This window comes from Strigops habroptila, chromosome 6 (assembly GCF_004027225.2).
Source record: "Strigops habroptila isolate Jane chromosome 6, bStrHab1.2.pri, whole genome shotgun sequence".
Classification (NCBI taxonomy): Eukaryota; Metazoa; Chordata; class Aves; order Psittaciformes; family Psittacidae; genus Strigops; species Strigops habroptila.
In genome coordinates, this window is record NC_044282.2 from 54,263,308 (window position 1) to 54,407,486 (window position 144,179).

Sequence of the window (144,179 nt, forward strand, 5' to 3'; positions counted from 1 at the left end):
GAGTGGTGTCCCTCAGGGATCGGTGTTGGGACCGATCCTGTTCAACATCTTTGTCGGCGACATGGACAGTGGGATTGAGTGCGCCCTCAGCAAGTTTGCCGACAACACCAAGCTGGGTGGTTCGGTTGATACGCTGGAGGGAAGGGATGCCATCCAGAGGGACCTGGACATGCTTGTGAGGTGGGCTGATGCCAACCTTATGAAGTTTAACCAAGTCAAGTGTAAGGTCCTACACCTGGGTCGGGGCAATCCCAGGCACTGGTACAGGCTGGGCAGAGAAGAGATTCAGAGCAGCCCTGCAGAGAAGGACTTGGGGGTGTTGGTTGACGAGAAGCTTAACATGAGCTGGCAGTGTGCGCTTGCAGCCCAGAAAGCCAACCGTATCCTGGGCTGCATCAAAAGAAGTGTGACCAGCAGGTCGAAGGAGGTGATCCTGCCCCTCTACTCCGCTCTTGTGAGACCTCACTTGGAGTACTGCGTACAGTTCTGGTGTCCTCAACATAAAAAGGACATGGAGCTGTTGGAGCGAGTCCAGAGGAGGGCCACGAGGATGACAAGAGGGCGGGAGCACCTCCCATATGAAGACAGGCTGAGAGAGTTGGGGCTGTTCAGCCTAGAGAAGAGAAGAGAAGGCTGCGTGGTGACCTCATAGCAGCCTTCCAGTATCTGAAGGGGGTCTACAAGGGTGCAGGGGAGGGACTCTTCATTAGGGACTGTAGTGGTAGGACAAGGGGCAATGAGTTCAAACTTAAACAGGGGAAGTTTAGATTAGATATAAGGAAGAAGTTCTTTACAGTGAGGGTGGTGAAGCACTGGAATGGGTTGCCCAGGGAGGTTGTGGATGCTCCATCCCTGGCGGTGTTCAAGGCCAGGTTGGACAGAGCCTTGAGCCACGTGGTTTAGGGCAAGGTGTCCCTGCCCATGGCAGGGGGGTTGGAACTAGATGATCTTAAGGTCCTTTCCAACCCTTACGATTCTATGATTCTATGATTCTATGATTCTAAGTGAGGAGTCATTTCTCTCAAGGTTGACATCTATGAGTCAAGCACATATATATGATCTAGTCATCTGAGGTATAGGCACCACCAGGGTGTAATGCACAAGACAGTTTTCTAGGGCAGGGTAGGTGAATCATTAGTATAATGAGTTTCTAGATAATAAGAAAGCCCAGATGTAGATGTCAATGCTTACAATATCCTACATTTAGATAGGCTTAATCTCACCAGGTTTTTCCCCAGCAAATGGTTTTCCCCAGGAATATCCAGGATTTCCCCTGGCAAATTTCTCAAATACTCATTTCACTGTTAAAATATGCGTATGAGTTTCTGACAGAAAGTTTTTGTAATTTTGGGGTTAAAAACAAACAAACAAACAAACAAAATCTTTAGGAAGAGGCAATAATTCCTGCAGGAAGCATTTCCACTTTTTTCTGTATTTGTTAATAGATGTCCTTCCATGGCTGTTGCTTCCTGTTACGACTTTGTTCACTTTATCACTATGTGGTTATTATGGATTGTGATTATGTCAGCTAGTAACCTTTTCTGGGATACATCGCTGATGGAGCCTTTTAAGCTTTTCATGAACAGAAATTTTTCAGACCATACGTTATTCCTGCAGTTTTCTTCTGAACCTCCAAAAATTTCCAGTATAGTTAGTGAAATATGAACACTGGAAAATAAACACTATTTTTCCCACTAGTGCTATAACCAAAATTAAATACTATTTCTCTCCACAGAATTTTACTTTCAACTATAGTGTTTTGTCTAGTGTTTAAATTCATTATGGTTTTGAATGTGAGGCAGTCTCTGTTGTTTTCAAAACTTTTGCTTTCTGGAACATGTTATGGTCTAAAGTCTTTGTTTCCCAGGTATATTGGGATGCTTGAGCTATCCTCAGCTGAATGCCATTTTTTGCTTAATGATATTTCTGGGTTACTAGCAAGTTCTTATCTAATGCATTGTGTGCAAATTTGATGTACACATCAAGACAACAAGAATAAAAGGTGTCTTGGCAATTTGGGTCAGGTCAAATAAATTAAGTTTCTTTTCTAATAACTAGATTGTTATTATGTAGTTATGAGGAATGAACAATTACAAGAAGCAGTCAGGTGGAAAGATCTCTATTCCCCTTATCTTCTCAAAGATTTGAAGGAACAAAATGGAAGTGAACTTTATCTGTCAAGGATGCATGTTAAACCAGCACTAAAGCACTGAGAAAAAGTGAGAAAAACAAAACTGAACTGAAGATAAAGGAAGTACAATCAACATAAGCACAGCAGGAGAGGTTTTGAGTGCTTTGGATAAGAAAAAGGGTGCTCTTATTCCAAGCTTGTAGAACAGCAGTTCTACTCTGTGCTTGATTTATATTGTGCCCTTCTATGGAATCAATTGCTTGAATGCTGGCAAGATCTCCACTGTGCTACAGGGGGCATGGACAGGAACAGACAATGAGGCCTGAAAATTAATTGCAGACATGTTTTTAAAAACTATAAAGTCACATCTTAACAAAAAGCCCAATTAGTGCCCAAATATCTTCTCTATTTTCTCTAGCTGTGGCATTACCATTGTTAAAATAGCTTAAAACTAATGTATAATTCCCAGGGTGTAAAATGATATTACAAAATAAATATTCTAAATGAACTGTTCTTTATCTCGTATTTGCAACCCAAGATGTGGAAATACAGTATTGTATGGATTACAAATGAAGATCAACTTGAATTTGTGAAATTATTTTTATATATATACTGAGAATGAATGTTGAAATGACATTTTTCCACTCACATGCATACGATCTATTTCTGATAAGTTGAAATTAGTCTCTTCAATTATCCTTTTTATTTTTTCCCCTAACAGATTATACTTGGTATTTGGATGCATTTAACTAAAATCATTAATGTATCCTTTTTATACCATAGGAAACAAAAAAGGGGCTATGCTTTGTTATACATTTTGCTCCTTGAAAGAAGATTTCTAAGTAAGTATTAGTGTCTGGGATCCACCAAAACATGATTTTACAGGTATTTAAGAGAACACATGAAAAGCATGATGTCATTACACTACTACAAAACTATAGTTCCAGACTTTGATATTTTCATCTTATTTTTTATTTTTTGATTCCTTTGAATTTTATTTTTGTAAACTTTGCATTTAATGGTTTTGATGTGTGTATTTTTTTTTTTTTTTTGTTCAGCAAGAGGGATCTCATTTTGTAGGCAGCAGGAATGAATACAGATTTAGAAAGACTCACAATACAAAACAAATGTTTACAAGGAGAAGGGCTATTTGCACAGTTCTCTTCAGAGTCTGAACATACGAACAGCATGATTTCACATTCTGTGTTGGGCTATCTGGAGAGTGATACTAGTTCTTCTAGTCCGGTCACTGTTGCCCCATGTTATACTATTTTAAAAGGATGCCAGGAAGCAGCAAGTAGAGTGCCTGCATACTTGTCATGTCTAATCTGGAGCTCTTTGAATCTGATGATTGATTCTCCTGTGAGAAGTGCAAAATTGTTTTTTCATTTGTTTTCTATAAAACTAAACGAAATTAGTGAAGTTGCAAAGCTGAGAGTAAGACTGGACAGGCTCAGTGAGGAAGCAATGGAGAGGTAAAAATGGCTTCACATTCTTTGGTCCAGAGTCATCTTGTGCAGATCTGAGTTTCCAAATTCCAAAACAATCTTCTGGCTTTTTTTCCCAGTAAAATTTAACAGTGGAAATTCAAGACCTTGTAGATGGTTTTCCTCTGAGTCCTTTAATGAAACAGTGCATACAGACCCCCTCAGACCTCTGCATTTGGTGGGTGCCTCCACTGACACACTTGCAATTCTCAAGCATCATGAAGGAATAGTGCTTGAATGCTATTAGTAATGCCAAAAACTGCTGTAAATACTTCTTACGTGACTTCATGGTGGAAAGAACAACAACAACAAAAAAACCCCAACTTTTTAAACAAGAAATATTTACATTAGACAGCAGAAAAAAAAGAATTATTTTAATGGAACAGATTGTTTCAGGATTTTGTAAAGTTAGTTGAGGTCTTTAAGAAACAGCTGGGCAGCGAAAAGGCAGGAATGACATAGGTAAAGTTGATCCTGCCATGGGAAAACGAGATAGCTTAGGGTCTAGGATGTCTCCCATGGTTCTGAAGACATGAGAAGGACCCAAAGGTGTTTTAGATCATCCTACAGATTAATAGTAGTAGGCAATTACAGGCAGCTGGTAAAAATTCAGATGTTCACTTTCAAGACAGTTAATAAAGAATTTTAACATTCTGTTCCAGATGCTTTAGCTAAAATGCAACAGAAAGTGGGATGAGCAGAGATGTGAGTCACATCAGAGCTGGTCCCTCTACCTTGAGATTCTGCGTTGGAACACATTGATCATTTCCCCCACAGAGCCCATCTCACTGTTAATGAACATGTTTGCGCAAAAACAGGAATACATTATTTATGTTAAATAATTACCCTCTCATAAAAACCAGGCATTTCTTCAGAACAGCAGCACACTGCAGAAGGTATCACAGTGTACCTGTGAGGAATGACTTCTTTGTTAGTGACATTACCATAAAAAGCTTTCTTTATCAACAACAAGTAACATTATCTTTTCAGGTTGTTGCTGTTAGACATTACGAAGGATTTTCATGTCAGACCTTTTCCTTCCTCTTCCCCCCCTCCAAGTAGTTATTACAGTGTTTCACTGCAAAAATACTTAGATTTAATAGGAAAGCTTGAAAAGCTATGATGATATGCAGATACTACCACCTTTCTTTGCCCTGATGAGTTGATTTACTCCCTATAGTTATCATTACAAGGGACAGAATAAAAGCAGAATAAGGTGCCACTTGTGGTGTTAAACTTTGCCTTTCACACTGTTCTCCCTCCTGCTTATTTTAGTTTTTATAGTGCTAAAGAGAATTACTCTGCAACATTTAATTCAAAAGTTCAAAGCTGAAGCCGTTGCAGGATATTTTATTATATTTCTCATTTCATTAATCTTTCTCTATCATCAGTTTACTGGATATGAATTGTAAGAAGTACCGTGCCACATTTGCGTGCTTCAGAAAAACAGTTTGCATGCACAGGCAGCATATGGCAAATGTATAAATGGTTATGAATAAATCATGAATCATCACAATTATTAATAACTGATAAAGTCCCGAAAAAGCCTTTAGCTGAGCAATCTGAAGAAAGAAGAGAGTGCAAAATGCCTTGGAGAAATGCATCTTCACTTAAGACGTGAGCATTCCTACACTGGATTTAGTAGGAGACTATGTGGAGCCAGCTATCAAAATGGTTTTAGCAGCAATGACTTTAACAGAGAGTGTGTTCTCCTGGAATCTAATGATAGAGGAGGTGGTGAGAGGAAGACAGGGGCATAGGTTGCTCAGGGGATTTGTAATGGAAACATCAAGATAGCACTTGCCAATTTAATTGTGCTTTTCATCATATGATCTCAGAGCCCTTTTCTCATAGATTCATCGCTTTTATGGCCAGAAGGGACCATTAGATCATTCAACCTAATCTCCTGCTTAATACAAAATTTCATCCAGTTTATCCCTTCACAGAATCCAATGTCTTGAAGGCTTTAAAATGTCTATGATCTTAATTCTGTAACTCTTTTACACATTGAGAACTTGCTTAGGAGGGGAGTCCTAATTCAAATGGGACAAGTTTTGTGCAGAAGTATTGCAACCTGAAAAGAGCAACAGAACTAAATCCACAAAGATTTAGGATGCAAATTAATGTTCAGGACATAACCCTGGACAAAGGTGTTGCTGCTGAAGGGTCTGCTTGAATGCATCTTTTTTTTTTCTTCTGATAATTATCTTTTCACATAATTCTGATTTTTACACTAAGATTACATATATACTAAAACATTTCACGCCTTAAAGAAATCAAGGCCTGGTTGGGTGGGGCTTTGAGCAACCTGGTCTAGTGGAAAGTAGGGTTGGAACTAGATGATGTTTAAGGTTTCTTCCAACCCAAACCGGTCTATGATTCTATGAAATGGAGCCTCTCTTCTGCACTTGTTAGGGCAAATCACTCTACTTCTCCATTCTTTTTCTGCATTGTGAGATCCTGGAGAACCTACTCAGGAGAAAGATAACTGCTGAACTGACTTCTTAGAAAGAAAGAGGCTTAGTATGGGTCTGGTTCAAAGACACATGGTTTCCTCTCTCCTCCCTTCTTCCCCAGTTATGGTAAACCAGCTCCAGCCAATAAGCCATTTAGCCACATGACCATTACTGCCTAACCTACTACACTCTGCACCTCAGCTAATACATAATTTCTTCTGCTATTGCTTCACAGACATTACTGATTTGGACACAGAGCCAAACTAACACAGCTTTATGTATTTTGAGGGGGAACTACTTCCCAGCTAGCCCTCATGTTGAATGATCAGATCTGTCTGTATCTGCTCACAGAAATAGACATTTAGTTTCTTTCACCTCTACATTTCATGAGATGTAGTCAACTGGAACTAGAAAATACATCCATCTAATGAGATGAATTAGTCCAGATGTTGTATGACTGAGGCAAAAGCATTCATTTGATGCTGCTGGAACGCTAAAAGCAGATGGTAAAATTTGCCTTCTAGTGGCTCACATATCACAGGAAAAGAATATATACAAATTTCTTCCTTGTCTTTCACTCTGACTGGATATTTCAATCCATCACCAACAATCAATACCTACATTATTTGTTTTTCTTTCTGTATCACAACATCTCAGTCCACAGCAAATTTTCCAAGATGGTATCACAATTTTTTATTGATCCAGACAACTGTGCATTTTGAGGGCTATTCCAATCAAACTTTGAAAGGATCCCTGTAACAGCAGAAAGAGAGAGGAAAATAACCATAACCATGCTTCTAGCTGGCTTAATTTGGTAATTCTAGTTCATCTACTTTTAGATCATTAGAAAGTCTGTAACTGACATTGTAAATAGAAGATCACAGCCATGGCATGTTAAACTGGCAATAACCACAATTGGCTTATTTTTTTATTACATCATCATGAAAGTGATTAATATGACTCTTGCATTGGTACAAATGGAACAAATGGCAAAGGCTTAGGGACAATTCTGATATATTTTGTATTGATAATATGATAATGTCTATTTTCTAAAATGATAAATTCATCAAGTTTTTCTGGGAAAATGAGAATAGTGATTTTTTATGACATTTCATTGACTTTCTCTTCACATCAGCTCAGACATAATATTGAACACACAGGTTTTATGCAAAATTTGGGGAACTTGCTTGTCAAAATCTCAAGAGACACAAAGGCATAGTAATTGGACCAATTATCACAGAAAACTTTTCATTTGACCTATATTAGTTGTAAACGTCATGATTTTTACTTAAACTAGGTGTCTGTGGTTGCAGGAATAAGAAATAAAAAGCAAAAATAAATGTACTAAAGTAGTGATCAGCCGTTTGAATTCCAGCCAGCAGGTGGTTTTTAGCAGAACATGGCAATCAGAAACTCCTATACTTGGGAAGGAACAACCCCATGCACCAGTGCAGATGGGGGACTAGGAAGCAGCTCTGGAAAGGGAACTGGGGTTGGTCATGGTGGACAAGAAGTGAGCAGTATACCCCTATGTTTTTCCACCCCACACTAAACTGTATTAACCAGCAGATTGAGGAAGTTATTATTCTTTGGAATCTGGTACCTGTGAGTTTTCCTTGAAGACCACTATACCTCTTTTTGTCCTCCCCACCACAAGAAGGATGCTTTGAGACTGGGGACAATGCAGTGAAGGGTCACCAAATAGGTTCTGAGCATGGAAAATATGATGTATGAGGAGAAGATTGGGATTGGAACTAGGTGATCTTTAAGGTCCCTTCCAACACAAACCATTCTGTGATTCTTAGATAATACCAAGATGAGTGGGAAGGGCTGTCATCTAAAGGAAACTTGATAGGCTTGAGAAGTGGGCCTATGTGAACCTCTGGAAGTTCAACAAGGCCAGGTGCAATACCCTGCATATCTATCCATTCTCTGAGTCTACAATTCTACGAAGCTGAAAGAAATAGCTTTGTTTGGCATTAAGGAGAGAAGGCTAAGGGGAAGTATATTTTCACTTACCACTAACTAAAGACTTGTTTTACAGAAGATGGAGTGAAACTCTTCCCAAAGATACACAGGGGATAAGTAAGAGCGAACACAGTTTGCATTAAGAATAATTTTCATTAAATGTAAGGAATATTTTACTCACCTTGAAAGTGGCCAGACCCTGGCACTATTTTCCCAGAGAGGCTACTGGGTCTTCATTTTTGGAGATATCCAAAACTTGGATGGATAGAGCGCTGAGCAACCTAACTCTAAAGTTATCCCTATTTTAATCAGGAGGTTAGATAAGACAACTTCCCCAGTTCCTTTCCAACCTAAATTATTCTATGAATCTATAGTATTTCCTACAAGAAAAATTATGAAGAAAATGTATTAAACATTTTTAAAAGATAATACAGTGATGATCGCTGTATGACTACTTCAGATGGACATTCTAGAAGAGTTCTCAAATTGAAATCCAGCTGTATTTGGAATTACAAATAATATTTACAGCTATTGATGAATCTAATAAGAACAATAGTGATTTACTTTGTTCCTTAAAAAATGTTTTCTAGTTCATAATTTTCAGGGCTCCTTTGAAGAACAACACATTCACAGGTATAGCTTTCAATGCTTTTAACGTGAAGAAATTCTGATGCTGTTAAAAAATGAAAAAAAAATACTTTTGTGTGTTTACTGGTGTCATGAAACATCTGTATCTGATTTGTGGCATAGAATCTGTACATAGCCCATGAAGAGAACCTGTAATTTGTTAATGCACTTAATAGGACAAATAGCATGAAGATTACTATAGACCATAAAAATAAATCCATAGGTACTTCAACAGAGTGAAACTCATGTAATGTCTTATTTTATGAACAGATAAAGGGAGAGCTTGCTCTTGGATAATAAAATTATTCTTCCACCAAGTCAAGGCAGGAATCCAAGTGGTGTTTCAGGGTGTGTTCAGAAATCCAGCTCTGGAATGTCTCAGTTTTGTCACTGTTAGAGTGCAGGGGTAGAGAAATGTTTATTTCCAGATCCCAAAAGTAGAAATGGGAATAAAACGGCTTTTTGTTTATACTGAGGTTTTGATTTTTGTAAAGTCTTTAAGATTAGTTTTCCTTTTGTGAACAGCTGAAAGGTAGTTCTAATCCTCATCACATTTTCTATGAATGCTCATAAATATGTGGACTTATGCTCAAATGCAATTAAATTAGCAAGGACCATCAGATGGGTGTCAATACCTGACTACATCCCCACTCTTAAATCAATCCAGTGGTGAAATGAAACATACTGGGTTTTAATTTTGTACATTTAACTTTGCCCCTAAAGAGGTGGACTAAAAGTTTTCATGTTTTCAGCTACCACAGCCTCTGTTGACAGGCAGGAAGACATTATTTTGTAGTATCTCGAAATTTTACTGTCATAGCCCTATACCCTGACTACAAAATAAAAAACTGGTCTATATGTCCTCTTTTACTTGACACCTGTCCTGCCACATTTCAGGGCCAAAAGTCTACCTGAGAAGTCTAGTTTTAGGTATACGTCTTAAGTTAGAGAGAAAAGAAAAGATAGTATCTAAACATTCCAACTGTTTTGTCATTACCATAAATTGGCTATAACATGTTGTTCTCTTTTCTAATGGAATTACTCCGGTAATTCTATACAGGAAAACAAAAAATTAACAGGACAAAATGCAGTAAACTCTTTGTGCTATATTCAAGGTAAAGATGTTAAGCATTCAAATAAATTAGCCAAAGATCTGTAGCATAAAACTTCTCATATTTGATGAATCCAGAAGAATTGTCACCAGCATTTTAACCTTTAAACTGAACATATGCTTGGCAAGCCTCAAGGACACATCTCTTTTGAGTTACCTTATAGCAGGTATATTTTTCCTGCTGAAGGTTCTTTATATTCTTATGCAACTCCATACTCAAACATATGTTCTCATTATTCAGAAGTTTATTTCATTTCGTACATCATTTCCTTTCTTTAAGAGAGTAACACCTCTCCTACCTGAGTAGAGATTTTTCATTAAAATAGTGAACCATGTAACACCTTGAATGGTGCAATTAACTGAAGATCACAGAACACTTACTTTATAAATTAGAATTTCAACACCTTACAAGCAAGAGTTTTTAAATAGTATTATTGCCATTTTCCAGGAGGTTTGGATTGAAACTAACTGGAGTTCACTCAAGTTCCTACTTGAAAAAACTCTGCATAAGCAATTCCCTGATGAGGCCCTGGTAGTGGCTCACACTCTTCACTGACTGCACATAGTTCCTAGGTGTCTTAATCTAAAAAGAAGTTTTATCCACTGCCCAAGTAAAGTAACACCTATGCCAGGCACATGTAATGGGTAATCTGGATCTTTTACTGGTGTCCCTCCTTCAGCTGTTGGCCAGAGGCCACATGGTGGCACAGATGAGCAAGTATTAGGCCTGCAAGAGATGCAGTAGGTGACATCCACCTCTGTGACATCCCTATCTCCTCTTGAGGAAAGGGCTCCTTTTCTGGGGACCGTGCTGCAGACTCATGACTGAACCCATGAATTTTGTTTGACTATAGGTGGCAAGAGAATCCAGTGGAAAAAAAAATAAATCTTTTGTATCTCTTCATAGAGTACTTGACAGACTCATCTATCTCATACATATTTATAAATTTTAAGAGCTTTTTGGAAGTCAATTGACATTTCATTTAACATACTTGTATTATTAGCCTTGAATGTTTATTTGTAACATTAAAATTCACTTCTAATTGTTACAGGGCCATAATCAGGGTTATACCAAAGTCATTCCACATGTGAAGTCAGACTGTATGTGAATGTGAAGAATATGTTAATAGGTGTCTAAAAGTGTATATGCTTCTAAAGTATGTATGTATATATGTATAGTTTTATTATCTATATTGCAGTCTTGAGTTGTTCTATCTTACATCACATTGTGGAACTCTTCACCTTGTAAAAATAACCACATGAGTTTGCACGGTCATATATCAAGAGTCTTTGACTTAAGGAACAGGAGATACAGAATATCTGAATCCATCTGGGTTAGCCTGTTACACCCTCTTCATAATCAGTGAAGATAAACTGGCATTTTTAGGGGAAAAAAGATATCTTCTGCCTTTCGTGGTTGCATTCTTTAGATGAAACTTGCATTAAATCTGTCTGCTCCCTTGGACAAGCCTCTTTTTACTTTAAGAAAGTCACAATTAGTTGAGAAAAAAGATGTCTATTCTGTGAGCAAGAAAAGAAAGTTTTCTTCTGGACTTCAATATGCCTATTTTCCAGTCCTGATGGGAAATCTATAGAGATGAAGACGGCTATAGAGAGGAGAGAAGTGGTGTCCCCACTCACTAGTGGTGCCCCTCAAGGCTTGGTGATAGGGCAAGTGTTGTTTAATATCTTCATTGATGGTCTAGATGAGGGGATTGAGTGTACTCTCAGTAAATTGTACTCTCAGTAAATTTGCGGACACCAAGTTGACTAGGAGTGTTGATCTGCTGAAGGATAAGAAGGCTCTGCAGAGGGATCTAGACAGGCTGGATTGACCGGCTGTGGCCAGTGGTATGAGGTTCATCAAGGTAAAATTCCAGTTCCTGCACTTGGACCACAACAACCCCATGGAACTCTGCAGGCTTGGGGTAGAGTGGCTGGAAAGCTGCTTGGTGGAAAAGGAGCTGGGGGTGCTGATTGATGGAGCTGAACATGAGCCAGCTTGTGCCCAGGCAGCCAAGAAGGCCAACAGCATCCTGGCTGTATCAAAATTGTGTGGCCAGCAGGACCAGAGAAGTGATCATCCTCCTGTGCTCGGCACTGGTGAGGCTGCATCTTGAATCCTGTGTTCAGTTCTTGGCCCCTCACTACAAGAAAGACATTGAGGTGCTGGAGAGGGTCCAGAAGAGAGCAACAAAGCTGGGGAAGGGTCTGGAGAATAAGTCTTATGAGGAGTGGCTGAGGGACCTGGGATTGTTTAGTCTGGAGAAGAGAAGGCTCAGGGGGGACGTTATTGATCTCTACAGCTACTTGAAAGGAGGTTGTAGTGAGCTGGGGGTCAGTCTTTTCTCCCAAGTAACAAGTAATAGGACAAGAAGTAATGGCCTCAAACTGTGCCAGGGGAGGTTTAGACTGGATATTAGGAAAGATTTCTTCACCGAGAGCGTGATCAGGTGTTGGAACAGACTGTCCAGGGAAGAGGTGGAATCACTGTCCCTGGAAGAGTTCAAAAACCGTGTAGATGAGGCCCTCAGTGACATGGTTTATGGTGGTGGTCTTGGCAGTTTTGGCAGTCTTGGCAGTGGTTGGACTTGATCTTACAGGTCTTTTCCAACCTCGTTAACTCTATGATTCAGTATCAAAGCCACATTGACAATAGTGATGGACTTCAAAGTAGTTAGTAAAAAAATTGTTGGTATCATTCTTCTAGTAAAATAATTCTTCATATCAGAAACTTTTCAAATTAATGTGCCTATTTCTATGAAAAGTCTCTATGAAGGTTTCTAGTCAAAACAAGAGAAAGAGGAAGTGAGCAAAACAATTTACAAATTTGAGAAGGAGATTGGTAGAGAAATGAAAATAAAGATTGAAGTGAGTTAAAAAAAAAAAAAAGGCAAATACATAACGTCAGCATTCCCTAAAGGAGAATGTCTGCATTTGAGTTCTGAGAAAAACCCAAAGATTGTTGGGTTTTTTTGTGTCTTTATAATGTCATACTAAAGAACTGTAAAATGTCTGGGCCTCCTAAAGGTGACAGTGATAATAATAATCATTTTTTATTCAAATACAGGATGCTTTGCCTTAAATACTTTCTTGTATGTTAGACTAAGCTCTTTGAACATCTTTAAACAAAGCCCTTACTGTGGCTCCTCAAGTTTTAAAAAGAAAAACAAGTGAAATATAAGAAAATAGAATCATTCAACGTCATCTACAAATTATAAACTAAAAAACATGCACTTTTGCAAGGCCATCTTCTAACATACATTATTATCCACTCAGCTACTTTCAGTCTTATAAACAACAAAAAAGAACCAGTTACCAGTTTTGTATAAATGTCATCATCCTGTCTTTTTGCAGATAGTTAGTGCTATCCAAAATAGACGCATGTGCTTGAAAGATTAGTCCTGGTTTTATATGCATAATGTATCAATATCATTGCACAGCCCCAAGCGTGGTTAATTTTTATTTAAAATGAAGACCCGCAATGAAGACTGTGTGCTGGAAATGTCATAAGGAACTGCTTGTGTATGTTATCCACTTTCAATTTCTATGATTTATGTGATGGAAGTTGTATGCATGCTGTGAAAAGTGAAGCCCAATACTTGAAACATATGAAGCTGAATACTACAAAGGACTTTGGCATCTGAGTTAGTCTGAGAAATTATTTGATTTTACTGTTATGAAGGTGAAAACAAAATAGCTTTCCTTAATTTTATGCTTTGATATATTACAACATCCCTATTTAAATTTCCTTGTTCTGATGTCAAGGTTACAATGGTAACTTTAAGAGTAAACTTAACACAAAATTCTTGACCGGGAAATTCTTCTTTAAACGAATCTTGATTATGGAATGTATCCATAATTACAATACTCCTCCACAGATGATTAATCTCTAAAAAGCCACATACATAAAAGAATATGTAATTAAAACTAAGTATTATCCTTGGCCAATAGGAAATGCTTTTCTTATCAGAGCTGCAGAATGCTAGCTGAAGTATTACCTGCGTCTGCTGCGAGTATGGTTAATGTATTAACATCTCTGGTTAAGTCTATAGTAACCAGAGGTAAATGTTATATATCATTTTTTATTTGTACATTCCCAAGTGATGAAAGCTTTATAGTGCATCCAGCTGTGAACCAAAGCCCCTCAGCGCTGCAGTGCTAGTATTAGCTACACTCTGCAAAATGTCAGGATTGATTATGAAATGTGTTTTATAGTCTTTTTTGTCATGACAGTGGTTTAGCTATAAGTCAAGTATGATGTTTTGCAAATAAAGATAATAGAAACATAGAACGGATAGGTTTAGAAGGAAACCTTCAAAGATCATCTACTCCAACCCCAATGCCCTTTGGTAGAGACATCTTTCACTAGACCAAGTTGCTCAAAGCCCCATCCAACCTGGCCTTGAACACTTCCAAGGATGTGGCATCCACAGCTTCTCTGGGTAACCTGTGCCAGTGTCTCACCACAATTATGGTAAAAAAAAGTCTTCCTCATGTCCAAACTAAACTTACCCTCTTTCAGTTTAAAACTGTTGCCTTCCGTCCTGCCATTACAGGCCTTGGTAAAAAGCTTTTCCATCTTTCCTACAAGACACCTTTGTATAATGAAAGGCAACAATAAGCTCTCCTTGAGCCTTCTCTTCTGCAGGCTCAACAACCCCATCTCTCTTAGTCTTTCTTCATAGGAGAGGTGTTCTAACCCTCTGATAATTTTTGTGGCCCTCCTCTGGACCCACTTTAAGAGGTCCATGTCTTTCTTGTGCTTAGGGTCCCAGAGCTAGGGGCAGGTGGGGCCTTACAAGAGCAGAGTAGAGGAGGAGAATCACCTCATAAATCAACATACTTGAGTTATAGCTAAGATTCTTTTTATGGAGCCCAAGATACTGGCTTTCTGAGCTGTGAGTACACATTGCAAGCTCATATATAATTTTTCACCCACCAATATCCATAAGTCCTTCTCCTAAGGGCTGCTTTCAACCCATAAATCCCCCAGTCTGTATCGTTACTGGTGATTACCCTGACACAGGTGCAGGACATTGCACCTGGCCTTGTTGAACTTCTTGACGATGAACTTCATGATCAGGAGCTTCCACATCCCTATATGAAAAATCCAAGGAAAATAAAACACTGGAGCCAACATGTGTTCCCCAGCCTAATGGTGTGCATTTTGATGACATGTTTAACCCCCATGTCAGGCTTTCACCACCTGAGGAACAGGGAAACTATGTTCAAAAGGCGATCTTGTGCAATCTAAGTCATTGTTTTGGAGAAGGGACTACACGACAGAAACCTCTGTGGTCTGCTTTGGCAACTTGAGTTGGGACCCAGCTACATGCACAATGAAGGGACAAGATCCACAGTTTGCAAAATCACATCCCTTAAGAACATTTCTAGAGTCTTCTTCACTGCTTGGCAACCTGAGGTATAAGAAATGCGTTCATGGCAGTCTAGCATATAAAGATATAGTAAACACCTGGCTCTTAGGGTCAGGGAGACTGACCACCTCAAACTACATAATGATTTTCTTGCATCTGAACATTGGGGTGATTCTGCATACACTTACAACTAAAAGATTACTTGTTTATGGAGACTTTCTGGTGAAAACAGAGACACAGAAGGAGGAGTTAATCTTGGTGCTTACTTCCTTTTAATGAACCAAGGCTCAAGCTGGTGATGATGCCAATTTAAGACCATATAGAAATAATCTGCTTTATACTCTTCATAAAATAAATAGTAGACATGAAAAATAGAATATTAAAAAAAATAAAAAAAACAAACCATAGTGCGGGGCCACAGAAAATCAAACGAGGGAAAAAAACCCCACAAATATTTACAGGAGTAGGCCACACACCAGAAGACATGAACAAGGGGAAATTAATCCCCCAGTTTTTGAAGCCAGTCTTTTGCAGGATGACTTTGTAATGAGCAGGCTTTAGCAAGCACAAGGTTATAGATTCACCATGGGGGATACTGAATGAAAGTCCAAGGCTTGTATCAGACAGGAAATCAGATTAGCTGAACCTTTCTGAGATTAAAAATTTTGAAACCTCTTCAGTGAGGACCTGCTATCAGATGCTGAAATAGGCAGGCATCCCATAGAAGATCAATAACATTTAAGGTAACAGGAAGATGTATGGTAGTTGAGTTAAATTTGCTTAGGAAAACATGCATCAGACATTTCAGCATGCATTTCACCAAATGTAACAAGATTATTTCAATGTAAGGCTTTTTATTACTATTTAATATTAAAGGCAATATAATTTCAGTTGGTATAACACAGCACAGCCCCACTGAAATCAGCAGAGCTATATCGATTTATAGCAACTGAAGATCTCATCCTGTATATTTACATTAATAAGCTTAAAAAAGCTATTTCTTCACAAATAGGAAAACTAATTATCTGACATTTCAGCCTCACCCCTTTTTGTAGCTGTCTTGAGGATTTACAGGCAAGAGCTATGAGAAACAACCCGTCTTAGTACAGGGTTAGCTGAGGTTTAGTCTGCACCACTCGGGTTTCTCTGAGCACGACTAGTCTATCCAATGGGGCATGATGCCAGAGCAGCTGAAGTGCTTTAGTTACTAAAGTTGTTGTATTTCATACTACAGCCAAAAGACAGCTCCAGAGCGAACTTCAGGGTCCTGTGTGCAGGTGGTGCCTGGGAGTTCAGGAGGAACCATCCTGGGCTTTTCTTATCACACCATGGAAACTGTGATCTTTAGATGGGGTCATGCTCTTGTTTTTAAACACTTTCCACTTTGTGGGCTGGATTGAATGTGTTTCAAGCCACTATATTTTATTCCATTTATCAACCTCAGCTGGTGGGTTTGACCAACTTCTTCCCTAAAACCAAACAATTCTATTTAGCACTTGGTAACATACATTAGAAAACATATTTTAAAACAATGATGCTTACTTTTTATATTCTACCTGTCTATCTATCTTGCAGTTATTCGCAGGTAATCTTATGTTTCACTACAAGTCAAATGAGATACATTTTCCTCTTAAGTTACTGGAGCAGAACTAAATCAATCTTCATCCTTTTAGCCAGCCCAGATCCTGCTGTGCCTTTGGGTCTTTCAGTCTTTTTCCCCTTTTGTTCATGCTACCTTGAGTGCTCCCCATGAGAGTGGGCTGGAGCCATTAAGACTGTTATCTCTAGTATTTCGTCTTAATGACCCTTAAGGGTGAGCTGTTAGGCACCAATTAGAAAGGCCTCCTTCCTCTTTCTCTAAGTGGGTAGGATCTATTAACTTGACAAATCCTCAAGGTGAAATATCTATTGGGTACAGATTAAAGTTGTTTAGGAGTTTTTTCTTCCTGGAAGAAGCTGATTCAGCAAGCCGAAAATGCTTAAGAATATATTGCTTTTGAAAAACACCCAGTGAAAATCAGCCAGAGCTTAATGAAACTGCTTGCTTTTCTGCTGACGTACTCAATAGGGAAACCTGACTTCCTTCGCCATATGCAGGGATATGGGAATCACAACATGAGTACTGCCAGAAAATCTCAATGCTTTACTAACATGGAACTGAGAAATTGGAATTTTTTAGATTACTTTTTTCTGTCTAGTCTAGGAGTGCTGAAGTGTGTGTTGATAACTTCAGTGATTTCAGACTCTTCCACATACCCTATCTATATGTCCATCTCTCTGTTGCTCAGTTCCTCATTCCCCCTCTCTGATTCTCTCTCTTGTAAATCATATAGAAACTACAAAAATACCAGAACCCATAGATGACCTAAGGACCTGCGTTTTCAGGTTTAACACTATTTACTTTAAACAATTTCTTGCTTATTGTAAGTATTTTATCAAAACTGCATTGAAACAATGCTGTTTTTTCTTTCACAATGAAGTACTTCAGCCCCTCTCCAAATGTCAGAATTTTCTGTGGTCAGGAATTGTACCATTTTACTTAATTTCTAATATTAGAGTGCTGATAATAGGAGACTTGGAACCAGCCTCTCTAATTATCAAAAGACACTCCTACCTTTATTACACATCTCAGACAAGAGCTTATGAAAAATAATTCTGTAACACTGTTGTAGAATATTATCTGCTTTGTACCCATGGCACAGGGGTAGAGGAAATTTTTATACCCATAATGAAAGTTGCATCAGTTTGCATCAAATATGGATCTTTTTATGCAAATAGGATTCCCCACTGCTTCTATTACAACTTGCTGCTAGAAACCACTACCTGCAAATTCTCTTTCCTTCAATGTGTTGGGGATTTCATTTCTATTGATGACAAATGATATTACACAGTAATGGATTATAGGAATTGATTGGGACCAAAAATATGAGAAGGATTATATATGCAAACGGAGGAAGGAAGATCAAAAGAGTAGTTTAGAATGCAATAAATGATGGAATAAAAAGCAGAAATAAGAATGTACATACAAAAAATAGCATTTCTGATAGTGACAATTAGACTATATGACAGACATCACACAACAGTGCATAAACTCAGTGTTAGAACAGTCTTTGGCACAATTGCACAACTGGAATGTTTTTAAATATTAGCATGGGAATAATACTAGGGTTTTGACTGTGACTTGTATGTGATCTTCCAGGCCATATATTCTGCTAATATCTAGGTGCATAAATTTATTTCAGAGGAGCTTAGATTTATACTAGGATATAAGTTTTGCCCCTCCTTATTGAATGTCTCTGATTGTTCAGCTTCTCCATCACGATAAAGCTGGAGAAAATAACTGGGCTCTGTTATGCTATTTTACCCATGCATCTACTCATGCTTTCTTATAGCTGCAGGATGAGACCTCAGATGTCTAATTTTAATCAGTTTAGAGTTTTCTTTACCTTGATTTTAAGTGCATAGCTCCTGGAAATGAGTCAGCTTTAATGAGAAGATGTATGATTGTTCGTGTGTATCATTCTTATGGAACTACAAGAGCAGGACAGCCCATTAATTACCCAAGCATACAATTGGTTATCCAGAGAGATAGAGAATACATGCTTTCTTTCCTATGAAAGGCTTTTGCATAAGGGAATCTCATTGTAATATCTTTGCTTTCCATGTGGCTTTGAAGCAGAGCTGCAGGAATGATGAAGAAAGATTATGGAGGAATCTGTATCTGCTATGAACTGCATGAGTTTCCCAAGGCTGCTGCTTGAATCATATAAAGGACAGGGTTTTTTTGTTTATTAGATTGTCTCCCTCTCTACCCGTTTTTCAGCTTTAAATAAATAATTTTCCTTAAAACTATATATCTGAAAGGGAAGGGAAGGCAAGGCAAGGCAAGGCAAAGCAAGGCAAAGCAAGGAAAGGCAAGGCAAGACAAGGATTCAAGAACATACTTGGACAAAATATTCTTCCTACAGCTGAAATCATCAGGAAAGCACATACTACTATGTAGTTGGAAGCTAAGTTTGTAAATTTACCTTACAGACATGAGACGAGCCTTTTTTTCTTTTTCCTTATTTTGTCTTTTGTTCAGTGTTACTATAGAAAGAAAAATAAAAGGAGATGCCATATTTTTCATGCATATGGTGACACTTAGTCTTCCCATGTGCAACACTTCACATTGAAGCATATGGAAGTCACTGATTCAGTCTGAAAACACATAAAGACAATATAAAGGCTCTGGGGAAAAAAGAAAATTACCACACCAAACCCACTCCACTCAATCCAGAAAATAATGATAAGAGCTATAGCCACACTTTTCTTTTATTGTCTGTTTACAATCATTCAATTGGTTACAGAGCCACTCCTAACAGCATACTCCAAAACATACTGCAGTGGTTTCTCCATGAAACCACCTATGAGCAACTCTAAAGTGCCTGTACAGGCTTCTTATGCAGTAGGGCAAAATCCATGATGCAATTGGGAAAACAGAACTTCTGCATGCAGAGGAGATTCATCCTTCCTACTGGAATCTTTAAGAGGATATTTTAACATTCCATTTGTGGGTTTGCAATAAATGTGTACAGGTAATAAAGTATATGTCAGAGAAACATTTGCCTCATTTGGCTGGGCTAAAGCCAAAGCAGGAAGCAGAGAGTGCAGCTCAGTAGTGCTTATTCTTTGGGTATGCTTATAAAATCTTGCTTATAAAATTCAGTACTCTGAATGCAAGAAGACTAGTTCTGAGCTTTAATTAACAGGGAGATTTCCATGGATTGCTACTGGATGGCAGTCTCAGTTAAGACAACCAATCAGTGTTCAGAAAAAGAAAATCAAGTCTCGATTTTCTACACTTCATATGCACAATAAGTTACTGCAAATGTTATTATCTGTAGAGACTTTTGAAGTATTCAGTGATTATTAAAGAAGTTCCTGATCCTTTGAAATCTTACAAGATGCCGTATTGGTCGAGATGAGATCTCTTTTAAAAATTATATTGTACTTCTTTCCCCCCAAATCAGTAGCATTTTTTCCTCTGTGTATGAGTTTTTCTCTCTCTTCTACCTGCCTGTATTACATGTTCCATCAAAAACGAGAGAGGAGTTGTTCAGTTCCTCCAAGAAGAGTGGTCATGCATCTTCCTTATAGATGTACATGAGTAGGTAATAAAAAACAATTTGAATGTTTCCAAAGTAATCAAATGGCCATTGGTTGGATTTTCATCTGACAGCAGGGAAGTATAATGTATAGCAGAGTAGAACACAAAGTGCTGTGTTTTATAGTAGGAAGACATAGTTGTTTTTCGCTGAAACTAACTCCTTTCAGAGATAATTACCTTATTTATTTGCTAATGATCACTCCAGATACAAAGCTATGTCTGCTCAAAACATAGGATTTTCACAAGGAAAAAAGTGCTGTTAATTTCAGGAGGAAATTTTATATCTTTCTCTATATTTAGAAATCATTAAGAAAATGATTTGTCAAATTGCATGTAATAGATTTACTTTTATTGATGTTGATCTTTCACAATATTGGGAGAGAGAAGTAATAAAGATAAAATCAGTGAGAGATGCCAAATGGAGAACATTTATTTCTATTTTTCCTAATTAAACAAGATTTGTAAGCAAACAGTCCTAAACTTTATCATGACCTCTTCTTAGTCAAGATGAATACACTTATAAGAACTGCCATAATAATCTTATTTAATACTCTCTCTGGGCCTGTTACATAAAACTCTAATGAATAATTTGTCAACACTAGACATAAATCTCTCTGCTGATGCATATCCTAATCTTTTTCATAATTTGCAGGTCAAAGCTACTATGCTTAGTGCAAAAAAAAAAAAAAAATCTGAGCAATATTAAAGATACTATATTCAGACAGGTTTATTCCACAGATACATCCATTTACTCTTTATGTTTCTCCTTATTAGCAAAGATATATGTATTTGCAATAGTAGATTTCAAATTGTACCTTTTCTCTCATTACACAGCTGCATTATAAGATTTCCTGGTCTCCATTTAATTTATTGCAGCTTCTTGTTATGCAAAGAAAGCACCTCCTTAAAAAAAAAAAATCAAAAAATCTACATATTAGATTGTATAGAGACTTCACACTGGAAGAGAGATTATTAAAATGTGATTTATGTTTCTGAATCTGAAGTAAACCACCTGAGTGATTGTGAAATAGTTTCTAAAAGAAGCTAATTTCTCTTGCTTGTTTTTAGCATACTGTAGTTTCAATTAAAGGTAAGTTTCCCTGCATTTTGTGACTTCGCAGGACCATTTCACAAGTTTCCTTTTAATCTCAGTGTTGCTTTAATAATTTTGTTTATTTCTTGTTTAATGTTCCTATTTAATCTCTTTTTTTTTTTTTTTTGTCTTTCTTTTAAATAGACTGAAATTAACAGTGTTCCCTGCATTTTAGGTTATTTGACTGATGTTTTTACACCAATTAATTTTTCTCAGAAAAGTTTTCAATTAAACCCCTGGTGACAGGAGGTGGAATTTTCCAACAGTAATCTGGAAATTCCACCTCTCAATCACTGGGGGGTTAATTGAGGGCTTTTCTGTGGAAAAAATTGATTGGTGTATAACCAATCGGGAAAAATTATGAGACTATAAGGGATATTGTTAACCTTGGACTATCTAAAGAGAACAATACAGAGTTATATGAACAATGATTAAAAAAAAAAAATCACAAGAAACATATGAAATCAGTCAGCGTACTGAAGGAAGAATTCATTAGTGAGCTCCAAGACAAATTCTCATTGCCTTTTAACACAACACCTTCCTGAAATGGCTCTCTAATTTCAGCAAGTCACGGTGTGTCTTGGCTCTTGCAGGATAAGTTTTGTGAAGAGGACAGTGCTTTTGTGCAAGTCCTTACATAGTGTTAATTGGCAAATTGGCTTCTTTGCTTTTGATCTATAGATCTATGGCAGTTAAAAGCAGTGAAAGTTCTGTTCCTAAAACAACATTTTTCAAAGAATTAAAAAGTTCCTGCCAGTAACTGTATTTACTTCAAACTACAAGCAAAATGGACAATGTTGCAGCTCTGAAGAAGCTTTGATAGGTTTATTTGGTAGTATGCATGAGAAGATAAAATCACAAGATCTGTGAAAAAAATGCAGATTTTGTATCAAATGAGAAAGAATCCTTCAAAACCCAGGAGCTAGAGTCCAGCATTTTTGAAAAATATTCTATTAAATGTAAAATAACATTTTTTTCCCCAATGAATAGACTCCTCGTAAATCGTATCCTGGTGTGAATGAATTTCATAGATTACAGTGCAAACCCTTAATATGCATCTGTCATTCTTTGCAGACCTGCTGCTTTAGCTTAATGCATTGATAATCTAACAGAATATGGATTCAAAAGGAAGAAATAAGTACTGAATTATAGTCTTCCATTGATCTTCTTGTAGTTTGATAGCTAACCATAAGCAGATTTGTGTATTCTGATCCACTAGGCACAGTCTCTAACAAGTTTTTTATCTGTTTTTCATCCATTTCTGACAAAGCATTTGGCAGGAGTGAGGGAGGTGTCTTTTTTTTCAGGTTTCATGAGTGTTTTGCTGTTATTAAATGTATAAACAGCCTGGGACTCTTCACTTTGAGCTGAATGAATTAACAATAGATTGGAGATATACTTCTGGTTTGCTCTGTGACCTCATGATTTGCATTCCTGTCTGCATAGTGAGGCCAGTTAATGGGAGAAATGGAAATACATTCTCCTATAATACGCCACAGCCAGGTGGCTAATGTGTTTATTCATCATGTAGATTTAAAACTTTCCAGGATGGGAACCTGATCTAAACTTCTGTTCAAAAGCAAAAAGCCACTGCTACCACATCCTCCTTACAAGAAAGCTCTGATCTGCTATGCACATCACTTTCATTTTCCAGTTTTACAGGAGAACCCAAAGCTAAGAGACAAGGTTTCTGGTATCCTCTGATCCTTTCTCTGTTACATTGCATAACACCATGCATTTCCTACTGTTCAGAATGGTGGGTGTTGCTAATCTCCATAGAGACATCAAATCACCCCCTGTCTACGTACAGAGGAATGTGCATCAGCTTGATGAGTTCCTCTCCTGGAGCTGAGCATGTAAGGGTGGCAGCGCAGATTACCACTTTATCCAGCAATTTTCTAATGAGTTGAATGGGCAAAACCAATATTTTTCATATAGTATTCACGTTCGCTCATGTTGCCAAAATCTCTTTTGCTATGACGGATTACTCTATTACTAAATTGCTCCGAGAAACACCTCCACAGCCTTTATGCAATTCATGTTCTAAGAATAACCAGAATTGATGCGGAGAGCGGGAGATTTTGTAGAAGCCATGCAGCTGCCCAATGTGGAGTTCAAAAAAGATCCAGAAAGCTACCAATATACAATCACCTTTTTGTTGAAGTATGAAGACACTATCAAAGAGTTTTTCTGCCTTGACTCTGTAAACAGCTGGACACTATCAAAGAGTTTTTCTGCCTTGACTCTGTAAACAGCTGCATGTGTCTTTTAACCATTCACTCTTACTTAGAAAAATCCTGGGAGATGGCAACCTGATAATGTCAGAGCCATTCAATAAAACACTGGTATTCATATCTCCTCAGAAGTCTAAGGAAATAATCAATGATTCACCAAGTACATTTCAGTAACAGTATTTAGAATATTATTCTACAGAATATATGAGGAAACAATGATTTATTAGAATCCTAAAATCAACAGAAGTGATCATATTTCTTAAAATGCTTCAAAAGTTATCTAGTATATACAGTTCATCAAAAAAGCTTCTCAACACAGTCCCTGATATATATACATAATAATGTATATTCAATAAATATTTAGCCATCCATCTCCTATTACCATTCAATGAGAATAGGATGTCAAACTCTTTTTCCTTTCTAAGAAATCCCAGGGCTGATACTTCAAAGAAGGAAGGGAATTATTTAAAGACATTGTCAAAATGATCATTAGCTTGCATGATAAAAGAAATACACATTGTGTCTCTGAAGACATGCATCGTAACATCTGAAATGTTGAATAAAATACACTGGCATTTCAGATGCATGCAGGAGTGAACATAATAGATCTGATTCTTTAATTTACTTGGCTTCCTTTGTCCATTCATGTTAAATATATGATTCAAGCTAAAAACATCATAAATAAAGTTAGTTCTAATCAATCAAGTTCAGTCATGATTTTTTCCCTTTGATACCCAGATATTTTTGTGATGGATTTCATAAAGGTATCTGCAATCATTGTCTGTCTTCAGCCTTTGAAAGGGAGAAATACTCTTATCACTAAGCAGTGGATTTATTCAACTTATATTCACCATGAAAAAAATAATTCCAGATTTATTAGACAAATCTAAGGAGCATGATTCAAGTTTATAAAAAAAATTGCATATATATTTAATCTAAAATACATGACTAGCTACTCTTTGTTCATCCAATGTTGCCTGTCCCCAAACCCATTTTCCTGCGTACTCAGTATACATACTCACTACCCTGATAAATACACTTTGCAGCTGCCTACAGATCAACATTTCAGATGTTACGATGCATGTAACTTCATGGAAGTTGTTCTCTGAGAATTGTTTCAAATCTGGACCCATTTTTTACAGAGCTTAGTTATTTCTGTGGTCTAGAGAAGGAAAGATTTAGGGGTCATGGATTTTAGCACTGCAGAGAGAGAGAGGGGAGTTCTGGAGTAAATTTGTCCCTATCTTATTACCAAACATACCTGTCCCTATCTTATTGCCAAGCATACATGTTTTGCACTGCTAAACTTCAGGAATTTTCCCAGATAACTCCAAGTTGTACACTTTAAAACACAGTACTGCAATAAATCATGCATGAGTCTAAGACTGAACAGAACAGGGCCCCTTTTTACATGGTGTTAACTTAAACTGCACATTCTATACCACTTACTTTAACTCCAATTAGTATTGCATTCTCTTGCAACTTGTTTTTCTGAATTTCAGGCTATGTTTATTAGAAATCATAAAGCCAGAATAATTTAGATGGGAAGGGATGTCACGGATCATGTGATCAAACTTCCTGCTCAAAGCAGGACCAACTTCAAAGTTAGATCCAAATTCAAAGTTAAATCAGGTTCCATTGACCTTTGGTTGGCTATGGATGGATATTCCACAATTTTCCTGGGAAATCTTTTCTTTTTTTGACCCCCTTCCTTGTGGTAAAAAAAAAGCAACACAACACCAACACAACCAACCAAACAAACAAACAAACAAAAAAAAGAACAAAACAAAAAACAAACAAACAAACAAATAAACAAAAAAACCCACCCAAAAAAACTCAGAAAAAAAAAAATCTTCCTAATTCTAAGTTGAATTTTCCTTGCAGTCTGTTACTTCTCATCCTACCACAATGCACTTCTTAAAAAAGTCAGTCTGTCTTCTCTACAACTTCCCACCATGTATTTAAGACAAAAATGTGATCTTCTTTATATGGTAATGTCTATATTTTTCATTCTTCCTCCACCTCTTTTTCCAGCACTAAAATTTTATTTAATTGAGTGATTGTAAAAGAACCCTTTTTTATATGTTTTTGCAATAAAGCTTCCAAATGCATGAAACCATGATGTATTTTTTGAATTAAGTAGAATTTAAAAGTTAGTTATAATTGCTCGAATTCAAGTACCTAAAGGCTGTATGACCAAGCTGTTACTTCTGTGAACAATGAAAGGTATTTCTAAAATAAAGATACTGTTTTGTTTTGTTTTGCTTTGCTTTCTTTTTTGCTTTGCTTTCAAATACCTCTACTCCTTTATTCTTTCACATGCAAAAATGACATATGCTGAAATACGCCTGAATGTCAGCTGATTGTGATTTTAACTCCAATAAAAAATGTAATTTCCAAAAAGTAAACAGCAAGTGACTGTTAATGTGAGAGCAGTAAGTACAATTAGATATTCTCAAATGTAAATTTCTTATCAATATTTTAGATTAGTATCTCTGAGTATGTTTTTTAAAAAGGTTGTATTTGAAATTCAAATCAAAGATAAGTTAGCTGACTTCTCTGAAAATCTCTAATAAACAATAGCAGATTTATTTTGTTATTGTCAGACAGGGTTAAGCAGACACAGACAATACTGTTATTTTGCATTTTCAGAAGTAAATGCAAAGTAACATATAGTGATGGGTTTATTATTTTCTGGGAAATCAAAATTGTTCCTCTAAATAAAAACATCTTGATTTCACCTTATTTTTCAGGTTGTCTTTTTCCATTACTAATGTTGTAACAGAAATATAATCTAACACCATTGACTATTTTGCGGAAATCCTTTATTAAATGTTACCGCAAAATGATAGCTATTTTCTTTGACTGAAAATAGAAGAAATCACACTTAATCCAAGCAGTCTTTCAGCAAATCCATTTAAACAAAAATCTACCATCATCGAGCCACTGTTATTGAAGCTATCCATAGGAGCATGGGTTTTATTGGTTGGGAAAAAAAGCAAACCACCTTGTGAAACTTGCTGTTGTTAATAGTCATCAGCCATTTTAGCTCTCATTTTGAGAGACACAACTAAAACAGACAAAGCTGTGGTCACAGTTCTCACCTATCTTAACTATGCATTGTGATACCCATCATTAATTAAAAACAGCCAGTCAGACTTTAAGGTTCACTCATTGAAAGTCCTTGTAGACTTATAATAATCCTGGTTCCTTCTTGCTCAGTGACAGCAAAAGAAGTCAGAATAAATCTAAGCAAATGATATTACAATATATATTCTAATATGCCCTGGTTTCAGCTGGGATTGAACTAATTTTCTTCCTAGTAGCTGGTGCAGTGCTGTGTTTTGGCTTTAGTCTGAGAAAAATGCTGAGAACAACAATGTTTTAGTTATTGTTCATTAGTGCTTACCCTGATCAAGGACTTTTCAGTCTCTCATGCTCTGCCAGTGAGGAGAGGCACATGAAGCTGGGAGGAAGCAGAGACAAGACACCTGGCCCAAACTAGCCAAAGGGGTATTCCATACCACAGCACATCATGCCCAGTATATAAACTGGAGGGAGTTACCTGGAAGGCCCATATCACTGCTCGGGTTGGGCTGGGTGTCGTTCAGCGGGTGGTGAGCAATTGATTGTACATCACAAATTTTTTTTTAGGGGGTGGGGAGGCAAGGTTTATTTCTTCTCTCTCTCTCTATTATTAGTATTGTTGTTGTTGTTGTATTCTATTTTACTTTTATTTCAATTATTAAATCATTTTCATCTCAAACCTCAGGTTTTTACCCTTTTTCCAATTCTTCTCCCCATCCCATTGTGAGTGTGAGTGAACATCTGCTTGGTATTTTGTTGCTGGCTGGGCTTAAACCATGACGCTATACCTTTATATGTGAATTAAAACTATAGGACTTTGATCGTAAAACTAAACATGAATAAATAGCTAAAAGTTAAAAAGGTAAACTGAAAAGTTTATAACAATATCGGATCTGTCTATCTGTCTGTAACAAAGCTACTTCCTAATCCTTAGATAACTAAAAGCAACATAACAATAAGTTGTGTAAATTATTAACCTCAGCTACAGAATTTTGTCATGGGAAATGAAATAAAAAAGTTAATTATTTCACTATTGGAGAAAGTTAATTATTTCACTATTTTGATACTGGAACTAAATTATTTTTCTATTCTTTGAACTGCAGTGTAAGAAAAAAATAATTGGTTACAACATTTCCATCTTACATTTCAGTTCTGACAAAATGTACCACCAAAGCCATCTCTAGCCTGCCCTTCCAAGATCCCACAGGACAGATGTCAGCAGAGCAGCCTTGCGAATGGTAGGCTGACAGCTTCTGAGAGCAAGTCACAACTGGTGGCTTTAAGTTTCTTTGGAATTTAAGCATAGAGTCATGTTAACGTGTATGGCTCAAGTCCACAAAGGTATTTATTCATCTAATTCCCATTTGGATTTCTAATTTGCTGTTGAAATCCATGGGTAAAATGTGAGTCTCTACGGCTCCCCGGGAGCTCTCAGATGGAGAAGCTGAGTTGTTCTAGCAGTTCCCAGGACAAAAAGATTATGTCCCATCTCTTCATAGTTTCTAGCCACTGTCTGACTCCTTATTTAACAGAATTGGGTCATTAAACATGTAGAAAAAGATAGACATCTTTGTACCCTTTTTTTTTGTGTGTGTGTGTGTGTTTGTTTTTTGTTGTTGTTTTGGGCTTAGGTGTTTGTTGTTTTGTTGTTGAGGGTCTTTTTCCATTTCTTTTACCAAGTCACAACTCTTAATGAAGGACCTTACCTTCATTAAGGGGGTCTTTCTTTTACTGTTGTTCAAACTGGGAAAGATTGATTTCTGGCATCCTTTCCTTGTGAATTTGAAAGCTGCTCAAACACACAGATACGCATAAGGTTACACTTTCACACTCTCTAATTAAGGAATAAAAGTGGAGTATGTGTCTCAGATCCCCAAAAAAACCAAAAGACAAGACTGTAAAAGGGAAATGAGGCACTTGCAATGACAGGAAGTTCACAAATCTTTGGCTCTCAAAGTCTTCTTTTAAAAGAATTTCAAAGCCAGAGATGCTGCTGCACTGTTGCGCTCATTTCATTCTTTCCAGGTGAAGGAAGAACTGTCAGGAAGCTACAGATCAGTCTTCTACCATATTATTCTTCCAATGTGTTGCCTGTTGTTCCTAGGAGTAAGGGTGTCCTATCCTCAACCTTTACTTACCTGGTTTTCTGTCTTTTCTTTTTCTTCAGTTCCTCATACAAAGTGGGGATTAAATTTACAATGAGGGTATGCTCCTCTCACCAGAATTGAAGGCAGAGCATCTCTAAGACACCTTGACTCCAGGAACAGTCATGACTAGAGTGAGCAATTGAGGAAAATACCCACTTTACATTTATCATAAGGAATGCACACATGCATATGTAAAAAATATAAATTAAGAAATATAGAATAGGGAAGGCTGACATGATTGGACAAGTCAAAAACCTCTGTGATGACTTTCGTGAAGTTAGGTATCAATTTGTGTTATGCTCTGCATTTAGTCAGTGGAGACAGGTTCCTACAGAGCCAGACTTTATTAGGCAAAATGACTCTCTGGAAGTATCCAAGGCCCTGCACTGAAGTTTGAGAACTTAACCACTCATCAGAAGTATTAATTTGTCTAAAAATAGATGTTAGTATTATAAACCTCTACACCTGATAATAGAGGGAAAGTAGTACTTTCAAGGTGTGTTTCATCTCTTCTTACTATGGACGTCTACCATAGGTCAGATGTATTGTCACCCAAAGTATATTTTTCCCTACAAAGCAGAGTCTGAGATGATGAAATCAGATAATGACATTAGGAAGGATGAATCCTATCCTCTGTGGTAAACAGAACAATCTAGTATTTTGATATTTTGATATTGAATGATTTCACATAGCTCTGCTTAGAAACCAATGCCTATATGCAAAGCATATATTCCCATCTACACAATTTCCCATATTTCTATGTACTTCCCTGTAATTCTACTGTAGAATAAGGGACAATGATGGGGGTAGAGATTTTATTTCCATAATATTTGTTACCATGGGATACCACTGAGGCCAGGAACACAGCAGGATCAAAAGAAAAAAAAAAACAAAAACCAAACCCCCAAAAACCAGGATAAGCAGCTATATGGATAACAAGAACATTTGCAATTATATTAGATTAAACAAAAATTCATAAGGGATATAAACCTTCATGCTTCAGAGCATAAGGTAATCACTAACTGATGGGAATTAAGAAACTTCTGTTATGGAGAGGTTAATCCCTAATTGCTCACTACAGTATTTCTTGCAACATTGTCTGAAGCAAATAGCACCAGCACTGGGTACTAGATAAAACAGAAAATTAGTCTGATGTTATATTGTAATGTCTATCTTGCTGTCTTGTGACTGTAATGTACAAAAAGCAAGTTCATGTTTAGCCTGATTTCCTAAAGAAATGAAACTTGCACAACCACATTATCTGCTATACCTTTCTAAGAACTTGAATCCATTAGCTTGTTTCAACATTTGTCACAGGAGTTGAGCCCTGGAGGATAATAAAATTCTTATACATTCAGCAAAATCAGAAGCTTGGCCAAAGATAAAGGCCCAAATTAGTGTCCCACTGCCGGGAAAACTTCAGGAAGAGCTCAGTATCAACTTACTTGTTTTGCCTGCTGTTAGCTAACCATCCCACTAATCCTGGCTTGCTGGCTGGCCTGTACAACACTCAGAAGAAACTTGTGCATGCCACCTCCTTCACTGCCAGGAATTAGGGAAAACCAGAGCAATAGGACAGTGCAGATGGAAGTGGTGGAGGATGAAGATGCAAATGCTGGTGGAAGGAACATCTGAAAGGCTAATGGGTATCTAGGCAACTGAGGCGAATTAGTAAACCTCTGTGGCGAACAGATGAGTGGATCTGGGACAGCAATACATTGGAGACCTGAGTTAATTTTTTCTTTTTTTGTTCCTAGAACAACTCATTTGAATGTTCAAAAAAAAAAAAAAAAAGTCTGAATCATAAAGGTGACTATAGACTATTTTGAAAAAGTCTGTGCACCCTCAGCCCTCTCAGCATCTTCTCCCCTACCTTATTGCCTTCACTTCTGCATCAAAAAAGGGACATGTATAGTGATTCTTACACTTTTATGCATGAACAAATATTCTGTCCTGCCTGATTCCTCTTCTCAGGAAACCATGGCTCCACCTTCTATTTCTGCTCAGCAGGCCACAGACAAAAAGTTAATACACAAGAGTTGGCTTTGTTTTGCCTCATTCTCAAAAATTGTACAATTAAACATGGTCATATTCCTGTATTCAGAAAGGAAGATAGGAAAACCAATAGTAGTATGACCTCATTTAAAATAGCTTGAAGGCTCTTCTAACTTACCGCGTTTTTATGACAGTAGTGAAAGACTCTCTCTGCTCTGTTATTCATCCTGTGCGTGTCCACCCCACAGGGTTGACAAGGTATTTGTGGGAATTGGCTGTGCTGACTTTATGCAAGTAGAGAATTTCCCTCTGCTGGGAGCACTCTCCACTTGCAGATGAAATGCGTTCACTGTACTGCTGCGTGGTGCAAAACGATTAGAGCTGAACCAAAACCTTTACTGACACTCATTATTATGGTATGTCTACACTTTAAGATGCGTGATTGCAGCACACATCAGCATATTCACACTGCCTTTAATTTAGCCAGTGAAGATACCATGACATGGAGCTTGAGGATGAGTTTGACAAGTCAGTTAGTGACCATTCTTATACAGTTCTTATACTGTATGTGCATATGTGTACACATATGCATATATGCATGTGCATATATATATGTGAAGGTATATATTTGCAAGTATTTAAATAGAGTAGACCAATAGGAAATTAAAACAGGTGCAGGCATAGGCGATGCATTCAGCTGTCCATTCTAGTAAATTACTGGGAAAACTCCTGGTGCAGTTTTGTTCTGAGATCTAGCATAATTCCTCAGCAATGTACAGGAGTTCACGTGGCTCAAGAGCTGCAGCTAATCGGTAGTTTGCATGTATCTGTTCCCTCATATCCCTAGTTTTGGAGGCTAACAGGGTATGGACACAGATAGGATATGGGAACTGGCCTAAGAGCAACAGAACAAGCTCCAACACTGTTTTATTGGTATGGGCACAATCAATGACAAGTGGATGATCATGGTCCCCAAAATGGCTAAACAATAACTATCCCTGGTACACCTATAGACTCAATGATCACTGTGCTATTACTGATCAAGCGGATTCTTGGCTACATGAAGCACTGGTGAAAATTATATTGTTCTCTTGTTTTTATTCATGTGTATTCAAAGGATTGTCTTAATATCCCCTCTTTGCCTTAGATCCTGGCTGCCAGATCACCATTCTCTGATTCATCTCTGTGCAGAAAAATTCATGTAAGATGTTTAAATCGTACAAGAAACAACTCAAAATGTGGGCAGAGAAATTTAAGTGGATCATCATTAGATGCAGAAGTGAGTTTGCTGATAATTCTTCAGGGTTTTGTTTAGTGTTTGTCACTATAACCTGGCTTTTACAGGGGAAAGTGGTGGACAGAAAGGTTTTTCTAAACCGTATATGGATGTACAGTGAAAGGACAGCTTTCAAAGTAGATCCTATTCAATAAATGTCATTAATTGCCTGCTGCATAAAGACAATATGCCAGGAAGAAAGAAGGAAGGAATTTATTAATTTGGAAAAGAAAGAATATATTTCTATATATATATTAAGTACGTGATAAAGAGAATTCATCCTCATCCCTTCAAGAGCACTGAGAGAGGTCCTTATTTCTCCCTGAGTAGCTAGGTTATTACTTCAGACAGGAGAAACAACACGTTTGCCAACTGCCAGTAACAAATTTAAAAAATGACAAATTCAGCTTTAATAGAATCACTTGCACTGGGGAGAGCAAATAGCCAAGGAACATATATATAAATTTTAAAGCATATGGGCTTTTTGCACTCATAGTAGTTAATATAATACTATGAGTGCATTTATGTCCTCTCTTTTCTTTTTGTAAACTGTGTATATAGGAGGCTATTTGGGACATAATTAGCACTTGCTGCTTTTATAAATCATAAAGGACACTTGAAAGGCATGTATTGGTAGTTGAATACATTAAATACCAGAAAGATATAATACAGCAGTAGATCCTGAAAAACAAAAATATTATCAAAGAGTAGATAGTAGATCCTTCAAAGTGCAAACCACTCACAAAAATCTTTGAAGCAAGAAAACAGAAAATCAGAGATAACTTGACCCAAGCTTTCCCTTGCAAACTACACATTCCATTATTCTCTTCTAATGCTGTGCTTCGACTACTGAAAAATGACTACTATTTCTAGAGAATCCATGGACAATCTGTGCTGTGTAAATGTATCTTACCTACCTCATGCAAACATTTAACCTAAACTTAGCAGAAGTAAAAAAAGGGCCTTGATTCACCTATGTGTTAGATGACTCCATGATGTGAAAAAATTTCTGAGATGATTCTGAGGTGAGAATGATTAGATGAGATAGCAAGAAAATTCTATGTAGAGACTGAAGAAACTGTCAGTCTCTTAAGTTAAAAAATAGGTGAATTAATGATTAAGAAAATTTAAAGCTTTTAGTCTGAAAAATATTTTTCTAGAGGAGATTTATTTAAAAATCAACTTCAAATAGTACTTGCTTTAGGGTTTTTAACAGCTTGAAACATAGAACTTTTTAAGAAACAGATTTTTAGTTTCAATCAAACTTTTATCTATTTCCAGTAATTTTTAAATATTTGCATCATGAAATCTACTTGTCTGAAAATTTGGGGTTCATCCTCCTCTAGTTCCTACACTACCCCCACCCCTTCCAGTGCAAAATAATGAAGAGGGACTTGCACTTTCTACATAAAGTTTTCTTGTTTCGTTTTCTCTTCAATGCAATTTGCAAATCTTTCTTGAGACTAGTAAAAGTCTGGACTATCAGAAGGCAAAATTAGATTTTATAACTCTGACGTTTGGAACTATCACCTCTGACTATTAGAAGCATTTCAGAATATGAGACAACTACTAAATGAAAGAGTTCTGGAGTGACCAGGTTGTATCATATTTGTCCATATGAGAATTTCTCATTCTGTTTATCTGAAGTGTTTGATATTGGTTTTCTGTCAGAAACATAATATCAGACTACCTGGACAATATTTGCTGTAACCTAATAATTCCTATGGCTCTCCATCACCTTTCAAATTTTGCAGATTCCAGATACACATGCACTTTTTGTGAAGATACAGAAATAGACTTTAAAATGCCTAGCACAGTTTTTAATAGTAGACTTGAATGTTGCAACAAGAAGTGTTTCTGATCACTCTGTAGATTTTTGTGACTTTTTGGGTGGGAGAGCTGGCTGCACAGAGAGTTACCCAGGATGCTCACAGGGTTTTAACTGCCACAGCTCCTGGACCACACATCAAAAACACAAATTTAAATGTTATTTTGATGCGATACCATCCTTCTCTGTTGAAAAGTATTTCTTTTGTCAGAAACCATGGCATGTGATAGAGTTGTCCTGCTCTTGACAGCTGGAACAGAAAATGTTAGTCATGGTTAGGTGGGAGTATAAATGTCTTTTTTCCTTCTCTGAGAAAAAGGGTTTGGGTATGAAAAGTCTTGGGATTTCCAAATTAATGAGAAGAAAACCAAGCAACCTTGAAAATAGGAAATTCATGTTACTGGGAGAACTTAACTATCTCTTATGGAAAGAGGTGACAATTGGAACTAGTAACAATCTAATGAGATCCTTGAGTTGTTTCAGCATTTACAGTCTATTGGGGGGAAAATAGTTTTTACTGATAGGTGAAGAGTTAACAGACTAGTTGAACTACTTCTCAGAATACTAAGAAAATCTAGAAACTTTCTGTAATTTTGATAAATTAGCAATTTTACTAGAAATGTATTAAATCTAAAAAAAATTTCTTAACACTCTAAATACATGTTTTCTTCCTGAAGATCCATTTTGTGACTCCACTGTTGCTCTAGGGATGAACAATAAAGCATCTCTTCTTCCTTCAGCCTGCTACTCTTAGTGCTTTTGAATCTAGTCCATGCGGTGAAAATGTCCTTTTGCCTTCTCTAACTTTCTGCAGTTCATCAGCTGACAGTTGCAGCATAATAGATCCCCCTGCAAAGAAAGATACTGGAGAATTCGGGACTGTAAAGATGGAACCTCCAGAGAGTCATTCCAACAGGCTTGCTAAAGACCAAGTCTTTCATGTTACTATCGAATTACCTGGCATCCCAAGGGGCTCAATTTAACAGCAGTGATCATCAAGCCAGTTTATTGCTACCTTCTCTCTGGAAGTTGAAAAAGCTTATTCCTCTTCTGTGAAACTCTTTAGATTCAGAGTATCTAGTTTAACAAGCTCAGCTCAACATGGAATTAGCTATAGATATATTTCTTTATTCCTCTCCCCTCTGCCTTCACCCTGACCTTATTAAGGGGGTAAAAACTATCTGGGATTAACCACTTGCTCTCAACAAATAAAAACTGCAGGAGAAAATAACTTAATTATTTTTCAACTTGCCAGTTGTCTTATAAGTATTTGCTTATCTGCTCTTTTGTGCAGAATTATGCCTGTGTTTACACAAAAATCTTAGCATTATGACTCTCAAAGGTTGGACTTGGAAAAGCCAAACCAATTCTGCTATAAAGAAGAAATTGAAATAAAACTAAACTGGATCTCATTTTACTAAGGACACAGCAGGTGGCCAGAACACTAGCTGTTTCTATCATTTTCTTGAGAATATAATAAACCCTCTAATCTTTTAGACCTATGAGACTGTTCATGTCTATTCTAGTCAAAACAATTCCTCATCTAGTTGCTTTTAACATCACCAAAGTTTCCTAGATTTTCATTGTACTAAGTATCACCTTGTTGCATTGTCCTGATCCCCTTATGGTTTTTTTAAATCATGAGGAACCCTGGGGTATATGAAATTCAGCAGAGTAGCATGCATACAATATACACCTATGATTGGAGGCAGGAGCTGCCTTATTTTACTAGCAAAATCAACTCAGCAGCACAAAAGTAGCATACTCTCAGACTAAGGATAAGAGACCTTCCTCCAGGCTATGGATTGTAGCTCATGTATTTGGGTTACATTAGCATTTCACACTATGGGGCTTGATTCAGCAGTAAATTCCACCAGTGTAACAGAGGATGAAGGGTCTGAAGCTACAAAAATTTACCCAGCATGGCTTGCACTCCCTCCTGACCAGTCTGGCATGGAGGGATGTACTACAGCTGCAGAAGTACAAGTCACAGACCAAAGGAATACAGCCCACAGATGTATGGGCTTTACATAGATTTAAATTTATGCCTTCAGCATGGATCCTGCCTCTTTGCAAACATACGTATACTCAAAGATTATCAAACTCTTTACCTCAAAGCTAGGAAAAAATGTTATCTGTCTATATCACTTATTGCTGATACACAGTGTTTGCTCTTAAGTCATTGAAACAGGAGAAGCATATTCCTAAAGAAGGTATTTCTTTTCCTTTCTCCCTTTCATTTAGCAAACAGTGCATATTTCAACCTACCACGATATGATGTCATGGTTTTGTTTTCCTCACATATCTTTCCATTCCTTTTTCACAACTGAATCAGAGCTGTGAATTAGAAGGGGCAGTGCACATGGATAGTGAAGTTACACAGCAGTGACTGTGTACTTCACCCCACAGACTTGTGCTGCACTCAGCAAGGACTCATGGAGAAAATCAGATTACTGCTTCCCCTTTCTCCTCCCAACCTCCCACTTATAAAATCTGCACCTGGGCTTGTTTTGGATGTCTGACACCATTGTTGTATTCTATCCAGCAGGTACTGTGAGATGCTGATTATAACATTTGGGATTGCTTCTTTTCCTGTTCTTCCTGCAGGAGGGGGAAATGTTATTTGTAAATGAACACAAGTAGTAATTAACTGTTATATAAACCTAATTTCACCATTGGAAAACATAATAGTAATCTTTATATTCATTTCCCTGTTATCAAGACTTCAGACTGCTGAGATGCATTTGGAGGGTGAGTATGTACCAAGGGGTAGCACATTCAGTCTGCCCCAGGGCCAAGGATAATCGGAGCCAAGGCGGCTGTGACTCTGAAGAGTGCATGAATAGTGAGTCTGTGCTGGGGATGCTCAAAGTCATGATTCCTAGCCCTGGAGCAGACAATTTTGGCAAGTGTGCCCTGAAACCAAAGATCCTTAAAGCTGATTCTAGCAGTGAAGCTGACAAGTAACATCAGATTCAATGAACAACTGCACAGTTTCAGGAACTTTTGATTCATCGCAAACTTGAAAAAAACTTGGATTTACATACATATTAAAAAAAAAGTTAAATAGATTAAATGACTTTTTTTTGAGACTCAGAAACCCTTTTTATGCCTGTGTGAGCCTGTATATGTTTAATAGATTTGAATATAGCTTACATCTCCTAATTTTCTGTTTTCTGGACTAAACATGTTTTTCATCCTTTCCTGACAATTTACCTTTTTGTCACCTTTTATTATCTTTGTTGATCTCTTTTATAATCTACAGAGTTTTACCAGCCTCCGTGTTAATGAGTAGTACAAAATCTAAAAACTTGAACTGCATCAAAGACCTTGGTAGTTCAAGCAGAATTAAATAACTACCTTTTTAAGTCCTGCATGCAACACTGAAATTAATAATATTGTCTTCCTTATAACATCACCTATTTAATCCATATTCAGTTACACTTAACTGCAACTCCCATTTTCTATATTGCTTTTCTTTTGGTTTCCCTTTTTTTTAGTATCTTATTTTTCCTTCCTCAGTATAACTCTTTGTTGTTGCATTTCACAGATTTCTTCTTATTGATTTCAGACTATTTCTCTAATATACCGTAATCTCTTTGAGTTACTCTTCTGTCCTCTAAAGTGCTATAACCACTCCCAGTCTGAAGTCCTTTAACTTTTCGTTGGTATATTCGCTACTCTGCCATCCATGTCTTTAATGAAAGTACTAAATAATACATGTCCCAGATCTGCCATATGTCAGACCAATTTGAAAGAGCTTCCTAGTTGGGCAGAAACTAGTGATAACTCTGCTCTATTTTTTTTTTTTTCCCAACCTGTTCTGCATTAACTGCTTTTGATCAAGACTGTTATTTGTAAGAATGTCAGACTAACAAACATATCTTGTGATTCTCCCATATCCACCTGGCCAGTGAACATGTCAAGAAGGAAATCAAACTGGTTTGGCATGTTTTGTCAAATCCTGACAAATCCATATTGCCCTTTTCTTAGCACCTTATTGTCTACCTGCTACATATAAACAGATTAACAATTTTGTTTCAATATCTTTTGGGGTATCAAAGTGAGGTCAAATGATTTTTAAGTCCTTGGGATCTCCTTCCTTCTATTCTAAGTATCAGTATTTTGTTGTTTGCTTTTTCCCTGTTCTCTGAATCTCTTCGTCATAAGTTTGTGGAAATAATTTTTGGTGCTTTGGTTAATATTTTAAACTACTGGAAGATATCTTTCAGCTATAGAGTGCTAACTTATCCAGGTAACTCTGACCTCTTCTTTCCCTATTTTGGTCTATATTCCTGTTCTGTTGTTAACTTAATAATGATTTTATTTTTTTTAATAACAAACATACTTAAAATAAAGGTTTTTTTGAATATGCTCTTTTCAGTATCATGTACCAACTACTACTTTCTGCACATTTTAAAATAAAACTTTCTTCCTAATACAATCTAAAGATTTCAGAAAAATATAAATGTGCAGAGATAATAAGTCAATGAACTAGAGCTAGAACTAGCACCGAAATTCAGTTTTCTCTGCTGGTGAATTGTAATAGCCATGCTTTTGGCCAGACCCAACTAGCTAGATAATTTCTGGATCCAGTTCAGGCGTTAGTACAGGTCAGGGACCATTCCCAAATGACAGCACAGATTTGACCATGCTGTGTTGGAGGCTAAGAGAGTGTAATAGCATGGATGTGACTAGACTGTGCCAGTTGGCCTCAATGTCAGTGAATGATCCCTGGTACTGTTCAGTTTATTAGTACAGATCTAGCATGATATTTTTCTTATCCATCAGATGTTAAGTTAGTTCAAATTCCTCAGTCCCATTGGAGCTTACATTTAGCTGTCACTGTTATGTGGTTAATAATTCCCAATCAATACATTCTCTGGACTTGGTGCTCGATAGAAGTCATGCATGCCTTTTATCTTAACACATGGATATTTAACAATTCCATATTTCACTTTCTTCTGTGTTCACATTTGATGCATTTTTTTCTTTGATATATAAGGCAATATCTTCCTCATTCCTCTTTCCCTTAGTTCCAGGGGAAGAAGTTCTCTTCTTCATCTGTTTACTTTTCACTTAAAAACAGGTAATGAGAATTACAAGTCTTTCTTGGTGACTTGATGAGCTGGAGACACAAGCTTCAATGAAAGACCCTCTACTAATTTTGGGGTTTTTTTGAATAACAATAAAAATGGGTTTCTGAGAAAATTACATCTTCGATTTTATATTTAATCCATTTTTTTTCCTCCAAAATGGCAGAAATGAGAAATCGGCATTTTTACTAATTTGTTAATTATATATAACTGATTATTAGAATTTAGTACAATATTAGTTCTGCACCTTTTTCAGATATTTTATATTAGGCATTCCAGTGCTTTGCTGTCTTGGAGGTCCACCCAAATATCCATGGGGATATACACAGGTGCAAAAGCCCTTTCAAGCAGAACATATTGAAGGATAAAGACTTTGGAGGGGTAACCATTTCATTGTTTTAACAATAAGTGGTGTATTTAAACTGCATGTTCTGGAATCCCTAATTAGCAAAAGATCACAGCCTATTCAAAGTGGTATAGAGACAAAAAATGACATAAAAACTTACAAAAAGAACTCAAAAGTTTATTTTTTCCATATCCATACACACACTGGAATATATATGCTGTAAGGAGAGAAAAAAACCCAGGCCCTCAGTAACTGCTGAGCCATTGAAACAGTTTTCACAACATCATAGATAATTACAATTATCCTTCTCTTAGGGACATTGAAGCTGCCAATTTTCTGCAATTGAAAATAAATAAATAATTCAGAACAGATGTTGACTCTTCATCCCAGTTTAGTAGAAAGCTTTAGGCAGGCATGTCAGCACTAAACTTGAAAACAGTGATAGAACTTGAAAATATTCCTTCTCTTTCTTTCCTTCTTTTTTTTTATTTTCCTCTTCCTATTTTATCTTTTCATAGTTGGGCAGTGTCTCAAGCTTGTCATAGGCTGATTTAGTCCAGCGGAAGAAAAAAACCTGACTGCTTATCAGTTCCGTTTGGATTAGAAATGTAAAGAGGGAACCTGTTCAGTAACTAGGAGGAACATCAAGTACCTGTGGGTGGCACTGTAGGTATTTGGTCATTAATTATTAACAGAACCAAGCAGTGACTGTTCTCCTCACACATCTGTACAGTGGAGGTTCTTCAGCCTCTAATCAAAACTGTAGCACAACTGTGACACTTGCTGGAAATAAGATTCACATGACCAAAAGGATTTTCTTCAGGTTTTTTTGCTAACAAAGGTTATCAATGCATCTAATAGACTATTTCATGTGATATTATCAACTGCATCTTGCTTTTGTGGTGCTAGTTGTATTTTTTTAGGTCAGCATAAATATTCTTTGGTTGCTTCTAAGGTGTGCTGGCCTCCACGAGCCTTAGCATTGTGATAGCGTCATATGTCTGATGCTATAGCTTTATTCTTTTTTTTCTCCTTTTTTCTTTTGTCTTTTTTTTTTTTTTTTTTTCCTAGTGCTTGCTACATGTGGACACTTCCTCTTCCAAATATTCTGTTTCCAAGGTGTGGTGCCATCTTTCTGCTCAGTGTTGCAATAAATAAAGCCAAAAACCCCTGTTCAGACTTCTGCTTACAGCTTACAGCCAAACACTGATTTTGTTTAATTTTGGTGGTTGGATTTCCGGAGGAGGGAGAGGGTTAAGGAGAAATTTGAACAGGTATAATGAAAAGTTCTTTTTCTTTTAGCCAGACTTTAAATGTTTCAGTTCTAGTAGATGTTACAGTTAGTTAGGAACTTTGATATGTTATTACCCTTTTAGAAACTAAAGTAGGATCCTTTCAACTTCTGAAAAAGCCAGACTGCTGCCTACATATCAAGGAAACACAAGGCATTTGTCCTATGACCCTGTAGTTCCTACTGCTGAATGACAGGGAATGTGTTCTGGATACTACATATATCTCAGATCTTTCTGTTAGGATGCAGCAGGAAACTGTGATGGTTTGTTACATGCCCTTGTGGGTCTATACCATCAAACTAAATAGCAGCCAGTACATTACTGGGCTTTCCATTATGATCATATATATTATCTATACTTCAACAATTAAATTGATAGAACAGTGTTTGACTTGCTTTGGCTTTGTCCCAGTTAGCAGTTTCATAAACAGTCCTTGGGAACAGTAGATTTCTAGGCATCATTTCCAACAGACCACATGCAGCCACTGAGGTTTTGGAGAGTAAGAGAGATGCAGGCTCCTCCAAGCTTAGCTGGCCAGGCATATTCCCAAGAACATTTAATTTATTAGTGTAAAGGTAGCCATAGGCAATCCAACTTTAGAAATGTGTCTGAAATATTTCTTGAGGTGAGATAAAAAACAGTCCTCCCTCTTTCTGTTTTTATTTCCCCAACTCTAGTCCTTACAGTTCTTTCAGCTGATGTAGGAGATGTATACATAGCAGCATATATTTAAAGAATACTTTGTATATACTAAATAAGTACAAGTTTCACTAGCTGCTTATCTGTTTTTAGATTAAATTAAACATCATAGTGCTGTGGTATGGAATACCCCTTTGGCTAGTTTGGGTCAGGTGTCCTGTTTCTGCTCCCTCCCAACTTCTTGTGCCCCTCCTCACTGGCAGAGCATGAGAGAATGAAAAGTCCTTGATTAGGGTAAGTGCTACTTAGCAACAACTGAAAACATCGGTGTGTATCAACATTATTCTCAGACTAGAGACAAAACACAGCACTGTACCAGCTACTAGGAGGAAAATTAACTCTATCCCAGCTGAAACCGGGACAATACACTATTTTTTTTATGGGGACAAATTATTTGCAGACTTTTGGTAAAAAAAAGTCACCAACATGCAGAACGCAGTGATGGTGAAATGTGCCCTCTGGTGCTTGGAAGAACATCTTCCAGTGTGTTGACTTAAATTATTATGGATACACACTGGAATGATTGTACTGCTAATGCTGCAATCACGTTATTGTGCAGTGTTCCCAATGTCTTCACTGCTTGTGCAGCCTGTACTGTGACACGATACGGGCCTTTTCAAGCTTCACTGCAACTATCCTCAGAACACCTGGTGAGATGAGAAAGAGCTTTTATGCCGTTTCCACATATCAGGAGTAAAGATATAGGAAACTAGCTCAGACTGTTAATGGCAGATCTGCGGCAAGGTATGTTTTATATGTAAGGTGCTCTTTCTGCTGCACCCTACACTGCTATTTTCCTCTTACCTCCCTATCACTATACCATCCTGACACCAAGTGAGCTTGCACCAACTCTCCTAGCAGCTCTGGAGCAGTGGCCAGTAATATTAGGACATATTTTCCTCCATTCTCCTCCTAAATGACTCATAAAATGCTATTTATGCATGACTGCTCCATCGGTATAACTTCTGATCAGTGCATCTGGGTTTCCTTTTCACAAAAGCTTGAGTATTAGGGAGCAAGAGGAATAATTTACGCTCACATTTTGTCTGGACACACAGATGGGACACAGCCAAGGCATGCATTAAGACCTGGCAGATCGAAGACCCCTTGCATCATGTTGGTCCCCCAGTCATTCAAACATTATAATTAATGTAATCATATACAAAAGAACCTATGATTATTTGCTAATTTTATGAGGAAGCATAAAAAGTTTACTGGAGAATGAATTGCACTGAATCTCCAAAGGCTAGAACAAGCTGCTTAAATGCAACTGTGTACTATACTAAATATCCCTGGCAACTAAAATTCAAGTGATTTTTGCAGTAAGATAAAGTCTTGTACCTGAATCTAAACAAAAATTTAAATGGGAAAAATCAATAAAATTTCATGGTTTATCCTCTCCTTTCTGATATTGATAATAAACTATATGCAGTTATAATTATAAATGTTTAAATTTAGTCACTAAGATGTGATATCTTGGTCTAAAATTTCAGTATTATATTTGTTTACCTTAAAGGAAAGTAATAATGGTCAGCTTTCTTGTCTTCAGAATATGTGTTGGAATCATCAGTTCATCTTAAGGAGATACTGGAACAGTCTCCCCCGGGAAGTGCTCACAACACCAAGCCTGTAAGAGTTCAAGGATGATCTGGATGATGGTCTTAGTAATATGGTTTAATTTCAGGTAGTACTGCTAGAAGCAGCGAGTTGGAGTTGATGATCTTTATAGGTTACTTCCAACTTGGTATTCTATGATTTCTATTAGTCAGCAGATATCCAAGGAAACCACTAGTAAGGACTTTTATTAAATCTGTTATTCTGGAAACGTTCCAATATTTTTGAATAATTAATGATGTTGATAAATACTACTACTACTACTGCTGCTGCTGCTACTACTACTAGACTTAAAAATAGGAAAGAAAGAAATCTGGGCAGCTGTACACCCATTAATTTGACTGCCACATTATCCAGGAGTCAGAAGATATTTTAGGAAGACGAACAATTAAATTTATGGAAGTAAATGGGAAATAGAGTAAAATGTGACATGGATTCACTAAAGATAGATCACATTAGCCTCGGCACATATTTCTATTGGATGAGTTAATTGATTTTCTAGACAAAGGAAAGGCAATAGATTTAATCTAACTGGACTTCAGTAAATCATGTGACATGTTGCCGTACGGAAATTATTGTTTAAGCTGCAGAAGATGTAAATTTCTATAAAAATTACATGCAAACAAATGGAACAATGTAATGAAAAAGTATTACTGACTTCAACAAGTTAGGGATAACTAAAAAGTTGAGTCAAACATTATTCTTGTGTTTTTTCCAGAACTAATGCTTAAGAAACTGATCATATCTTCATAACTGATCTTGGCACAAGTCTGCTGCTAATGCAAAATGTTAGAAAACATTGTTGGTAAGAGGAGCTTGAAGACTGTACTAAGAGAAACGAGAAAAATTTATTGTACATTTCTACAAAATGTCAGATAATACACTTACAGTTTAAGAGAAAGAATTTCTTCCTTTAGGTGCATAACCATCAATTAGAGAACATGGAGGTAGTAAGATATCTTGGAGTTCATCTTGGACACCCAAGCTGAACAGGGTCTGGAGCACTTGCTGTAGTGATGAGGCTACGGGATATGAACTTGTTCAGCCTCATAAAGAGACGATTTCAAGGGGAGGTCAATGTTGGAACAGTATCCTGGGTTCAGCTGTAACAGTTATTTTTCTCCTTCTTAGTAGCTGTTGCAGTGCTGTGCTTCACTTTGGTCTGAGAACAATGTCGATAACACACTGATGTTTTAGTTGCTGCTAAGCAATGCTTATCCTGATCAAGGACTCTCATGCTCTGCCAGTGAAGAGGGGCACGGGAAGCCGGGAGGAGACAGAGACAGGACAGCTGACCCAAACTAGCCAAAGGGGTGTTCCATATCACAGCATGTCATGCCCAGTATAGAAGCTGGGGGGAGTTACCCAGAAGGCCCAGATTGCTGCTCGGGTCAGGCTGGGTATCAGTCAACGGGTGGTGAGCAATTGTATTGTGCATCACTTGTGTTTATTGTTGTTTTTTTCCCTTCTCTTTTTAGTTTTATATCGTCTCCCCTTGTTATTTCCCTTATCATTATTATTATCAGTGGTGGTAGTAGTAGTTTAGCATTATACTTTAATTGTTGGACTGTTCTTATCTCAACCCATGGGATTTACATTCCTTTGATTCTCCTCCTCATCCCACCAGGAGCAGTGGGGCAAATAGGGGAGAAGTGAGAGAGCGGCTGCGTGGTTCTGAGTTGCCAGCTGGACTTAAACCATGACAAACAGTCTGCTTAGGGAGGCTATGCAGTCTTTGTCCAGGATTTCAAGACCTGACTGGACAAAGCCCTGAGCAACATGCCTGGACACTACACCTGACCCTACTTTGAGCAAAAGGTTGGACTAGAGGCACACTGAAGTCCAACATGAATGATTCTGTGACCCTGTATAACTGAAAACCTAATCAATGAAATGTTTCATACATCCACACCAAGGTAGTTATATGAGAAAAAGAAACAAATATTGTTAGGAGTCAGACAAAAGATGATGGAGAATTACACTAAAGAAACAGCAAAGAAACTCCATGTTTGGACACTGATTTGTAGCAGTGCCAGTTCTAGGATTTCTGCCCTATGTTCCAACATGGTACAATTCATCAACTTGTGAAATAGAAGCTTTAACACACTGACTGGCTAACCATGAGTCAATAGGCCCAATTTCTTCTTGTCTTGCACGTTCAAAATTCAGATATGCAAACCTTATGTAAGACACTATTGATTCAAAACAAATGTTATGCATGGAGTCTGAATGGATGTAAATCACTTCCTAGCCTAGAAGCAAAAACTGAATTGGGACCAGGGAATCAGGTGCATGGCTTTGCTTCTAAATAACAATACCTTTTTAAAAATAGAAATACAATAAACAAACTTCAGGAACTACTTAATGGAGTAGTGGGTTTCCCCAAATACTTTTCTAACCAGTTTAATTTTGTTCCCTTTTTTTCATTAAAGAGGTTACTTCAGACTGTGAGCTGCTTTGCTAATTTCTAGCCTGCAGAGAATTTTAATGACTGAGTCATAAACCCCTCCAAAACCAGGATATGTAATGGAGATGATAAGGGATCCTTAACTATAGTAAGTGTGGTGTTATGCTGCAATAATAATAAATAATAACAGTAATATTAATAAAAATAACACAGTTTTGTGTGAACTCATAAAAGGCCATTTATATGATCACTGTACAAATACTTAAAATTCCAAAAGACTGCGTTTTTTACAATTACAGTGATTCTACAGACTTTACGGACTCTTCTAAAACCTTTGAATCTGAATGTGTTGCATGCTTTCAACTCAAGATAGGTTAAGGGTATGCATTGGCAGGTCTCTCATCCTGAGACTACTAATTAGTTAAAAGGACTGGGTTTTTAGTAATTTTTTTTTTTTTTAACATTTCCATTATATATATATTTTAACATATACCCATTACTGAGAAACTAAAAGGTTCAAAGTTTCAGGAAGTTCTGAAAAATCTCCAAGTACAAATCAATGGTAGAAAACTATTTAATAAATTATGAACCTAAAAAATAATCAGTTAATATTAATTATCAAAAAGGAAATTTCTTATAAAACAGTTTCTGCATGTCACCAGGCCATAAAACTTACTCCCTGGCTTCCCACTGTGTGGAAGTTTCAATTAGATTTTCATGTTGAAATGTACATTAACACCTCCTTTATACATATTTTGGTAATGTCTGTTTAACTCTGGCTGTAACATCTTGAAATGGATAGTTTTTCCTTTTCCAATAAAGCAATTGAAAAAAAGGGGGAAGACATTGAATAGTTCATAAATATATAATGTTTCTCGTTTATTATATTCTGCAATCAGAGGCAACAGTTTTAAACTTGCATATCAATGCATAATTTCACAAACTTAAAAAATTGATCTGCCAGTGTCTCCCCTCTAGCAATCTTTTAATTAAATGAACTTCACTCACCTTATTGCTAAACTCCTTAGATTGATTTTATACTGAGATTTGATGTATTTTTCAGTGGAGTTTTTGGTTGTTGTTTTTAAACTGTAAAGGTTGTTTAGTAAACAAGTGTTTAATAATGTATACAAGGTGACTAAACATAGATCAATGCCAATTATTTATTCACAATAAAAAACTTGGAACTAATAAGGTTGTTTTGTATTCTTGCCAGCCAAACTGAAGATGTAGGCCCAGTTTTCAGCCACAGTAAACAAAATAGTGCTCTTAATTTGTAGGAAACACTGCCGATTTACACCAGCTAAAAATCTGCTGTAAGAACACCTTTTTCCCCATACTCTTGTACAAGAATAGAAATTTTAGTGATGGCAATATTGTTTAACTACATCAGTAAGTTAGTAGATTTCTCAACAGAAAGTCATGATAACATCAGCAAGAACCTATTGTGGATTTCTTGCTATTAGTTTGAAAACCACATCTGGTCAAGTACACTTAAGAGCTCAGGTTACAAAAGTACAGGCTGAACTACAGCTAAAAGGAATGGCAAGTTTATAGCTCTATAGGCTATAGGGTCAGGATAGACCCTAATAATTGATAAATGTAGCAGTTGTACAACTTTGGACTTTTTAAATGCTGTAAGGGCAATAAATGCAGGAACATTGGGCAAGAATGGCACAGAGAATGTGTTGGACATGCATAATTGCACCACAGCCCCTGAGCTTTGGGAACCAATACATAGGGCTATGAAGAGTGAAAGATGAGATACACACTTGCTATGTGCACATGAAAGGCTCCATTCATTGCCTGCACCCAGGCAGCTCCCGATCCTGTCACTGCCAGGGTGCCTTTAGTAAACTCAAATCACTGGAGAACCTTCTGGCTTCACTGTCTTACTGGGTAGGGTAGGAAGTGTAAAAAAGCTAAGAGTACCTTAGATTTTCCCCATGTACACTACAATCTGCTGCCAAGAGAACAGGAATTCCAGCTGACTTTGTACCTCACCAGTTAAATATTGCCCTCATTTTTTTGATGTCTTCAAACTGGGCTGTACAAAGAACCTCAAGGGTAGAGGAAGACCATGATACTTTCCTTCGCCATTAAGGTTTTGAGACCTTGCATAAGAAAATTTTCCACTGTTAAAGCTGAAAGACAGCATTATCATAGCAATACAATAACTGTATTTCTCTCTCTGTTATATATTATAATGCTGTCTAAAGTCTCACCAGAATCCAAAGAATATTTATGTTTCTAGGCATTCCGCATGCTTGTAAATTGAAGCAGTAAAAGCTAAATGCACCTGCCAATGGTTTTCAATACCCATAGAAAATATTGCTCTATTTCCCCTTCCCCTCCACAAAAGCCATTGCTTCTAAACCATTTGCAATACTGCTAAGGAATTATTATGGCAGCACCAGACATTACATGACAGCTGTTTGAACAGAAATACTAATTGCTTTCATATTTAATTAGCTATTGTTTAAATTAAAAATACCAACAAAACAGTCACAGCAGGCTCATTTTAACAGGAGGTTTATTGGTCCAGGCACTAGCTCAAAGAGCAGCAGGCATTGGATTCATGCACTAGCTCTCTTCAGTCTGGAGAAACTGCCAGTGCATTCCTCACTCAACAGCTGCTGGTTCATCCCACTGGCCTGATGTTTTTCCTAATGGTCTTTTGCCTCCTGAAAAGGCAGAAACTGAGAGATATCATCCAAGGCAGGGTTTTTATCTCACCTATCCTTAGATATTAATAATGTAGATGCCTAGAATCCCTGTATTAAAAGTGTGGAGTAATAGCCCCATTTATGTTGCTAATGAGTGTTGTACTTTGTTGCCAAGGTGTATCACATCCACACTGCTCAGGGCTGCCCACTTTAAGCAGAAACAGTCTGATTCCATACATTAGAGCTCTTGGCCCTAGAACATTGTGATTTTTTTCCAATTCAAAGTGACTGAAATGACACAATGGCTCTGTCACAAGGAATGGTGTTTTAAAATTGGGAAGGTAACAGTACGTGTTCTGCACTTGGTAAGGTGATTTGGGGCTATGATACCTGTCCTATTAGATGTGGAAGCTGGGTCCACTGTAATCTCACATTACCTGTATGAAATTGTCTCTGGGGCTTACTATCCTCAGGTTGACCTTGGGCATCATCTTGGAAGAAAACAAGGTCAGGTGAAAGAATATTTAACTGGATTTCATGAAGAAGGGAACAGGTTATGGGAGTGAAGAGGCAAGCTGAGTTATTTGATCATGAGGATGTGCACTTGTAGTGTTATGACACTTACAAAACAAATTCGCTCCTTCCTAAGGTCCATTACAAGTTTGGGTACGAGACCCTGTTTTCTCTATTCACTTTAAAAAGGGTAGGCAAGGTTAGGTGCAAATACCTATGCCGCAGAAATCCAAAGTTTGGCAGTATGAGTATCAAGCATTGTGCCATATAATGACTGGTCTCAAAGACTGACATTCCCTGACATGTTTAGTTGTCTGCCCACTCTCTTTGACTCTTACGCAAACACTGCAAGCCTCACTCCAGGCAACAGGAGAGTTGCATAGCTGGTGCGAATGCAGTGCAGGACCCCAGTGTACTGTGTAGTACACAGTGTGGGTACCCCAGTGGGAGGTCAGTCTAAGAGGTCCAGAGTTGTTTCTCTGAATGTAGGAATTCTGGATTATTATGTGCTTGAGGTATCAGTACATGGCAACTGTGGCATTTTTCAACTGAATGTTGTGCTACACAATTTCTCTCATTCCCTTCTTCTTCCTAGTGACATCTACAGAAGTTATTACTAATATATTTCAAACAACTGCTTTGTCAGCTGCATGACCACTTCACTGATTCTCAAAGATGCTGGCAAGTATATTGCAGGTACAATTATTTACTTAAATAAATATTTGTGTGAATTTTCATGTGAGATTCCTTTTCTGCTGATATTCATGAAAAGAAAATTGTCTCACCCAAATATACATGAAAATCAAATATTTAACTGTTGCAAACACTGCCAAGGACAATTTTGTTTAAAATGTGTGCAAATATTCATGACAAATGTTTTGTGATATTCAGCTCTGAATAATTAACAATGCTTAAATTGCAACACATGTAACAAAACCTATTAGTTCTAATAAGTCTGCATAGTGGAATTAATCAGGTTTTCATTTAAACAAATGTATTACAAGCTAAATTGTTTCATAAGCTGTCGAATGCATAGAAGCACAAAAGTTTGCATTTGTTTTTACTACCAAGTACCAGGGTGGTGTGTGGTTTGGTTCAGGTTATGACTGGAAACCCATCTCACATGTGGGGACAGTGGTGATTGGAAAGGCACTTTGTGACAGGATCTCTCACTCCTAACCTCAGCTTTCTGAAAAATCAGGGTGGGGATGAGTTGTCTCAAGCTTCCTGTAAAATCAGTGGAGACTGCAGAAACACTTGCTCTGCACCAGGACAGGCGTCTATGACAGGCGGAATGAATTGCAGTCTGAAGGTTCCTGTCACTCTCCATTAACTATAAGAGGAGCCTTAGCAGCTCATCTAAGATCTAAGCTAGACACCTAGAAGACAGATAGAATTAGATGATATGAATCTCTTCCATTACAGATCCCAAACAGCAAACTTGTATTAGGTGAAATGAACTCACCTCTACTTGGCATTTCCAAGACACTATAAGGGAATTGCATGTCCTGCTGAAAAGAGTTTTCATTACAGCTCCCTGACTTGGTTATTACGTGCCATATTTCTATGCCTACAAAAACATGAAAACCCTCTTGCCATGATCATGATCTTAGTATGAAGGTCAAAATATATAGATATGTTTATTCAAATCTGACTTTGTGACTGAAATGTATACATAAATATTGGAAAGCTTTTCTGTTAAAAACCAAGATTGAAAATTTATCCCAAGTGTCTCTCAATATTCAAAGTATAAAAAAGACAAAAAAAAAAAAAGGAGACTTGAAAGGTATTATAATTTTTCCCATTCTCGTGATTTTTAAGATGCCCTCATGACTTTTGAGGACCCAACCTGTGATGTTTTAGTGCTTATGGTTAGAATTTTTAAAATAAAAATATACTTCCCTTCCTCATTGAGGTCTGTGAGGATGCATTTGTTTTCCTGAGGCAAAATACATGTGCATTATATTATTCATTTGAAAAGTATAATAGGCAGAATCAAAGAAACCGTCTGGCACTGATGCATAACTTCACTGTGAATGCGTACACTGTAAATCTTCACACAGGCCATGAACAGAGTACATAAAGGAAAGCAAATGTGAAACATTTTTTCTTATACTGCATTATCATGTGAATGTTTTATTTGGGTATGCAAGCATTAATACAAAGTGAGCTCTTCACTATTCAGCCCACAAACACCATGTTGGTTGAAATATACATTAGTTGGCAAGGGAACAAGTACTTGATGCTTGAGAAAACCAATGTGGAAACAAGCTCCTTGCTAGCTGCTGAGGAAAAGTTTTTCCCTCTGACTTATGCATTATAGTCAGCTAGACAGAGGATGATATGCTGATTTCCAGCTACTGTTTTGTGAAAGGCTCTGACAGAATCTAGTTAGATTTCAGTTCACAATGGAAAATCGTGTGCTATAGATGTGATACTGGCAATGCCAGCCCAATTGTGCCTGCCCTACTGAGGTATGCCACACATTGAGCATCTGGCATAATTAGCAGCCTCTTTCTTGGCATACTAGAAGCATATGCAGCCACATTGTGCTTGTCTCTTCAGTAGACAAAGGGCAGATGAAGCACAGGCTATAGTTTTGTGACTCCCAAAGAGCCATAGTAATATCTAACGCAACTGTGGATAGATATGAATTTCAATATGACTAATTCACTAAGTAAGTTCTTAGTTTTAAACAGAAAGGTTTCTGATTTTTAAAATACCATGTCAGAAATGTTCAGATGCTATAGTAATGAAGGTCATCTGCATGCCTAGGAAGGTAAGTTGGAGATCCTTATTTTTACAAATTTTCTGCATAATTTTGGTGTCATGCTAAACTCCAAAATATCTTTTGAATTTGTTTTTTTCAAATTAATTTAAAAATTTGCCATCAGCAAGATTTCAGCTCAGTGCAGTGTTAACTAATTTGTTTTCTATCAAGTTCTTATTAACAAAGAAATCCCTCGATTATCACACTTCTCTGACTTTTTGGTAATCTCCCTTGCAACCAGTCACATAATGCCCGAATACTTTTCACTGAAATATTATTGAGCCAAAAGAACTGATGGAGCCTGTAATTAACTTCCAAATAATACCGAAGTAATAGGATGTTGTGAATACTAGGACTCAGAAATGGATTTGTGCCCTGTTCAAGAGACCTGTGTCACTGAGAACAGCCTTAGAGCTGAGGCTCACCTGCCTTTCCTTTCTGTTCTTCATTCTTACTAACAGCTGCTACATTTTCAGTGCAATGCAATTTACATTTTACAGTGCTTTTCCTGACTGCACTCTGGGATACTTAACACATTCAAATGACCGCAAGCTATTCAGTCCTGATGGGCAAGATGAAGCACAGTGATGCCTCCTCAAAACTTACTTCCTTTCCAATTACAAAAATAAATTAGCTGAACCTAACAGCACAAACCTGAGAAATGGATATTGCAAAGAAAAGAGTACCTTCAAGCTGGGCTGAGAGTGATAATAATCTAGCCCATAATTAAGAGTAGAAATATGCTTCAGTGTTAAAACAGCCATTGCTTCATTTGCAGTCGATATGAAGAGAGTGAACTCATTACAACAGCAATGTAAGGCTTTTCATAAAACTGCCATAAAAAGACACTACATATATAAGTTAATAAGCCACATAACATGCCTTGATGACAAGAAATTCCTGTCATAATCTATTTTATGGAGAGATAAGTGAAGTCAGATCTTGCTCAAAAGTGGAAAGGTAGCTGCAGGATGAGGAATATAAATCAGGATTTCTGCTTCTCCTTGAAGCCATAAGGGTTCATTGCCCCATATGCACTACATGGAAGTGTAGATATCCTGAATAATTTGGTTATCAAAATGTGTTTTAAATGTTTTGCAGCAGTACCAGAATCTCTCTATGGACCGTACATGGCTACTTTGCCTCCAGAGATGGGATAGATACCTGGGAAAGGAGCAAGAACATTTGCTTTGCACCACTTGCTCCAATCGATTGAGATCACTCTATGCATGTGTGTGGAAAGCTAGAAAGAAAATGCAAGCTAAGTGAAGGACAAATCAGTCAGGAATAGTAAACTCTCATTGCTGGTATCCACCAGTAACCTCTGAGAACATGTCTGATGTGAAACACTTTTTTCTTCAGGAGTTCACAACAAATGAACTTCACAGAGAGGGATTTATTTAACCAGTCGATATAACCACAAGCAGATTTTTACCGTTATAGGGTCTCTTTCTTTAGCTTTCATCACTGCTTCTTTGGAGCAATTAGACCCAGGAAACAGTAGTAAATATAAAATGAAAGCCTGAGGCACAGGTTCAAATGCAAACTGGAACTGGATAATGTTTAAGGTTATTTCTTTTGTCTGCTTTTAACATTTTCTGCCTTACCCAGCAGACTATATTCCTTTTAAAGCTGAGATTTTGAAAATGAAAATGTAAAGTTTCCCCTTTTCAAAACATGGATGACATTTTCAGGAGTCATAGAATCATAGAATCATAGAATAGTTAGGGTGGGAAAGGACCTTAAGATCATCTAGTTCCAACCCCTCTGCCATGGGCAGGGACACATTGCACTAAACCACATCGCCCAAGGTTCTGTCCAACCTGGCCTTGAACACCGCCAGGGATAGAGCATTCAAAACTTCCTTCAGCAATCCATTCCAGTGCCTCACCACCCTCACTGTAAAAAACTTCCTCTTTATATCTAATCTAAACTTCCCCTGTTTAAGTTTGAACCCATTACCCCTTGTCCTACCACTACAGTCCCTAACAAAGAGTCCCTCCCCAGCATCCTTATAGGCCCCCTTCAGATACTGGAAGGCTGCTATGAGGTCTCCATGCAGCCTTCTCTTCTCCAGGCTGAACAGCCCCAACTTTCTCAGCCTGTCTTCATATGGGAGGTGCTCCAGCCCTCTTATCATCCTCGTGGCCCTCCTCTGGACTCGCTCCAACAGCTCCATGTCCTTTTTATGTTGAGGACACCAGAACTGTACACAGTGCTCCAAGTGAGGTCTCACGAGAGCAGAGTAGAGGGGCAGGATCACCTCCTTTGACCTGCTGGTCACACTTCTTTTGATGCAGCCCAGGATACGGTTGGCTTTCTGGGCTGCAAGCGCACACTGCCAGCTCATGTTAAGCTTCTCATCAACCAACACCCCCAAGTCCTTCTCCTTGGGGCTGCTCTGAATCTCTTCTCTGCCCAACCTGTAGCTGTGCCTGGGATTGCCCTGACCCAGGTGTAGGACCTTACACTTGGCTTGGTTAAACTTCATAAGGTTGGCATCGGCCCACCTCACAAGCGTGTCCAGACCCCTCTGGATGGCATCCCTTCCCTCCAGTGTATCAACCGAACCACACAGCTTGGTGTCGTTGTCAAACTTGCTGAGGGCGCACTCAATCCCACTGCCCATGTCGCCAACAAAGATGCTGAACAGGAGAGGTCCCAACAGCGATCCCTGACGGACACCACTCATTACAGTTTTCCAATTGGACATCAAGCCATTTACCACAACTTTTTGTGTGCGGCCATCCAGACAGTTCTTTATCCACTGAGTGGTCCATCTATCAAAGTGATGTCTCTCCTATTTAGAGACAAGGATGTCATGCGGGACAGTGTCGAATGCTTTGCACAAGTCCAAGTGGATGACATCAACTGCGCTGCCGCTGTCCATCAGTTCTGTAGCCCCATCATAGAAGGCCACCAAATTGGTCAGGCAGGATTTCCCCTTAGTGAAGCCATGTTGGCTGTCACCAACCACCTCGTTGTTTTTCATGTGCCTTAGCATGCTTTCCAGGAGAATCTGCTCCAAGATTTTGCCAGGCATAGACATGAGACTGACTGGTGTGTAGTTCCCTGGGTCTTCCTCCTTCCCCTTCTTGAAAATGGGGCTTATATTACCCTTCTTCCAGTCATCAACCGGTCATCCAGTACTTTCTCCATAGCTCCTTCTGTATTTTTTAAAGCAAACAAAGCTACTGTAAAAAACCAAATACTGAAATTCAACAGAAAAGAGAGAGAAAAATAAAGAGACAGAACTTGTTCTTTAATTTCTGACCAGTTCTGAATTGCTTGTTCATATATCCCATACTCTGTCAAAATGACCAGCTAGTAATATTTGTTATTAATAACAGGCTTTAGATGATTCATAAACTTGCTTGCTGTTCTGCAGAACAGGTCACGGACATAAGGAAATGCTTTGATTCAGAGTCAAAATTTTACTTCCCACAAAGGATTGTGACTTGTAATAATACAATTTCTCAGCAAATTCTCTGAAGACCATAATCTATTAATGCCAACACAGTCTTCTACTGCGTGTTGTGAGTAGAAGTCATTCTGCTTCTTGCTAGATTTCCCTATTTACCTGTGTTGTGGCTTAAGCCCAGCCGGTAACTCAGAACCACGCAGCCACTCGCTCACTCCCCCACTTCTTCCTCCCCTTGTTCCTAAAGGAATGGGGAGGAGAATCAAAAGAATGTAACTCCCACGAGTTGAGATAAGAACGTCCACTAACTAAGGTATAAGACAAAACTACTACTGCTACCACCAATAATAATAATAATGATAAGGGAAATAACAAGGGGAGAGAATACAATTGCTCACCACCTGCCAACTGGTACCCAGCCCAACACAAGCAGTGATCTGGGCCTTCTAGATAACTCCCCCCAGTTTATATACTGGGCATGACATGCCATGGTATGGAATATCCCTTTGGCCAGTTTGGGCCAGGTGTCCTGTCTCTGCTTCCTCCTGGCTTCTGCTATTCCCTGGCAGAGCATGAGACTGAGAAAGTCCTTGGTCGGAGTAAACATTACTCAGCAACAACTAAAAACTTTGGTGTTATCAGCATTGTTCCCAGACTAAAGTCAGAAACACAGCACCGCACCAGCTACTAAGAAGGAGAAAAAATGGCTGCTGTAGCTGAACCCAGGAAAATCTGCTTCCTAAACTATTTACATAATTGAAAGTAGCTCCCTGACTGATCAATCTTTCAGTAAAAAATGGTCATTTTTACAAATGAGAAAGAAATGCTAAATAGAAATAGTTCCCTCAAATTCAGTAAGCAATCACCAAAATTTTGGTGGGATCAGCAAACTTCTTTTGATTGATTAAACTACTAAGATTCTTAAAATCCTGCAAACACCTTTAATACATTACTGGGGGGAAAGAAAAAAGACCAAAAAAAAAAAAAAAAAAGGAGCATTTTAAATGATCCTGAAGCTTTTAGGCACTATCTGGGCTGATATTATCCATATAATAGGTTATATAATAGGTTAATAACATGGCTGCTAATCACTGCTTGGGTTAATGTGAGTCACAAAAGGCAGTGAATTTGCAGACTATAAAATAAACATTTGCAAAGCTTGATCTCTGACTGGATCTAGAGCATGTAAATAATCCCTTATCCTCATAATCACTGGAGTTCGCCAAAGGGTACCAAGGGAAATGAAATAGGAATGGGAATGAAATTAATCTACTGATGTGACTCTGATTTGAGAATAGGCAACTGAAGCAGAACTGTAAAGTATCATAGTTCTGAGCAAAGTTCTGGAGGTACAGCAAGCATAGCTAGGTCTTCCCTCCAAAAAATTAATAGCATAACAGCCGCCTTAGTGTGAAATTACCCTATGCATTTCCTAGGGCAAACAGTGGTTCTCAGAACCTGCATACCTTCCATTCATTCAATTACCACTGACTTCTTCAAGCTTCTGTTTCCTCTGTTTCACAATCATTGCTTCTAACTCTATATTTCCAACTTCTCCATTTCCCACTCTTCTTTACTGTTTCCTGTATTATTTTGCTCAAAGCTCAAAAAGAGAGTTCAGAAAACTTTCACTGGGACACCTCCAAGAGGATGCTGGTCTCTCAGTAGTGCTTATTATCTCTCAACCCTGCGTGACACAGACAACAAATGCAGAGAACTCAAGCTCACAAATGCCATGCACAGTATTGAATCATTGTAACATCAGTTCATTTTGCAGTGACAAGGATCCTTAAGATAAGGGTTTAAAACCTCCTTAAAGCCAAAAAATATAGGTACCTGTTTCAATGAAATTGAAGCTTATTTCTAAGTCTTTTATAATCCTTCTCATTTCTCATGATCTCTTTTTCCTTCATCTTTCAATCTCTTTCAACAATCTTGCATATGAGAACACAATAAAAATGCTCTGATGTGCCTCTTTATAAATGAAAAAGCATGGCGAAAGCAGAGTATGTATGTGTGTAGTTTACTCCTAGTATTAAGCTATTAGAGCATTCTGGGAAAAAAGTAATTATGAAATTATTGATCTTCTATCAGTTGTATGGTCAGGTTTTTAAGGTGTGTAATAATATCCCTAGGTATGAGTTCTAATATAAGTAAGATTATTTTAAATTAGCAGCGAAATTTAATGGAACAAACTACCAAGAACTATTAAAAGATAAAGATTTTCCTAAAAGCTTTTCTTGCTTTGTTTATTTAGACTGTAATATCTTTATTCATATGCTTATGGTGTGAAGTTACTATGTAGGAGGAAATATTGCAGTAGATGGAAGTCTATCACAGCCAGATTTATCTAATCTGACTTCAGTTTGTAAATCTACAATTTCTCTGTATTGTTTTGTTTTAACATAAAGGCCATGTATTCCAGTATTACTCATGTAGTGTAGCGTCTTACCACACAGAATGTCAGAAAGCACTCACTATATTTAAAGGTATTTGCAGTCACTCATCATCCTGGTGTCCAAAGGCAAGATTCAAATCAAGATTAAGGCACTTCAATTTAAATTTTTGCCCATGCACTTGAAGGTTTAGTTACCTAAAAAGAGAAATCTAGTGTCATTTTAGCTGCCCAATGTTTTTTTCTCTTCTTCTCCACAAGGATCAAACCTCTTTATGATTCCTGTCACATCTCTACCGACCTCTTGGATACACTACAACAAAACCAGCCTGACACTGGCTATCTATGTTCGTAACTGAATCACAGCACAGGAGCATAGGTTTCTAAGCTACTGGTGCAGTCAGTGGAGATCTCGGGAACACTGAGTAAAACCTAAAGGTTTACTGCTGACCAGGTACTACAACTGACCAGCTATGAATCCCCATTTCTACAGCTCACACACAGGCATCAGTTGACATTTGAGATGCTTTGATTGTCCTTCCTAGCTCAGGATGGTATCTTGCACAAGCTCTCTACGATCTCTGCCTTCCCCATTAGGATGTCTCAGACTCTATAGGCAGCTCGCCTGGCACCAGGTGCCTGTGTGTATGACTGAAGCAAGTCCGTGATGTCCACTGCATGGTGAGCTGAACCCCTGTCTGATGGACTCAAGGATTTCTGAGTCACTGTTAGCTCACACCAGGGCTGCTCCCAGCAGGAAGAACAGATGTAGCCATGCTGATCACGTGGAAGAAGCTACATGGACACTGATCACTCCTGACAGTTGGCCTCAAGGCCAGTAAACAATCCCAGACACTTCTGTATTGTTTAGTATAGGCATGGTCTTACTGGGTAGGCTATTATTTTTCGTCTTTTTGCCTTATAGTGCCTCTGTTTCACAAATTAGGTTGAGACACACTCACACTCAAGAAGATTTATTAAGAGGCTCTGTACCTGATGTCATTTATCAGCTCTAAGGCTGAAATTTACTTCTAGAGAAAATAAAAAATAAAAAAAATGAGAGAGAGAGAGAGAAGGAGAAGCAATGGTGGTCCTCAGATGAGCATCCTCTCTCAATGACAATTTAAGAACATTTATGGCTTTTGTAGGAAATTCATGCTCTTCCAATATCCTATCACTAAAATGACAGAGAGATCTATAAGTGCATGGCATGGCTTACATAAATTGAAGTACATTAGGAATCTGGGCAAGTTTTTGGTCTCACTTAAACCATTGTATACTTGAAGTATGTAAATCAGTATCAACTGAATTACTCTTGATTTTTTTGTCTTATTCTAAATGCACCAGTGTAGTCTATGAGTCAGCTTCTTAATTAGAAATCCTAGGGAGACCGAAGCTGGACTGGCATTTTTCACATTAATTATGTTTTATCAAGGAGACTTGAAAATGAGAAATACTCCATAATTTGGAATAAAATAAAAATAACATTAAAATGATATCATTTGTTAATCTATAATCTTCATTTTTATAAGTGCTCCTGAGTCTCCAGCAGTGAACTTGAACTTACAGTATAAATGAAAGATTGTTCCAGAGACTACAGGTTTGACAGATCATAAAAAAGCATTAATAACATTAAAATAATGAATAGTATTGGAAATAGGGTAAAACAAGCAAATTTTTCTTAATTCTGCATTTGGAAATTGTATGAGACAGAAGTCAACATCAACCTTTACACTGATTTGACTGTTCTGTCTAGTCCCATACACAGCATCAAAAACAAAAACTGTAACAGCACTGAAATCTGTACTGCTGGGCTTCTGTGTCTGCAGGAGAATAACAAGCAGGTGATTTTTAGTATAGGAAAGACTTTAAATGAATATATATATTATAGCATTCTACATATACATACCATTTTCATGCAAGCAATAGGAGCTTTATGGTTAATCCCACATTTGAATTGCTTCTCCCTCTCCTCTGCGGCCCTGCAGTCTCTGGCATGTCTCTCTCATGTGGCTTTTTTCTTCTGTTTGCAAGAGACTGACAAAAGTAGAAGACACAACGGCTTGTGAATGAAATGACAGAGTGTCCTGGTTTCAGCTGGGATAGAGTTAATTTTCTTCCTAGTAGCTGATACAGTGCCGTTTTGGCTTTAGTCTGAGAACAATGCCAGTAACACACCGATGTTTTAGTTGTTGCTCAGTAATGCTTACCCTGATCAAGGACTTTTCAGTCTCACACCCTGCCAGTGAGCAGGAGCACGGGAAACTGGGAGGAAGCAGAGACAGGACGCCTTACCCAAACTAGCCAAAGGGGTATTCTGTACCACAGCACATCATGCCCAATGTATAAACTGGGAGGAGTTACCCAGAAGAGATCAATTGCTGCTTGGATTGGGCTGGGTATCTGTCACTGGGTGGTGAGCAATTGTATTGTGCATCAGTTGTTTTGTTGGGTTTTTTCCTTGAGGGAAGTGTTATTCCTTCCTCTCTATTTCAGTTATTAAACTGTTCTTATCTCAACCCATGGGTTTTTAAATTTTTTCTGATTCTTCTCTGTATTCCACTGGGGATTTGGTGGAGAGTAAGCAAGTACCTGCATGGTACTTAGTTGCTGTCTAGGCTTAAACCATGACACATAGTCTAGCACAGCATGGCTGATGGCTTGGAATTGTCCAGACACCAACCTTTTCACTGAGGGGGGGAGACTTTCAGAAAGGGGGCTTTCAAGAAGAAGATCATGTTTCTAATAATGCTCAGTCCACAAAAGTAAATGGTAAAAAAAAAATCTGAAGCAGATGTATGCATAAAACCATTATTATACGCAGATGAGAACGAGAAACCATCTTTAAAACCCTAACCCTGCAGCTGGTCAAGCTTAACTCTAGAAAGTCACTCAAAGGACAATTTGGATGATCTTTGGCCTCTGCAAAAGTCAAACAGCATATAGTAATCCCTACCTTTGTCAATAACGAAAATGTTAAATGATATTAACAAAGCATCTGTCTATTCCAGTTTCTCACTACTCTTGCAACCAACTTTGCTTCTGCAAAAGACTGTGAACTGATTTTCTTTAGCAATGACTAATAGAAAAAAAAGCTCTTTCCAGAAACAGAAACTCAGATCTAGAATGCCAACAACACAAATTTGTGAAAGGCCCTGTGGCAAAAATAGAAAAAAATTTAAATGGTCAAGGGGCAGGTAATATGGTAAAGAAAAAAAGGTTCCAATGACAAGTGAAGATGAAATCACAGAATCATAGAATTATAGAATCATAGAATTGTTTAGGTTGGAAGGGAACCTCAAAGACCATCTAGCTCCAATACCCTCCCATGAGCAGAGACAAATTCCACCAGACCAGGTTGTTCAAAGCCCTGTCCAACCTGGCCTGGAAGATTTCCAGAGATGGGGCATGCACAACTCTGGGCAACCTGTTTCGGTGCCTCACCACCCCACAGTATCATGTATACATGGACATGTATACACAACTGATAGAAAGCCCAGAGTTAGAGCAAAACGGTATTTGTTAAAATAGTCAAAGCACGGTTAAAACCAGATAGATGTTAGGCAAACACAAGTGATCTTTCAATTGGTTAAATACTGTCCTCCCACCCCTTTCAGAACCAACTGCTGTACAAATTAGATGGAGTTCATGGCATTCTGAAGCAGAGTGCAGATGACAGTTGTGTAATGTCCACCATATTCCTGGCTGTTGGAGCTCTAAGAAGGGCAGAACCAGCGGAAAACTGCTGGACAGATATTATAGTTGGGTCTGGCCAAGTAATAACTGAGATCCAAACAGATACAAGTAATGTTAAAGATCCAAATATTTTGCTGAGAGTGCATTTTCTCTTATTTCAAATCTCTAGACTTCTATGACCCAGCTGGTAATGCAGCCCAAAACATAAGCTGTTTTTCTGACACTTCCAGTCTAAGCAGCATGAGAAGATTGCAGGTTGTCACGGTTTAAGCCCAGCCGGTAACTCAGAACCACGCAGCTGCTCACTCACTCCCCCACTTCTTCCTCCCCTCGCTTCTGAAGGAATGGGAAGGAGAATCAAAAGAATGTAACTCCCACGGGTTGAGATAAGAACAGTCCAGTAACTAAGGTATATGACAAAACTACTACTGCTACCACCAATAATAATAATAATGATAAGGGAAATAACAAGGGGAGAGAATACAATTGCTCACCACCTGCCGACTGATACCCAGCCCGACCCGAGCAGTGATCTGGGCCTTCTGGATAACTCCCCCCAGTTTATACACTGGGCATGACATGCTGTGGTATGGAATACCCCTTTGGCTAGTTTGGGTCAGGTGTCCTGTCTCTGCTTCCTCCTGGCTTCTGCTGCTCCTTGGCAGAGCATGAGACTGAGAAAGTCCGTGGTCGGAGTAAACATTATTTAGCAACAACTAAAAACTTTGGTGTTATAAGCGTTGTTCCCAGACTAAAGTTGAAAACACAGCACTGCACCAGCTACTAAGAAAGAGAAAACAGACTGCTACTGCTGAACCCAGGACACACGTCTTCTTTGGTTTTTTAAATAATATTTGCACACTGCATGTGGGAATCATAAGAAGTCTAGGTTTCCCTCTGATTTTGGATTATTTATGTGAAATGAACAGCTGGTAAACTAAGAGAAATAATAATAAGTCAAACTACGGGAGATAGGATTAAAAAAAAAAAAAAGGACAACAGAGTAGATCTATGTAGAAAACACTAATTTTTCTTCATCAGCCATTCAAATATTTAATTTTGTGGACTTTTTTTCTGTTTGTCTGAGGAAAGTTCTTATTATTTTTTAGCAAACATTTCAAGAGGCAATTGATAAAAGACAATTGTGGACTAAAAATCATAGTTTTCTCAGATTAGAAGTGCTGACAATGTCCAAAACTTTTATAGCTTGTGGCGTACATTGTGCCCATCTTTAGGGAGATAGTTGCTGTCTAAATTCTGTAACATTTCTCCCTATTTTCTCACCACCTTCTGATACAGAGCATCTTGCCTATTGATATGATCTAGTGAGACAGATTTATGACTTCCCTTAATGTCAGGCCCTTTATTTAGCCACCTACTGCAGGTTCTTCTGCTGATGAAAACCACTCTGCCTATATTTAAGTTGCTCATAAGGACTGTCAAATGAATCCACACGATTTTGACCTGAAAAAGATTTCCATTTTCATAGTCTGCTGTATTTTCTTCAGTCCAATTGAAAACAATATAGAAAGTGATAATCAGATGTTCTTGCCTATGCTCATTGTCAGAGGAATCAAGAAAATAAAGCAAAAGCACAGTATCGTTGCCCTGAGCTAGTAAAGCTTTGATAATGAGACAGCTGCTGATATATGGTAAGCAGTTGATGGATATATTTAAAAAGCAAGAAAGCCAAAGCATAAAAAGGTCTATGGGTAAACTAGTGAAAATAAAGTTAGCTAAATTCCCCACATCTTTCTGTATTAAATGTTTATTGTCATGTGAAGGATGAATCACCCAAATATGTTGGAGTACTTGGTAGTTGGAGGGCATCCTTGTTGACAAGCAAATTGAATATGATCTGAGTTTTTGTAGTTACAGTCAGCATGTTCTCTTCATTCTCAGAGGGAAAATGAAGTAGGACAGATAATTCCTGATGTGTCTGAAATAGAAACAAAAAAATGGATAAACTAAAAGTATTACTGATTTATTGCAGCATCTCTTGAGGTCACTAGCTTTAGGACTGATGACACTACGAACTTATGCAAATGTACTTCTTTCTCTTAACCCATTTTCTCTTTGTAGGTTTAATCATCTGATGCTTTGAGGATTAAACTGGCAAGTGATCCATGATCTTGTCATCTCTGTATCTATACTGGATGGGTAGACAAAACCCAGAAAGGAGCTATGTTTTATTGTGAGACAGTTTGCCCCAGTGTGTATTCAAGAAAATCTGAGACAGAGAGTTACACTGATATCTCCTAATTTGCATAGGTTAGTTATAAAAGAACACAGAGCTTCAGGGGACAAATTCAACTTGCTGGAAAGTGCCCAGTGCAGTGAAATCTCAGCTTAGAGTCCATAGACATTGTCTTCTAAAAATAATAAAAACTAAAAAAAAGTAATAGGTCTCTGTATTTGTCCTGAGACATGTAACTTTTTTTCCATTACCTACAGTAAAGATAATGGCTATTGACTATTTCTGCACTATTCCCTCATGTTTGCAAAGAAGCAACTTTTATGACCACATTGGAAATCAAGTTAGAACAGACAAGGAAGAAGTTGCATGTCTGTGAGTAGTGTGTGATCTTAGGGTTAAAGGAGTCCCCAAAGAGAATTATTAATCTGTGAAACATACTTAAGATTAATGCTTGGGTGGCGGCTCCTGAGTTCTCTGTGCTGAAAAAGCAGAAGGTCTCATGGCTTTAAAACTGTGTAAATAGTGCAAATACATCTCAGATGGTAGGAACTTATTTGCTCTTAGCTGCACCAGCACTATCCAGCCAGAGTTAATATGTTATGCTTAATTAATTAAAGGGGTACTGTTAACATAAAAATCATACTTCATTCAGAAGATATTTTAACCACTGTTATAAGAAGTAATACCTTTTACTGCCAGGCATTGGAAGAGATTAGGAATTCTGCCTTTCTTTCTTTCATCCATATACTTGGCAAGGACTTTTTGTACCAAAGCTGATCAGATATTTTCTGTTACAACTGTGTTTTTATAGATTTTTTCTGTTGTTGCTAAAAAAAAGCAAAATTTGGTTTAAATTTTGTAACAAATCTCTACAAGAACAGTGGGCGTTCTTAGAAAAATTGCATGTTGTGTGAAATTCCTGTTGAAAAGAAAAAATGTGTAAAATTTTCAACTTGCTCTTTATGACATAGGGAGTTCTGTGAGCGCCTTTTGTATAGTCACTCTTTCTGTCACTATCACCCTTCAGTGACTTTGTCTTTAATGCAGAAAAACAGTTTAAAGATAGGAAAATGTGAATGCAAAAATATAGCACTGGCAGGATGTCTCAAGGTAAGTGCATTGGCAGAAACTGCATTCAACTCCCTTTAAATTGACTAGATTTCAAGTTGAAGGTTTCCCATTAGTGCTTGAAATTAATGTGTCATTCAGTTTTCAAATGACAAAATACCATATGGCTAAGAAAAAAAGATGCAAGAGGAAAGCACTATAAAAAGAAAGAAGAATAAAAGTCACCACTCCAGAACGACTTCTGAGACAGTGAATCAGTCTGCCAACTGTCTGACTGTATAACCCCTGGTTCCTGAGATGCAAGAAGGGAGATGGTGCTTCAGTTTGACAGTTATGTCAAGAGCAAAGAAAGCCAAGTCCAAAGCTACCCACACAATTGTGCACTCATGTTGGAAATATGTCTCTTGTTAGGGTGTTCCTGGAGGTCATTGCATCTGAATTAACATGAAGGGAAATGAGTTCTTCAGTGAAGAGCAGAACATGTGTGAAAACAGACACTATAATCAATATTGTGTTCTGGTAAGGACTGTCCAGTCACAACCCTTATGCTTTGAGGATACAAAAGTGAATCATACATTGCTCTCCTTTTCTTTTCTTGTTGTTTTCTGAGAGTTTAGCTTAATGAAAGTACCTAGAGCTACAACTTAAGACAGTAAGGTTTAATTACCTTTTATACCAGTTGAAAACTATATTCTTGCTTTTTAATTTTTTTTTACCTTAACTTCATTGATTCTAACAATAAACATTACAAAACATCTCATATAACACTAGAATTGGACAGCTGGCTCAAGTTATTAAAAAAAATGTCAATACAGTCTGGTACATACTAGAATATATATTTTCTGGTTACAGATAACAAAATATTTTGCAGTCTCACTTAGTACATATTTTCTTGAGCAAAAATAAGGAGCTGAGGACTGTAAGTCAAGAGCCTAATTCTCTGCTCACTTTTTTGATGTAAACCAGAAGCATCTTCCCTTAAATCAGTGAAATTTCACAATTTAAAACCAGGGAAAAAATAACATAAAGTCCCAAAAGGCATATCATGCAGAAGACTAAATCTTGTCCTCTAATAGTACAGGTGTTTGGACTACAGTCCTGTACTCAGGATGTTACCCCCAGGAGTTTGCCAAACTGGTGATAACAGCAACACATTTGAAAGAAAATAATAGCTTCATGTGTTTCTTCCTGTCTGATTTTCTTCCTTTGTAAATATTTTAATCCAATTAGAATCATTATGTGGATAATCTCTCTTCTAAAATGTTTACATTTTGAAACATTATCTAAACAGTGCTGACATCTGACTAAAGATTCCCTTATGAGGTTTCATTTGATAAGGAACAGTCAAATACTAACTGAAATAGATCCCTCCCTCATCTTTGCCCAAAACTTATCGGCTGTCTAATGGCAAAATTAAATAACAATAAACATAGCAACACATAACACTAGTTGAATTGCTCTCATTTTATTCTCACATTCCTCAAAGAAATCTTCATATCCTTGTGTGCAAACAAGGGAGGGAAACTGAGCTCAGGAGGCAACCTGATCATTCAAACAGCAGGCAAGCCAGAAATGAGACCCTTGAGAAAAACATTAGTGCCACGGTTTTCATTTATGGCCAGAATTCACACCCATATCTCCCAAATCCAGGCCAATGTCTCATCCAGAGCAATAAGAAGCCATATGCAGTGAAGCAATGAGAAACTATCAACCTCACTTCATGGTTCCTGTAGTATGTGAAAACTGGTCATACAACAGGAGCATGGAAATGCACACTGGAAATTATGATAGAGAAAAAAGACTGATTTATAAACTGAGGTGTGTTTTGGTAGATTAAAATAGGCCTAAACAAGAGAATTTATAATCAAGTATAAGTTGGAAAACTGTAAACAAAAAGGAAGCATATAAGAGTTTATGGGGCACAAAGGAGTCTAACCTGAAAGACAGGAATGAACTAAATGACTTTTCACCCGAGAAGAAGAAATAAAACTTTTAACATGAAGATCAGCTGTGAGGGTATATATACCATACTTTCTTGTAAGAAAGCTAATAGGAATTTGGGAAAAAATAGTGTACTGAATTCCACAGTCTTCAGTTATCTTTGCACTCATTGCTGATCTCACATGACATCAACTGTGTCTGCAATGGATGTAAGCTGCAGGCGCAGTTCTGGATACAGCTGGTCGAAGGCAGTGGGCAGATGATGCTTCTGTCAGCCTGCAGTGGGTAACAAGATAGTGGCACCAGGATGCTGGACCATCCACCTGGGTGTTTGCCTAACAGTCACGGAAAGCACCCATCTTGGTAAAGACTGCCCAAGTCCTTCTGATGGCAGTAGCAGGTTTAATATGCATGGTAATGCAGAAAAACAGATTTATTGTCATGATTTAGGCTGCAATGATAAAGTGTAGGGCTTCCCTGCAGGTCTCCCCTGGGATAGCATCAGTCAAATAATTTGTATACTGTATTATCCCTTATTTCTTAATCCTCTTTTTCACTGTCCTTCCACCTCCCTATGTCTGTGCTAGTTTTCTCCAGGATAAATTAGCTACTTTTCCTACTCACCTGTTTTCTTACAACTGCATTTAAACTTGGTATTTCTGATACCTTTACCTGGATAATCACAGCCTTCCATGGTATTGATAGGCTTCCAAGGGTTTTGCTCACCAAAAGGTCCACAATGGTCCCCTCCAATTATATGCGAGGTCTAGCTGTTTCTTATGTAACTCTCCCTTAACTACCTGTGAACTCCATTTATTCCTCATGGATCCATCTGTAACTTTTGTCAGCTTCTTCCATAGTTATCCGTCATATACAGGAATTCCTCATGTCATGTTGAATAGTTTTCCATGTCCTGTTCAGTTAACTTAACCTTAGGCTAGGGCCTATTCAGCAGCCAATACATTTGTCTAAAGCCCTAGCAGATACAAAGAAGATGCCCAAAATGCAGTATTAAGGGTTTGACTGTCCACATAGCCCCCCTTGCCTGAACAGTTTATCCGTCATTAAGTTTCATCCTTGTGATCTGATCTAAGTGGAGACCAGTATGTATATGTAAAGTATTACAAAAGAATCTAAACATTTCTTCTATTTTAGCATTCTTCTCAAGCATGGGAGTTTCTGTGCAGTAGTGCAAAAGCTAATCCCTCGAGTTTAGTCTCATGTAATATCAGTTAATCCATTTATTGTACTTTATCTATTGTACTTATTCCAAAAACTTGGATTACCTTATGTTTGTAAATATAAAGTAACAAACTTTGAACAAACTTGAAGTATGGTTGACAAGTGTACAGTACAATATATGGTACTATTTCCAGTATGTTTCTGTACTAATTTGCAGAACTCTGAGTTTCGAAAATGGTTTTCTAACTATAATGACCTAAATTTATGAAATCTGACTTGCATTATTTCTAATTGACAGTAACTGTTACCTTGTGCTGTTAGTTGTACAATTGATCTCACAGTCAATGAGGAAAAAAATCCTACCATCTTCCCCTTCTGACCACAGAGCTTCACCTATTCATGTTTGTTTTTATCTCTAATTTTAATTTTCGAATTTTAAACATTCATTTCAGCAATTTGTTGGACTTCTAGTATAATTCAGGACAGAGGTTTAGTCTCTGTAATGACCCTCATATCTATCAGCAATGTGAATGGTAGAGAGAAAAGTAAAGTGCCTTTTAAAGTACTATCTTTGCTAAGTGAAATGTTTGTTTCGGATGAGATGTGCCATACATCTCGTGTGCAGCACTGCCTGTTTGATGTGTCTTGTCACATTACTTCTTCCATCATGTGTCACCTTATGTAAGGCCTTGTTACTTTAACAATAAGACACAAAGAACTAAAGCAGTGGTGAACTGTCTGCCGGAGAATCCTTTACACTTCATGCTGTCTCTTACAAGGAAGAGCAAATCAAGAGCTGCAGCACCAAACTACTGAGCCACCTGAAGAAAAGAAAATAAATGCCAACAGCTCTAAGGACAACAGCCAATAGACTTTTCGAAAGGTGATTTAGAGCCCACTACTGCATTCCTTACATAGCCTAGCATCCCATCAGAAGCAAATGAACATTCACTCAAACTGAAGATACAGTGCCTTTTCCAATGAGTTTACAATTTGCAGCTCTTTTTACTGCCTATGTTGTCTCCATCACTGAAGACCCTCAAGGCCAGGCTGGATGCGGCTCTGGGCAACATGATCTAGTTTAAGATGTCCCTGCTCATTGCAGGAGGGTTGGACTAGATGACCTTTAAAGGTCCCTTCCAACCCAAACTATTCTATGATTCTATGATTCTATGATTCTATGATTCTATGATTCTATATTCAGGGCATCAAGCAACACATCCCAGATTAGAGCACTCTAGATAGATTATGCATTTCTTTTACCTCTTATTTAAAATACTATTACTCAGGACTAAATCCACTGAAATCAGTAGTACTATGCTGGTGTAACTGAGAGGGGAAATGAAGCATCTATCTTTTTTTCCTACTTGCATTTCAACTACACAACTGCTTTTCCAGAAGTAAAAATGATAACAGTGCCAAAACTACTAATTAGTATGAAAAGCATAAAGAAAAATCCCCATGCCAAGATCTTAAAAGAGAACAGTTACTGGGGGTCAATGTCATGGAGATGTAAGAAAAATCTGTTCTTACTTTCATCATCCACCTAACCATTGTGCAGCACTAAAAAATACTGAACCCAGGACAATTATTCGGGTTATATTAATTTCCAATAGGACATTTGGTACCTTTCCTGTGTAATTATCTGGAATTTGAATACTACCACTATAACTTTCGTAGGGAATTTCCATACTCTCCTTTGTGATCTGTCACTGAAAATACTAGAATTGGTAAACACTGGAGTTTTACTGGGCCCGTGTACGAAGAAATTGTCTCAGTTGTTCAGTCCAAGAACATTCCCAAGTTACAGTTGGCTAACCATTAGTCCTTTTGTAGATAATTGCATCTGGGGACAAATAACCCCAGGCACCAGAACCTAGAAAGCTAGATGGCTGGAAAGCAGCTCTGCAGAGAAGGAAATTGCAGTCCTGGTGGACAACAAACTGACCATGTGCCAGCAATCTATCCTCACAGCAAAAAAAGTCCGACAGCTTCCTGGGCTGCATTAGGAGTATTGTCAGGTCGAAGGAGGCGATCCTTCCCCTCTACCCAGCACTAAAGAGGCCACATTTGAGTGGTTCTGAGCTCCTTAGTGCAAGAAACTGGAGTGAGTCCAGCACAGGGCCAAAAAGATGATTCAATCATAGAATAATAGGATCCCAGGTTGGAAGAGACTTCAAGAATCATCTGGTCCAACCTTTCTAGCAAAGGCACAGTCTAGACAAGATGGCCCAACACCCTGTCCAGCTGAATATTCGAAGAGTCCATCATTGGGGAATTTACCACTGTCCTGGGGAGATTATTCCAACGACTGATTGTTACTGTGAAAAATTTTCCTATTGTGTCCAACCAAAATCTCCCTGGGAGTAACTTGTGCCCATTCTCCCTTGCCTTTTTCATGTGACTCCTTGTAAAAGGAGAGTCTCCATCTTCTTTGTAGCCATCGTTTAAATACTGGAACATGATTAAGAGGATGGGGCATCTTTCGCATAAGGAGAGGCTGAGAGAGCAGGGATTGTTCAGCCTGGAGAAAAGAAGGTTCAGGGAAGATCTTATCAATGTGTGTAAATACCTGATGGGGGGCATATGCAGTAGAGTGAGCCAGACCCTTCTCGGTAGCACCTACTGACAGGACAAGAAATAATAGGCACAAATTATAAAACAGAAAATCCCACCTAAACACAAGAAAGCACTTTTTTTGTGTTTACTGCGAGGGTGATCAAGCACTAGAACAGATTGAGAAGAGAGGTTGTGGAGTCTCTGTCTTCGTAGACATCCTTGGAGTTGGGAAAACCTGACTGGATATAGTGACGGGCAACCTGCTCTTGTTGACTGCACTTGAGCAGGACAGGGTGTGCAGCAGAAGATCTCAAGATGTCCTTTCCAGCCTCAACCATTCTGTGATTCTGTGACCTTTATGTGGTGGTCAGTCATTTTACTTGTATGTTACACCCTTTCCAGGATATACCAAATCACCCTAGTAGTTTCATACTGTGGTTGTTTCCTCGATGACTTTTATATGAGAATTAAAAAAGAGGTTAGAGGAAGCAACTGTATTTGAGTAAGTAAGTCCTAAAAAAGCAGTGAACACAGACAGGCTGACCTCCTGCTTGGAAGTTCAGCAGAGCTTCCAGACCTCATATTGGCAGTGATTTAATACATAGACAAGTTGCAGCTAAAGTTTTTCAGACCTGACAGCTATATAATGAGAAGAGGGTATGTAACGTGCCCTTGGTAGATCACATCACCTTTAGATGCACCAGCACAGTCAGAGATGTGTGTGGCTACTGGGGCAGTAGAAACCAGTCATTGAACTCTAGCACAGGACAGACACTGACAAATGAGATGTGATATTGTGATCTCACACTGGCCAGTTGAAGAAAATTAAAGCTGAAATATAGATCTATAGTTCGTGTAGATAGATCATTGGAAAACTGAAACAGGAAAGCATGTTTCCTTGTTATCCTAATGAAAAGGGGAATGTAGAAAGTGTAACTAAATCTGCTGAACTGTTTTTCTACAGAAAAGACTGACAGGCTTTGTGCGGTAGGAATATATTATTCAGAGAAGGGTATCGTGTATGACTCCATTAGGGCTTTTTAAGAAAAGAGTGTTGATAGATGTCTACATTTGAATTCAATTACAATGCACTTTACTGCACAGGCTTAGGGGAAAGAGCCAATCAAACGTTCCTCCAACTATGTGCTGTCAGCCAGGGGTTGACGCTGCCCTTTTTAATGTGGTTATTCCCTGTACTGGAATGTGCCTCTCTGTCCGAAACTGAAAGAAGGAAAAATAAAACCTAGACTGTTTGTACAGAGAAGCGAAGAATGGGAGATGACACATTTGTCCTGAGAGACAATGAGAGAGTGAGAGTGGTGCTGTACCTTGTTTGATAGGACATTCACCTGAAAACATGAAGAAACCTTATTTCTTGCTCAGGGTGTTTATAAATTTTAAACAACTGCTACTTTATGCAACATCCAGAAAATTTCTGAAAAACAGGCATCAGCATGCAGCTTTCCTCTCTCATATGATCAACCTTACACTGACCCTCCAAATTTAGTTTTCTATATGTTATTCCTCTGCTCGTATTCCCTGTATGTTGATTTCATTTATTGTTGTATTTAGAATACAAGCCTTTCTAAAGGTAGACTGTCCTTCAGCTGTACATAACTCTGTCAGAATGGGCTCATGAGGTTACGTGAAATGCAATAAAATATAATAAATAACAACAGTGGCTAGCAGAATTACCATTTTATAGACCTGAAAGATGCTAAACACATTGTCCTGAATATGTGAAGTTTCCTTCCACTAATCTTCCAGTCTATTGCTGACTCATTTTAGTTTGAAATCTAAAGACTACTAAAAGCAAAAGAAAATATTTGTGAATATTTAACATATAGAATCATAGAATAGTTAGGGTTGGAAAGGACCTTAAGATTATCTAGTTCCAACCCCCCTGCCATGGGCAGGAATGCCTCACATTAGCCCATGTCATCCAAGGCTCTGTCCAGCCTGGCCTTGAACACTGCCAGGATATAAACCTCAAATTTCCTTAACCAGATAATCCAAATGCAGCACTTGAAAAAATCAGTATTCTAAAATAAATTTTAAGAAAGAGTAGAATACTTTTGCACTGAAAACACAGTAGAGTAGCATGCTGACTATAGCTGCCTTCATGCTAAAAAAAGCCTTGGAAAATAGTTATCTAAATTCAGTACTAAAAATACTGTTTTATCATCATAAACTAACTGGATTTTAATTAAATATTGCTTTAATGACATTATTATGGGAAACACTAGAAAGTAGCTCAACACTTGCCACTGGTTATTTTCCTAATAAAACTGTTGTGGAAAGCTTTAATCTTTCTAAAATGCCACATATTATAAATCAAAATTTTCCATTTTAACCATCCAATGGAATATCTAAACCAAAAAGCTGCCTGAGAGTTTTTAGGTTAGATTCATATCTTAACAAATATTTAAGGAAATAACAATAAAGTTCCCATTTTTTTTACTGAAGTGATTCTTTGCGTAACTACACATACTTATATTTGTATATACGTATGTCTATATATGCATATATGTGTGTGCATATATATATTAAAAAAAGAAAAAGTATACACCATCCCTGCAGGGATGGCTACTAATGTCAACAAGACTGCTCAAAGTGCATCATGTCCTTCTTGCCCATGCAGCTCCATTGGAATTAAGAACCTAATCCTGTAAAAATCCACTGACTCCAGTGGGAGCAGGATTGTGTTCTTGCTTGCTTACAGTACATACCTAAAGCCATCATGTTTTTTGTATTGGCACTATGTTAATTCTTTTTTCATTGATGTTGCTGGGTTAATTCAGCTGGCAAAGACATGTGCCTTAAAAATCATGAGCCTTTCATGTATTCGTCTAAGACAAAATATGTTCTTCCACATTTTCTTACAGTAAATAGGGCGTTTTAGTTTATCTTTACTTGCATGCTACAAAATAGAAGTTTTCTAAAATTTGTGAATTTACTATGGATTTTGTGCAAAAGAAAGAGTACTAAAGAAGGGTATTTGTGAATGTTTCACATACAAACCCCAAATTTTCTTAACCAGATAATGCAATGCACCACTTAAAAAAATTAGTCTTCTAAAATGAAAACAAAGGTGTTTCTAAGAATCTCCTCAAGCTCCTGCTCAGGGCAGTAGCAGTATTCCACTCACTAAAGTCACTCAGCCTATTCTTATGATTGCAGTAACTCTTATGGTTGGGGGTGTACAGGACGGAAGCCTTAAACAGGCCATCTTATTTATTTTATGCATTAACCAGAAACCTTTGCATAGAAACTCTTGTGCACACTCTTTTTGAAACACTCTAATGATACGGCTTCATGTTTCCTTCTGCAGAAGTTTAGCCTCTGCAAGGTCTTTGAGAGTCCTTCTCGGCATCCCCTTGGCAGTGGCTCCTCTTCTTATCTTCTGATCCTGTTGAAATGGTCTTTTGTTTGCCCAGATCATATTATTTCCACAGCCAGTCACACCTTTAAGTGGGAGATAGAGGGGTGTATTCATGTGCTGGAGTGTGGTAAATTCAAAAATAAGGGGCAGAATAAACATAACTATTATAAAAGTAGCAAATACTAGTGGTACTTGAACAATGCTTTAAATTCCCAGCCACAGACTCTCATTATATCATCAGAGACTGACATTTTTGCACTCTTTTTATGCTGCTTCCAGAGCAGATACAAATTGTCAGTGAAGCTAGTTGGGAACATTTAGTCTGAAGTACCTTTTGATAGAACATGCCCTTCCTGCAAAATTGATTTTTTTTTTTTTTTTTTTTTAATTTTATTTTGTGAACAAATATTCCATTTTTCCACTGGGAAAAATCAAACTGACAGGTCTCCAGGCTCCTCACCTGGAAGGCTTTTGTCAGCTTCACTTTCTACAGGCAGAAAGTAAATTTGACAAGTGCTGGCCAGGCAGACTGTCAAGGCTGAGTATCTGAGCTTTCTGCCTCCTCCAGGCTGAGCCACCTTTCCTCCCTGCACTGGTAGGAGGGGTGAGGACACAGAAGGCCTGAGTGCTAGTGCATCAGCTGGCTTCCTGGAAAGTTCTTGCCAATCCACTAGCATTGCAAGCAGGGAATAATACTGAGGAGAGATAGGGTAGTAAGAGACAAGTTGTAATTTTGTTTCAGTTCAGATGGAATGAAGTGGTTTGGTTTTGTTTTTTTTTCCTGGAAATCCTTTCTTATTTATATTTATTTAATTATTTTTTCTTGTTCTGATATTCTTTTTTTTTTTTTTTTCCTTTCTCTTTCTTCTTCTCTTTTAATTCAGGGCAGATGCTATTACACTACATTATATATAATTACATTATATCATATATTATATATAATATTCAATATATAATATACAGTATATATTTAGCTATTTTTATGTGTTTCTGTATCTCTATACATACATATACATAAAAACTTGTATTTTTTTTCAAATAATGTTATACTGACTGCCTCTTACAGTCGTTATGTCCTTCATGTTCCAAATTACAAAGCTGTTCTCTTTACACTTGTTACAAATTGTAGCATAAATGAAATGCAGCAAACTGTACTTTGTATTATTAGAAAACAAAGTAAATAACTGTATTTAGGAACACTAACACAACTAAAATCCTCAACATCGAATAAAACGGACTGTAATTGAAAACACCAGGTAATGGTGTAAAAACACCGCAAGGTAATGTCTAACATACTAATTTACATAGCTGCAAATAACTGTAATATTTATCAGCATGTAAACCTACATATAGACTGAAAGACTTGATGTATTTCCATCTCTACAACAGCTTCTTCAGTTCTTTCAGTAAAAGCTGGCCAATTTTCCACTTCTATCCTGAGATGATCAATACTGCCTAAGTAAGCCACCTTTTGAAGTACTTCAGGACACATTTAGCTCCCTCTTTGATCTTTCTATGTCTCCTTTTAGATGTAATGGATTTTACTCTACTGAGGCTTTGTCCCACCAGCTCCATTTTTATTATCCTTTATCTGACTTTCCAGAAGATAAAAGCAAGTTAAAAGGATATTTTTTTTTTTTTTTTAGCAAGAAAAATTAATCATGCAGCCCTATTTTGGGGAGCATCAGACACCTTTGAACCCCAGAGAAATCCTCATAGCAATGAGCAAAGAAGGTTACTGGATACCACATATGGTACCATATTTCCTTGTTGCAGACTCAGTTTACAGACCCCATGTTAATACAGATGGATACTACTTACCATAGAATCATAGAATCATAGCATCATAGAATAGTTAGGGTTGGATCTTAAGATCATCTAGTTCCAACTCACCTGCCAGGGGCAGGAATGCCTCACATTAGCCCATGTTGCCAGGCAGGGTCACCCTAATGGTCTAAAGCTATACCAGGCTCACTCAGCAGCATCTTATGATTTCAGGAAAGTTGCATGAAAGCCTGATCTCAAAACTGAATTCTCCGAATGTCAGCAGCATGTCATTTTAATCCATGTCTGTGTGTGTGTGCTGTCCTCCATAAACTGGTAGAGCATTGTCTACAGCATGGTTTTTATGCAGACTGAGTTATGTAGAATTAGCTGTTGAGCATCAGCTACGGCTGAGATGTGCCTGGTGTCTCAGGCTGAGTTTAAGGCTAACATCACAATATATATACTGCTGATTTAGGGCTAAGGTCCTTCTCTGAATGCTGTTCACTGCAGAGAAGTAATGCATATACTGCAATTGTGTCACTGGTGTAAAAGGGAGTTCACTTGCAAAAAACAGTAGAAAGAAATAGAAATAGTTGATATGCAAGATGCCAGACCAGAGGAGTGGATTCAATTCAAAATGAAGACACAAAATACAGATGTCGAAAGGAATGTGCAGGCAGGTGAGCTATGTGTCTAAGTTGCCACATAATCAGTAGAGACATAGTCAATACAGTCACTGTTTTTTAGGGAGAGATTTCTCTGACAAGCAACTAGGGGTGCAATTCAGTTTCTTGCACGCAGCACAAATGCTATTTGAGAAAGTCTAGTACATTCAAAACATCCACCCAAGGTTCATAGATGCAACACACAGGACCTACGTTAGGTCTGTGGCCTCAAGAGTGGTGACTTGTGGCCAAGCAGGAAAACAAACACCTCAGTTATGATTAAATACACCTCTTCAAGCATTTGAATCAAACACTACCTGTCCAGTACACTGAGTCATTATCCAGCCTCCTCAGACCATATGGGTTAAGTCTGGGATTCAATACTTCAGCATAGGTTGTGGATTTATTTTAGGCACTGAGGAGTATTTTACCTGGTCTCCAGCTGCTTCCCATAAGTCCCTGTCATATCCGCCAGCCCAGCAATGTTGTTATGAACACTTAAGGGCAACTTATACGGCACCAGATGCCTGTATTTGAGCAGCTTCAAAAAGTACCTACTGGCTCAGTGACTAAGATCATTCACTAGGCTCCTCTAACTGGGTGTCTATTGACTATAGTATGAGCTAAGCACATGTATCTACACCTCTGTTTAGGTGTCTGTTTCAAAATGTACCTGTAGACAGACACAAGAACTTAATTTCTCAGTACTAGAATTCTTCTGTTGTGGAATCTTAGATGAAAAAAATACTTTGTGGTTGAGAGATCCCTGTCAGTGACTCAGTGATATTTTCAATATCCCATTGAGTGAATATATTGTAAATCTTCCCAGCAATATCATCATGCAATCAGCCTCTATCCTTACTATGCGCAAGTCATTCTGGTAACAGACCTTACCACCATAATAAAATGTTCTTTTGCCTTGTGCCAGAAAAGACCTCCTGACCCTTTCTTCAAGAAGGAAACATGAAAGATGTTCATAATTCAGATCTGATCACACATCTAAAGAAAGTCATTGCATTTGATATAGCAAGCTGGTGCTGGCAAGAGAAAGGTGGCTTCATCATGCCACATTTGGCTCCACACTTGCAATACCTCTCCCAGTACATAAGGTCCCCAGGATCGGACTAGCAATACATACAGCTTTCCTTTATGAGAAGGTAGAGGAACTTTCAGAACCAGTATCTAGTGCTCTGCTTCTTTCTCTTGATTGAGCAAGACTAAATAGGCTACCTCTGCCCCTTCTGTTCCGGTGACTCTCTCCTATTCCTTTGATACACTAGCTATGGCAAGAGTACCGTTCTCTAGATCCATCTCAGTGTTTTAACAGGTTCTCCTGATTTACCTTTCCCATCTCTCTGCCACAAAGGTGCATTCAGTCATTTGACATACTTTGTTTCAGATGCAAAAAGTTCATTTTGGATCTTTCTCTCTGACTATTTAGGCTCCAAAGGAACAGACCCTGCCACTGAGAAAATACATTTATCTTATAATCTGTAGGGCTGTGTTTGCAACAAAGAGCAATTCTGCCCATGTTCTGCTTCACTAGTAAAAATGATGTGACAGGCAAGAGAATTGTGGGAAAGAAATCTTCACTGTGCATTCGAAGTGATCTCACTTTTACAGTGACAGCTTCTGAACTAGCTGTTACTGTTCTGGAAAGAGATATTGAAGTTACAGCAGGTAACTGTTACAGAAACTATTAGCTCAGAGTTTAATGGATGCCAAAAGCTGGCAGAATTAGGAATTACTTGTAAAGAACTAGAAATCAAAATAGAAAACATTATAATGCCACTGCTTAAATCCCTCAGGTGTCTTTAATATAGGTCAGTGTTCCCTTGTCTCCAAAAGGATACAGTAGCACTGCGAAAGAAGCAGAAACGGACAATTAGGAGGACCAATGGTGGTGAAAAGCTAAACATAAAAACACTCCTCATCTTGGAGAAGTCACTGAGGAAAGGATATGACAGGTGTCTATAAAAAAGTGATGACACAGAGTGAAATGAATAGAAACTATCTCATTTGTGCTTAAGACCATCAAATAAAATTACAAGTAACAGATTAAAAGCAAGCCATAGAGATACTTTCTCATATGTGTGGCTGCTACAAGACATTGTGGATGCCTAAAGCTTATCAAAAGTGATGAGATAAATTAATGAAATAAAATTGACAGGATTCTATCAAACACAAAGGCATCACCTTTCATTCAGGAAGTCCCAGAGGCATAAGCCACTGCTGGCAAAAGAGTGTACCAGGGAGCTGTCACCATATGTTGCCCTGTTCTTACATGCCTCCCTATGCATCTGCCATTGGTCAGTGTTGGAGATGGAGCTAGGTGGCTTTTTGCCCTGACCCAGTAACAGTGCTCTTATGTTTACACAATTAGTGCTAGCCTCTGGGGAAGAGATTTAGGCCACCTCCTGTAGATGTTATTACAATTCTTAAAACATACATTCCAGACCCTGCCAGCATGATTCAGAACACCTCAACTAGGCACTGATCTGTCTTCTGCTGTCAGTGAGGGAGAACTGGTACCACATCTGGACTCTCCAAGATTTTTGCACACTTTGCTTTTGATTTTTAATTTAAGTAAATGAATTTATGTTCAAAAGAACATTTATTTGGAAAATGTTCTGAAGAAGAATACAGGAAGAAAAAAGTATTCCCCCTTGCTTCTGAAATAATCTCTTTCTGAGTGGGGACTAGAAGTTGTAATTTCAGATATTATTAGCACCATCATTGTATCAAGTGGCAGCATAGTACAAAATTCATTGCTGCCACATTTTAATCTGATATTGATGATTCATACAAAGTCAGGTAATTTCATCCCTGATAATATGATACAAAGCTGTTACTGCATGAGTCAGTTTCCAGTAATGAAGGATAAAAATATACCAGAATTCACTATATAACAATATTAGGGCTGTAATACACTTCTCAGGGTAGCCAAGATAGACTTGGAACTACCTCCCATGTTAAATTAAAATGCTCTTCTTTTGTTGTTGCTCATCATTAAACGTATTGAATACTGTGCTCTTACCCGGAGGATTGTGGGAACCTTGTAATATTTATAAAGGGAAGAGCCACTCATCTCAGGGTCATTTCTGTTGTATGTATTATTTATTTCCTGATCTATCCCCTCCCATGTTCACTGTCTTTAAGAAGTATGATTAATAAAACATTCTGTGCTGAACAGTGGGGGTTATACTCTCAAATATATATATTCAAGCCATTTCTATGCAAATGTCAAAGGAGAGATTTTTCACTGCAAAAAATGTATGTATTCTCCACTTGATCCATTCATTTTACATTTGTTGTTTATATCAACTATTTTATGTCCCTACATGACTGGTTTTCAGCTAGGCACACCAAAGGGATTTTGTAACCAATGAAGATAGATAGAATTTGGTTCTTAACACCTGTGAGAAGTAACTGTAGAAGAGACTTAAAATGAATGATTTAGAAAAAAATATTTATTCACTTTGTTATTTTGGTTTTTTTTTTAAACAATATTTAATTTATTATTAATGCATAAGAAAAAACAAGAAACAATGTCATAAACTTCTTACAGTATGATGCAGTATATCAAGAATGAAGTATACATTGTCTTCATCTAACTTTAATCAACATTCCAATAGATACAGGAACCCTATTGCTACTAACAGAGACCAGCACCAAAGTCCTTGTTGTGACAACTCTCCTCTTGATATCTTTTCATTGATGAGGGGTGTGACTGGGTGCTTTCAGTCTCAGTTTCTGAAAAAGCTAGTTCATTAGTCTTGGTTCAAGAGAACTAAAAACACCCAAATTTTGCTTTATGAGAGAGGTCAAAGAATGTAACTTTGAAAGATTTTTTGTTTGGTTGGTTTGTTGGTTGGTTTAGACTTTCTTTCCCTCATATCAGACCACCTTGTCCTCATACAGCAACTTATTAATAATTTTCAGGCAATATACAGGTATCTTCATGAGAATATGGCAATAATACTCCCTTATTGTGTTTATTTTCAGTTCATGTTACAGGAATAGCTAATGGTCTTGGTAGAAGAGCTGACCTTCTGTGGCAGCACTGCACCAGCAATGTATAGTTCCTCATCGTCAGAATCCAGATTCTAAGACTAGGGCAAGAAGCAGGTGAAATAGAAAGATGGCAAAATAACTGTAAGAGAAAAAAAAAAATATATTCCTACTGATACCAATGAAAAAGCCTTCTATTGCCTCCAGTGAGGCCAGTTATATATATTAATTTATGTACAAGTAGTCATGATACCCAAGCTATAGCACATCTCCTCCGGTAAGTTCAAAAGGCCCAGAGCACGTGGTCTTAACACACTTTTGAATGCAAATTTATTCTCAGTTTAATTAAGTTGATTTTCAATCTTAATTTTTAACTTAAACTTTCAGTCTTCAGCCAATCCTTAATTCAGGCAGGATATCAAACACCGTAAGTGGGAACAGGGTGAGAAGGAACAGGTGCACTGGGCCTCCAGTCTGAAGTGTGATTCTCTTCTTAAACGGGTTGTTACTACAGACCCAGATTTTGCCTCCAACATCCCTTGCTTGGAAGTGCACAGCGCTTTCTCCAACTGATCAAGAAGAAGTTCTAACAACTGCAACCCCTTAACACAAATTTAAATGAAATGGAAACTCTGTCCTCCTGGAAATGAGCACCTTGAGCTACATACCCCAAATCACTCCTGACTTATGAGCATCTTGCTCCTTGTCGCTGTTCAATTGTTAGGTCTCTGAAGTCTTAAATGTTAATCACAAATTATTATATCAGTGCAGGAAGGAAATAATTGGACGGGTAGACAGGTGCCAGGTTACAGTTCTAACCTGAATGACTTTAGTCATGAGCAGGAATAAATATTGACTCAACTTTTTACCTGATCTCAGAAGTCATTACACATAGAAAAAGACTGCAGGACTTGACACAGAATTGCAGGATTGGACATAAGATAAGCAAAAACTCACTGTCATGGTAAATAATTATCTGGCATAGAGAAGGGACCGCCTGTCAAATAGGGTAGGAACAAGACTGGATTAGGACATGAGTTTCTAGAACTCATTACAGAACAGAAAAGTTATTTGGATGGCTCATCACAAGAGCTAATTGGGTAAGTATTGCCAACTCTATTGCAAGCAAGAGTGTACAGGCATAGAGATGTCCCACAAAGTCTAAGGGAAACAAAGAACTCCTTAGAAAACACCAGCTCACTCTTTTTTCTTCTCAGTACTAGTAGTGGAGAATATTCCTAGGGAAACGAGTTAGCTGTTCTTAGCAAACTAGAGTGTAGGTGTAGGTTCATCATCAAGGCTGTGGACGTGTTCCCCTGTTTGAGATTAATATGCTGACAACAAGTTAGGTAGTTAATCTGTTTGCAGGTTCCATGCCACATACACTTTAGGTATCTTCTGTAGTCTGACAGCTGACCTCTTCTAGAAGTCTGGAGATGGATAAAAAAAGCAGTGATAACTTTACAAATTTTTCTCTTAAAATATCCTTCTGATCAACCATTTGGCCCCAGTTTTAAAGGTCAAGAAGAGTTTTCAATATCAGGGGAAAAGAAAATCCTAAACTGCAGTAAATTTTTCTGATTTTTCATTGTTTTGTTTTGTTTTGTTCTTTAGAGACAATACTATAAAGATTTGAGCAGTGCAGATTAAATTCTGGTGCTTAACCTGATTCATAAAAGGGATCTAATTTAAAGAACACATTTTTGTCAGACTTTTCACCAGAAAACATAACTCATTTTTGACTTATTGACCGAGTGACTGGTAAATTTTCCTGTCACATAATTTCAAGTGGAAACTACTAGAAAAAAATAGCACTCTACCTTTCCACATTTTGAACTCCAGTGCTTGTCTAACAGATCATTTGTTGTTCAGACTTTTACAGAAGCAACTCTGTTTCAGCCATAATATTTCACCTGATTGAGACATTCATTTCTAGAATTCAGAATAGCATGATACACGTAATACTCTGGGTTTATGCTCAGCTCTATTATAAAATTCAGACTGTCTGCTTATGACAGACACTCATTAAGGAGGGCTTTATGACGTAGCATTGCAATTACAATCTCTAAGAGAGCCTGTTTGGTCCTTCTAAGGAAGCATGGCATGGTTAAAAAATTATGTTAAGGCAGAAATATGGGTGCCACAGTGTCTATAGCTGAAATACCCTAAACTGTCTGAATAGCACTTGTCACAGACCAGCAAAGCTAAAAAGGAAGATGATGATTATCCAGTTTAATTGCAAAAGGACTTATTGAAAACAAAAAATCAGCTTGAAAAAATATACTTAAAAGTATAACCTTTTTTTTTTTTTTTTTAAATTATAACAGCAGGTAACAACTGTGAGTGACAGACAGACAGAAAGAACTAGAAAAGCAGTCAAAATCCGGTTTGGTCCTGCCAGAAGTCACCTCATGGCATCATCAGCCCTGCCCAGGCCAGGCTGAGCATCCTCTTCTAGGATGCCATGAGGACTCTAGAAGGGGAACAAAGGGCAGGTAGCGGTAGCAAGTAGGGCCCCTCAGGTGCGCGTGGTAACCTGGTGGGGATTGCTTCCCAACATGCACATTGAGGGCTGCAACTAGCAGCATGAACACATTCACAGATGGAGTATTCGCATCTGCCACAGAAGTGAGATGCAAGTAGGGACTGAAAACTCTGGAGAGAGTGAGTGTGCCTGAAACCCACACACTTTGTGACAGATGTGAGCATGTGTATATAAATATAAGCCTGTGCATGTTTGAGTGAAATTATTTAGTTACAGAAGAGTGTTTAGAAATTTGTAGCTGGATATTTAACAGTTTTGACAGTGTCTAGTATTGCAGTTTATCTATCTGTTGCATTGCTTACACTGATCCTGAATGTATAGTTCACTGAATGTTGGCTAGTTATGTGCTATTAATAAATAAATAAACTGCTTTGGTCCTGGCTTGGTTCAAACCCATTGAACTGGAAAAGATTTCCTTGTGACACAAACCTGTTTTACTTTTTAAGTAGCAATTTGCAAATATGAATAGGAACTTTTTATTACATGAATCTTGAAGACATATTGGGTAATGACATTGTTTAAATGCTGTATAGTCACAGCACAGTTTGGAACCTTTAGCGTTATTCAAAAACAGAATACAAGTCAGCAAGGTTGAAGGTACCTCAATGACCTGAAGGCAGAAAGCACTAAGCCAGAACTAACAATGTCATGGTGCTATTTCAGTCAAAAAGTCATTCTAAGCTTCTTCCTCCTGGGAACTGATCTCTATCAATTTCTGTCAGATTCCTGTTATGATAAGACTTCCCAAGTAATAGCTCAGGAATAGCAGGCTCGAAACATTTACATACTTCATCAAGAATGCTGATCACAGTATCACGCTCCTTAAGCGAACAGTGTAAGAGAGGAGGAAAAAGGCCTTCTATTTTCTGATCTCGTTTGCATATTGTCATTCTTGCTTTAATTTGTTTTTTCCATAAAAATATATCTGTGATAGAGAATGCCAGATGATGATCATGAATAAGCACCCACCACTGACTAAATGACAAATTGTGTGCACTCAGCAGACCAGGCGGCTTTTAATTTTTTTTGCCAATTATTTCCACACACTTGCAAGAAAGGACATCAGATATGTGGCCATACAGCCATGATTGTTTCCATTAAATATGAAAATGGGTTATTATCATATGTCATAAGCCCCACATCATCTTCAACACAAATATGAACATGGTACTGCAAGGGACTTCATAGAGTAATGAGTTCGGTCTCTGCTTTTACAAGCAATTATGCTGCACATCCCATTTCCTCAACTAATCAAACTTTAAAATTAATTAAGCTTTTTGCTGCTCTTGTATTGGGCACTTTTGCAGACTCCTGGTTCTCAGAAACCTTCTTTTAATTTCCAACATAAATTTTACTTAGTTCCAGTTTATTTCCATTTATTCTTGCACCAAGTAGCCTTTCCCCTCTTAGATGTTTCTCATCACTGGTATATTTACAGAAAGCTGGCGTAATTCCTGCTTAGCCTTCATTTTGCAAGGCTAACAAGCCAACATGCTTCAGTTTCTGTTCATAAGAGAAGTTTTTAATTTCCTAGTCATTCCTGCATACCTTACTCTGCACTTAATCTAGTTTGAGTTTTATTCCTGTGGGATACAAGGACTATTTCACTTGGGACATCCTAGAATGTACTTTGCCTTTTTTTCTTGGGTAGATTATATTGGTAATAGTTAGTGAACAGTCAGTTCTACAGGGTCAATCCCTCTGTTATTACTAGCTCATGAAATCCCAGTTTACAGAAAAATTGTTGTTATTATTTCAACAGCGCATTGCTTTGCACTTTGTACTTCTGAATTTCATCTCATCCTTTTTATTCTAGTCCGCAGGGCCATCTCTCACCTTTTCTGTACAATAGAAAAATTGTCCTCTGTATTAATGATGACTCCAAAACTCATAATGTCAGTAAATTTTACCAGTATCTCCTGCACTTCTTTTCTGAGCTAAATAATGAAATCCTTAAATGCTACTGATAATTCCTTTCTGCTCAATATTTTCCCTGTTTGTTACAATTCAAACATATACCCTCTATTCTACTATTCTTCACTTGCTAGTAAAACTCTTTATTTTCTTGTTGGCATCATGTCAAACACGTTGCTGAAATCCATATATATTAGAGCTCTTATCTTTTCATTTGACTATCAAATCTTTTTCAATAGAGTGTCTGGCATGATCTATTTTTGCTAACCTAACTTTGTGCATGATTTTATATTCCACTTACCATCCTTTCTGTATTTTTTTAAAGAAAGAATTCTAAATCCTTCTGTATAATGAATATTAGATTAACGAGCTTGTAGTGGCTTAGATTGTTTCCCCCTCCTCCCTTCTTAAATATAAGTGTTAATTTGCTATTCTCAAATAAGGTGTTAGATTTATCTCACTCAATTTCTTCAAAATGCTTGCTCCTGGGCCTGTAATTTCATGTTGTAGCTGCTTCAGAAACAGAGGTCAGAAATTATCCAGTGTCCCCACACTTGAACACATTCAACCCTGTTAATTTTGCTTCTCTCTTCACTATATATCTTTCCCCATTTTCTTACCCTTTTTTATTGAGGAAGGAGACCTTTTCAATTTCTTTTAATAGTTTTACAAGTCTATCAAGACTTGCCTTTAGGAAACTTCTTTTTTACTCTCTACATGTCATGTCTTCTGCAACGCTACTTATAACAGGCCTTTTTTTTTTCTCTTACATGTCCTAATTTCTCAAGGTTATTTATCCCATTAATTTTTTAAGCTCTACATTCATGTGTTCCATATTTTCATTTGGGATATTTTTGTCACTGAATTTTTAAAATTCCAAGTCCCTATTTTATTTTAGCTCCTCAGCTCTTCATTCCAACTAATTCCCTAAGATTCTCAAAATCTACTTTTTTTAATATCAGGAACCTTAAGTATGGATCTATTTTTTAATAACATTCCAGGCAAATGAAATCATCTTGCTAACATTATCCAATCACATTTTTTACAAACAGAATAGTATACAGTATTTTTCTTTCATATCCTAGTTAAAAAAACCAAAACAAAACCAACAACAAACCAGCTATCAGGGACTAAGGCTATTAGGAAAAGATAATCTGCTAATTTTCATATTCAGGAATAATCAGACTTTATTATTATGAGTAACATTTTTTTCCAGTTCATATCTAGAAACTAAAGTCTCAGAAAAAGCCACAATTCATATACATGTTTGTGTATATCTAAATTAATGGTGACACTAAAATACTACTAAGAGGCAAAATATGTGAACTATATGGGAAAAACCCCTCCTAAATAACTTTAGACATCATATTTGGAACAGGTTTGGCCAGCTCAAAGGGTGGTAAAATGAGATTCTGCCCATTTGCACCTGTGAGTAAAATCATACCTTTTATTTTACCAGTGCAGTTACAGTGATTCCTTTCTACCTGTATCTGACATCACGGATCAAGAAGAGTGTCACAGAAATAACATAACAAAATCCTTGCCATTTTTCCCTGAGATAATATTCACCTAAGCATATGCTCTTTTATTTTGCAAAGGTAAATAGGAGTTCCTAATTCAATCTCCTGGATCTTATCACAGACTATACAGCACACCTTGACTACTGGTCACTTGTATGATGGCACTTTAAAGATGGTTGGTGTGACCATTCTACTTTAAAATGCAATGGAAACTGAGTTTAATCTAAATCCGTTTCTCAAGCAGAATCAGCAGATCTATCATGCAAAAGTGGATCCTCAGGAGAAAACTAAACGTAAAGAACTAGGACTCTACAAATTACGATGTGGCAAAGTCCTGTACTCCTTGTCCAGGAGACTTGTTAAGATGAATTTATTATAATCATCAGCATCTTTCACCTTCACGTATTTATTTTGCTGTGAAATTGATGGCAGATACACTACTGTGGCTAATGAACAGCACACAATAACAAGGGTCTCCTTGGTGAGATGATAATTACATGAGCACTTCTATAAAAATCCAAAATTACTTCATTGCAGGAAAGTACTTTTGTGTTTACTCTTCAGCACAATCAAGAAGCAATAAAGTCATGCATTCAGTTCTACTGAATGCCTCAGGAAAACAGAAAAAACCTTACATCATTACCAGGAAACAATATTATATCTTCTTGTCTACAAAAGAGGCTGATTAAACATTATTTTTGTCAGCTTTCTAAATGTATTTACCAGTTTAGAAAGCACCAATCATGCAAAGGAAAAATATGGTAAGTATATTAGGAAACAGATAAAACAATAGATATCTAAGTGTCAGTAAGTGGACCTTCATCAAAGATTTCATTGGAAGTTGTCCACAGACAAATTTCTACCTATGATTTTTTGTGTAAGAATAGGAATTACTGGACAGTCTGTTTTTATGGTTCATCATGGCAGCTCATGAGTTTCTGCTTTTATGTAAATGTAAGGCTAATGCTTTTTAAATAAGCATGAGCAAAGGCAGCACAATCTCTGCTCAGGTTGTTCCAATCTGAAAATTTTTTCATGTTTTTTTGTGTTTGTTTTTTACAGTTATTCACTTGAACAAGTTTATTGAATAGAACACACACTGAAACCACTAACTTACACTTTTAAAGAACAGTCCTTTCCATTTTAAATGGCAGTCCTGAGCTGTTAAGTGAAAGTATTGGCCCAAGAAATCCACCCACAAAAGCTACATGCTTCCTTTCAAGCAACAGAAACAAACAAGGTGATTGTGTAAAATCACAGTAACCAGGACTTTGCACACCCACAATGAACTGCTCAAAAATCATCAATCACATGGGAATACTTTGGAAAAATTGTTATTGAGTGCAACTTTAAAAAAACACATTTCACTTTTGCTTAAGTGAAAAGGTGCGTGCTGAGATTTAAGATTTATTGATAAGGATTTAGAGATATAAATTCATATAGTGCTTACTCACAAAATGTCTGACTCTCTTTCATGAGTCATTTCCTCACTCCTGCATTTTTATTAATGTTTTAACATTTTTATTTGATGTATTTTGATCTATTCATATGAAAAAATTATAATAATATTTCAGTGGCTGCACCATTAAATCCTGAAATTCATTCAAAGGTATTGTACAGATGCCTATAATAAAAATCTTCAAAATTAGAGTGTAACAGATAAAATGAGTGTTTCATGAATTCAAAGAATGTAATGAAATGCAGCTGAATCTTCTGTTAGATAACGCATAATGAAGTCAGATGATTTTTGCAAGCTCATTGGGTGCCGCAAAGAGGTCCTTGCTGCAGTCTTGAAAGTTTTTTCCTATAGATTTTCAAAACACAAGCACTTGCATGCCTACAGTAATCTCGTCCCTGTGGAAGTCAATGGAGCTGAAACACAGCCTCGAAGTGAAGCACTTAGCCAAATAGCCTCCTGAAAAATCTCTTTCTTCTTTAAGGATAAAATTAGGTATATACCTCAGGGTTACATGCATGTTTAAGTGCCTCTTTGAGTATTTATGCAGCTGCATTCCAAGAATCTGTCTTTGCTGATTTAATCCTTAGATTTTTCCTCAAGATATTTCTTTGGAAGAACCACAGAGACTGTTTAGATTTCTTCTGAAGCAGGAGGGAGTTTCATGGTGCATCATCTGGTGGAGGCATCCCAAGGTGAGAAAGAGACTGCCTGTTGACCGGCACTGCAGCCATGGAACAAGATTGAAAAGGTTCCTATAAATCACAGAAAAAGAAGATGCATGGGCAGAATCAACTTTCCCTATAACATTTCCAACACACTTTTTCTTCTAATATTCTGCCGCTTTACTGTGTCTGTCCGGACAAGCTTGAATGCATGTGTTACTGTTCAGATATTTTAAATAGGCATGGCATTAATTACTACAGAAAAATAAAATATGATTCTTCGGCATTGAATCTGACTGGATATCTTTAGGTGGCAAAATGCAATATTTTGAAGCCTCTCTCCAAATACTTAAATATAATTTTAAGTATAACTAAGGTATGAAGCTGACACAAGCACTGGAAAAGAATAATTTCAAAATGGGAAGATAGCAAAAAAATAGAAGTGTTTGGTTTTACTGAACAGGATACCAGAACCTACCTGATGAAGTTATAAGAACAATGCAGTGATGTTCTAATGGAGGATCCTTACACCGTCTTCTGATAATCATAGAGATGAAAATGGGAACAAAAATCTAGTGAAATCAAGCACATTTACAATTGATAAAGCAGTTATTTCACAGAAGTAACGCATGACTTGAGAAACTCACTCACCCGTTTCAAAGAAATTCTGTAGAATTGCAATAGGTTTAGATGTTTATAAACCCAGGAAAATTTATGCTAAACAGAAAAGCAGCTTGTATAAGGTAGCGCATTGCAAATTGTAAGACAGAAGTCAGCTGCTTTATATGTGAATACACACATTCTCCGAGGACATAATACTGCCAAAGAATTCACTTGGGAGCTCCATATGTTTTTTCTGAAATATGTGTTCCCAGTGACTGTGAGGTGAAATACAAAGCAAAAATAATAGGTTCTAATAGTTCTTTGCCATTGTTATGTTTTTTATTAATTGTTTTAAACATTACTTCAGAAAGAAGAAAAGAAAACCAACATTGGAGTATGACAAAATACTTAAGCTAAGTACTGAAGACAGTACTAAGTACTACCTCTGAACGTGTGGTTAAATGAGCTAGAGGGTTGGAACTTTCATTTGATAAAATATCTCAGAATTTGCATTCCTCACATGTTGAAATTGTATCATTCCTGGTGTCAACCATGATTTCATCACTGATTTTAGTGTCGGTAGGATATCACCCTCAAGCCCTAACAACTAGCAACTGAGGAAATATTTGCTTGTCTTAAAAAAAAATAAAATAATCTCTATCGTCAGCATTGCATACTACTCTTTTCTGACCTGCCTTCTGTGAGGGAAATCTTTATACTAGCTCATCAAATCATTCTTCTTTCAAATCCTTCCTGAACACTTATTTGCTCTTTGGTGCCTATAAGAAATGAGACAATAATGTTATAACAGTGCTTCCGTCTTTCTCTCCTTCTCTCTAAATGTATATGTATACATACATGTGTATATACATACACACTAGTTACTTTATCTTCTGTTTTCAATGTACCTTGTGTTATCTATATGTGTCTTGTTTAGGGGTAAGTTCTTTCTGATGACATCTGTCTATATTTCTTGTCTTGTACCATGGAAAACATTTTCACATCGTTTTACAATAAAAGACTAGCTATTATGTTGCACTTAACTAGTGGAGGGCTGAGGGGTGGGACGCGCTGTGTTGTGACAGGGACTTACACAATTTGGGAATGCTCTGGCTGAACTGCAGCATTAGAGGAGCACAGCTCCAATGCAGCTGACATGGCTGTGCTATGTATGCTTTGCCACAGGAAGTGAAGGCAGTACTGCTTCCACAGAATTATATAACTTCATCTAGACTATAGGATCAAGAACTCTATAATGGATAGAGCAACGTTACTTACCTATTGTGAACAGAGGTGTTAAAATTGGGTCCTGCATCATATTGCCTGAGCCTGCCTAGTATTTCACGTTTTAATTTATTGTATTTGAATTGTAGTTTCTCTTTTTACACATGCCTAGCACCTGCAAAAAAAACCAAAACAAAGGTATTTTTAAACAGAAAAGTAAACATTTTCCAGGACAGCCAAATACTGAAAACACATTGAAAACCACCTCATCTAAAGCTCTTTTTGTGTGATCTATTGTTCTCAGAGATCAGGCATACATCATTTGGGTTTATTTTTACCCTAGAATTTAATGTCCTTTGTGCAAAATGTAGAAGTTAATTGGTAGCTAACTCACATTGATGGTATGTTTGCTATGCTTGAGGGACATATTTTCCCAAATTGCCACAATTTAAATAGATTTTACCTTGCAGGGCTTACTTTTAGCTTATCACTACAACTTGGAAAAATTCACTACCTTTCCTCCATGCAGATAAGTGCTCCCAACACACTGAATAATAAGATATCATGTGTATATATGCAAAGGAAAAAAAGAGCAGAGAGAAAAAAACCCTCTACTGTGAAGGATGTAGCAATTAATTGTTCACAGGTTGGACACAGGCATATAACTTTTCAATATGTATGAGCTATTTCCTTAGGAAAAGATTGAAGGAGGAACCCTCTGTATATCCATGGCATTAATTTTTATCAGATGAGTCAAAAATGTCAAATTCCTATATGACACTTCCTTTTCTCACATTTTGCTGAGCATTATTGGTAGTAAGCTACTGAGCATTCAAAACTTAGAGTTTTATCAGGGAAGAGGATGACTTGCACTCTTACTTGATCCAGCAAAACACTTTGATCTAGACCAAACTGCATTTGGGTTTTACTCATTTACTTACTTTCCTATGATTCATCAGAAGGGGTGATGAATTACTGGCCAGTTATTAGGGTTGGACTTTAGAGAGAAACTCTATAAAATTCAGTGAGAAAAACTGAATATCCTTCCAGGAGATATTGGTATGCAGCCCCAGGTTTCATATGAGCGTATACTGTTAATTAGTCATTTTCAGGAACTTCATAAATTCTAAACTATTGCAGAAAGCAATTACACACATCTTTTGTTAGGAGGTTCAGTTGGTTGTTTGGTCTTTACACTGACTGGACAAATCCTTAGTTCTGTACTTAAGTCACATCTTGGGGCAGTGGGGTTGGTTTTGGTTTGGTTTGGTTTTAAACATGAATAGTAAATGAAAGAAGAAATTAGAACCTAGTTTCTCGTTAAATCCATACTCTGTGAGAATTTCGTCTTTGAGCTAAATTTACTTAACTGAAATCACATTTCTGTTTTTCAATCAGGATGAAGATCAAGGAAAAGCTATCATATAGTCAACTTTTTGCAATACAATATTCTTCAGTTTTATTTAAAATCAGGGCTAACCCTTTTTTTAAAAAAAAAAACAAAACAAAACCAAAACACCTTGACATATGTAATGCATCAAGACGTATTAGAGGTGTTGCCTTGGAGAGTTATGCACATGCAAGTTGGAAGTGGCTGTTTAACATGCCAAATATCTGAAACATAAAACTAGGCAAGTAGGTAAGAGACAAGGATATAATTCATTGTGGCTTCATGCCATGTTCTTTTCCCTATCTGCCTAAGAAGGAAACCCTCTAGGGGTGTTCAAACTCTGAAAATAAAGTATTTTAAGTCCAAAAATATGATAATGTGAAAGTGTTGGCTTGAAATGGAAAAAGCCCTAAGCTTTTAAAACTTTACAATGTTTAAAGTTTAAACAATATGCATGAAATTGCCATTAGTTTACCATAACCATTATTACTGCTAACAGCAGTTCAATCATATGTCTTAAACCTGGGATTTCAACAGCTCAGGGAAATTATCATTCCAAATAAGTAATGTGAGTAACTTGCTAAGTAATCCTGAAGAGTAGTCATCCCTCATATTTTGGAGAAGAATTCCACTGGTCGCCATGTAGTTTCCCATCAGATGGCAAACGTGCCTCTCATGTGAATTTTCCCCACCCCCAATAAGCCCTGAATCTGTTTCTGAGCCAGTGCATCCCTTGGTGTGAAAAGTTACCTAGTAATGTTACATAAATATGGCTTAACAGACTGTCTAGGTTTACATTCCCACACGGCTCCTGCAGAAGTCCAGCAGATGCATCTCCTGGCAGAAAATCAGCCAAGATAATGAGAAAAGACTTCAACTTCCATATGCTGTTATCAGCCCAGATTTAATGTGCTCCTCTGAGTGCCTCCCTTAATCAAAACTCCTGTAGCACTCTGGCAGGTTTTCTCAATCTCTTCAACAAAAGATGTTCACAGAAATGCTGGCAGTGTCTAGTTACTCTGCTGCACCTGCTTTTCTGCTCCTTTTGCATTGGCCCTGCTGAGCTTAAATAAAAGCTATATTCTACATTTCCCCTCACCTCTCACGTGAATACAGTGAATATCAGTGAATACTTTTGAATGCATGGCAATTGCTAAGAAATGCAGCCCTGGCTGGCTTTAACAGAAGTTCTGCATTTGTCTTAAAGGTGAATTAATCCCAAATTTTTATCTTCAATGTCTCATTCAATGTTCATTATTATAAATATGGCTATATTACTGATCCAGTCCCCAAGAAGAATTTGGGGTTTCTGATAAATACTAGCAAAAGGAGATCTAAGTTCCTCTTATTTTATATTCATATGGGATGGGGCTCAAATCTTCAAAGGCAGATGGGCAGCAAGATGCAGAGGCACCAATGGAATGCCGATAAGAGGGGAAGTCATATTCAAGATTTAGCCTAGGTTGCTTCCAACTTTGCTAATTTCTCCTACTTTTCTAAAAACTTCTGAGAGTTCAAATCGGAAATTCCCTCAAAATAGAGAAGGAATTTGGAGGAAAAATAAAATTATTTTCTTGTGTTGTTTTAAAAAAAAATTATTAATTATTTCAGAAGTTATAATGTTTCTCCCCTTCATTTTGTTTAATCTTTCTTTTTCCATGATATAATTTCTCACTGGAGTAAGAATATAAGAGATTCTTGCTGATACCCATTCAAAAACTAAGGAAAGTTTATGGTTCAAAGTATTTTCTTTTCATCCATAAATATTATGCCCTGAACAATATTATTTTACTTTAATCTAGTCATATGAAGATTACTTGCATAAAACCACATCTATCTGAGATATGTTATAAATTACATACAGAGAAACAGTAAAACTGATTATTTCATGGTATGCATTCGTAGAAATATTGTTGTGTTGTATTTTATATCTGGTAATCTAGCCAATCAATATATGGTCTTAAACCTATGGCAGAGACTGAGATACTTCTCTGTCACTGTTCTTAAGATATTCCTTGCCTGTTATGCATTACAGGTGAAAAAGTTTTACTTCTGTGCAGAAATGTCATTAAGTATAAAAAGTCATTTTGTCTTTTAGTAGTATTTAAACTACCAAAATTTAACAAAGATCTGCTCCCAAGGTTCTTATAACTACCCTGCTGCCTAATAAAGAAGGCTAACCTGGTATCTCCTTAACAATATTTTACTAAAACATAGAACAACTATTTAATGGAGTGAGAAATACTCTGGGATGTTTAGGGTTTGGTTTTTTTTCATAAAGAAAAAAGGGTGATGAGAAAGCAAGACAATTTAACTGCTTCTTCTTGTTAAGCCCATAAATCGAGCTCTGTTGTAAATTGGGTATACCATAAAATGGTTCCTGTTATTGCTTTTCTACCTCCATACACAGGGATGCCCAAACAACCATTTAGGCAGTGAGGCACCTGTCTTTCTCCAACACAAACTCAAGTGGGATTGGGAAGCTCTTAAGGATGACTGTAATACCTCCAGGGAAGCACAAACACCCAGTTCTGGTCAGAGTCCCATTGATGCACTTGGACAACACAAGATTCAGCTCAAACTGTAGGAGAGATGGGAATGACTTTTTTACAGTAAATAGTGGGACACGTGTGCTCAAGATCTGCTTCAGTCTGAAGGAGTTCTATCTATAGACTGCAATTCACAGGAGGATATCTCAATCTGTAGTCAAAGTTTAGATGGGTTCTGCCCATCCCATCAAAATTAGGTGAGAGTACCAAAAGCATACTGCCAAAACTGAGAATGAGAAGAAAGAAGAGAGAACATGCAAATATAGGTACTTAAAATACAATTTTGTCTTTAAAAGACTCTGATTTCTATTTTTAATTTATCTAATCTCTCTTTACTATAAAGTACAGTAACAGCTTCTGTGGAAAAGAGGGTGGATGGACCACTCAGTGGATAAGGAATTGGCTAGATGGTCACACTCAGAGAGCTGTGGTCAATGGCTTGATGTCTGCTGGTGATGAGTGGCTTTCCTCTGGGTTTGGTACTGGGACTAGTGCTGTTCAACATCTTTGTTGGCAACATGGACAGTAGGCATGCCCTCAACAAGTTGCCAATGACACCAAGCTGTGTGGTGCAGTTGACACACTGGAGGAAAGGGACGCCATCCAGAGAGACCTGGATACCCTTGAGAGGTGGACCCATGTGAACCTCATGAATTTCAACAAAGCAAAGTGAAAGGTCCTGCACCTGGGTTGGGGCAATACCAAGCACAGCTACTGGCTGGGCAGAGACTGGAGTGAGAGCAACCCTGAGGAGAAGGACTTGGGGGTGTTGACTGGCAAAAAGCTCAACAGCAGCCAGCAATGGGCACTTGCAGCTCAGAAAGCCAACCATGTCCTGGGCTGCATTAAAATGAGAGTAGCCAGCAGGTTGAGGAGGTTGACTCTCTCCCTCTACTCTGTTCTCATGAGAACCTGCCTGGAGTACTGCATTCAGATGTGGGGCCCCCAACACAAGAGGAAGATGGACCTGCTTGAGTGAGTCCAGAGGAAGCCATGAAGATGATCAGAGGGCTGGAGCACCACTGCTATGGAGATAAACTGAGAGAGTTGGGCTTGTTCAGTCTGGAGATGAGAAGGCTCAGGGGAAACCTTATAACAGGTTTCCAATACCTAAAGGGGTCTACAAGAAATCTGGAGGGAGACTTTTTACAAGGGCATGTAGTGATAGGACAAGGGAGAATGGTTTTAAACTGAAAGAAGAGGAACATTAGGAAGAAATTCTTCACTGTGAGGGTGGTGAGGCACTGGCACAGGTTGCCAAGAGAAGTTGTGGCAGCCCCATCCCTGGCAGCCTTCAAGGCCGGGTTGAATGAGGCTTTGAGCAACCTGGTCTAGTGGAAAGTGTCCCTGCTTATGGCAGGGACATTAGAACTAGTCCCTTCCAACCCTAATCATTCTGTGATTCTATGAAAAGATAAAATCTTACTGAAATATAACATCACAGAACATAATACTAGATATGACTGCAGAAGACAGAAGAAAAAGGTTGGAAAATATGATAAATAATAATTTATCTGACACTGTTGGTCTAAGGTTGTAATTTGCCATTCAGGTAGAAAAGGCTTACCCCGTTATGAGTCTTAACCAATTATACTTGTTAAAAAAAATAAACATATTGAAATTTTGAAGGTGTTATGAAACTTTTTTTGTAAAATAACATTATTTCAGTTATTTCAACATTACCTAGATAATATGCAAATTTTTAGCATGTTATTGGACTTGGCTTTGACCTCCTTAAATCAATCATGAGACACTGATATAAATGGATATATTTAGGTAATATAATTAAGAATAAAACCTGAACTAATTAACTAGCTAACAAATTGGTACATTTTGACTTTTGTCATTGTATAACTATTACAGAAATGTCCCATACAAAACAATTACTCATAATAATCATCTGAAGATATGATTCCTCTTTAGAAAATGTACAAAAGTAACAGACAAGTTAAGAACCCTCCTTGTATCACAGATTTATGCATTGAATTGTTAATCTAGAGACAATCTGGACATTCTTGTGGCTCTTCTGTCAAAGAAACTAAATATATTCAATGTGCACTGAAGTATTAGACTGCTTTCACCTACATGACCCTGTAAAGCAATGTTCCCGATTTTATTATTTTAAATTTGGCTGTATGTTGCAATGAAAACATGTGGTAACTGTAAAAGATTGTTTGCAGATGGAAGGAAGGTCCGGTTTTAAAAGTTAAAGATCTGGTTTAAACTCTGAAGAGAGTTCAGCTGTATAAATAATGCATTCTAAATAAGTGAGGTAATTAACTGTTACAGTGGGACCATAAAATGAAATAATATTCATTAAGACAAATATAATTTGTATTTAACTTAAAGACAATAAAGAATAAAAGTATTTGTTTTGTTACTTTTTCCCTATGGATTTCCTCAAATCAGATGAAGTAAACAGAACACTTATCCTTCATCTGATGAAGACATATTGAATAGTAAATTAAAGCAATGTCAAACATCAGTCCTGGAGCAAATTTAAAGTCTGAACCTAGCATGTACTGTGAAGGAGTACAGTACTTGACCCAGGTATAAGGTCAGTTCTGAGGATATAGATTCAGCACTGACCAATGCATGCAAGGCCAGAACCTACATCATTGAGATAAATGGGATTTTTACTCTTCATTTCAACAGAAGGAGAATGGCTGTGACTGAGCTAAGCAGGATTTAGGTGTATGCTGAAATGTTTCTCCAAGGGAGGATAGATTTAGGCTCATGCTTGAATGCCTGAACTGAGGCCTGGTACAGATAAAAATATCAACATAGATTTTGAAATTGATAAATACATTCAATCTACTTCAATGAAATTACTTTAGGTTATAAACTCTTTTAAGTGCCTGATTTTAATTTAGAATTGCAATTGTCGTTTTCTCTGCAAAGAACATACATTGCAGTTACCACAAAGATGTAAGGTAGGTTGCACATTTTTTAAGTAGCTTTGCTACATTTCTGTTAATTTAATTTCTAATAATGACATATAGCCTTTTTACTGATGATGGTGTGATTAATTTTCTCACTGTCAAATCTTGGTCTTAATGCAGGTCAAAAAGTCTTTTGCAGAGGTAAAACTTCCTGTTTTCACTTTATGATAGTGGATCCAAAATAAAACACATACCAAGTACAGTCACAACACAAATTACTGGGATTTGTCTCCATGTTTTAAATTTTAAATTTAATTAATACGAAATTTGAATGTAGTTTACATAACCATGAATTCAATTGTTTTTTCTATTAAGATGATTTCCAGTATCTCCAAACATAGCTATGAGTTATACTTAAACACAGATATGACATTTGACATACCTGAAAAAGGAGGTAGACCACCACCCTTTATTTATTTGAGACCCTACTTATGGGAGTCTACTCTGTACAGATCACAGCTGATGTGGTACGCAGTACAAGTAGATCTGCAGAGTGAAACATTTGGGGCTGAAGTTCTCATGTCCACTTTCTGTGTGTTTGGAGGGGTTTTAGTTCATATGGGCTTCAGCGCAGTCTGTCTGAAGGAGCATTGACAGTGTTTTACCTGGATTAAAAGACATCATCTGGCTCAGCTTCCCTCCAAAGGAATCCACCATGCACTCAGATCTGCTTTGTGATATGAATTAAAGCATGGCTAACGTGTATGTCAGGAGAGTAATTTCAAAAGGCCCCTAAACTGAACCAAAACACTAATGCAGATGAATCTATAATACACACCTTTATGTTCTTACTACGATTTATTTATATGGAGATATACATCTATCTCCATAGATGTAGATCCTAGATTGTATTTGCCTTGTCCTGCTTTGGTCAAAGCAGTGTTACAGATTATTTTTGATGCTCTTCTATTTTCTAATGAAACAAAATCTTCTACATCACTTTTGAGCATATTTTTATTCTGTATCAAATATTCTGTTATTACAGTCGCTGCATGTTCAGATGGAAAGATTGAAGCAAGTTGCGAATTAATCACACTGAAGTGTAAACACACCAAAATTAGTTAAGAAAGAGCTGGCTCAGACACCTAAATTAAATCTAAATAATGCTAACAAACAAACAAATATCCTTGCTAGAATAGAGATGTTCTAGGTTAGGGCACTGCCAAAGCAGATGTTGTCTTCCATCATTTGCACTTCTTTGCTGTGTGCTCAACCTACTTATTCATGCTTCTGTTCTACCTGGTGCTCCTACACTGATTATAACTGCTTTCCTTCAGGACGATGTCTGTTTCGTATACACATACTCCCCTACACCGCTCTATCACTATCTTCTAGCTTTTTTGGTGCCCTTTTGCTTTTACTAACACTTAGTCTCTGAACTCTATATGATAATTAAATGCCTGCTCAAATATATCTAACTATATATGGCTGTAGTTTTATAAAAACACAAGAAACAGAACTGTCAAATTATTGATCTTACAGAAAACAAAACATAATTTCTTTAGAATTATACCTTAGTGGTGATTTTTGGATGAATGTTTAAAGTATTGATTTTATATCTTTGCATGAAAGAAGTTATTTTAAAAATAGTACTGGGGACCTACTCAGATTATAGTTTTTTCTAGGGAATATTTTTCTTTTTGATGGAGTCAGGTCTTTTCTACCACTAAATGAGGATGATTTTAAGAAAATAACTTAATAGTTTTCACCACCCTCTCACATATTTCAGATAAACCTTCAAAGTGGGACAAATATTGAATTCCAAGTTATTTAATGTCCAGTGGAGACCTATGGAAAAGAAAGAATGAAAATAACATGGTTTATATTGTCTGATTTGACGGCAATATAATGGGTTCTTTAAATTTTATTGTATATAGTGGTGCCTTGAAACATCTGAGGACCAGACCAGTTGGTAAAGGGCAAGACTATTTTTTTCCCAGCAATGACTAAGGATTCCAGAGATGTTTAGATGTTTCGCCTATATTAATACTAAGCACATGAGCTGCCAGATGTGGATTTTATAGGCACGGGACTAAAATCTGGTTTTGCCCACTACCTTGTACTCTCTCTCTTCAAAGGCAGCTTCATAGCTGCCTTTTTGTCTTTCTTCCTTTTCTCCTTCTCTCATGTCAGCTCGCCTATCAAATCCTAGACATTATAAATGGGCAGTACACTTGCATTTAACCACTTGCTATAAATGCCATAAGAGAAATAAATTCAGATTCTCTCTCCTCAATTCACTTATACAGTCTTTTTTACTCTCCCACTCTCTGAGAAAAAGACCAACTATTTTAAATTTAAATATACAAAGTAAATTTTAATATAATATTCTTTCTCTACAAACAAGATTATACTATTCACATGCTCAAGGAGTCTTTAGACAACTAGCTTTTTCCAATGTGCTTTCTTTGTCATCCTTCATTCTGACAATGACAAAGCCCTATGAATAACCAGATTTTTGGTTTTATAGCAGTCATCATCACAATGCCATATTACTCGAGTGACCTGAAACATATCTATATTTTTCTTATGCCTCTTCCAAACTGCTCTCAACTATCAGATGGTGAATAGTCACAAATATCAGATTGAAACATGTTAAAGTCCTGAATCTTTTTGTATAAAACATGAATAATTAGATTGACCAACAAAAATACTAGAAAAAACAACCTTAATAATCATTATAATAAAGGTGCAAAAAAAAAAAAAAAAGGGGGCACAAAAACTAAATTATTCTTTGTTCACAGATCTTTAGGATCTTTGCTTTGAAATTTACATTTTTGAAACCTGAGAACAGAGCAGATCTTGTATATGCAAAGTCCTAAGTGGTGACTGATTACTGAGAATGCATGGAAATGTATTCCAGTATCTATTACTGAAGCAGCTAAATACACTGATGGTTTAAGCAAGTGATTTTATGGTTTTATAAATACACAGCTCTTTGTCATGAAAGCAGCCCTAACTCTTTTATCTTGAGGGTTGAACTAATCTTACTACACGATTTAATTACTTTCAAAAGGTTTCGTACCATTACATTTACATGTCTGCTGCATTTAGGTCTGAAGTAAATGCCAAGCATAAGACACTAGCAGCTTCAGTTTATAAAGGCAAGGTTCACAAATTCCTGTTTCAGGTTTTTGCCTTATTTGAAACAAAAAGAAATGTTCAAATAATAATTAATGAAAAAATTCTGCCACAAACCCACAAAAAACCAACAATGAATCCACTAAGGAACAAGCTTTTCTTTCCTTAGAGTCTTGATGATTGTAAGCCCTCTATACTTCCTTCTAAAATTCTACTGTACTTCAGCAGATACCTTACAGTTTCTCAGATTCCTAAACTCCCTTTATTGATTTTTGTAGCCGTTGCATCCTCAGTACTGTAACATGCTGGTTTTATTATTTTCCCCAACTCTGTAGTTGGGTTATTGCATTCATGTATCACTTTGAAATTTACAACCTATTTAATAGCATTTTTATTTTTTATGATTTTCTTACTCCTATCTTTTAAAAGGATCTTAGGGAATACCTTTTAGTTTTCTCCAAAATAAAAACAAACTAAAAAGGCCACCTAGCTAAATTATTACTTTTATTTTTACCACAGAGAGCAATGAAACGCAAATTATTTTAGATCAAAGAAAACATCAGAATAATATCAACGGTGTAAAGCTAGCTTTATGGTCTTCCTGTTTCACATACTTTTGATCACAAATGGAGAAATGGAACTATCTATCTGTGGTCTTTGTCTTGCTACGTGTCAGAACAGCAGACTCAAAACGTATGGATATGATGGTATATGTTAAAGGAGGAAAAGAGAGCATAAGAGGAGGAAGAAAGAAAGATGTTGTATGATAGCAGTAGGCTTTTAAAATTACCACATCAAGCATTTTGGGCTGAACTAGAATTCAATGTCACTATCACATTTTATACTAAATATGGATTTGGGTCTTCTAAATGGTGGATGAGAAATCTCATGTTTACAACAACTTTCAAGATTTCAGATTGTGTTTTTGTTTTACAGTGGAAAGAAAACACAGCTTTGCAAATAAGTCTTTGCAGTTGGAGGTTTTGAAGGTAGTCAGTTAATCTAAAATGTAAGACACCTAACACAAGGTTATGTTTAGCTGAATTAAGGGCATCATCACTATGGTTTAGGTGTAGCAAGGACTTCGGAATTAAATTTTAAACATCATAGAAAAGTGACCCAGGTATGAGACCATTGAGTAATATACCATATTTTTCCTCTCCCTTCTTGATGAAACTGTCATCTGCTAAGGCACATCAGAAATGTTCAATTTTATCTAAATCACATTTAATATAAAAATTTCCAACCTCTTCATCACTGAGCTTTTCACCTATATGTCTCCCTTTCACATCAGGGTTGCTGTATACTGGTCAGATAGAGACATTCTCAGCCCATTTAGTCCTGAGGAGAAGTATTTCAGACCACTGGGAATTCATCAAAATATACACTTCCTAGGTTGCATTTGCTGTAGGTCAGTCTCAAGGCACACAAGTAGGATAAATTAAATAAGTGTGTGCTGACTAATTTCTCTAACATCTGGTCTGAGGATAAGGACAGCCTGTTGATTTATAACTTTATCAGTCTAGCATTTCACAGTAGTAATAAGTGCACTCTGAGATGATGAGTTTTGACAGGGATTTTTTTTTATTTTCTTGTGGATGAAAATGCTTATTAGGAACATGAAATTTTACATTGGCTTAGAAATTCAGTATTGTCTCATCCTCAACAGTGTTTGACATAAGTTAGGGAAAGGTCATTTGCCAAGATCTTGAGTGGTCTAGTTGTCATATTACTGCACAGTGAAACCAGGTGTGGATAATACATGCACTATTATATAATCACTCTGAAATACAATTATCTGTATTGGAGGCTAGATATTTGTAAAAGAAAACAATCAGAAATCTGCTTTAATGGGACAGATGGGAAAATTTGTGAAGTCAGAGTCCTGGTTGTGGTGCAGTAAATTGGATACACAGGTTTGAAAATATTGAAAGTGGTCTGAAAGGTAGCAGCAATTTCTAGTTTTTTTAAGTAACAAATTAAACTCACAAAGAAAAACACTAATGCTGTCCACATGACCAAGGAGTTATAGAGATATGACAGAAATTTACCTCTGAATTCATTTAGTGGAGGGCAGATACTACCTTTACATCTGTCTCATGGCTCAGCAGGCTGTATATTTTCCAGATGGAGTCTGAATGGGCTGGGAAAAAAGCCATGTGATGAAAGAGATGGTTACTTTGCAGTACTGCCTAACAAGCTAAATGTATTATTTTTATTTCTGAACTCATAAAACCACCCATCTGTAAAATTTCAGTCCATTTCTCTAAAAGTAAGTGATTCAGTATTTTACAGTAAGAAATAATGACCATTTTCATTTATAAAGCGCCCCCTGCCAGCACACTGTAGGTGCCACATGGATTAACTCTAATCAGAGCAATCAACAATTAAAACATCATTAAATATTCAATACACAAAAGCCCCCAAACCAAACAGAGCAGCATTATCATAAAAGTCATCTAAGTCTACAAACATTAAAAGTTATTGTAAATCTGCTGTCTATGTACATCTTCAATTGCTTACTTTTCACAGTAAGCTACTAATAAAGAAAACATAAAACCGAAATTGCTGTGTCTTGGTCTGACTACACTGCACTGCCCAAAGACTGTGAGCACACTCAATAAATATGGAAAGGATGACTCTGATCAGTCCTTTATCTCCTGCACCTGGACATCCTCTCTAGTTGAATCATGGGATACTGGGAGTAGAAAAACTGGGCTCACCAACACTTCAAACAGAAATCCTGTGAAATTAAAGTAACCAATAAGTCAGGGTCACTTTTGGCTTCTATTTACCAGGGCCCTTTGACTTACAGGAGCTTGGAGGTTAGCAGTGCCCTTGAAATCCCCCTTTTTTGTTTTCACTGGACTTTAAATCAGATCATCAGAGTATGGAGGTAGCTGAGAAGCAAATTTATAACAAAAAGACTTCCATATTTCTGCTGTGAATCTCTCAGCTGTGCACTTGGTGTCAGGGGAAAACTTTACCATTATAAATCACGGTGAATTTAAAGAACTGGATTTCATGTGGTTGGCAAAGTACCAAGGAGTCTTTTTCAGCATTAAAGATAAAATAAGTCCATAAACTCAAAATATGCCAAGAAGTTTCATTTAAACAATGCTGTCTTCCAAGTCCAACTTCGTGCACTAATGCTACACCTTTCATCCTTATGAGCTGGCCCAGAGCATAATGGATTGTCATAAATCATGTTGGATAATTGCCAATCTTTGCCAATAAAACTGAAACCTATAGTAAATAATACACAAATCCTCATCCTTTTTTTTTTTTTTTTCCTCTTTAGGGTATTGCAAATTACTGTAAGACCTAGTATGAATAAGTAGGACTTCAGAGTTATACCATGTAGAGGGAATGTGGGCAGAAAACCCAAGAAAAGCCTCTGCAATGTAATGTTCATCTTGAAAACCAGAAATATTTCAATACCATTTTGGTATAAGATTGGATTCTGTGACTACTTGCATACAGAACACTCCATGGTCTTCCATGTAGCTGGAGTATGCCACCCAAAGAGGCATTAGGTTAACAGGTAGAATAAGGCTTATTACTCTATAAAATAGTTGATTTATCACTTGTTTGTTCCATGTCAATATAATTAAAGCTGAAAGGTGATGATAGCTTTTGAACATCTGTCTTTAGCTTTCATATTCTTCACAGTCTGTTGATTGGGTTATGTTTTGTATTATTTCAATGTCCACAACTGTCAAGTGAAATGGGAGAGTGCTCATATGAAGCGGTAAGCTAAAGTCAGAAGCAGCACTTCATTTGTTTTTTACGTTAATAAAGTATGACAGCTCCAGCTCTGAACAAATTGTTTTCAGTTGTTTGATGGGTCTCAGCTGCTCCAAACTGGAAGGTTACCAGATTTTCTTTTAGTTGAAAAGTAAGCGCTGTTAGAATAGAGTTGTAGGCTTTTCACCTTTTGCAAACATACCATTAAAGACCTTCAACTGTTTTAAGATTCTAAAAACATTGAATCTCATGAGAAATTAGAGTTTATCCTGAAATATTACCCACACACACAGGAAGGCCAGTGATCTATAGACCTAAACATCACAGCAACATTTTCTTTAAAAAAAAAAAACAAACCCATTTTGTCTTGGTTTATAAGATTTCTGTTCATAAAGATTCTACTATATTGCTTTTCAGGGAGCTGACACTGAAATTTTCACCAATAACTAAAGAATAATCTCTAATTAGAGGGTTTTTTTTCCAGTTTTTTGCAGGAGAGTATCATGTCACCCTTTAATGTGCTACACATATTGCTTTATGAAAATTTGTAGCATCAAAAATATTTTTGTTAACATTTTGGGAGTTCATAACAAGCAATATTTCTCAGATGCTACAGCTGGAAAGCAATATTCAAAATTATGCTGGAAGAAGTCCATTCTTCCCTTCATTATGGCATCCTGTTTAATCTTGGAGAATAATATTTAACAAACTCTGATCTAGACAGTCTATGGGAGGTGAGCCACTATGTGGCACTGTTACTAGGGGACCACCCTATAAAAATTAGAAATAATAGAAAAATTAAAAATCAGCAAAAGCTTGAAAGGTGTTTGAAGTAGAGCATAAAACTAAGGAATATCTTTGATTTAATTTTTGTGAGCAAACCCAAGACTACTCTTTCAGACTCATGCACAAAATTCAATTCTTTAGTAAGTTTTCTCGGTATGGTTTTTATCTCTGTGGGCCAATAAATATTACCTGGAATATGGACAAAAAATAACTAATGTCTCTGTAACTTTATGAAAGGCTTTATCTTTAGCATACACTGCATTATAACTTTTCCCCCCCAAGGAGTTTATATCGGTGTCTCTTAGTAACTAATGGGAAACTCATTGAGTGTAGGAACAATACTGTTTACCAATAGCCCTAATAACCCCATTTCTATGGCTGCCAGCGAAATATATTTATTGAAAGTTGTATCGCTGTAGCAGCTTTAAAACTCACCTCAAGGTAAAGTTATGTTAAAATATAATTAACCATTTTATTGCAGCTCATAATTGTTTTTCCTTGAAGCAGGAAAATGCTTTGGTTTCCACAATAATTACAGAGGAGCAACATACTCTGGCTGATTCTGAAGTACATGAGTTTTCAATCAAATTGGAAGCACTTGCAGCTCCTGCAGTAATCTAATTTTTACCTCCTTACCATTTGAAACATACAGGAACACCAGGAAATATTCCAGGAAGACAAAAAAAAAAAAAAAAAAAAAAAAAATCAAATACTCAGCTGTACCCATGAGAATATTTGTAATCCTTGCCATATTTTTCTTTCTTTAAGCAAGGATTTTAAATTGGTGTTTTGGAACGAGAAAAGAACAGTAGTCCATCATTTGCTACAAATTAATGTTTTATTTCATTTTCTGCATAGCTCTGCTTTATGAAATGTAATACAAACCACGGTGGAAAAGATATTTTGTTAGTCTATTTTCCTGCCATTTTATTGTTTGATAGAGATATGGGATTTTAGGTTGCCCACTAGACCCTGAAGAGCATCATTCACTTCAGCTTAGTTAAGAGTTTATCAACATTTTTGTGTTAGCACTAGCAACTGGAATGTATACCATATTATCTTTAAAGAGAAACCAAAACTCAAGAAAGAACCCAAGATAGTTTTATCCTATTTCCTTTTCAGCTGCTCCCTGAAACTACCCATACCAAAGGTATGGCCTTAGGCATATAGAAAAGCATTATTTGGAAAGACAGCAAAAGGAACCAAACCACAAAGAAACAAAAAGAACTGAAGATTTAGAAGAAAATATTTTATATTTTGACATATTAATGAGGACAGGTATATTTTTACAGTTGCAGAAGTCATGTATGGCAATATTTTGAGATCATTAAAAAAACAGTGTCGGTGGAAATATAGAGAAAACAAAAAAAAAAAATTTAATAGTTACTGCCTATTTTCATTAGGCATGTGTCATCTGAGTTAATTTTTTGGTAAAACAGATTATAAACAATAAAAAGGTTAAGCTGAGAGTGCTATATTAGGATAACTCCCAGTTTATGCCAGATGACCCATCGCAAACAAGGTTAATGTTTGGACTGGTGAATGATCTGAGTTCTTACCAGGACTGTTTCTGCTCCTCAGCTGGAAAATAAAAGTATTTCGCTGTCATCCTGGACATTGACGAAAAAACAGCAGATCATTTAGAGTACGAACCTTTGTATCACAGTCCTTATGGGACTAAGATAAGTCCATGCATCTTAGAAAGGAAGCTGCTTTTTAGTCTCATGTTCACAGATACTTTGAACCATCCTAGTGGCTGCATTTATGCTTTAAGACAATATCCTGCTACAGATTATCCAAAGAATAAAAAAGGTAAGGTGGTAGGGCCCCTCCATGCTCCTCTGGATTTTCAAATTTCTGAAGACTCACAGAAAAGAATTAATTGCAGCAGCACTCAGTCTCCAATCATTCCATTTATTTCCAGAGCTGAGAAAACAAAAGCAGGAAAAACAAAGCAAAAATGCCTACAACAAAAGTTCAGTCATTCTGGGTATGGGCGTGCAAATGAACATCAAAGTGTCCCACTTTGTTTCTAAGAGACTCATATTCTAAAAAAACCCCACACATGCCCGTTAAAAATGTAGCCAAACATCTATAAAAAATATAATTATATATTTGGAAAGGGAGGAAAGAAACTGATGTGTAGAATGATAAACAGTATACACTTAGAGCCAGCTCTATAGATTTCAAATAACCGATCTTGTAGGAAATAATGAGCTATCTGCTAAGAAAGGAAAAAACAGAGGAACTGGTAATAAACAAACTCCAGCTCCCACGTGTGACCTAGTACATAACAATACGATTTAATTTTATTACTCGTCATTCACACTGAAAACAAATTTGCAATTTTCTGCAAATATAATGGGAATGTTCCCAGAACATGTAAGTGCAGAGGAGAATGGGATATTTCTGTCAAATGAAACACTGCAGTATTTGTCTACAAAGAGAAAGCAGAATGACTTGATATTTTTGCTCAGGAGAGGTATCTGATTTACACAGTTATAGATTATAAATCCAGAAGGGATTGTTTTGATTGCCTGGTATGTTTTCTATATAAACCAGGCCAAGAGACTTCTCTCAATTAATTCCTGCTCAGGTTAGGCCATATATAAAAGACTGCTGTAAAAGAGAACAGTGGTTGATTGCTGTCAGTACCTAAGGAGTAATGAGCTTGATTTGTAACTAAGATACAGATCAAGTATTAAGAAAATCCTTTTTTCTGTAAAGACAGTTAAATACTGGAACTGGTCAGCCAGTGATCCTTTTGAATCTGCCACTGAAGGTTTTTAAGAACAGATAAGCGTGATGTGCATGTAGAGGATGGTGTCTCATTGCCAGGATTGGAAGAAGAGGGTAAAAAGATTAGATGTCTCTTTAGACTCTTTCCAGCTCTGCATTTCAATGGAAATAAACTTTTGTTCATCAGTAGCTGTGGAACATTGCATAGAGTGAGTTAATTCAAGGAGGATTTGGAAAGAAGGATTTAGGGCTTTCTAGAAGACCTGTTTCTTTAATTTCATAAGCTGAAATGACACGATGGTCCCATAGAGCAGCGGTGTGGCATCTTGGTCCATATTTGTCCACTATTGAATATGATATCTACAACTGCAGGGGATTATAGGAAAATAGTAGGAAATCTGAAGAAACATAATTTTACATATTCTCTATTTCATATATCCTTCCTAAGCAGGTACCAATTACAGGCTCAGTGACGTAGTTTACATTAACAAAGCTGAATGTCAGATACACTGCCACAGCCAAACAATCCCTGTAAAAGCATAGAAATCTCATACCGTGGTTAGAAATGACTAGTATTATATGCTGCAGAGATCAATTAGGAATGAGTCTGTGTGTAATGGGTGCCAATCCTTCATTCCTTTTAGTCACCATTAGATTTGAATGTCAGAAAAGCAGTGTTCATTGGCTTTACATTTTTGCATGTTTTGTCGTAACTTTAATGTACTACCTATATATTTTCTTAATACTTTATTGATTGCCTGTTTTGCCTTTGGTCTGTCTGGGATTGTACAGCTATAGATTACCATAGGTGTTGTGTGAAAAGGCTTCTCCTTTATTTATTTTTTTTTATCATTTGTCTCGTATCATTTATATAATTTGTCCCTGTGGCCTTGGAAAATAAGGACAGAGTGAACAGATGTACTGAATTCAACCTCTCTGTGTCTTTTTTGGCACTCTAAAATCTTAATGTATCCCTTATTCAACTCTTACTCAAACTAAAACAGCACCACTCAATTTTTTTTTCCAGATAAGGAACCCATCCAAGACTAACTGTTTTAGTTACCATGCCTGAATCTTTTTCAGTTAAAGCATACAGTTTTGAGATAATGCATCCAGAACCAGTAAAACAAGTGAGGGTAAGCCTTGAGTTATAGGATGATTTTAACCTTGTTGCTACCATCTTTTATTTCTATATCTTAAATTTATTAATCAAAATTCTTTTTAATACTTTCATATTTAAAAGTATAACTTCCTGAGTAAATGTTGCAATTGTTCAACCTTAGCAATGGAGTCCTCTCCAAAGGCTGAACAGGCTGTTTTTGGAGCCTGTGAGAGCTCTTGTTCTGTCTTGCACCGTGTAAGACAGTTAAGTAAGCCCAAAAGATGTCCTCTCCTGACCATGTGTTACAGTTTAACTCCAGCCTGTCCCCTTCCCCCACTTGGTGGGACAGAGAAGAGAATGAGAGAAAAGGTGAAGCCCATGGGTTGAGATAAGACCAGTCTGACAATTGAAATAAAATAAAATATAACAACAACAATAACAGTAATAATTGCAATTACAATAATAAAGGAAAAATAGAGCCACGAATAAAACCCAAGACAAGTGATCCACAATACAATTGCTCACCACCTGCTGACCATTGCACAGCCCTTCCCCAAGCAGCAATCAGTCCCTTCCAGCTAGCTCCCCCCCCCACTTTATATACCAAGCATGACGTGCTGTGTGGTATGGAATATCCCTTTGGCTATTTTGAGTCAGGTGTCCTGTCTCCACTCCCTCCCAGCTTCTTGTGCCCCTCCTCACTGGCAGAGACCATGGAACCCTTAATTAGGGTAAGCACTACTTAACAACTAAAACACCAGTGTGTTATCAATATTATTCTCACACTAAATGCAAAACACAGCACTGTATCAGCTTCTGGAAAAAAAATTATCCCAGCCAAACCCAGGACACCATACAAATAAGAGTTACACTAAATTAGTCTCAGCAGGAGTTCTTCAGGTTTCATGCACAAGAGGGCCCAGGATCAGAATTGTAATGAATTGTATTTAAGCACTCTGCCATTACCAGAATACATAGTCCCAAATTAAGTGTCTAAATTCTGTTGTAGTAAGTGAAGAGCTTCAGGAACCTACCTCCACTTGTATTTACAGCCATTAATTTTCTCCTAGCAGAAGTAACAGAGATGAAGGACACGTAAGCCTTAGACCTTATAGACCACTTCTGTTGGGCTGTACAAGTTGAGTTTAGACTCCTAAATATATTTTCTTACATGAAGTCCCATAACAATTAACAAGACCTAACTGACTTTCTATAATAGAATATATGCTACCCAGCCCTGGAAATTCTGTTAAATACTGGCTTATGACTTGACCTTTGTCCTTCATAGCTTTCTTCCTCTCTCCTTTCTGCAGTGTTTATCCATTTGCAGCTTGTGAACATCAACACAAGCCCTCTCTTTAAAACCATCTCTTTAAAACCCCTAAATAGACAAATTCAGAAAGGGAGACAGTTAATTGCCAACAGTTTTCTGAAAGGATGGCACTTAGCTTCTGATGTAGAACAGCTGTGGTGCACATGCCATGGATGGGAAAGCATGGTTCCAGCTGGCTGAAAACTGACATTCATCAGTGAATACTCTCTCTCAAGTGCCATGTGACAGATCCACGATTGTGAAGAATTTTGAGTGGATTTGCTTGTACTTCTTCCTTAAATAAACACTCCAAAACCCTGAGGTTTTCATGTTCCAGAGCTACAGTGCAATATTTTTGGAATAGTAGAATCTCAGATCTCTTTGTGGAAAAAAAAAAAAGAAAGAAAAAAAGAATTTAAAAAAAGAAAGTATGTGCTCTATACTTACTGACTGTGAGTTTTTCCCTCCAGTGTTCCTCTCCAGTTCAGAAATATTTGTTGCTTCTGTGGTTTGCAACAAATTTTGCAAAACATCTAGTACAGAAATAAAATGTCCACCCTGTGTGTGTCTATGTGCCTTGGTGGATTCAAACATGAATAGAAGTGTGGCCAGCAGGTCAGGGAGGTGATTCTTCCTCTCTACTCCACTTTTGTGAGACCCCACCTGGAGGGGTCCCCAGTATAAGAAAGACATGGACCTGTTAGAGCAAGTCCAGAGGAGGCCACAAAGACGCTCAGAGGGCTGGAGCACCTCCCCTATGGAGACAGGCTGAGAGAGCTGGGCTTGTTCAGCCTGGAGAAGAGAAGGCTCTGGAAAGGTCTTATTGTTTAAAGGGGATTTATAAGAAAGAGGAAGACTTTTCACCAAGGCCTGTAGGGAAAGGACAGGTGAGAGCAGTTTAAAACTGAAAGAGAGTACATTTAGATTGGATATAAGGAAAAAATTTTTTACAATGAGGATGGTGAGACACTGGAAGAGGTTGCCCAGAGAAGCTGCGGCTGCCCCATCCGTGTAAGTGTTCAAGGTCACATTGGATTGGGCTCTGAGCAACCTTTTCTAGTGGAGGGTGTCCCTGCCCATGGGAGAGGACTTGGAACAAGATGGTCTTTGAAGGTTCCCTTGCAGCCCAAACAATTCTACAATTCAAAGATTCTGTCAGTTCCTTGGCACTCCTCTATTCTTTTCCTAACCAGATGGAGAATCTCTGATTTTGATTGCCCGGTCCTGAGCCAGATACACAGGGACAACAGCACCCATCCTCACTGGGTGCAAATAATAAATATGGTCCATCAGAACCAAAATCTATTCCACACAGGATGAGACTTCGCCTTGGTCCTTGTCTCTTTCCTTTTCCTAGCATTAGAGTACAACTGATGCCTAAGATACTTAATAACATAGTTAATTTTATAAAGGCAGAAAATAATTTCACTCTACTGGACCTGTCTTTCTAGTTTTCAGACACAATTCCTCATCTTTCTGCATCCCAGTACAAAATTAACCAATTAAGCCAACAGGTAGCCTACCTTTCTTTTGCTAACCTAATTCTTGTAACAAAATATTGCATATACTGAACAATTGAACAAGAAAGACAATCAACTGTAATCTTCCATTTGTTTGTAACTTAAGCCACAGTGGTGACTCCTACCCTAAAGCAATATGATGGAGTATCATTTATTTGAGGCATTCTGAGTCAAGGCTAGAGGGATACAATCCTAGAACCGGTTACATTATTTAACTCCTCTCACCTTCAGTTTACTCATTTATAACACAAATACAATATTAAATGTTTAACCAATCTTGATGCATTATTTTATTATTATTTATTATATTTCAAATAACTTTTATATTCTGGAGTACCAGCTATTAAAGGAATCTGTTACTACTGTCTTTCATTACGTCAAACGGTGATCTTCAATCCATAGGATGAGTCAAGATTAATCGAAGATTAACAAAGTGTTTTGCCATCATCCTGTTTTAATCTTATTATGACAAGTAACAACAAGGCTTCTCATTCTTAAGAACGAGGGGAAGGAAAAAGCCCAGTCTTATCACCAATGGGAACAAATTTCAGTAGACTAAGAGAGGTTGTTTTTAAAATGCTATCATTGCAGTTTATAATGATTAATTTATGGAATATAAATTATTCTTTAAAAGATTACAGTATGTTATGTTCTTATTGTGATGACCAGTCATGCACATTATTAGCAAGTTTTGCAAGGCTCTCAAGTGAGGTTGAGATTGATGACTTTTCAATTATTGATGTAAATGAATCACCAAGTATAGCAACTTGAAAAAATGCATTAAAGAGCAAAAGCCAAATCACTGGCTCTGTACACACACTGTTGCATTAAATAAACTCATACTTCATTTGAGCAGTGGGTGAAGAAAGCTAATTAAAATGAGTAAAATTTCGACTGCAGCTTCTGGCATTGTCAATCAGTAAACAAAGTTGAAAACTTCGAATAGGAAGTCAGGCTTCAGAGTCCAGTACACTTGTAACAACAGATCTAAAACCAAAGCAGAAGAAAATAACAGCATTGAAAACAACTTTTAAAGTGAACTTGAAAAATTATTAAACCAACCCATAAATTAGCATGCGTTTCTCCCCCAAGAAATGGATCTGCTCTTGTTTCTTTTTAAACTCCTTTACTAAACAACTATTTAGTCATGGAGTTACACTTCCTTGAACATTCTGGTGGAAATGAGCTCTGCAGATAAACACATGGAACCAGGAACTAAGTTTTAGCAATTTCAATTCACGTAAACTTCATAAAACCTGTTAAACAATTTCATTTTGGATGAATTGACTCTTCAATCTTCCTTGTACTTTTAGATTCATCTTTGTTCCTCAGTTAAAACAATGCAGATGAATTTTTTGAAAGTCAGGGAGCATTGTGTCATTTGGAAACAAATGTGATTTTTCTGTGATTTGTGTATGTAAATCTTGTCTCAAAAACTAAATGTTTAATGCAATTTTAGCAGCAGCCTGTTCCATGCTTTGGAAGGTACTTCCAGCCTAATATTCAGAAAGACTAATAAAAATATGAGAAGTTTAAATTGGCATGCTATCACAGCCCCTGCTCAACCCTCTAAAGAACTAGCAAATATTTAAAAAAAAAAAAATCAGGAAATATATTTATTTTATTTTGGCAAATTCTAAAAGAATTATGTGTTTCTCTATATAAAAGTAAAGTATTTTAAAATTTTCTATCAAATGAAAAAATAAAATGTTAAAAAAGATTCAAATGTAAGATTTGTTCATCCTTATCTTTCTGTTCATTAAGATAGTAAATTTACTGTATGAGATATACTAAAAAAGAACCATACACATATATTTTTCATTGGTTAAAGCAAATAAAATAATACATTTCTGATATTGTAAAAATTAAGCATTTCTATGTATTCCATGCAATTGTTACTGTAATTTTCATGTTCTCTAGAAACATTCTATTTTTATTAAATTAAACTTTTGGGTGTATGAAAACAATTATTTCAAGTTTTTCAGGAATTCTGAAGGATTTAAAGCTATTTTTCTCATTAGTTAAAAATAAATGCCAAGACATTTCTGTACTATTTTCTGGAAAAAAATAAGATCATTCTATAAAGATCAGTTTGGACCTCGAATCCCTTTCTTTCTTTCCTTTTGTTGGGGAAAACCTATAGACAGAAAAGGTCGAAAACCTCAATGAACATTTGAAAGTACTTCTTTCTCTACATTTGAACAAAAATTTCATGAGATTTTCTTCACCTAACTAACTCTGATTAAAATCTTTTCTGCAGCCATCTGTCTTACAATAATTTCATTCCAAGGACTGCTCATCTTTTTTTACATAAAATGAGAATAGAGTTTTCAGTAGTTTCTGGTGGACTCCTGTGACTTAAATAAATTGATTCCTGAGTCTTTCAAATAAGGAGAAGCTGCACTGAGAGGTTGAGAACACTATTTTTTCTGCTTTCTTTTGTCGTTCTTTAAAATTAAATTATTTCTTTTCCTTATCTGTTATAGCGATAGTCTTTTTAAATGCATGACTAACTAGAAATCTTGATTTAAGCTGCTACCATCTTTTCCAGGTTCTGCATTTAGGCTTTCCCTTGAACCACAGCACTGCTCTTTTGTCCAGTCTTTCTTCTCACAGTCATTTCCAGATGCTATATGTGCTTATATCTGCAGAGAGATCACTTTCCCTTCCACTTCTTTTTGTCCTTTCTCCAAGCCATTGCACATGATCTTAAGATAGTTTATTGGCAGAACAGAAAGACACTAATTCTGGAAAGCATTGTGTTTCAGTGAAATACTTAAGTGCAGGCATGAGTCCCAGTGGAACTCCATAAGCTTGAATATTTCCCTGAACAGAGGCCAAAACAGACAATAAGCAGAGTGAAAAGAAGGAAAAAGTACAGCTAATGTGCTAAGATAAATGGGAACTCGAGAGTGTGTGAGGCCTACAAAGTAACACAGTTGGTAATTACAGCAATTCAGATAAAAAAAAAAAAGAACACTTTATACTGCCACCGAGAACAATTATGAATATCAGCTTTTTTGTTCTTAAAGCAATACACCTAAGAAACTACATATTAAAAGTGCATTTAAAAAAAGATTCTATTTCAGATGTTGCCTTTTCAGTGGAGAGTAATCATATAATTTAAAAGTTATTATTCTGTTTATTTTTCCATTGGTTCAATCACCTGTTTCCCAGTAATTATGCAAGCAGAGGCTCAATAAAAAAGCCTACTGTCATTTCTTAAATGAAACTAGTAGGTCAACAACTGTGATTAAGCTGTCAACATTAATGAGCAGTTTTCTTTAGTTTCTTCAAAGAGTAAAAACTTTTTATGTCTGGGAAAAAAATCCTTAGTTTATAACAAATAATGTGAAATTATGTTGTTTCTCCTGCTCAAATCAAAAACCCATCTGTATATATAACTCTAGCATTTCTCACCTCTCAGTATATTTACTCCTTCATAACTAAGAAATCAGATAGGAAAAAGACTACTAAAGCTTTGTGTACTCTGTGGTAGGTTTCACCTGTCTGGTGTCTTTTAAACTAAAAGTAAAACTTTAGCTTTTGTTAAGGAGAAAGTTAAGAGTGAAAAAAAAAAAAAAAATCTCTCTGATATTTAGCCAGATAATGTATATTCCTACACATAGATGTAATACATCCCATGTCAGACAGAATGAACACAGGCATGAACATTTTTTAAAGGTATGCATTCAATGAATGTAAACATGCTGAAAATAAATCCCTAAACATAGCTGTTAATGCATATTTGAGGATTTCATCTTCAAACTTGAACATTATCCAGTCTCCGACTGATTTTGGGGTTTTCTCAAACCCTTCTTGTTCTTAGTAATAAAAATATTAAAGGTTAGGCAAAAGATGAATCTACCAAGATAAAATATGCTGCTTCGTGAGTAGGGTTATCCAAAAGGATTTTACTGATTACTGAACATTAGCGAAGAAATGTGTGAAGACCAGAACTTTTCTGTACTTTAGGACAAAGCAGTATGTTTCTGCATTCTCATACCAGGTAGGATGATATTCATTATTTATTCATATACCACATAACCTTTGAAAATTTCAGTAGTCAAATCAGGGACTAAAACCACACTTTTGTGACTTGAGAGTATGACTCTGCAGCGCATAAATGACAAAAGCCAGCAATCAAAGTAAATATTTCATAGATAATGCCTTGGCTAAAAAGTATGCCTCCAAATCATTGGGCAAATAAATCTATAGACTTGTAAATCTCTGCAACAGTAAAAAAAATGCAGCATTTTATCCCTTCTCCTTTGAATGTGAAACACAGAGTGTATGTGTGGAGGGGGATACTTTGAACACCCAGAATCTTGGGGAGTTATTAAGTTTCCAGATAAATCTTGGTTTTCTTCCTTTTATTTCACATATATCCTTTGAGCTGCATAGTGCTGTGATTCCTAGATTTGGTATGCTGTTGGTCACAAGGCAAACATTAAAAGAGTTATAAAAATTGAGCAGTTCATCTAAGCTCCTAAATGGGCTACAGGCTTCCTAAGAGAGCTGAGAAAGCTGTGCAGATGCGAACTCAGAGATTCACATCCCTGAGTGGACCTGTGGACCAGGAATGCTACAAGAGGTATGAGAGGAAGCAGAGGCAAAGCCTGTACCTTGACTCTCCATTCCTTCAAACTTCTGACTCTCTTTCCTATCTGGATTTTAAGTTTAGTGTCAAGAACTGTCAGGGCATAGGTGTCTAAAGACCCATCTGAAAGAGGATTTTAAAGAACGAAAGCAGTGGAAATTCAAATTACTAAATTGCAACAGAATTAGGTGCTAGCAAATGGACAACATCCTGCCAAATTCAGCATCTTTAGCATATGGCTGTTATGTGGCCTGTGTGACAGTCCCATTTTTTTGTATATTGCATCATTCAAATGTTGCAGCTCATTTGAATGCTCACGTTACAGGCATCTCACTGATGTCAACTACCATGAAATCATCTGAAAAAAACATCTTTGGGGATTGTTCTTTTTCTGACTCCGCAACCTGTCGCTAAGTTCACCCTAACAGAGGGCTTTTAATTTAATTAAATTATTTTCATACATTTATAAGAGATGTGCAGTTGAGGCTTTGTTAGCCTTTTCCAAAAGAGGAACAAACAATTAATAGTAGTAACTTGTTTTGACAGCAACCATAAATAAGTGAGCCTGCTGCCAGCACCAGAGCAAATCCTATCACCAAATGCATGCAGCTTACCTCTGCATGAAGTGCAGGAAAGAATTGAAACACAGTTCTGTTTTGTTAGGGATGACAAGCATCACAGAATAAAAACATCTGGAACTGATGGCCTTACATGTGCAGTAAAGTAAAAATCACCAGAAGATCTGGATCTAGACCCTGAGTCTCCTGCCAATCTTTGACATGCCATTTAATCTTTCTGGCCAAGATTCAAGAAATTATCTGGCCTTTTAGATTAGAACCAGATTAGGGTTCTAAATAGAACCAGATATCTGGTTCTATTTAGAACCCTAAATTCTTATTGATTTCCTATTGACTACTCTAAAACAAGCAGAAGCAAAATTATATGCACAGCACAGCTGAATCAAAACTTGCTCTTGGTTGTTTTCCTTACATAGCTATATATTTTTCTACACATCTCAGGAAATAAAAAATCCTGGGTTTGCCTTATTTCTAATGTGGTTGTGGAAGAAGTGAGTGTTACAGGCAGATCTGAATGAATTGAAAATAACGCCTCAATTAATAATTTTTGAACATTACAATTTTTTGAAGAATAAAACCAGTGGTTGTATTTGTCATAATGGATTTGAAGACAAAGAACAAATATGTTGTATTTATTAAGTATAATAGTTTATCCTTTTTTTTTCCTTTCAAATTCTTCAGGTCTATTTTCTCTGATGATTTTTGGATATTTATTTTATTGATAAAAGTGTGATGAGAGTATTCTTTCTCCTCAAGAAAAATAATCTAAATCACATGGAAACTTTTCCAAAATTTCAGTTTGGTTCAAGTCTCCTTTGTGTAACCTACATCTCTTTTTGTAGAGGTAGGAGAAGATGGGATAGGAATAAATAAGTTAATTAGATCATTTTGTGTGATCTCCTGCATATAAAAAGTAATTAGATTTCTTCTAGTTACCCTTGGATCGGATAACTTGTCTCTGTTAAGATGCATCTACCTGGAAATGAAAGGGGAAACTGATGGCCTTTTTCATTTGTGCTTCATAGATGTTATGGATAATCAGTTACTCTTTCAGGGCTTTGCTCCAATGGTTAATCACTCACAAGTTTCTATATTTTTGCCTAGTAAACTTTCTCTGGCATCAGGTTATCAACCATGAAGTTTTGCTGCACTTGTAGTGACTAGCTCTTAAATTCAGTGAAGGTCCTTATAGACCAAAGACAAGATATCCTCACATTTAGATATTATAAATACAAGAATCTGAGTTAAGTCTTTAATTGTGAAACAGACATTTACAGAGAAATTAAGCTTCTGAAAAATGCTTTTTCCAGCCCACAAGTACATCTTATAACAATTCTTTCATCCTCTTCAATTTTCATCAGAGGATGCCATATTATACTAACCACATTTAGGCTCCTAATTTGCCACTTAATTCCATTATTTTCCTGAGGTGCACATGTTTTCTCTTCAGTGTAGCTAGCAAGATGCAGGACCATCTCTGAGCTCCCCTGGGAAGGCAAAGATACAGCAATGTAATCCAGCATATGGTTCCCTGGCTCAGAGCCCTGATTAGCTTCATGACCCTTTCAATTTCATTAATTTTACCAATATAATTTCACAATTTCAAAGAAATTAAGAAGGGTGGAAATGGATTTGAAATAAGACCAAACAGAGCTTAAGAAAGGAAGAATTACGTTGCTTTGTCCTTGCAGAGCAGTGGAGAGGAAAAAGCAAATTTAATTATGACTTTTTCTGTTTTCATTACTTTCCTTATACAAAAAGCAAGTGGATGAGAGAAGGAGTATGAGGCATCTGCTAAAACCACACGTTTGTAGTGCAACTGACACAAAATCTCGAGGCAGCACTTCTGTTCCAACCTGTTTCATAAGAGCTATGCTGGGAAGCAGTGATGGGGGTAAATCTAAGTTATATATCAGTGTAGAGTTATATATCAGTGTAGAGTTATATCTGTGTGATCTAGAGGTTCCTCAGAGATCTTTTGTGGCAGAATCCACACTATAGAGAAACATAAGGTTTCTGGACTTGGGAGCAAGGGACTGCTACCTGACAACCAGGCCTCAGTATTATGGCCCTGAGCTCAAATAAACCTTCAGGTAAACCCATACAAAAGTACCTGAACCACTCAGAAATACTGAAGATCAGTGAGACATTCTGAGCAGATGAATTTCTATAAACAAGTGTATATATATGTATATATACGTATATATATGTATATGGCTTCGATTAGATGTCCCAGTTAAAGAAATCTTGGAATGATATTTTAATTCCTTTCTCTCACATGCTCATCACTCTTGTTAATATTGTGGCATAACACTATCTTTCAAAATTCAAATAAATATCTTTACACCTGTGGAGTTCCTGTAAATTGTTTTCACATACTTTGTGGCACAACGCCATTGATTTTATGAGACCTAATTTTGTCACCTTTTCTTCTAGCTGAGTAGTTGCTCTTACAATGAATCCTTTCTTGAAACACCATCTGTTTTCACTACTATTTGTTATTGCTACTTCATAAATCTATTCTGCACATACACATCTTTCTACATGTAAAATATAAAATATAAATTATAAAATTATTTATGTTTGATTGCTTAGGAAGCAAGGAATGTCTTGGTAATCTAAAAAATGTTTATGGATTTTTCACACAATGGTTTACCCTGAACATACGGAAGAATATGCCACAGGCAAAGATAAAACTGACGTAAACTGAACTACAGTCCTCAAGACACGGGGGTATAGCACCTCTCTGAGAACAGTGTACACATGCCGTGAGTATTTTTCAATGAAAGACACTCCTTAAGTGTAACCCATCCTACCACAGAGTGACAAATATTCACACACTATTTCAAACACAATATGCAACCTTCTTTCTGCTACAAAGAAAGAAACAATATTTATCTTTTTTTTAGTTGAATAATCTAAATCACTGTGTCTTTTATGTTATCTCTCCATTTCCTACTACCAGTAGCCCATAACCAGAGAGGCCTGAGAAAGTAAGTCACAGAATATTTCATATGAAATGCTTTATTATTCTACATTTATTTCAAAAGTCCCAAGCCTGGAATCATTAATAAAAACTTAGCATCTAGAATATGCTTTTTAAAGACATAAAGTCACAAGAGACCTTAAAAGTGAATCCATTACTGCTTACTGAGCTCTACAGATCTCCAGGTACTACCTTTGGTAATTATTTTAAAATGCCCAAGAGGATTTGTAGATTGCTCAATTACAGCCAAAATATTAATATTGATAATCTGTTCTAAGATGGCACTTCCACCCTCACTTTTCATTAAATGAAAAGAAAAAAAGTGCCTGTGTGTGAGTTTGAGTTTTGGAGGGACGAATGAAGTCACAAGAAGTGACTAGTAGCCTCAGGCACTGGCTTACAAGTTATGGTTCATTCTCCTTAGGTACACAGAAATTTGCACTGCTCTTACAGATTTAGAACAGTAACAGTCAAGTCTGGACAGACCTCATTTAACTGATTCAGGCCACAGATATTCTGTATCACCGTCCAGAAGTCACTGTCCCTGTCCACTGACTACAAAGGGAAGCTAGGGCAATGATGTTCCTCTCCTAGGCACTTTAGAAGTCTCAGATGCAGATGGGAGATACCATAACTTTAGGTTTATATAATGTATTCTGACACAGCAGACCATAAAACACAGCCATACGTGTTTTAGATAATCCAGCACTAAGCTGGCCCTGTGATTTCTGTCAAAATGGACTTAAGTGATACGGGAAGTGTTAGAAATACCCAATTACATATGTGCCTACATGTTTTAAAAAGCATTTGGATGCTTGTGATTCTATTTTAGGTAAAGTATCGCATTATCCAGTACTGTCTTGGTGCCGCTAACTTTTTCTTGGTGTCACTAACCTTCTTGAAACCACACTTCATGTCCAACAATGGGCAAAATTCCTATTATGCTGTTTCTTGTTATCTTTCAGCTGTGGAACCACTTCTTGTTGATATCTTTCTCAGGAACATAAAGACTGCTGTGGTTGTGTAAAGTCAGGAGTCTAGTGCTACCTCAAATGTACCAAGTGGAGGTGGCAGTTTAGGATAACGTACAGAGATTTTACTAAGGAAGGTGGTATAGAATCATAGAATCATGGAATAGTTTGGGTTGGAAAGGACCTTTAGAGCTCATCTAGTCCAACCCATTTTCAATGAGCAGGACCATCTTCAACTAGAGGAGATTGCTGAGAGCCCTATCCTGACCCTTCCAGGGATGGGGCATCTACCACCTCTCTGGGCAACTTATTCCAGAGTTTCACTACCGTCATCATGGTATGAGCTGCAGAGAGTGTGAATGGAGCTTTCAGGGGTATAAGCATGTCTTTTGGCGCTTCCCTTTAGCCATTACTTTCTCCTGATAGCTTTTGCTTCCTTTATTTCCCTGAGGACCACTGCTCTCACTCTACACTTTTTATAGGACCCTCAGACCATTGTCTTCTCCTTCCAAACATCCACTTTTACTCTTAGTCCATCTAGAGCAATTCTTGACCATTTTAAACAATTGGCTTTCTTCTATGGAGATGCTGGATCTCTTTAGCTGCTCCTTGTCATGTCACAGGGCCAATGAGGGAGAAGTAGTGGGAGCCATGAAGGAAAGTTGGAAGAGGTTTCCAGCCTGCAAGACTATTTTCTTTTTCATGTGCCTGGAGATGGAGAATTAGTTCAGTAGGTAAAAGCAAGGACTGTTGATATTGTGAGAGAGCTTTTCTTCCAGTAAGAAGAGAAGACATGTGAAATCAGAAAGCATGGATAGAACATCCAAATTAGGATAGTTGATCCTTATGTCTCCAAAGATACACACATCAATCAGCTGTTCAGTGCAGTGATCTTCTCCAAGCAGTTGACTTTGGGTTGATTTAGGTCTGTGCATGTGCAGGCAAGTACAGCCCACATCTTAGGAGTGTGATCTGTGGCAACCTTCATCTCTGTGTTGTGCTCTAAGATGTCACCGGCCAGATCTAGGTGCCTCCCTTCCATTTGAAGACTATTTCCAGCTAGGGATGCTAAGCAGCCTTAGAAATCTTCCATGCCAGAATAAGATACAAGGCTTAGCATCGATGGGTAAGGCTTAGGGCAAGGGTTAAAACACCCTTTGTGTATATTCAGTGAGCACCTAAGTATCTCTAATGGTCTAGCCCCAGGTTCTCTCTTTCTAAAATGAAAATAAAGGCCTTTCCACAAACATTTTAACTTTTTTATAGATACTTAGATAACAGCATGATCTAACTATCAAAAGATAAATGTACAACAGTAATATTGGAAGATTACTAACCCTTGTGTCTTTCCTTTTACATAGGAAAAGAAATATATACCTGCACATGCTTGGAATAGCTGTATACTTGTATATGGATGTGCATTCTATGTTACAGATATTTATGTATATATAATCTATATGCATGTGTATATATATAAAACATACATATATTATACATATATATACATGTATAGTGAAATAAATCTTAAAATTGAAAACGTATTTTAATCTGCCAAGGTAACTGGTTTGCATGAGTGGAAAAATACCAATACAATTGGGGAGCCCCATTTGGCTGCACAGGTAGAACAAAGCTGTGCTAAAAAATATGAAGATAATTAAAACCAAAATGAAACAAAAAAATCCTAGAACAGAAAGACTACAAGAGTTCAAATAAATTGTGTTTTTATCAGCAAATGGGAGAAAGATCGGTAGTGGTTTCTGTAGCTTCTGTATAAGCACTTCCCATAAATTCAGGCACCTATTAAAATGTGCTTGCATGTGATAGTAAGTAGCTGGGCCTGTGAAAACTCAGGGCTACATCCTTGGGCCAGCACTTTCAAACATAAAAGTGTAAACCGGTGTTCCAGGGATCGAAGGATTCCAGGTGGAAAAGAATGTAAGCCATGTGCACACACACACAAAACTGCTAAAAAGTTTATTACAAGATCTAAAATAGTTATAAAAATCCAGAAATATAACAGGCTAGAGAGAGATAACTAAAGGCTACCAAATATAGCTTAGGCACAGATTCTTACCGATCCACACAATTGTCCAATGACCAAGATGCCAGCTCCGAGGCGCACAGTGAAGAAATGGAGTGGCAGGCACTACGTTAGTGAGCGTCCCTGCAGAGGTAACGCCAACCTTGGTGGTAGTTGGATCTGCCTCTCCGTCTCTCGTGAACCCTGGGCTTTTATCTGTTAAAAAGTGCAGACTCATCCTGACGCAGGGAGGAGTGGCCTTGTTGGGTCTTTGCCGCGCACACTCATTTTAGACGACCCGGGTGGGCCACCACAGACCAATTCCTCATTGTTAGGCCCGTCTAACACATGCTACCACATGGTCCGTGTGTGGACCATCTCCGAGTCGAACTAATTGTCCCCATCTGTGGATTTTCCTTCTCCCTTTCCTTCGTTGTCACCTCAGTAACCAGTTCCAGAAAATAGAGGAAGATAGTGGAGTATCGGGAGTGGGCCGCCACAGACCAGTTCCTCATTTTAGATGATCGGGGTGGGCCACCACAGACCAATTCCTCCTTGTTAGACTCATCTAACACAACCAGTGATTGTATAGCTAGACATTTTCCAAAGTATGTAATGAAATAATCTTGCTGAGATGGATTGGAACAATTATTCAAAATGTAATTGGCTTTTGAAACTCCCATTTATTGTAACTCTAACTGTTCATTTAGTACCTGAAAAACTAGTAACACTATGCTCACAAAAATCATATAAACAATGAAAACAGAGCATCCAGGTGTTAGTATTCTCAATAAATATACTCAAATTCTTTTGCTTGATATTCCCTACTTTGTGAAAGGTGATTCTTCATTTTAATCAAGACAGTTTATTAAGAGCTAAAGAAAATCCAACCAAAGTGTATTCTATGAGATTTTTCATGTGACTGCAGGTAAAGGACCTAGATCCTGACCCCCAGGGTATTTAAGTGATTATTTCTCATTTCATTTAGATTGAAACAATATGAATATGGTATTTGGTACTTCTTTAATGATCTGTGCTTCATTTTCCTTTCTGAAAAGTAGAGGTGGAAAAGTTTGTATCCAGGGAGCCTTTAATATATGTATTAAAATATGGTGGGTCTGGCCTGGATTAGTAATGGTGTCTCTTTATGTTTTGTACACCTGGGAAGCATTCAGTGATTTAGAGAAAAATTTCTACTGCTCTAGATTCTTCCAGGCTTTAATGTGAGTCAATAATCTATATCTGTCACCCAAGCATACCCCACTATATGTAAACTTTTCATATAATTTTTCAATTAATCATTAAGTAAGCGCACATTGCTGGCATATTTGTATTAAGAAATAACAGGGCCAGGATTTAAGATCAAGCACTGACACACACTCATTTTTACAGTGTAATTGTTAGCTCATTTCCTGGCATAGTTTTGGACTATTTCAAGCCAACACTCCCCTAGATAATGTCTGGCCACAGTTCACAGGACAAAGTGACCCAGGAACAATTCCCTATAAGCAGTTTGAGGAGCCTCTGTTGGCTATGGTAAAGCGATTTACCTATATGGATACAATTCATATAGGTTTCAGGACCTATGTCATGCCACTTGGTTTCAGGAACAGAATAATGGCTGGCTCCTTTTATTTATCAGTTCAGATGCTGTCAGCATGTTTTCCAGCAGAAACTTCAGTTTCTACTTCAGCATAGGAAGGCTAATCCAGAACTTTTCTTGTTCTTCTGTTTATTTACAACAAACTAGAGATGTCACAAAGACATTGTGAACTGATATGTAATAAGATTCTGAGTGCTATCTGGATATACAGCAGTCAAAGACCACTAGACCTATGAGTCACTGGGTGCAGAATTTAAGACTTAAATAATTGTGGTGTAACTGTTTTTAAAATGGGTTTCTGCCCACTGCAAGTTTTGTGTTCCATTTCCATTTCATCCATCTCCAGATGCAGGAATTCACAGGTTCACGAAATGCTGGTTTGTTGGCATCTCTGCAAGTCAGCCACACTTTCCACTCAGGTTCAGATAGCCACAGTGCTAGATCAGGTCAGCCATGCATCCCAGGCTGCGCTTGCCTAGGTACTTCCCTGATCCTCATCTTGCCTTGCTGACCTGGGTCCCTGGTTTGACCTTGGACATATGTCACAAGCACAGATTTGTCTGGTGATCTCTGGACCGTGGCTGACCCCAGCTACCATCACCAGACTTGCTCTGCTCACTTTTCTGGGATACTTTGAGCTGTGCCTCATCAGTAACAGTGTTTATTCAATCCTTATTTAAATCATTTGTATTTTGGAATCATACCACCTAAAAGTTTTAAATACTATAGTACCTTTTATTTAATCTATATAATTTTTATTTGGAGGTAGTCACCAATATTCATTTTCAACCCTTCTCAGATTTTTTCACTTCTTTTATCATGCATCTTGCAAATATTAAACACAGACATGTTTTCAAAATATCAAGCTTTCCACACTTAGCCTATTTTTAATACTTAACAGCAAAAGGACAGTGCTTGCTGTTACAAATCTAACAATTCTACAGCAAGAATTGGAAGTACAGGTGAAAGACAAGGAAGAGTCACAGACACTTAGGAATGGAAATAGAGAAGGAAATACAAGTGATTTGTATCAAATGTACGCTACTTGTGATCTACAATTTATTGTATGGGAATAAGAGACTGTGCTGTGTTACTTCTCCATTAGTCTACCTCTGAATCTTACCGAGCATAAATATTACTCTGATTATGCATATTGTCACGTGGAATTATTAAGTGCTGGAAATACTTTGTTTGAAAATGAAGGATAATTTAAATTCAGATACGGGCAGTCGAACATCAATTTTCAGCTCTGCTGCAGGAAAGTCTCCAAAAACTAATTCCATGCAGGGCCACAGATACTGGCTTTATAATGAAATTTCAGCATTTTTTTGGTTTCCTAGTATCTGTTTGAATTACATAGGAACATGAGATATCTAAAAATGGATGTGAAAAGTTGTAAATGGAAATTCATACCTGTATATACACAGAAAAACACAGCTGTTCTCGATCCATTCATCCCCCAATCTGTACTCATACAGGGGATTCTCCTGACCCAGGTGCAGGAACTTGCACTTGGCCTTGTTGAACTTCACAAGGTTCATGTGGTCATGGTCTTCAAACCCAACAAGGTCCCTCTGGATGCCATCCCTTACCTCAAGTGAATCAACTACACCACTCAAATTGGTGTCATCTGCAAACTTCCTGAGGGTGCACTCAGTCCCACTGTGTATGAAACTGAGATTTTATTATTGCTATAGTTTTAATAATATATTTTATAATATTTGATAATATCAGATGTTTTCTATCACTTATATTATTATGAAATATTATATTTTATAATATCAGTTATCGCTTTCCTGTACCACTTCTTTTCTCTTGATCTGTCATGCAGGTTTTAAAAGTGTCTTCAATATCAGAAAAGTTACAAAATAGTCAACAGAAACATAAAGTGCTGCAACTTTGCTTTTCTAAAATATTTACTCTTTAGAAGTTTAGCTATACAGATAGAGGGAAAAGGACGGAGAAAGATAGCTGTTGGATAAAAGCTACAGGTTATTCATTACATCGTATTCATGAGAAATGAAAAATGAAAAGCTTCAAGTACAGATTGGAAAATATTCTGACTACGGTAGTTTAGAAAAAAAAAAGATTGATGTTTTTGAAGTTTCATGGCTTGATTTTTGTTGAATTAAAAAAGGGAAAGAAACAACTAAGCCTTCTATTTTTCATCCTGTCACACAGAAAACAAATACACATCTTCGAATTTCCTTGTGACTATTTTTTCTTTCAATCGGTCCACTAAGAGAATAGTTGAAGATGGTACCTGACAGTATGAAATTTTTAGGAGGAAAGAGATCCCTTCATCACTTAGCCTAGATTGACAGTTAAAGCAGCACGTCCTTTCTTTTTCCTTCACTTTAGACTTACTAGGAGAATATATTTTCCAGAAGCAAATTTCTCCAAATACATAAACTCTATGACTGATGTTGGGGTAAACAATCTACATTAGATAGGAGATGAAATTACTACTTCGTACATTCACACTTGTTTTAACTAGTGTATATGAACAATGGTAAAATCTGACATTCCAGTAATTAAGGGATGTGATGGAGGATCTGGAAAGGATCAAAAGTCTAAACCAAAAGAAGAGAGCTTGAAGCAATTTAAAGCTTAAAATGTTGGGTTTAAATATTTAAATATTAGAAATAAAAAGAGAAAGAAGAAGATTCTTGGAGACTCACAATAATGAGAAATTACATTTCTAATCTTCAGAAATTAATTTACAGACCAGTACCTCTCTTCATTTATTAAGTGGTGTAAGTTTGACTCAGTGAATCAATTGAGGTTGAAGCTGTAGCTCAGGAAATTCCCCGTTTCTCCATCATGGTGTATATAGATGTCCATACAAAATCTGGAGATTCCCAGGGCTTTTAGATATCAGTTTACCTGCATTTTGCATAGGTTCAATGTTGGAAACCGGAATAAAAATTCATCTCCTGAATAAATAATTTGTGAGGATCCCACATTTAGGTGTGTGTGGTAGAGGGACAGGGACATTCCACAGAGGAGTTCCGGTTGCATCAAGGCAGAAGCCTCCTTTGCAAAATAAACTGAACTGCCCAGGTGAAAAACACTGTAGAAGAATCTGGTGTTACTGTATTATCTCAGGAAAGAAGTTTTCATGTGTGGCTTGGTATGCTGCTGTGTAATAGTTCTGAGCATCTGTTGTGCAGATCAAGCCTTTTAATCATTTTTGTTCTGAAACCTGTCAGAAATTAAGGTGAAAATACTTTTAGCTAGTCCTTTTTGTATATCTACAAAACAACCTGAAAATACTTTTGGTCAATGAAGGAAGGACGGTATAAGGCAGAATTTTTAATAAGAAGTAATTTCTTTGATTTAGGACAAGTGAATCTTACGGGTTTTTCAGGGCATGCCAGGGATTCAGTGTGTTATCTGTTGGTGATGGGGATGTTTGGGAGACTGTGCTCTCCAGCCACGTATTTGCTTTTATCTACTGCTTTGATGAACAAATGAAGTAATAAATTTAGAAATTATACTGTGAACCAATGAGATTTCACTACCATGATGGAGAAACGGGGAATTTCCTGAGCTACAGCTTCAACTTCATTTGATTCATTGAGTCAAAATACAAAATGGAAATTATTATGACTATTGCAACTATTTAGCACTAAGAAAAATGAAAAACAAACAAACAAACAAACAAACCACAAAAATAGCTATTTTAATTACAAGACGCTACCTGTTGTCCTCATATATAATCTCTTAATGAACAGATCCTGTTTTATTTCAATCAGCTTCCTATTCTACACTTTCTGATTACTTCTTTGTTTTTAAAATCCTATAATGTATCAAGATTTTCTTAACCTCTAGTTCTCGAGATGCACTTCTTAGTAGTGACTGATGATACAATTCACACTATTTTATTGCTCTTTGCTTTTCAGGTGAAAATACAGGTATTTCCAGCATGCATATTCACAACTGTGACTTCGGAATCCTCTTCCATGGTACACTTGTCAGTAAAATAAGATTACTTAAAAATTTATGAAGAGTAAGTGCAGAAAAAAAGGATGGATACTATAAAAGTGAGTCTAATAAAAAACTAAAAATTTTATTTGTGGAATATATTTTCAATTACTCTAAGAAAAAAAACATTAAATTAGTTAATAAGCAATATAATATTTTCATGAAATGCATCTGTAATATTGAAAGGCTTGAAGTATTGAAGTAGACTACCATCTGCAAGGATAGAAAATTTATTTTCCTAAGTACTGAAAACATCTTCCAATGTATATTTTATTGCAGTCAGGTTTCTGTTGCCAGTGTATGAAACGTGATACTTTCTCAGTTAATTTATATTCATTTCCTGTTTGCTAAATGAAATAACCATTTATACCACCTGAAATACTCTTGCAGGCAGGCAGCAACTCAATTAACAAGAATAATAAAGTTGTTTGGTCATCATTCAGTGAGCACAGTCCATTCAAAAGACTTTTTGCCAACCAGCTGCCTATTAAAGAGCTATCTTGGCAGTTTTCTGAACACGGATCACTTCAAAGCAAACATAAATTTATTTGCTAATTGCTTACTGTACAAAAAAAATGTAGTAAGACTAGGACGCTTTCTTTTTAATACCTGAATTTTTATAAAGGAACCTATATTGCTTGACAAATCTAATCTATAGGAAATATGTAGATAGGAGAACGCACATTATTCACCTCTACCTACAAGTACTTGAAAAATTCAAGTCTTCTCATGTGCATGAATTAACATATATTTCCTCTCTGAAAAGGAAAATGGTTTGCCTTAATTGTGTTGTCTCTCCAATAAATAATGTAGATTGCCTCTAGTCATTCTTTTGCTACTTGACAGTTGAATAGAGAAGAAGCAACCATGTCGGCTTTGGGTTTTTCAGGGATTGCATTCTGGCTGGTATTTGCATACAGTGAAGTATGCCAGTCAGGGGGTTTGATTCACCTTGGAACATAAAAATTCTTCAGGAAACAAATGGTTGGCTGCTTATACAGCAAATGTCCAATATAGGACTAGCTGGGTTTCACTCTCTGGATGACAAGTCAGGAACTTACTTTCTTGGTCTGAAGCGCACATGGTCCCTCAACTGCAACTTTCATGGGTGGTAGTAAGAATGTAGAGGATGACGTTTCTAACAGAAATGTCAGCATGATGTTTCTAACAGAAACTTAATTTTTATATGCCTCTGAAATACTCTTCCTTCTGAGAGTTCTCCCTTTGCCTGGAAGCTCAGTAGGTTGTTATATCTGTGTCCCAATGAGAACAGTGTTCTGATGCATTTCTTTTGATTTTATATGTGACCAGATGGTCACATCTGGTGCATTTTGCAGACAAATTCTTTGTTTTCCTGTCACAACCCAAATGGACTACTCAGATCCCAGATCTTTTAGCAGATCTTTACCTATGCAGTACTTTACACTTACAGCTTTCTTCGAGGATATATAGTATATTCATGTTCAGGTATTGTAAGCATTCCTGAAAACCTTTACTGTCTTCTTTAACAATCCCAAAACTATGCAGTTTTAGCAAACTACGAACTATAACTGCAGATACTGATTTTCCACCCTCCTAAGGACAGTAAACCTGTCTTTGTTTAGAATTCTTTAAAGCATCCAGAATATTTCTTCATGTAATCTTTCTCTCTCCATAAAGCTAAAATAAAATTCATTCATTTGCATGTAATTTCTGACATTGTAGAAATGTAGACTAGCTATCTGGGATTCCCTTTGTATTTAGCATATCTCTAAGCAGTGTAATCAGAGGAGGAGTTAATTTAATCTTAAACCAAGTGTCTACATGTGGACTTTGCTGAGTCTCCATTGACTTTAAAGTAAACCTGTGGAGATTAGCTATACAAGATATGTATATTAGATATACATATTTCCTCTGTAGATAGCTGAAGTTAGGTCATATGTATACCAGTCCTTTTTTCCTTCACCTGGTTCTGCAGTTTGACACTTACTTACCTCCTTGGGCTTTGATGAATCCTGTGTCCCAGGATGTTCCATATTTTTGTCCATTGAATACCTTTTCATTCCATTAACATCCCAAACATAAAGCAAAAATGACAATTTGGCCCATGTTAACTGTACAGTCAAATGTTACAATAGAGAATAAAAAGGTTGATACTATCTAGCAAAGTTTATATACAGCCTGCAAGACAGGTTACCCACACAAGCACAAGATGCTTTTGCCGGAGGAACTAAAGCAAATTTGGATCAATCCCAAAATGAGACACTATCTTGCTGTAAGTCACTGTACCAGTGCCCAGTATTGAAAAGAGAGACATCACATTTTCATCAATAAAAATCAAAGTGGAGTGCTGACAATAATTCTTCTAGCCACCTGTTACCTTTGTGGAAAAGGGCTATACAACGTAAGTGTAAAAATAATTCAATAATAATAATGATTACATAGTAACCAAAAAAACCCCCAAACAACCCTAAAGATACCTTACCACAGCTGTTTTTATCAAGCAAATTCTAATACCAAAAAAATTATCCAATTTTCTCTGGAAAAAGTAACTTCCACTATACAATGTTAATAGTCAAGCATAATGTGTTAGTGGTTTAGGACTATACGGAGTGATTTCCAGATCAGAGAACCTTTCTGTATGTGTCCCACTGACTTGTTACCCAGCTTTTATACACCACTGAATATTTCAATTATCTTTTTCAACGTTGTCATGACATATTTTTCTCCTGTCCTCTAGAACATGGCGGCTGTGCTGAGGTTTCTCAGAAATCAACATTAGTGACCTAGCAAGTTTCATGGTTAATTCTTTTTAGAATACAGAGAACAAATTACTTATGTTTGATAACCAAGGCATTTAAAGTTAGCAATTGCTGCATAACAATCTTCTCTGTATACCAACAGAATACTATGCATTTCATCAGTACCATAAAATACAAGTTTTTTTATGTATGGAAACATTTGTTGAGCATCTTTGTGGGTTTTGTACCTGAACTGACAAATGTGTGTCATCAGCTGGTATTACGTGTATTTAAACAGTTTGTAGAATACTGATGTAATTCCTTATCCTCAGTGGTCAGAGATTTTTCATACACTGTTAGATTCCTTTAGGATTTATTTATTGGTCCTAGCTTCTGATCTGTTCTCGGTGATTCCCATTGTTTCTACTTTTAGTATACTTATGTGATAATGAAAAGGCTGGGGTTTGGATTTATGCTCTTATTTGGAGTAGGACAGTTTGATGATTAAAAGTTTCCTTTATGTCATGGCAGAATTGGTTTTTACAACACCTTACATCCTGTTTATTTAGAATTCTGTTCTTTTCAGTCTGCTTTTTTTGAAACACGCATTCTGGAGTATTTAACAGACCTTTATATCTCAGCCAAAGCAGTCTAAGAAATTATGCACAACTTGAAAAGACTCTTCTGTAAAGTCTTTAGATACTCATAATATTTTCCAGACAATCTATGTAAGTTTGCGCATCCTGGTAGATTGCAAAAAATGTACTATTGAATTCATGTTTCTCTCATTTTAAATCTTTTGCTGATTACTCATGTTCTATACAAAATCACAGTGAAGTTTTTTCTAGGGCTCTGCAATGGCTTACAGAAGCTGCTTCAGTGACTGGAAGACACAATGTTACTGAGATAACATGGGAACAATTCTGGTATTTGATAGAAGAAGAATTGTGTTTTCGGAGGTGCTGCAACAGCTTGCATATGGGCCAGTGGAATAAGTAATGTCTACAGAGACCTTTAGGACCTTGAATCAACAGTAGTATTAACTTGAAGTTCTAAAAGGTTCTGTCACAGAGAAATGCATTCATTACTATGTTTATTAATTTGGAGCAAGGCACAGAGTATTGCCAACAAGCAAGTTTTCTGTCATGGCACCAATGGGTAGAAATGGTACCAAACACACACACACCCCTCAGGCTGCAGCCGGACAGCCTGCATCAACATGGGCTGCAGCATGGGCTGCAGGGGAATCTCTGCTCCAGCGCCTGGAGCACCTCCTCCCATCCTTCCTCACTGACCTGGGTGTCTGTAGAGCTGTTTCACATATTCTCACTTCTCAATCCTCACTGCTGTTCTGCAGCATTTTTACCGTTTCTTAAATATGTTATCCCAGAGGCACTACCAACATCACTGATAGGCTTAGCTTGGCCAGCAGTGTGCCTGTCTTGGCATTGTCTGCCATTGACTCTATTAGACATACTGGCATCTCCTGGTGTCTTCTCACAGAAGCCATTCCTGTATTCTCCTTCCCTTTCCATTTTTCTCAACAGGAAAATGTTGGGTTGGTTTGGGGGAGGGATGTGCATTTCTATTTTAGAACAGAAGAAAACTTTCATTATTTCTTACTTTTAATTTGGAAAAATGAACCACATTTTTCACTTCTTCTATGAGAACAACAGAGATAAAGCAGAATTTATTTTACATTTTACACTAACATTTTAAACATTTCATATAGAAAATTATTAAATACATTTTTTGATGAATCAAATATTTCTCAATTTTCTTGAGTATTGTCCACATCTAATGCTGGCCAAACACAAGAATTTTCTTCAATGGTTCATTACTCACATGAAGAATCCAGATAAAGTATGTTTTATTGCCTGTCATGGCTCAGTTTAGAAAGAAAGAAAACTGAAGCTTCCAAGCCTTTTGCACAATAATTGTCTCTTAAGTACTATCAATTCTTGGCTGTGTGGCTGAGTTCTAAGAGTTGGACACAACCTTCTCTTTTTGTCAGATCCCTCACCTCTTATTTCCAAATGTGTGAAACAAGCTCAGTGTAATGTAGAAAGTAAAATAAGTTATACTTCAGAAGGTGGATGTCAGCCATACAAGTACTTTCCATACTGTAATTGTTTCTGTAATATAATACCATTATATTACCTATTTTACTTGATACATAATAGTAAATATAATGCTGTGCTCTGTTTCATTATTTTGTATAATGGCAAAGACAGTACATCTTGGTATCTAAAATCCTTTGTCATTTGCTTAAAGATAGTAAACAGGAGGCAGAAAGGATATTTAGGCCATTAAGACCAATGCCTAATTTCAAATCTCAGACTGTGATGTTCATTATTATGTATGTCATGTAATAATCAACAACTATGAAGACCATGACAGATATAAACTCAGCATTTTGAAGACTAGATTATCCACACTAGATCATCATCAAAAAAAAAACCAAACCAGATTAATTTTGAGCTTGGATTCTGGTATATATTTCCCTAAGGAACGGGTCTAGGAACTATTTAATGTGTCAGTTTTGCTGGTTACATACTCTTCAGTTATGGTGACTCTTCCCTCAAACAGATTTCAGAAACCTTGATTTTATGATTTACTATCATCAGGTTGCATTGAAATCTTTCTTTTTTTCTCCCCTTAAGCCTCTACCTCCAACTTCGTTATTTGAAGAAGCATAAGGAAAACAGAAAATTTTCATTTCTTCCAAACTTATTTCATCTTATAACCACTGCTGTTTTAACATGGGATATCTCAGATCAATACTACACCAGGTGCTGGTCTTAGGCTCTAGCTTTTCTCTCACATGCCCTCCTCCAGTCACAGCTGCTAGAAGATGAACCTGTTCTTTTTCTTTCTTTTTTTTTTTTCCAACCAATATCCTCAATGTTGCCATTATTCTTGAATTTTTAAACCAGTGCCAACGTGCAAGGAGTGAGATTAATCAGATTTTAATATTTCAAAGTATCATTGAAAAATGGAAAATAGCTTTAAAATAACAGGGAACGAATTTGAATTCTGCATGGAAATTTCCACTCATTCTGATATCACTGCAAAGTCTTAAACAGAATGTAGAAAGCTTTTATCTTATTCCTATATATTCCACCTGATATCAATAATGGGAATATTTTTCCTTCCCCTGTTACTGACAGATGTGCTGTAAGCAATCAGGTTTTGGTACAGTTGGCTTCTGCAGTTAGCAAAATCAACAGTTCTAGTTTCATGGTTTGCTTTGGTGTTAGAGAATAAAAGTATATTCCCAAAGAATCTTAATTTTATCATTCTTAAATACTGGGTCTAGTATTTTTTAGCTCTTCTTTAATGTCTAGCAAGTAGTGAACACTAGGTATTTTGTGGAGCCTAATTCAGTGCGTAAGGCAGTTGTGACCAATTTCTGACAAAAAATTTCTGACATTGTCAGGACACATGATGCATTTTTGCTTTCATCTTCTGTGCCACCCGTTCATAGAAACAGGCTGATTTTATGAAGTTGTACTGAGGCTTTTGGTTGACTGCTTAAATGAGCTGCTCAGCTATTTAAATGAATCTTCATCATTTCTTTAAGGATTTTCCACAAGGAAAATGCCTCCTAGCACTTCAAATGCTCTTGATATTCTATTGGTCTTGCTTTGTGCCTCTCTTCAAAATTTTTGCTTTATCCACTAACTTGGTGTAATTCTTTTTCAGGACATTCAAAAGTGCCAGAATGCCACAAAAACATAATATCTTCAATATCCTTCAATCCCTCTCCTTTTTTTCAAATATTTCTTCTCCTCGCTTTTGATGTTATTCCCTTCAGAAATTGCTTTCAATTGGCTTAGCTTTTCTCTTTTCTCTAAAAATCTTGTCTCAAGACTTCTACTCATGTCATTCACTGCAGACATATAAATAGAAAGAGGCGGGCAATGCCATGATACAGACTTCAATCACTTTTAAATAATGGAGGAAATATTAATGGTTATAACTCCATGATTTCATGAGTCTGTGTATGCACTACAGCTTAATTAACTGTTGCTACCGCTCCTTCCAGTTTAACAAAATGTACCATATATCAGAGAGTCACACAGAATCACAGAACAGTTGTGGCTGGAAGCTGTCTCTGGAGATCATCTAGTCCAAACCTCCAATTCAAAGCAGGGTCAGCCACAGCTCAGGGCATTATCCAGTTTGATTTAGAATATCTCCAAGGATGAACACTCCACAATGTCTCTGAGCAACCTTTTCCATGGTCTACCCTGTCTCACCCCTTTACAATTAAAAAGATTTTCCTAATTTTAAACAGAATTTCCTTTGCTTTGATTTGTGCCCATTGCCTCCTATCCTGTTCATTAGAAGTTACTGTGAGGATATGCCTTCTTTACCCCCTTCCATCAGGTATTTATACACATCGACAAGATCCCACTGAGCCTTCTCTTCTCCAGCTCTCTCAACCTCTCTTCATATGAAAGATGCTCCAATGGTTTGATCACTTTCAGACTCTTTAGGGGCCTCAGATTCCAAAGACAAACTATAAAAATAATTCAATGGTAATTGAATTAACAGCAAAGACTGAGACAAAGAATGAGCATCTTGGCCTTCTCCATGTTGTATGTTACCAGGTTTCCTGTCTTATTCAGCAGCAGGACCGCATTTTCCCCAGTCTTCGCTTTGCTGTCAATGAACCTTTCAGCAAGGTGTCTGAAGAGAGTCTGCTCTCCTAAAATCAAGGGTTGTGATCCTGCTTTTTGCATTGTTCCCTTTTCTCAGGATCCTGAACTCTACCATCTCATGTTCACCGTAGCCAAGGTTCCCCTCACCTTCAATCTGATAAGTTCTTCCTTGCTTGTGAATTTCCGGTCTAGCAGAGTACTTCTTCCCACTGTCCCATTGATTCCTGTGTCAAAAAGTTATCATCAATGAACCTCAGAAAACTCCTGGATCGTGTATGCCCCACTGTGCTGTCCCTCCAGCAGATTTGGAGAGGTTAAAGTCTGGAAGACCAGGGTCTGTTAATGTGAGTTTTCTTCCCATTTTCTGAAGAAGATCTCTGTATTTTTCCTTCCTGATCAAGTGTTCTGCAACAAACATTTACCACAATGTTGCCAATGTTGGTTTGTTGTCTAATCCTAATGCATAAATTTTCAGCTACCTCATCATCCCTCCCAAGACACATCCCTCCATCCATTCCCACCACTGTCTCACGTAAAGGGTAATTATCCCTCTTCAGCTTCCTGGAGTGTATCATCCATGGCAGTGCTCCAATTGTGTGAGCTACCCCACCACACCTCTGTGATCCCAGTGAGATTGTATTCCAGCAACAGCACACGCACCTTTCCATGTGTAGTGGCATAATCTTTTTTGGGATGACAATATAATATTCTTGTTCAATTCTGCTATAATTCGATGTGGATTCAAATCAATAAGAATCTTCTTTCTTTCCTATAAACCCCAAGATTTTCTTGATGTTTGTCTTTCTCCTCTGGAATAGATACAGGCTATGCTTACTCACTCAATTTATCAGGATCCTATAGACTGTTCATCATGGGCTGTTCAAATAAACCAACACCACAACAAAGTAGATTGGTCCTGTATTCTATCATTTTGTCTTTCATCACTTCACTAAGTTTTTTTGTGACTCGATAGAAAATGACGCATGTTTTATGACACCAGTGATAAAATATGCCAGTTTTCCATAACATGCAATAATACTGCTTCATTGTTATTACTGGTTTTTATATTATTATGACCATTTGCAAAGCCACCAGCCTGGATTGTTTCATCAGATCTTAGAGAGTTAAACAAGATGCCTAAATCATCTTAGTTGTCTGAGCTAGTTTACCTGATGTTATTACCTTACTGTAGCATACTGCAATAATAAATTCTGATAAAAAGCAATGCTGATCCTAGGTGCACTGAATTTCTCTCTGGGGAAACCCATGTCTCTCTAGTAAAGAAATATACACAGATAGCTTAGAGATCTTTACAACAGCAGGGAGAATGGTGTCTAGGAGATCCTGTTAGTCTGACAAAGATGAGCAGTGATAAACCCATTGTCTTTGTACACACACTACTAGTCAGGTCTGAAACCCATAAAAAAGTAAAAATTAACATTTCTGTGTGTTTCACTGGTGTCTTTTCCTGCAGTTTCTGCCAGTTGCACATTTCATTGCAAATAAAATCCAAACACCATGGAAATTAGTGTGTTCTTCTCTAGCTGGAATGGCATCCTTTAAATCATCATTGGAGGAAGTCCCATAAAGATTTCAAAGCTTCTTCTCCACATTTTTCCTGAGAGCATCCTTGAAAGAGCCATAGCTCATATTGCTGTTATTGCAATACTGATTCTGTTTCAGATATTTCAGTTGACAGCTTACTGTTCCTACTTTTATTCCCTGAGAAGACATAGTCAGGTATTAATCCTGAAGTTTCTTCTTTTGGGATTCAAAGAAGTTAAATATCCAACATCACTGAAGTATCTGAAAATTTAACCCAAATACTTCTGGGTGTCAGAATCACATATTGGAACCATAGTATTATAAATTCTGTGGGAATTAAGGTATATATCTCTTGGACTGTGTTGTATTTGATTTTAAGTGAACTACAAAGAAATGTTGATTCTAACTGAAACAGACATGATAATATACTGGCATGCATTCTTTTGAATATACTGGCTCTTGGCAGATATAGGGGTTGACTGCCTACTGAATTTGGCCTTAAGATATCCATCTTAGGCAGGGAGCGTCCAATAAAACCAAACATCAGGTTTGCATTTAGAAACAGGGGAGGTGAGACATGTCACCCTTTGGTTCTGGCCAGCATAATTGTATCCCACAGGACAGCAAAAATTCTGGTTATTCCCCTCTTCCCATGAGGAATCCAGAGGCTATGCTCTAGCTGTTGTTAGATTTTGTTCAGTACTTTGCTAGATTCCTTTATTGTCTCATCATGTACACTTGCATAAATAGAAAGAGATGGGCAATGGTAGAACACAGAGTATAGTTATCTGTAAATAAGGAAAATATATTCCATCAGAAGCCTTATAAAATCTGCTCAATGTCTGGGGCAAGAAAACATCTTAGTCTTCTGTTCTCCTTCAGCCTTCTTCCTTTTTTTTTTTTTTTCTTCTGTAGTGTGTGTCTCTGTTGCACTGTCCTGCTTGGCTGGGTAAGAAAATAGAAAAGCCAGATCTGTTTCTTCAACATTCATATGAATCCTTCCCACCTGCCCACCTACTAGCCAAGTCCCACAGCTGTAAAGCACCTTGCCACATCAACTATCTTCCCATATCAAGTCGCAGACATAGTTGAAGCTGCACTGAAAACAATCTTGTTAGTTCCTTCTCTGTGGTGCCATGCTTCCACTGGACTGGCAAAAAATGTATATCTTAGTCACAAACTAGAATTCACAAAGTCAAAAAAAGGGATCTTTATTTTGTCCTCTGGTGGTTATTTTTCTCAGCTAGATCAGTTCCCAAAACTAGATTACAGTACAAGCTGTTATACCAGAAGAGAAAAATATAGTGATGCAGAGAAGAAATTGTAGACTGTTCTGTTTTTTTCTCTGAGCAAACTTTCATTCAAATAACCATCAAATTACAGTTTCATGTTACTACAAGCTTCTTTCCCTGCTTGTGGCCTCTTCTGCAGCAAGATTAATTCTTAGGTGAGGTATTTTCTCTGTGGTTCTTCATTCTATGATTTTGTTTTTAATATCTTCTTTTTAATGAAATCTGAAATATAACTTACAGATGCCGGTATACATGCAAAAGAAATACCCTAAATATATATGTATGTATATGTATGATGGAAGAAAATACATCACTCTCTGGCAAGTTTGTCTTTATTCCTTGTCGTTATGTTTGAATTAGGGATTTTCTGCTTGTCCATCACAAAGATGATCAAATGCAAGCCCGCAACCCAGGTGAGCAAAGATTTGCTCTTAAATTGTTAAAGGTAGGGCTCCTCCTTTGGCTGGGTAAATGAGTGGGTGCAGCAACCAGTGCGAGAGCAGTTAAGGGTAAGCTGAAGGAGACTGAAGGACGAATAATTTCTCGAAGGGACAATGGTGAGGAACAACTCAGGGCTCATTTTCTTAGCTAGCATTGCTTCAGCTCAATAAAGCTTTTATCAGCAGTCTTTCTAACAAAGAAAATACAAATCCTGATATCACACAAGGCTACAGCTGTGGAAAATGCTGGGATAAATGAAGGTGTGAATTCTAAATATGGGCATAATATCCTGGTGCTTTTAGTTTAATTAGCCCTGAAATAAAACATATTCCTTAGTGACTTTTTTAACTTTTGCATACCACAAAAATTAGTCTTTGACACAGACATTAGAGAAAAACATTATTTTCAACTCGTATGGCTAGCAAATATTAATTACTGTGCTAAAGCCCTGCTGTACTTTTACCATAAACTATCTGATCAATGCTAGTTGCATTAGGTCCTATCAGCTGATGTGTTAAAATTCACATTGTCCTCACAAGAATTTAATGTGCATTAGCTATCAAATACTAGCTAGTATCATGTATCACAAGCATCAGCTCATTTTATGAATTTATGACTTTTAAACATTTATACAGTGACTATTTGACAGATATTAGAAAAAATTATAACCTCCTCTATATGCAATAAATCTAACAGTGAGAAAAGTAATTGCCACAGTGTATATTTAAAGAGATTTACAAAAATTATTGAGCCTTTAAAGATAAGGATCTGTGAAGAACAGGAGAAGGAAGTATCCTTTGCTTTAAGTTGTCATAAAATTTTCACTACCTTGTAGCCCTCTGGTGACATTTCATGATGACTTTGGATTGTAACCCACTAAATGAGAAACGCTGACATAAACCCTAAGTTCTAAGTGTAATTAGTAGTTTTCAAGACCTCCAGCACTCATTTTCTGAGTAGAAAGTTTATGTTGATTTCTTCTATTAATTGATCTGTCTTTTGTGCTAGGGTAACAGTGAAGAGCACTATTAAAAGTCTTAAGATTACGTAGATGAAAGAAAGCCAGAAAAAGCTGCCATGTATTTCAAAACAGTTTATGAACTACATGTACTGTATTCTGTATTTTTCCCAGCCACTGCTGTGATAGCTAATGTCTCCCAATAGTAAAAGTGAGACTTACTGATGGCATAGCTTTAAGTTAACTGTTTTCCATTAGCAGATTTCCATGTAAATCCCTAGCACTCATTGACTGATAACGCAATCCCACACAGAATTTCAGTACAAAGATTTCATGTTACTGCACATCACATTAACTCTACATCTCAGAAAATTTTGCTGTAAAATTGTCAAAAAAAAATGGTCAGTCCAATCTAGCTCTATATGTCTTTTTTCTAAAGAGAGACAATAACTTTGGTTTTTTGTGCCTAAGCAGTGTGTTTGGAATAATTGTGACTCCAATTAATCGGGATCAATTCATGGTAGAATTACAGTGGCACATGAGATACACAACTAACTACTGGTAAGACAACTAGCTATTTAGCTGGATTATAGCATTACTGCTAGTAAATTATTTCCTCACATATATGGCCCATTTACTAAACATCGAATTCATAACTATTTTCGGTTCTAGAAAGTGCTACTTGCCACATTTATATACAGATACAGCACAGCTGTTAAATGTGTACCACAAGGCACTGTAATAAACCAGGGCTTATTCTATCCTTACTTTCAGATGACACCTGCATTAGGCATTGATCTTTCCTCTTTCAATAACTGCTCAACATTTTGAGCTCTGTTACTGAGGCACATTACGTTTAATTAATGTAATAAAGGTGAAATCATAGCCCCAGTGGAGTCAATGTTAGGACTTCCCTTAATTCAGGTTAGGAACAATTTCACTTAGTAAGCAGCTGATTGTTACTATCATGTAAAGGCAATTACGTGTTTGGGAAACAAATTGAAACACACTGTTTATTTAACATTGGGTAGCTCCATCTAGCTTGAACAGATCTAGTCTGTTAATGCTAACAGAGAGTTTGATCGAAAGATTTCCATTCATAGAATTGAACATGTTTAGTTTTGATCACTTCATTCAACTAAATGGCATCTAAAGTTAGAAGGATACAAAAAGTGATTAGACGCTTTAGACACTGACAAGTTTGGGTGGGTTTTTTACTGAAACCATGTAAATAAGTTATCACTTTCTCTGTGTAGGGTTGGGGTTTTTTTGGGAAATGCAGTCATAAATGATCTAGGAACAATATATTTTTACTGTAGCACATCATTAGTGCTACTTATTTTAGCTGTCCCATGACTAGCACTTATTACAACCCACAAAGTATACTGGAATGTTGTGGTAAATAAGTAGAATACAATCAAATTATTTTGTCAACCTTTCAACTGTATAACTATGTGGAGGACTACTTGGAACAAAATGGACACATGAGCGATCCAGGACTCATGTCAATAGCAAGAGTTTGAGTTAGGTCTCACGGCCTAGCACCAAGGTCATCTAAAGGACACTTGCGGGGGCAGAATGAGAAAGTTGGCTCAAGAAAAACAACTCCCGGATGTGGAATGCAGAACTTCACAAACTTAAGGACTTATAAGGCCTTCGCGTGAACTGAAAGCTTTAGCCAATCATAAGCTGTATCTATGCGTGTCTTGTTAAGCTCAACCAATTAGGATTGTATAAGGTCCGCGTGGACACTCAGAGAGAATATATAAACAGCTATCTGGGCTTAATAAAGTGTCAGCATTTAATCATATTGGTTGTCCTGCTGTCCGTTTATCTCCCGCATAACTAGATTGCGGCCCTGTTATCTTCGTATTCTGTTATAATGAAACTTGGAGCAGCAAAGTGCAAACATCTATGAATTCCTAACTACAACATCTGTAGCAAACTGAAACATACATATACCTTTGCATAATGTATCTAGGCAAACCTTCAAGTAATCGTCAACCCAGACTTCTTACTAAAAAGTTATAGGGCAAATCTCTTCTAAATGTAATCCTGTCAATTACAGTGAAACTGCACCAGGGATAAATATGGTCTATTGTCACCGTGATTGATGATTTGGCTAGACCAGGTCAGAACTGGGTCATAACAAGAATGTGGTTTTTTGATAAATCCTCTGCACTGACTTTCTCCTGTGACATCCACTTAAAAAACAAACTCAAAAGACCACAATTTTTAACATGATTTGTTACATAAGGAGAAGGAAGTAGTCAAGATAAAATTAAACTCTGTAATGTTATTTTTTTGCATAAGGGGACTATTCACTTATTATAACAATAGGGGGAGTTGTTGATTTCGGCATGTACTTTCCACATTCCCATTTGCATTAATGAGAGCTTTATGCAAAATCCCAGGAGTATCATTGGGAGAATAGATCATTAGGAGTCTGATAACTCTATTTGTTACTGTGCATGAACTTACTTGAGCACCTGACTTTAAAACTGACTTTAAACCAAAGGTAGCTGCAACTTCTTATGCTGAAAAACAGTAATGATTTGGGAACTAGTATCAGTCACACCAAAGTATTTTCTCCTGTAGGAAATCTCAGCAAAATGATATTCAGTAGTCCTATATTTTACCACCACACTCTGATCACCTAAAATCGATATAGCTCTGGGTTCTAGCATCCTTGCTGCCAAATGCATTACCAGTTTTAGATTTTGTTTCCATTACAGCTGGCCATAGACAATGTCACACACTTAAAGACTTCTTCAGAGTGCTTGTAGTTGTGGTGCCCACTGTGTTTTTTTTACAGGAAACCATACTGATTGTCATTAAGAATATTTCTGTTCTTTAGTTATGAGCTGATTGCTTCTTATGTCAACCATTCTATTTTTGCCTGGTACCAATTTCAAACTAATCACAGGATAGCTAACTAGGTCAGTCTGTTTGACATTTTAGTACTGAGCTAAGAAGTTTGCACCCAGTCCTATGGAATTTCTTCTGGGGGAAAAGAAAAAAAAAAATGAAAGAAAGTAAAGTAACATAAATGGACTGCAGAGCTTTTCTTTTATCAGAGCGCGCTCTGAACTTTACAAAGCTAAGATGAGACATCTGTCATTACTGATGTTATTGAATGTAGTACCCAGATACTCACAACAGTTCTTTCCATGTCTATATTCTGGTCTGATTAGCTCCTGCTTTCTAAACATATATGCTTAAAGTGATGTTGACTGCTCTATGTTTACCTGTCTCCCTCCCAGTATCACACTTCCAGGTTTCTTCGGGTTTGTACTCTTGTCCCCTTCCATCTTTAGGTGCAAAATCTCGAAAGTGGGTTGCATATATTGCTGCTCCCTACTGTATTTCATTACAGCTCTGGCATTCATTGTCCATGAGGTAGCTCTCCAGAAAGTCTCCTTAAAAATGAGACAAACTAACATAACAACTTAAGTAGGAGTTTTTATTAATTTCAGATATTTTGATTGAAAGATATTAAAGAGAACTTAAATAACAGAGAGTGATTGGGAATAAACAGCTCTTATAAAGGGGAGGTGATGAGCAACAACGAAAAAAAAGTAAGCAAAAAATTCTCAACAGGCATAATAGCAAACATAAACTGCTCTTACATACTCTTTGTCAAAAAAAAAAAAAGTGTGCATTTACGCCTCTTCACTGTCCTCTAATAATCAACTAAATTAAATTTCATACGATTTATCATCCTTTGATCTACACTTCCCATGGGGATGCATGGCTATTAAGCTGTGTTTATTTCTGCCTGAGGCAGATAAAATCTTTGGATTTGGGATGAGAAGCAGGGTCAGAAGATAAACAGGTTCTCATGACTCGTGATGACATAGAGATGAAGAATTCTGACAGTAACAGCAAATCAGAAAAGAGGCATTTATTTGAGAATGAGAGATTAAATTTGTAAAGTGAGTCTCCAATGACAAAAATCTTAGTGCATATTTAATAATTCCCAGCACTTTGTCCAGTTAATAATGACCTCAACCAATCAGAATACATGAATTTTCAGATACTGCATTATTAAGATACAACTATACAGCAATTTGACAAAAATAAACCTTTAATTAGGACCAAAAGATCAGGACAACTAAAGATAACTCTACCTCACATCTGAGAGTCAGGACTGTCAGATGTCAATTCTGTTCCAGTTTAAAGTTGTTATTTGTAGACATCCTACTTAAATCTAAGTAAGTTCTCATACTACATTTGTACGCTGTTTTTTTGCCACATGCTCAATACGTTGTATATTCACCTGTCCACTAGAGGTACGTTTACAGCCATGCAGCATAGTATAGAGACAACAAGTTGAGTTCGTTTCAAGAATTAAGAAATGATAAAAGCCCATTACAGCACCATTATGCAAGCACAGGCATAATTCCTTCAGACCTGAGCTAATGTCTCTACCCCCTGCTACCAAAACCTTGACACATAAGGCCAATAAAAATGGGAAATAGCAGTCCACCAGAGACATTTCTGTTCCTGCATTCATTTGCATGACTGCAGGGTGAACTGTAGAAGCTCCAAAAATGTGCAGGGCAAAGTGCACAACAGTATTGAAGATCTTTGTGCTGACAGGACATACATCAAAGGTGAGTTAAAAAGCAGGAAGGAAATTGTGAAAAACAACGATGAAACACTGTAAGAAAAAAAAGTTATGAAAACCCTTCCTTGGGATACATAGCTGAATTGCAGCTCCATCACAGAAAAGAGAATAATTCCTACCACAACAGCATTAGGAAAGAATCAGACGAGAGCAACAGATAATTTTACAAAATATATTTAGCTACAGAGTGTAGAAAATGTTTGAAATAAGCTGTTTCTGTAGTGGTTATCTCAGGGGAATACTGTAGGTCTATTTAAGAATAGGGAAAATATTCAGAGCTTTGTTGACACTGCCCTCCTTGAGTTGCTATGTAGAAGGCATAAATATGATACTTAGCACTTAAGCAATAAAGCGAAGACGTCATGGTAAAGGTTGGTAGTGCTATTCACTAGAACATGGGTGTGTCAAATTCGGTGGGTGTGTAAATACTTG